The following is a 115,378-nucleotide window of genomic DNA, read 5'->3' on the forward strand; positions in this document are numbered from 1 at the left end:
CCATCATTGCTTCAGACATGAAATCCTTCCTCTTCTCCAATGGCTTGATTTCCGATCATCAATTTGGTTTCAGACCAGGTCACTCTACCCTGGATATGCTGCTTTTGCTCTCCCAACAATGGATGGAGGTCCTCAATGTCAGACAGGAAATCCGAGCCGTATCCCTGGACATATCACGTGCTTTTGACACAGTCTGGCACCCTGCCCTACTCACCAAACTCTCTTCCCATGGTATTCAAGGCCATCTCCACTCATGGCTCGCAGACTTCCTCTCCTGTCGCAGTCAACGTGTGGCCCTAAATGGAGTTCTTTCATCCCCTCTTCCTGTCCAGGCTGGAGTTCCTCAAGGTAGCGTTCTGGGCCCTGTTCTTTTTCTGGTTTTCATCAATGATCTCTCCGACTCTGGAAAATCCTCTATATCTCTTTGCCGATGACTCCACCCTCTGCTGTACCATCGGTCATCCCTCAGACCGGCAAGCAGCAGCTTCTTCACTCACTGCAGATCTGGATAAAATCACAAACTGGTCCAACACGTGGAACATGTCTTTCAATCCGGACAAATCTCACACTCTCACTATGTCTCTTCGAAAGGACCGTTTTGAAAACCCACCCATCCACTTTCTCAACAATCCTCTGGAAGATGTCCTTTCTTTCAAGCTTCTGGGTCTCACTATCTGCCATGACCTTTCCTGGGAAAGTCACATTTCAAACCTCGCCTCCAAAGTCAGTCGCCGACTGGGAATCATCCGTCGTGCAAAGTCTTTTCTCGGCCCTCCTGAGCTCCTGACCACTTGCAAAGCTTTTGTCCGTAGCCTGATGGAGTGCTGCTTTCCCCTCTGGGCTGGTGCTTCTGCCCCCCACCTTTCTCGGCTTCACGCTGTAGAAACCAGGGCATTTCGGATCATCAGCATCTCCCGCAATGAGGCTGAGTCTTTGGGCCTCTCACACAATCATCGCAGGTTGGTCGGTGGTCTTTCTGTCTTCTACCGTCTCCTCTCCAGCCTCGCCCCCCTGCTCTCTCTGCGATTTGTCCCCACCACATTTCCTCAGGGCGCTCAAGGTCCGCCAACAACCCCCTTCTGGTAAAACTACCAAAGTCACGAATCACTGCTCACCTTCACTCTTTCATTCCTCTTTTTTCCCGCCTTTGGAATAAACTCCCTCACTCTATTCTTTCCCATTCTTCCCTCCAGGCTTTCGAAACAGCTGTTCACCACCACCTCTTATCATCCCCATCCAAATCCTCGATCTTTTCTACCCCCGACAATCCACCCAAGCCCACCTCCTTCAAATTCCATGCTTTCTTCCTGAAAGTCCCTGTAATGTCCAGATTCTATTCCACATGTTCCCCGTCCCATCCCTCTCCCTTCCACAGATCTCAATGTGTCTGTTCCCCACTGTTTTGTCCCTCCCACTCCCGCCCCTCTTGTCTCATGCCCCCTTGATGTGCGTTGTGCGTTAGCTCTCACACGAGCCTCGACCAAGGTATACTAAAAATAAAAAAATGACAAAGTTATTCCGACAATTCCTTGCTCAACGAGCAATTTCATTTTCTTGTTTGTTTGTCCGGGTGATATCTCAGCCATCCTTTGAGCTCGGAATCTGAAATTTGGGGACAAAAGTGAAGATGTGTTTGGCAAAAACATTAATTTTTATTTTTTGATTAATCAATTAATTAATGAATTACTTTATTATTATCGAATTATTAATTGTTTATATATTTTATTTCTCGTCCTGGGAATATCTCAGGCACCTTTTAACTTCGGAAGCTGATGTTTGGACATGAAGGTGACCAAGTGATTTGGCTATAAAGAATATTTTTGATTTATTAATTAATCGATTAATTATTTTCCTTCTTGCTTTCTGGGCGATATTTCAGCCATCCGTTGAGCTCGGAAACTGAAATATTGGGACAAAAGTGAAGATGTTCTTTGGCAATAATGTATTTTTTTTTTGAAATTTTTTTCATTAATTGATTAATAACTTGATTATTATCGATTTATTAATTGTTTATATGTTTTATTTCTCATCCTGGGAATATCTCGGGCACCTTTTGAGCTAGTAAGCTGATGTTTGGACATGACGGAAACCAAGTGATTTGGCTATAAAGAATATTTTTGATTTATTAATTAATCGATTAATTATTTTCTTTCTTGCTTTCTGGGCGATATCTCAGCCATCCTTTGAGCTTGGAAGCTGACATTTGTGGAAACAAACAAGATTTGCTTTGGCGAAAAAAGGTATTTTTTTGATTTATCAATTAATTGATCATGTAAATTATTCTTCATTTTTTAATCACTTATTTATTTTATTTCTCATCCTGGGAATATCTCAGGCACCTTTTGAGCAAGGAAGCTGATATTTGGACATGATGGTGAACAAGTGATTTGGATATATAGGGTATTTTTTTTATTTATTCATTAATCAATTATTTAATTTTTCAATTGATTACTTAATTTTCAAAACGTTACAGATTTGGATGAAATGGTGGTGGTTTAGGTCTGGTATCAGCCAGTTGATGAAGAAATTAATTATTTTGCAATTATTATTTATTTATTTTATTTATGCAATTAATCGATTATAATTGTACACCGCTCCCTCCCAATTCTGACCATGTGCTGCAAGGTGGCAGTGGCACCCTGGTGATGTCATGCGCTGGAGGATTGTTTTTTTTATTTATTTGGCATGAGGACAATGTACTTTGTACCGGGGCTTGTTTCTGATATTTTTGAGGTGCGTTCATTTTTGGTACTTGTATAGTGGAGTAAGGATAATTTGATCCACGGTTGTCGTTCTGTTTTCTTTTGTATGCAGCACAAGGCTATGGGGCTCCCAGTTTAACGTCCATCCGAGGGACGGTACACACATTGGTGAATCAGCCACCCTACCTATGAAACACCAGGACGACAGTTTATAGCTGAGCCGAGATTCGAACCAAGGCTAGACAGCTTAGAGACGAGTGTACGTACCTCAAGGTCATCCTACCAGCCTGTGTAGTTCTGCATCAATAAAATTTGAGTGTAACCTCTGGTCGTTGAGGTGTGGAGACGTGACTTGACCTGGCTATACATCGAGGTGGTTCATCGATGGATGTGCGTGTGGTTAGCACTTTTGACATTCGCCAGCCAAATGTATAATGTGGTACAAATCCTAAGGGTGTTCCAGGAGAATTTCATGTTCTGACATAGTTTCCTGTTTTAAATCCTGATATTTAAAATTTTTGAATGGTGCTAGATTTGCTTTGTGGGTGAGAGCCAGTTCTGCTCAACAATCCCGTCCAGTTGGACTTGTCGGGGGTGTGCATTGTGTGGAAAGCTCTTGTGATTTGTTGTGAGAACAGCATGATGTATCGATTTCTTCCGGTAATTTACTTATCCACTTGATTTGTATAGGACGCTGCAGCCAGCGACGATTTCCGAATCAATTTGATGGCTGGAGTGTCAGTGTCTGCTCCGAGTCTGGGAGGTCGGTGGTTCGAACCCCACCCGAGTCTTACCATTAAAATGGTACATGCTGCTTGCTTACTTGCTGGGTAATCAGTGTGCAGAACAGCCTCCTGTATTGAAGCTCCTTGGAAGGGAATCTGTGTTGTTAATTGCAAATCCTATCCACCACAATTCTTTGGAGAGATTGAGGGGATTCGTGCGGATGAATTGCCTCGATAGTCTTCCATGGGCGAATCCCGAGGTGAGGGTGAGGGTCGTCGCACAGGTGAATCGCCTCGGTATGCAGGCACCTTTGTTCTGTGGGGTTTTGTGCTGCCACCCGATGAGATGAGCCTCATTCCTTGAGTGGTGGGTCATGAAAGGATGGGTGGTGAGCCTCATGGCGGAGCTTCTGCAATTTATCGATCATCGCATGACACCAGGAAGAGATGCCAGATGGGCTGAATGGGGACTTTGGCCAGGCTTGGAGAACCTTCCTTGGTGGTGTTGGCTGCATAGTGGTGTTTATGGAGTGTGTAAGATCTAGTAAGCCTGGTGTTGGCTTCCTGGGTAAGGTGACTGGCTTAACTTCTTTGGGTCCTGACTTCCGTGCCCTGTCGCACCGAAAACAACCGGAGGGGTTGACTCAGCTTGTCTGAGGTTGGCAAAATAAGTACCAGCTTACTGGGAAGAATGAGTCATTTGAGTATCCTGCATCAGAGTGGCGACCTGTCCAGGATCGTGGCCCCGAGCAAAGGAAAAACTGCCTCGGTACTCATCAGCCCTATGTGCCTGAAAATGCGAAAAGAGTGCTTCTTCTGAGTTATTGTGGCAGAAACATGAATGGCCATTTATTACATTGGGGTGGGGGGGCAATTGTGTTTGGATTAAAATTTATAATTAAAAAAATTTCGGAAGGAGGGTGGAGAGTGTCTGTGGGGAGGGATGGGATATTTTGATGAGTAAGGGGAAGGAAGAATCGTGTGGGGAGGGTAGGAGAAGGGGAATTCAAACATTCCGTGAAATTACCATACTTAATAAATATATGACGTTTGTTTCACTATGTGACGTCACAATGGTTTGTTTGATGTCAAGGCGATAAAATCACGACCAGTCCCTTCTGCCTTCGTCGCCATTTTGCTTTCTCACCGTGGAATGTTCTCCGTTATTTCGTATGCAGCCTGTGGCTGCTGGTTGCATCATTTCTGGAAGCACGACTTTACCGGTGATGCCGTGCCCCGTTACCAGTAAGCTGGGACACATTTTGTCGACGTCGGAAGGATGACGGGTTGAGTCAACCAACCTGGTGTTAATTCAACGATCCGACAGGGGCTCAAATTCAAGACCAGAACATCTCAGTCCAGCAACCTTAATTGTTAAGTCAACAGCTTGTTTGGAGTGTTCTCCAAACACACAAGATGGAGCAATGGGCTGTCGAGCCGACTCGAGCGAATAATAATTAATGAATCGATGACACGGAATATTCATATCAGAAACCTCTTGCAAGAGAAATATTTGTATTCTTGGCTGATGGAGTTTTCTTGATCGGATCGATGATCTTTGAAGACCCCGAATGAGTTACTGATCATGTCGGCCCCGGATGATTGATCGATGATCTTTGAAGACCCCTAATGTGTCTGATCATGTTGGCCGGGATGTTCCAAACAGTACCAGTGAAAATGTTCGTAAAGATGATGAGGGGACTCTTTAATTTTGGGGTGGGGCACAAACCAGTCAATGGATCAAGCGGTCGACACCGAAATCTAACCACACTCTTCCTTAGTTTGTAATGTGAAGAGGTAAAAAAATGAGGGTCAAACAAACGATCAAAAACCACGAAAAACCCTGATCACTTAATGCGAGTCTTTCCTGAATCTCGAGGAAACTCAAATCCCAACACCCTTCCGAACCTTCCCCGCAGGAAGAGGAGCAAGCAAGGATGTTCATGATGCTGCCGAAGAATCCTGTTTTGTATTGACGTGAACATGGATTCGAACGAGAAGGGCACTCGGTAGAGCGCAAACCTCCACCACATAATGCCTGATCCACAAGAAAATATTGAGCCCAATCAATACTTTTTTTAAAAAATATCATGCAATACAGAACTATATCGTTTTTAGCCCTCTCAGTGGTGAAGAATCAGTTAAAAAATTAAATAACTCTCGTATCCAGATCCGGATTCGGAACTTTTTTTTAATTAATGTTTTCTGAATACATTGCCAAGGCTCGTGTGAGTGCGAGCACACAACCCAGAGCAAGGGAGGTATGAGACAAGATAGGCGGGAGAGGGAAGGACAAAACAGTGGGGAACAGACACATTAGATCTGTGGAAGGGAGAGGGATGGGACGGGAAACATGGGGAAGAGAAGATGGACATTACAGGGACTTTCAGGAAGCAGGGAATTTGAAGGGGGTGGGTTTGGGGTGGATTAACGGGGGTAGCAAAGATCGAGGTTTTGGATGGGGGTGGTGAACAGGTGTTTTGAAGGCCAAGAGGGAAGAATGGGTTTGAAGAGAGTGTGGGAGTTTATTCCAAAGGTGGGAAAAAAAGAGGAATGAAAGAGTGAAGGTGAGCAGCGATTCGTGATTTTGGTAGTTTTACCAGAACGGGGTTGCTGGCAGACATTGAGCGTCCTCCGGAAATATGGGGGGGGGGACATATCACAGACAGAGCGGGGGGGGGTGGGGAGAGGAGATGGGATAAGACAGAAAGACCACTGACCTGCTTGCGGTGAGAGAGTGAGAGGCCCAAAGACTCAACCTCATCGCTGGAGATACCAATGATCCGAAATGCTTTGGTTTCCACAGCATGAAGCCAAGAAAGGTGAGAGGCAGGAGCACCAGCCCAGAGGGGAAAGCAGTACTCCATCAGGCTATGGACCAAAGCTTTGTATGTGCTCAGGAGCTCAGGTGGGCCGAGGAAGGACTTTGCACGATGGAGGATGCCCAGTTGGCGACTGGCTTTGGATGCCAGGTTGGAAATGTGGCTTTCCCAGGAAAGATCATGGCAGATAGTGAGAGCCAGAAGCTTGCATGGAAGGACTTCTTCCAGAGGATTGTTGAGACAGGAGATTGGGGGGCAGGGGGGGGGTTCCCAACGATCCTTTCAGAGAGACATAGTGAGAGTGTGAGATTTGTCCGGATTGAAAGACATGTTCCATGTGTTGGACCAGTTTGTGATTTTACCCAGATCTGCAGAGAGCGAAGAAGCTGCCACTTGCCGGCCTGAAGGATGACAGATGGTACGACAGAGGGTGGAGTCATCGGCAAAGAGATATAGAGGATTTTCCAGAGTTGGAGAGATCATTGATGAAAACCAGAAAAAGAACAGGGCCCAGAATGCTTGCTGCCTTGAGGAACTCCAGCCTGGACAGGAAGAGGGGATGAAAGAACTCCATTTCGGGCCACACGTAGACTGCGACAGGAGAGGGAGTCTGTGAGCCATGGGTGGAGATGGCCTTGGATACCACAGGAAGAGAGCTTGGTGAGCAGGGCAGGGTGCTAGACCATGTTAAAAGGATGTGATATGTCTAGTGATACAGCTCTGATTTCACATCTGGCATTGAGTACCTCCATCCATTGTTGGAAGAGTGACCTGGTCTGAAACCAAATTGATGACAGAAATCAATCCATTGGAGAAGAGGAAGGATTTAATGTCTGAAGCGATGATGGATTCCATAACCTTGCTGATGATTGGGAGAAGGCTGATTGGTCTGTGGTTGCAGGGATCTGTTTTTGCACCTTTTTTATGCAGGGCAGTAATGTTTGCAGATTTCCAAGCAGACTTCAGATGACCTTGCGCAAATGAGAGGGTGAATAGAACAGAGAGAGGGTGAGCAAGAGCAGAAGATCAGGTTTTTAGGACACGTGGCCTGATGCCGTCTGTACTGGTTGCAAGGAGTCTAACAAATTCTTCACGAAAATTGAATCAATTCTTCCTCGTCACACACCCAGCGTGTCACAAAGTTTCATCCAGATCTGTCCACAACTTTTTGAGATATTGTGCTATATATTGCTTTTGGCCCTATCTCTTTATGGTGAAGAATCACTTACAATTCTAGTATCCAGATCCGGAGCTTCACCAAAATCTAAACAGTTCATCCTTATCACACATCCAATCGGCCCACAAAATTTAATCCGGTCCATCCACAGCTTTTTGAGACTTCCTGCACACAAACAAACAAATGAAATTGCTCGTTGAGCGAGGAATTGCTGGAATAACTTTGTCATATCTCCCTGATCTCTGAAAAAGCAAAAACCTGGAAATCAATTTGATTTTTATAAGTCGATAGTGCTACTGTTTCATGAGTTATAGCACTTAGTTTGGTCATGATCATAACTGGGAAGTCAATCGGACTTGAAATGGCGTTTTTATCGCAATTTGAAAGTTTTGACCCGACCCCTCTGCTATTCGACCCCCAACCGCTAAGAAGGGTGTTGGTGTTGACACCCCAATGAGACATATGGTTGGATGCAGTATTGGAAGATGCACATTTTCGATTTGGTTTGAAGTCGATACGACCATTTTAGTGGATGCTATTGCAAAAATAAGAATTCAGGTTTTTCGGTGACCTTGACCTTGACCTTTGACCTAGATTCACCAAAAACGACAAGTGTCGAAGTTGGACCATGGCCGACGTCTGTACCGAGTTTGGTCATGATCGCTGAAACGGTGTGGCTGTATCAGGGTAAACAAACACACAAACAGACAGACAGACAGACACGCAGAACGACACACACAACCGACCAACATAATTGCCGAAATCCGAAGGATTCTGGCAATTAACAAGAAGACGTCATGCAGAGCATGATACTTGCAAAATCCATGAAACGAATTTGATCTCAAAAATCGTTGTTTGGTTGAATTCAGTGATCTGAAATATAAATCCTCTTCAAATTTCAAGTCAATCGGATGAAATTTGAGGATTTCAGAAATCTCACGAAAGTTGTTGACATTTGGCCTATATTGACCTTTTGACCTTTTGACCTCAAAAACCATGTGGTGAAGTTTCGTTTCAAGATCGGTTTAAAATTGTGATCTGTAGGCGATTGACAGACATACAGACAAACAAATAAACAGACAGACAGACAGACAGACAGAATAACAAAACCGACTGACCAATATACTTGAAAAATGTTCAATTTTGTGAGTTACAAACAAACAGACAAACAGAATACCAAAATCTACTAACCAATATACCTGACAAGCCGGGTAGGCGGACATGGGTAGTCGGCCGTTGCTAGGCAACGGAGGGGTCCATAGCAACGGTTCTTTCTCACACATAACTCTGACATACCATGACCCTTCCATACCAGTTTCATGTATATCTGACTCATTGTCTCTGAGATATAACGAACTTCGTTTTTTTATTGTTTTCGACCAGGGTTCATTCAACGTCTATCTTCTCCGACAGTTTTCATAGGATCCGGCTGGAAATTTTTGACAATATGGCTGAATGTACTGCCCACAGTCCCTCGTGGCCCGATTTTTGATTTTCGAAAAAATAAATTTTTTATGATTTTTTTTTTAAAATTTCAAAGTCCCGTTGCTAGGCAACGGTGGTGTCCACAGCAACGGCTCTCATTTGCACACAACTCGGTCATGGTATGAACCTTCCAACCAAGTTTAATCGAAATCGACATTGTATTAACTGAAATCGCCATTTTAAATACTGATAATAAGGGGAGAACAAATCTCAAAAAAAAAAATTTGAATTTTTTTTTTTTTTCGACGCGATCGACTCCCCAACAGACAGACAGACAGACAGACAGACAGACAGACAGACAGACAGACAGGGAGGGCGTGAAAACATTCGGTGACGGAGGAAATGAAAGAACAAACTGCGCTCAATCCACCGCCGATCGATTCCCAATCATCCAACGAAGCACGTCACGCGAGCCAGGAGCACGCGCTGCGTCCTTGCTCCCGCATGACGTCAGCGATGACACCCCGCATGACGTCACGCCCTCCCGACCCAATCCCCGCCAGTCGCGGAGAGGCCTCCGCTGAAAGCGCGCCACCTGCCGACGCGTGTCCATTGGTCGGCGAGGCCGTGTGAGAGTGAGAGCTGCGAGTCGCTGCGCTGCTCGCGGACGCCGAGCCTCTGCCGGGCGCTCCCTCGGCACGGTGGGTTACGGGTTCCGTGCGCTCCTCGGACCGGGCGGTCATGTCTCTGCTTTGCATCTCACACTCGGACGTTTCTCTGCCGTTGGTCGGTCGGACGGGATTCCCCGTTATTCGTGCTTTTACCGCCGGGTATTTGTCCCGATGGTCTCGTCTGCTGGACGTGCAAATCTGCGAGGGCGGAACGCGCTCCGGACCGATCCGAGAGATTGCATTATTTATTTATTTGTTTACGTTCGAGCTCGTTCTGCTCCTTTATGACGTCACGAATGCACCGTGAGGCTGCCTCGTGATGCACAATGGATGTTGGGCGTTGGGTGGGTAGGAAGTGCCTGACGTGGGACGGCTGGACCCCTCGATTCGTCACAATGGTCACATCAACAATCCTTTTGCTTATTCCATGTGTGGGATTGAAAATCACATTTCTCCCCCCCCCCCCAACTGACCCCCAAACGCTGGAAGCATCAACAGTGGATCTCGTACAATGATGGTCCCACGTGGATGTAAAATTGATCCAGTATGACCTGGAGATTACCATGGCTATTGGTGCCTCTACCTACGTAGTTTGGTGGGGTGGAGGGGTGGGCCACTACTACTCGTATTACTACTGCTACTACTACTACTACTGCCCTCCACCCCACCCCCTCCTTACCTATTCCCATTCACCCATAGCCTTGGCATCGTGAATCTGCGTGCTGGTACGTACATCATGCTGACGATGGCCCCACCACGTGCACCCAATGTCAGTGCGTTGCTCTCATTCCACCTCCGTACCTGCTCGACAAAAACTTTTTAAAACCCTTTGCCTAATCAAATGTAAAGCGTGCTTCCACATCATCATCCTCATCATCATCATCATCATGGACGATATATTGAGAACAATGATGGATGCTTTTGGAGATTAGGTTATGCGGAACACGTTGGACAAGGGATTTGAAAAGGTCTCTGGACAGCGTGAACGGTGGTGGAACGAGGGCAAGGTGAACGCACATTGGGCTCTCACGTGGTGGGGCCAGCGCTGTGTGACCTCTTGTGTGGGACACGCAAGTGAGGTTTCGGGAGAAAAGGAAAAGCAAATTTGAGAAGGACAGGAGCTTTGGGGGTGGTGGTCCCATTTTTATCACTGTTTTTTTTTCAAAAAAATTTTCCCCCTGGCATAATATGTAGATCGTCCAATAAAACTGCTGCTTTGGTAGAAACTTTCTGTTTCCTGCTCAACTTCCCCTTTGGATGTTTCGAAGACGGTCCGGTGCTGACTGTGAACCGTCACACGTTTCTAATTGTGCTGAAATGTGCAAAATCCAGGTCTGGAACTTTCCCCAGAACAGTTGGACCACCCTCGCGAAGGAACGGCTAAAGCGATCTTCTGAACCCGTAGCCACCACCTGCATCGCCTGACGACGCTTCTGGTTGTGCGGTTTCCATAGAAGGCATTCGCTGCTTTGTTTCTCTTGTTCGGACCGTTCACACGGAACTCGCATTTGGACAAGGCCGAGGAGCCTTGCCTACAATCTCTCTATCCCAGGCGGTGCGGCTCGTCTCGTACCACCGATGTGTGAATGAATGCGTGTCCCATAATTTTGGGCACACTCCCTTCTCGAGCTCAGAGTATCCTTGCGTGGAATTATTTGCACCACTGAAGTGCCCTGTTATATATTTATATAGTTTTATCTTTCTTTGAATTGTCTTCCATCCAAAATGATCAATTTCTCCATTGTCTCAAGAGATGTCGATCTCTCGCGCACTGACTGCGACCTGATTCGACCACCGGAGTTGAACCTGTTCGGCCGCTGATGGAGCACGAGGGTAAAAGGTTAATCGGCAAAACAAACGTGCTCGGCGTTTACCTGCATTGCAACTTCCACGTTCTACGTGTGAAAGCGCCTTATTTTATTTCATTTTATTTTATTTTTCCGCCCACGAAGGTTGTGACGTCCGACTGTCATGGCAAGGTCACGAGGTGCAGTGTGGAAGCTCTTAACCGTCGAGCCAGGACTTTCCTTCTTTGCATTTCGTACATTGATCCAACATGCAGTCATTTTTTTAAATATATTTGATGGTTCCAAATCTCTGCGACACCTTCACTGCACCCATAGACCTCGTCTAGCCCCTCGAGCTGAAGGCGCGACGCCCAAGCGAATGACTATTCGACTGGCAGAGTCTGAGAGGCAAGGGTCGATGAGCCTCTATGTTCCCCAAAATCAGAAACACAAAAATAGAGCAGGTGGATCTGATTTGAAGCGATTGAGGCTGATTAATAAACTCCGTGCTTCAATCATGGCTGGATTCAGTCTGGTGCATCTTGTGTTTAGTTTTTTTTTATTTTTTTTTTTTTTTTTTTTTTTTACATTACATAATCAAGTGACATGTGGTTGAAAGTTTCAAATTGCAAGATGTCCTTCCTATTACGAATAAGACTGATTATATTTCAACATACTCGAGAGCCTGGTGTTTGCTCGGTGGTTAGGGTGGCGGCTTGGGATCCTAGGGTCCTGAGTTTAAGCCCCGTCGGTCGCTGAATTAATACACCATGGGGTTGACTCAGCCTGTCATCCTTCCGAGGTCGGCGAAATGAGTACCAGTTCCAGTGTGTATACTGGTAGAGGGCCACTGCATCAGCTACACAGTCGCGCTTCAAGAAATGGTAGCTACCCCGGCGGCTAAGCTGCCGTACGACAACCACCATCATACTCGAAGGATTCCGGTTGCCCGGTCAGGCGGCCTTCGTGATAGCGCTCAGAATATTTGGAGCTTTAACTTCTCTGCTTTCTCTCGGTATGCCGATGTCGCCGGTGAGAGGTGAGCTTTTCCGGCCCCAGCTCGCAAAATGTTTGCTTCACGTTACAATCTCAGTGGCCGCCTTGCCTATTGTAGCTCAGGTAGACTTTAACCCCACGGAAGGCTTTTGATGGCAGTTTTAAAGCTTCTGAAAGATTTGCTGCTTCAGCGTTCTGGCTTCGTTGTCTTAAACTCTGCCAGCTGGAGTAGTTTGATTCGCTGTCTTTTGTTGTTTTATTAACTATAGTTTTGTGGCTGTGCCTGGGTTGGAACGCTCTCAGGTAATCTATTTGCTTGTGGATTTGACTATTCGTTTTATTTTGGTGAATTTTTCTTTTTTCTGGTCCAGGGAAGAGGAAGGTGATTGGGGAGGAAGGGGGGGTGGCTGGAAGGAGCAGGAGGAGGATACTGGATGAACTTGTCATGGAGGGGTTAAGTGGTGGATGAGCAGGTGGAGGAATACCAGAAAAGAGGCGTTGTACAACAAAAGCACCAACCAACCTGTGTGTGATTCTTGAGCAACATGTCTTGTGTTGTGACCTCTTTGTGTGAGATGCCATTGATGTTGAGCAGTGGAATTCAAATCTCTCGACCTCAATTTGCATCCATGAAGTGGGGATACCAGCCCATACGCCACTGAGACGCTTACAAAGGCCTTGTAGGTTGAAAAGTTAAGATTTACCAAAGAAGCAGTTGGCATGAGAGAGGATACCCAGTCTGCAGATTGATTTGAATACCAGCTTTGAAACATCATCTGGCCAAAAGAGGTTTTTTGCTGATGCTGATGCTTAGAAGTCTGAGGGACTGAACTTATTCCATTGGCTAATCAAAGAAGTAGATTGGTGAGTTCACGAGAAAATCCATCTGGAGAGATGAGGTGAAAATGTGACTTCCGATCCTGATGTTCCATGTTCTGTTCGAGTATTGGTGCTGCTGAAGCAGGTTCTTGGCGAGGGTTATACTGGGTGGTTTGCCATTGCCTTCGCAGCAAAATTTTGTGGCATGAATTTGGAATCTGTTTCATGATGGTGGCAATAGCTCACCTACTCTTTGTGAAGGACACCATGGGATCTTTAACATCCACCAACAAATGCCCAGTTTAACGTCCATCCCTTGGCACGTGCATTGATCAATCATCCTGCCTGTGAAACACCGGGATGACAGTTCATAGCTGGGTCCAGATTCAAACCCAGGCTAGACGGCTTGGTGGTGAGTGTGCACGTCTCGAGGCCATCCTGCCAGCCCGAAATGTGACTTGCCAGGATTTAATGACATGTCCATTCGTCAGATCAACATGATGATCCCTTCCAGATTGTCGAAGAGGAATACTGTATATGTGCAGTTTAAGCTGGACACTCGTCTTTAACCGAGAGGGGTTGAGGGGTGGGGGAGGGGGAGTCCCTGTCAGTCAGCCAGCCTGAGTGAACTGCTGGATTTTGTGCTGCTGGAGCAGCTCTTAAGCCACAGCCAGGCATTTGGACTTTTTTTGTGTACATGGTCGAGGCTCATGGAAGTGCTAGAGCAGAATGGAATAAAACAAAATGGAAAGGGGAAGCAACAACAATAGAGTAAAGGTCAGAGTGAGATCAAGGGGAGGGGGAGAAGAACACATGGGGTGAACGAGCTGAAACACAGGAAGAGGAGGAATTGGGGATGAAACATAAAAGGAGCAAACCAACTGACAAACTAAAAGAGGTAAGGGAGAGGAGGGAGAGGGCGGGGGAACGACTCAAATTAACCTGTGGAATGGGGTCATTTGGTGCAGAAGAGATAATGAATATGGATGGGTGTGGTGGTTGAAGCCCTGGAGATAAGAATGGGACGCAACAGACTGGGGAGTTGGTTCCACAGGTGAGAGAAAAGAAGAATAAATGAGTGGACGTGGCCACTGATCCTGGATTTTGGGAACTTGACAAAAAGAAGGATATTGGCGGACTGTGTGCCCTGCAGAAACCTCGAAGCGAGACTTTCACAGGAACATTGTTGGAGAAACCAAGTGGGAAAAGGAGGATCAGCAGAATGTTGAGAGAGAGAGAGAGAGAGAGAGAGAGAGAGAGAGAGAGAGAGAGAGAGAGAGAGAGAGAGAGAGAGAGAGAGAGAGAGAGAGAGAGAGAGAGAGAGAGAGAGAGAGAGAGAGAGAGAGAGCCATGAGAGCCATGAGAGCCATGAGAGCCATGAGAGCCATGAGCAGGCCCAAGAGGGAACATCTATCTGTACCTTTTCTTTTTTTTTATAATAATAATAAATTATTTTTTTGAGATTTGGGATGGGAAAGTCAAAGGTTGTATCACACCAGCAGAAGGCATTCACTGCAATGTTGCGCCTGGTTGTTGGCGAGCCAACTAACACGGTCGTTGGCAGTTGGTCGCCATAGTTGCAATTATCTGATTAGTAATTGGTCCACATTTGGAGAAAGAGCGGTGCATATGTTATCATCACTCAGAAAAATGGAACACATTCGATGGAGGTGCTAACTTGTGCCTTTGTTTTCTCTTAGTTTAGATTGGAGACCGCTGGGGCCTATTACACCGTCACGTGGCAGCGGTGTGAGTAAATGCAGCACTGCACTAATTTTGATTTCAAATTTTTTCCTTGTGAGCTCAAAGTTTAACTCTTCCGAGACGTACACGGTATGAAGCTCTCTGCCAAATTTGGTGAATCTGGCTGCCTTCTTTATCCATTTGTTCTGCTGACAAACGAACGAACGCACCGATGGTATTATCGCAATTGTCGCGTGCCCAGCAAACGGCTGTGGCATGAGTAACGATACATCACACGATAAACTTGAGGTGGGTACAGAGGAATGCAAAGCCATAGGAACTCCGATGGGTTTGGAACGATTGGCGCAGAGCAAATTTTTGTGGGTAGAATTGCTGGCGTGAATAGCGATACGACCATCAAGGCCTTGCCATGCCTGTTTATGAGTTAGAGACTGCAGATGTCAGAAACATTCTGTGAAGGGGACATTTCTCTGTTAAGCGCATAACTTGTTTTGAATGATGGAGGTCCAAACTATGAGCAGAGCAGAGCAGAGGAGGAGGGTGGAGAAGGAGGAGGAGGAGTGGTGGTGGTGGTTTGTGGAGGTGGGGGAGAATGGGAGTTTAGGATATGGGTAGGGTGTGGCCATTTGTAGGGGAATGGGTGTAACAAATGAAGTGGGTATGGCAGTGTTGGCAGCAATGTGTATGCACTTACCCTAAACCTTGTTCCATTCTAAGATATTTGGATTGTCAATGCAAACATGTGTGCATAACAGGCAGGGTGAATAGATGGGATGGTGAAAACCCAGAGAATATCAGAGTTTTATGAACATGATGGGGCTTAGGTTTTGCATTTTGGAGCAAGCTAGGAGCACTCAAAGGTATATGAAGGGACAAGGGAGCAACATTGAGGAAGAGGTCAACTCGAGGGAGGTGATGCACCACTTTTGATACACCTGAAGCCAATGTTCGTTGTGAATAGCGCAAAACTGTTATCATTGAAAATTATAGAAGGAATGAGCAGGGAGAGTTTTGCTTTTGTCAATCTTCTTATCTCGTAGGCAGCATGTTGCTGTGGTTTGTATCATTGCTGTGCGTGTGGCTGTGCAGCTGATGCAGAGCATCCTGTTGGTTCGGGCAGCAATTTGTAAATGGTTCAGGATTTCGGCGATAATGCACCTACACTTCTTCGAAAGACACCGTGGCATCTTTAACATCCACCAACTAATACTAGCAGACTGAGCACCGAGCTTGAGACATCAACCCATGTGTCATCCCTCGAATGTATGTTAAACCGGGCATCCTGTGTGCCAGCAAGAGTTGGTGTACATATATAGATTCGACGGTGTCGTTTGTGAAGAGTCGAAGAGCTATCGCCAGAACCTGTCAAAATTCCAACCTACAGAGTGCATTGCATCAGTGCTACAGCCGTGCCTCCCATCTCTCTATCGAGTGCAGCCTGTGGCTGCTGGTTGCATCATTGGTTGGGATGTGGCTATGCCGCTGATGCAGAGTCCCCCTTAGCAGTACACTGGTGCTCATTTTGCCGACCTCAGAAGGTTGACAGGCTGAGTCAACCTCCTGGTGTATTTTAATTCATCGGCCAACGGGGCTTGAACTCTGGACCCAAGGATCCTAAGCCAACACCAGTCTTGTGCCTCCCATTAAATGATGCCATGTGCTGTGTGCCGCATTTGAAAGAAGGCACTCAGCTTAACGTCTGTCCGAGTGAGACACACTTTCAGCCGAAACACCCTGCCTGCGGAGCAACCATTCCAGTTTTCATCTGGTCGAGAATCAAACCCACATGAGACGGCTCCAATGAAAGTATCACTACCTCTGCATCTTTCTGTGGGATTCCTTTATTACTTATGTAATCTAAAGATTTCATAAGTATAGTGATGACTTCCGTCCTCTGTTTGTGTGTTTGTTTGTTTGTTTGTTTGTGTGTTTGTTTGTAGGCACGATAACTCGAGAACAGAAGAAGCTACCAATGTCAAATTACACCAGGTGATTCAGGAGGGTGATGGCTCGCGCTGATTAGATTTTGGTCAAAATTGGTCAAAGGTTAAGGTCACAGTGAGGTCAAACATAATTCCGTAAATTCATGTGGAGAAATGGAGTATTTTTGCTTCGGTCGACGTTACGAGTTCGTTTTAACTTCGATTTTAATTTTGTCTTCGGTTTTTGCGATCGCTTAGGATGCTTAACACTGAGTTGTCGAAATTCTGCTAAAAATCGGATGTTTTGGAGACATTTTAAGATTGTATAAAAAATATTTCACTCGCCGCGTCACGGCTCGTCACGTGGTGCAGCGCGCTCGAGCAGACGCGTCATTGAGTCACGTAAACGTTTTCCGTGTGCGCGCTGACGGTGTTTTCGATAAAGATGGTGTTTAAAAGTCATTTTTTTTTAATCCCAATAAAGGTTATCGTCGCATGCCTGACTCGCTAAGCCGTCGGATTATGTAAAGATTGTTGGTGGATGGCCGAATATTACGGTTTTGTGACTTTTTGATAAAATAATATTAAATAATTGCGTGGAGAAATGGAGATTTTTGCTTTGGTCGACGTTACGATTTTTGATGGTTTGGTACAGATTCATCGTAGAAACTTCTGGTTTGCGTCGCTACCTTCTCTAGAGACAGCTTTTATTAGACAAGGTCAGAGGTCAAGTTGACGATTTCGTAAGTTCCAGTCTATGACTACTTGTTTTGTTTTTTTTGTCAATAAAAATGAGGAAGGATGAGAGAGGGGTAAGAAATAAAACTGTGAGGGTGATTGGAGGAAGCAGGTTGAACGGTAAGAGTTTGGTTTGTTGTTTTTTTTGTTTTTTTGTCGTGCATGTGGGTTCGTAGGTGAAAGATAATGGTAATACGGAAGGCACTGAAGGCATGGGCATTAATTAAAATGCTTACGTACTGTATATCGATGGAGAAATCCCACAACGAACTGAGGAGCTGGTGCACATGGCCTAGACCAGAACACGCGCGCACACGCACGCGCTAGCAACAGTTTGATAAAATTATCTGGAACAGTATCATTAGTTTTGGATGCAAGAGTCTTTGGGCAGAACGCAGACATGCACATGCGAAGAAGATACAAGATGTTTGGAGTACCTTTTATTTTGATAAATGGCATTTGTGAAAAGCAGAACAAACTGACGAGGTTGAGTTAATATTTCTGGTTTGATAGAGCCATGGAAAACAGGTACACACCAACTATTATGGCCAACAAAGTTTCTGAGTGTAAAGGAGGACGGTGGGTACACGTGTGAGATGGCAGTGACGAGTTGCTACTTGAACTAAAAATAAAAAAAAAATAAAAAAAAATTGGCCTCCAATGGACAGGGACATTTCGACAGATGTGTGCAAATGGATAGCCTCCATCATGCTTGGTGAACACGGGGTGTGAACAAGAAGATGCTTCCAATCATGACCAAAGTTTGTGTTCTCGGCACATCACAAGATGTTCGTGAAACCTGGTGAACTTGCAGCCGTCATCAGAAACGTTTTGTAACTTTCCGTCTGCGTTGCTTGCGTCACATCCGAAGTATTAGGTGGCTAGATGTGTGATAAAATGTGTGGCATAATCATTTTAGACAGGTGCAGGACGTCAAGCCTTCGTACCGTCCTGAAAAAGCAGCGGCTGCAACATGTCCACTTCATGGAAGACGGGCATGTTTCTATCTATCTATCTATCTATCTATCTATCTATCTATCTATCTATCTATCTATCTTTATTTATTTATTTATTTATTTATTTATTTATTTGAGCATTTAGATGCTTCACGTTGTATGCTGGTTAGATGAGATTAAATGAGATGTACTGTACTCCTCACGGAGCGTTGGTGCTGCCAAAGCAGTTTCTTGGCGCGGTGACTGGTTTTGCTTGGATGGTTTGCCATTGCCTTCCCAGTTGTCAGTCAGGGTAGGAATTTGGAATGTGACGCCGACGATAGCTCGCCTACGCTTCGTGAAGGACACCCGATCTTTAACGTCCACAAACGAATGCTGCCAGATGGCACGTCCAGTTTAACGTCCATCCGATTGATGTAGCATGCATTGATGAATCGTCCTGCCTGCAAAACGCCAGGATGACGGTTTATAGCTGGGCCGAGATTAAAACCCAGACATTTCGGAAGGCGAGTGCCATGTCAGCCATGTCAGAAGGACGTTATGTTTTCACCCCTTTCTCTCGTCTGTTTGTTTGTGTGCAGGATATCTCAAAAAGTTGGGGACGGATTCGGATGAAATTTTGTGGAGATGTTCGTTGTTTGACAAGGACGAACTGATTAGATTTTGGTGAAGATCCGGATCTGGATCCGACTACTTGAATTTTTAAGGTGATTTTTTTTTCACCATTGAGAGATACGGCTAAACTGATGTATAGCATGATATATCAAAAAGTTGTAGACTGATTCGGATGAAACTTGGTGGACACGTTGGGTGTGTTGCAAGGACAAAGGATTCAATTTTGGTGAAGATCCGCATCCGGATCTGGATACGAGAATTATTTAATTTTTAAAATAATTCTTCACCATTGAGAGATCGGGCCAAAAATGATATTTCACTGTTTAACTTGATATTTCAAAAAAAATGTTTCGGGCCCGATATGTTCTCATGGATCAAGCATTACGTGGTGGAGGAGTGTGCTCTACCGAATGCCCCATCTCGTTATTCATGTGGTTGATTTAAAATATATTTTTCAGTGTAGACAATTTTGTACCCCGTGCATGTGAAGCGTAAGGCGGGGTTAAGCAATTGGTTCATCTCTCTGGTCTCTCTCTGTCTTTGTCTACAAACATCAGTTTATGATCGAGGAGCAACTTTATTTCAACTCTCTCTCTCTCTCTCTATCGAGTGCAGCCTGTGGCTGCTGGTGCATCATTGGGTGGGATGTAGCTATGCCGCTGATGCAGTGTCCCCATTACCAGTACACTGGTGCTCATTTTGCCGACCTCGGAAGGATGACAGGCTGAGTCAACCTCCTAGCGTATTTTTAATTCAGCAGCCAACGGGGCTTGAACTCAGGACCCTAGGATCCCAAGCCACCACCCTAACCACAAGGCCAACACCAGGCTTTTTATTCCAACTGAATGTTATATTTTGAACATGAATTGGAAAGCAAACCTGCAATTTGACAGTACTTTGACTGAATTTGTCCTGATCACACAGGTGCGGAGAGGAATGAGATAATTGTTTGTGCTCTGTTTGCCTGTCTGGCAATCAAGCAAAATTTTATAAATAATTCCAAACATGAAATTTCCTGTTTTAAAGGACGTCAGAAAGGACACAAACAACAGAACTAATGTAACATGTTAAATAAGGTGGTGTAAAAGATGCTGCATCAAAGGCTGTAAACTTTCAAAAGTCTGCAACCTTTTAAATCTTTATTTTATTTAAATTGACATGTATGCTTAAACGTTGGAGAACACAAATATCCGTTTTGACACTTTCAAACCACTTTGACTTAGCAGTACTTGGGCAAAATATTATGGCATTTTACGTCATCACGACCCATCAAATTTTGCCGCTCGTAGACTCCACCCATGTCCTTGTTTCTCAAGACAGCGTGGGGTAACGTGTTCTATGAACTCTCCAGTTTAACATTGTACAGTTCTCAACTGCATTTCTTTCTTTGTGACTGTTGGAAGAATGCGTGCATTTCTCAAGTTATCCAAGATCAGTTTATATCTGTATTTCACTTTGGTTGGGATAACTTTAGTGACGTCATCATGGTGAGTCTTTTCTTGCAGTATGGTATAAACAAAGGGACAAAGTTCAGACGGATGCCTTTCCTAAAACTTTATGACTTCGGCGTGTCTATGAATCACTTTGGTACAATGGCCATCTTATCACGGTAATTGCAGGACGTTGTGCATTCCATCCATGCCTGCTCTTATTCCAAGAAACGGATTCAGAGTTCTCACCCTTGTGGTCGTGCACAATATGCTTGAATATTTATTTATTTTTAATATTATGCCTTTGTGCCTGAAACTTAGCCGAAGGACAAGGAAAGGGGATGGGGGAGGGGGAGGGGTGCAGTGGACATGATGAATCATCGAGTGGAATGCCACGTAGAGTGCTACTCACTACCGGTTGGGCCTTTTCAGACAAGAGACCCACTCTGACACAGTAGGTTTGCAGTTGCAGACTAAAAAAAAAACCAGCCGTTTGTTTAATTTGGCGACTTGCAAGGTGCAGGTGAGCCCCAAACTTTTTGTCGATTAAGCTGCTGCCTTGGCAGATTTTTTGATTATTATTACGTCTTTCTTTTTTTTTTTTTTTAAGCATTACAAAACTATTTTATTTTCATCATCCAATTGCAGTGTAAATTCAATTTTACCATCCCATCAAAAAAAACAAGACATGTCTTCTCTCGTGGGAAGTTTTTTTTATTTTGTTGTCTCTCTCTCTCTCACTCTCACTCTCACTCTCTCACTCTCTCTCTGAGACACTCTCTCTCTCACTCTCTCTCTGAGACTCTCTCTCTCTCTCTCTCTCTCTCTCTCTCTCTCTCTCTCTCTCTCTCTCTCTCTCTCTCTCTCTCTCTCTCTCTCTCTCTCTCTCTCTCTCTCTCTCTCTCTCTCTCTCTCTCTCTCTCTCTCTCTCTCTCTCTCTCTCTCTCTCTCTCTCTCTCTCTCTCTCTCTCTCTCTCTCTGAGACTCTCTCTCTCTCTCTCTCTCTCTGAGACTCTCTCTCTCACTCTCACTCTCACTCTCACTCTCTCACTCTCTCTCTCTGAGACACTCTCTCTCTCACTCTCTCTCTGAGCCTCTCTCTCTCTCTCTCTCTGAGACTCTCTCTCTCTCTCTCTCTGAGACTCTCTCTCTCTCTCTCTCTGAGACTCTCTCTCTCTCTCTGAGACTCTCTCTCTCTCTCTGACTCTCTCTCTGCCTCTCTCTCTCTCTGACTCTCACTCTGACTCTCTCTCTCTCTGACTCTCACTCTGACTCTCTCTCTCTGACTCTCACTCTGACTCTCTCTCTCTCTCTGAGACTCTCACTCTCACTCTCTCTCTGAGACTCTCACTCTCACTCTCTCTCTCTGACTCTCTCTCTCTCTGACTCTCACTCTGACTCTCTCTCTCTCTGACTCTCACTCTCACTCTCTCTCTGAGACTCTCACTCTCACTCTCTCTCTCTCTCTCTCTGTCTCTCTCTCTCTCTCTCTCTCTCTCTCTCTCTCTCTGAGACTCTCACTCTCACTCTCTCTCTCTGAGTCTCTCTCTCTCTCTCTCTCTCTCTCTCTCTCTCTCTCTCTCTCTCTCTCTCTCTCTCTCTCTCTCTCTCTCTCTGAGACTCTCACTCTCACTCTCTCTCTCTGAGTCTCTCTCTCTCTCTCACTCTCTCTCTCTGAGACTCTCTCTCTGAGACTCTCTCTCTCTCTCTCTCTGAGACTCTCTCTGAGACTCTCACTCTCTCTCTGACTCTCTCTCTCTCTGTCTCTCTCTCTCTCTGACTCTCTCTCTGCCTCTCTGTCTCTCTGACTCTCACTCACTCTGACTCACTCTCTCTCTGACTCTCTCTCTCTCTCTCTCTCTCTCTCTCTCTCTCTCTCTGAGACTCTCACTCTCACTCTCTCTCTCTGAGTCTCTCTCACTCTCTCTCTCTGAGACTCTCTCTCTCTCTCTCTCTCTCTCTGAGACTCTCTCTCTCTCTCTGAGACTCTCTCTCTCTCTCTGAGACTCTCTCTCTCTCTCTGAGACTCTCTCTCTCTCTCTCTCTCTGAGACGCTCTCTCTCTCTCTGTGACTCTCTCTCTCTCTCTCTCTCACTCTCTCTCTCTCTCTCTGACTCTCACTCTCACTCTCACTCTCTCTCTCTGAGACTCTCACTCTCACTCTCACTCTCTCTCTCTCTCTCTGAGACTCTCTCTCTCTCTCTGAGACTCTCTCTCTCTCTCTCTCTGAGACTCTCTCTCTCTCTCTCTCTCTCTGTCTCTATCTCTGACTCTCACTCTCACTCTCTCTCTGAGACTCTCACTCTCACTCTCTCTCTCTCTCTCTCTCTCTCTCTCTCTCTCTGAGACTCTCACTCTCTCTCTCTCTCTGAGTCTCTCTCACTCTCTCTCTCTCTGAGACTCTCTCTCTCTCTCTCTCTCTCTCTCTCTCTCTCTCAGACTGTCTCTCTCTCTCTCAGACTGTCTCTCTCTCTCTCTGAGACTCTCTCTCTCTCTCTCAGACTGTCTCTCTCTCTCTCAGACTGTCTCTCTCTCTCTCAGACTGTCTCTCTCTCTCTCTCTCTCTCTCTCTCTCTCTCTCTCTCTCTCTCTCTCTCTCTCTCTCTCTCTCTCTCTCTCTCTCTCTCTCTCTCTCTCTCGTTTCTGCTTTAACAGGAAGGCCTATTTGAAATTGAAGCGCACTGGTTCAACATACTCTCACCTCTTCACCTTTTAGTCTCAAGTCTTAAACGGTGTGTGCTCATCCTCTTTCAAGTATGACTTCCACAAATGCTCGAATGATGTAACTCTTGTTCTTCCTGACCAAATTAAAATCCATTGGTCGACGTATTCGGTGTTTTTGGCTGCTGTTCATAGTGGTGGAACTGAAAACTTTATTTTTTTTTTCTTTGTTTCTAACATATGAACACACATATGACATGTACACATCACTGTTGGAATTTCAATCCCCTCTCCCTCCATGACCCCCTACTCTCCTCCCCAAGTACTTTGTCCCCAATGAAACTGACAATCTGCACATATTGGTACTTCAGCATGAAGTGGTTACCTTTTGGATCCTGTACAACCCCAACTTACCGTTTATTGACTGAGTTTCCACATTTTGTCGAGCTGCATGAAAAGAAAACCTTTTCTTTTTCTGTCAAAACGAATTGTCTTTTTTAAACTAAGTTTATCGTTTTGTCTGCTGCCAGCACCGCAGTCGCAACTTTCTTTTTGTGCTAATTTGGTCTCTTTGACCCTTAACCTCAGATATCGGAATTGTGCTTTTGCTAATACATTTCCTGGTCAACTTCTCTGCCTAATCTATCTATAATTCCAGCAATCTCTGTGTGTCTGTCTGTCTGTCTGTCTGTCTGTCTGTCTGTCTGTCTGTCTGTCTGTCTGTCTGTCTGTCTGTCTGTCTGTCTGCGACCGCTGTTTCTCGACAACCACTGGTCCGATCTAATTGAAACTTGCCAGGTATATTGCTGGGGGACCTGACTATGTGCCCTTTCAAGGATATTAATCGGACAAGTGGTTCCCAAGTTATGGCCATTTATTTACCAACCAATGACAGGACACGGTGCTTTGACGTCACAATTGTTTTTTTTTTTTCTTGTTTTTTTTCCACGCACATATGGGCACGTACTAGTCTTATTAAATTGTAATAAAGAAATTAATATATATATATATATATATAAACTTTTATTTATTTATTTTTTTAACCTTGAAAAATCCACTCTCTCCGGAAGTTAATTAAGGTGTCGGTGAAATATCTTTCACAATGTCATGTGTATAACACACACCCCTCACCTCTTTATAAAAAATTTGATTGCACCCTCTCCCTCCCCCCCCCCCACCCTTGTCATACTGTAACCGGCATCACAGCATGAAGCAGTTTAACGTGTTATCCCTCCCCCACCCTCAAGGGGCTTGTGTTGCACCCCTGACCGGATCACAGGTACCCCCAGCACATATTCAAAATTTGGTGGAGATTGACCAAGCCGTTATCTATTCTATAAAATACATACATATGTACAGAGATTTGGCGAATTTTAGCACGATTGATTAATTTGCTCAAGATCACATCGGTGTTCTTATCCATTTTTACTGATTCACACATCGTTCCACCCTCATTTGCATGGCGTATCTACTTTTTGAATATATGTGTCTAAAACAAAAAATTGACAACGTCCCAAATTGATGGGAATGGTCAGATAATATAATGTTCCAACCGTAGGGAATTGGTGTGTAGTGCAGCCCATCTAAATGACTACCATGTAGAATGTACATGACCCGAGATATGCTGACCGGAATTTTTATTTTTTATTTCGGTTCACCACCACATATTGATTCCAAAACAATTTTTTGCGTCATCTCCGTACTTTTATTTCCCCATTTCCCCTTTATTACTCGTGAGCGCTGCAGTTGTTTATGGTGTTGTGAAATGTCTGGATGATTGTTGATATGTTATCGTCTGTTCCACACCAGGTTTGGGTTTTATTAATCTTTACATGATGCTCTCAAAAAGCAGTTTGTTTGTGACGACCGCGTGACAAGGTTTCACCAAACACCATGTTTTGTGGGGTTATAAACTCCCCTCCTGCGCCACAAGCATTCCGCTAATCGGTTTGTACTCCAAATCCCAGTTAAACAAACACTGTGATGTTAAATTAATAAAAAAAAAAAATTGTTTTTGAAATCGAGTCCTATGTGGAACTGCTATAAATTTTTTTACATTTGTAAGACTAAGATGGTGAGTTATCTGCCGTGGAGGATTGCAAAGGGCTGATGTTTCGGGCTGTACCTTTAGTCGGTTAACGCAAACCGTTCGTTTTGTGCTGCAATTAACTATTGCATTGCTATTAATGTTTACTTGTCTGTTTGGTGTGTGTAGTCATTTTGTAATATGGCAGCCAGCTCTCTCTCTCTCTCTCACCTGCTGACTTTGCTCATTTCCCATTCCTCAGGCTCAGCTGGGGTATGACTCTTATGCCTGCTGGGGGAGTTTCCTGTCTTTCACAAGCGTTTGTCTCTCGGGTGATTCCCATCTCTCTGTCAATAGTCACACAAGGGCGGTAGATATTTTTAAAAAAATTGAGGAACTGTTCGAAGTAGGGTGGATGGTGGGGGTAACGGCGGAGGTGGTAGGGGTTGGTGGTGAGGTTGCCTTGTTTAGCATTCCAGAATGCGTAAAAGGCTCATGATTCAGGGATCTCAGGGATCTCAGGTTCAAATCTCACAAACTGTTTGTTTGTTCATTGTCCCATTGTGTGGGTGTCGGCGTGTGGATGTGCTGGTATAGATAGTTGAACACCATCACCAACGACTACAGCTTTACATCCGGTTTAGTATGTTGTTGTAGTAGTAGTAGTAGTAGTAGTAGTAGTAGTAGTAGTAGTAGTAGTAGTAGTAGTAGTAGTAGTAGTAGTGTTGAGCATCGTTTTTAGCTGTTTTTTTTTTTTCCTGCCACCGATTTGTCTCGGAATAACCGCTTTTGTTTTGGCATGTTGGGTTGTACAGATTTTGTTTGGAAGGGTAATTCCTCCATCTTGTTCGAGTTAAACAGCAAGAAGCTGCCATTTGGCGAACTCAGTCATCTTGCTGTTTACGGTGACCCAGCCCAAAAGACAACTGTGGCCTTAAAATTGGCATGGCCAGAGGAGCTCTGTCGTCACAACTTGTTTTGGGTTCGAAATCATATTTGCATTCTTTGTTGTCTTTTTAAAAGGAAATGGTGTTTTGGGGTTGTTGTTTTTTTTTGTATTTGGTTCTACAAGATGTCCTGCACTGATGCGATATCTGCAGATGCTGTACACAATGGGGGAAGCTGTGGCACGTGATAAGACGTGATGGGGGTTTGGGGTGCAGGAAGTTTAGGATTGACATTTTTCCAGATGTCATGTTCGTTAGCCATGATAAAAGTCTTTGTGCTCGTCACACGAGGATACGTTTTCAAATGTCAAACCATATCCCCAAATTTATTCTGTAGTAAAGCCAATATTGCAAGTACAGTGTACTACTTTTTGTTTAAGGTCCGAAGCGATCTGGAGAATTTTTATTCATCTTTTTTCAGGATTTTTCACCTCTGCCTTCAGCAGTCCTGTTGGTTGCTTGGCGATGTACGTCGTCGTCCAGTCCAGCCTGCGTGTGCCCGCATTGTCCTCGGTAATCTATCTCCCATGTCCGCAGCTTGCACTTTGTGCAGACCGTGAGAAACTCGACGTTGGTAACTTTAAATCCATCAAGTGGTCGGTACTTGTGAAATTGGTTCAGGCAGTGGACACTTTAGATGTTGCTTCTTTCATTTTACAAAGAGAATGTCCACTTAGTGGAATTGCCTTCTTGGTCGAGGAACTTTTTTCAGAATACTATTTCTGTTTTGTTTTTATTTTTATTTTTTGTTGTTGAACTTTTTCAGTATATTGAATAGGACAAAATTTTGTAAAAAAATATTGTTTGCCCACTTTCCGTGAAACAGGCGAGTGTTGATGTCATCGTGCATTTCACTCACTCTTGCTTTTCGTGTGGAACACTGTCGCTGATGGAAAAAAAAAACAGGATTTAATGAAGGAGAAGATGACTTTCTGGGGGATTGACATCAACGCTGAACATAACGTGCAGCCATTGACGTGGCCGTTTATTGGATTTCAAATGAAATTGAATCCGATCAAACGCCGTCGATGATCATCCTCAGAGTCGATCCCAGGCCGCCCGGTTGATGGATGTTAAACATCTTGGGTGTCTTTCACAAAGAAGAAGTGAGTCATCACCATCACCCTGAACAAATGAAAAATTCATCTCCAAATCGGCTCTCGTCGAACAGAACCTCAGGCCTGACGAGCCTCTTCGTGAAAACCTGGGCCAAACATCCTTCTCGTGCACATGAAGACCTTGCGATTCATTGGGGCCATTAGAGAAGTCTTAGTTGTACTTCCAGGAAATGTACACTTGTCTTTGAATTGGCTCAGTTGGTTGCATCATTTTTGGAACTACAGTTGTGCCACAGATGCACTGCCCCTGTTGATTATAGCTGGAATTTGGGATTTGACCAAGGTACTGGCATATGTTGGCCAACTTTTTTTTTTTTCTTCCCGAAGGTACTATGGGTTATTTAAACTCCTGGCAAGTACTTGCATATGTGATGGCCACTTTAACATCCCCTCCAGGGCAATACTTGATGCAACACCCGATCTGCGAAGCACCATGATGGCAGTTTATCACATTGGGAATGAAATCCAGACTACATTTCTCAAAGGGGAGTCTACAACTTCTGAGCCACCCTGTCAGTCCCATCCTTGAGTGATTGCTCTTTAACAATCGGTTAATTATTATTATTATTATTTTTTTTTTTTTTTAAATACATGGTCAAGGTCATGGAATAGCGAGGACACAAAATACATCAGGACACATCTTGTTTACCCCATGTACCCCACCCTATCCCTCTCCCTTCCACAGATCTAATGTCTCTGCCCCACCCCTCTTGTCTCCGACTCCCTTTGTTATATGTTCTGTGTATTGGCTCTTATACGAGCCTCGATAATGTATACCAACAAAACAAAAAACAAAGGGGGAAACACCAACAGCAGGGCAGACGGAGAAACAAGGGATGCAGGTAATGATGAGAGAGAGAGAGAGAGAGAGAGAGAGAGAGAGAGAGAGAGAGAGAGAGAGAGAGAGAGAGAGAGAGAGAGAGAGAGAGAGAGAGAGAGAGAGAGAGAGAGAGAGAGAGAGAGAGAGAGAGAGAGAGAGAGAGAGAGAGAGAGAGAGAGAGAGAGAGAGAGAGAGAGAGAGAGAGAGAGAGAGAGAGAGAGAGAGAGAGAGAGAGAGAGAGACAGAAAGACAGAGAGAGAGAGAGAGAGAGAGAGAGAGAGAGAGAGAGATAGATAGATAGATAGATATATATGGGTGGACAGGATGGATACATGTTGAAGCAAAATTTTGGGAGGGTGGGGAGTGGTTTAATGGGTGGAGAAAGTGTCATGGTTTTGGAGTGGGTTGCTGGTGGACCACGTGCTTCCTGCAGCAACCTGGGGGAGACAGAGCATGGAGAGGGCAGAGGGTGCAAGACCAGAAATCAGGTGGAAGAAGACAGAGTAGACCACCGACCTGTTGGTGATTGCGAAGTGATGGGCCCATAGACTCGGCTTCATTGCAAGAGATTACAATGATCTTGAAGTTCTTGCTTTCCACGGCGTCAATCTGAGCAAGGGAGAGCAGTACTCCATGAAGCTGCGGATGAAAGCGTTGTAGATAGATAGGAGCTCAGGTGTGCCAAGGAAGGACTTCGCATGACTGAGAATATCCAGTCGATATTTGGCTTTGGAGACCAACTTTGAAATGTGGCTTGCCCAAGAAAGATCAAGGCTGATAGTGAGACCAAAGAGTTTGAGTGACTGAACCTCTCTGAGCAGGTTGTTGAGAAAGTAGATGAGAGGGTTTTATGGTATGGTCCTACGTGAGGGAGTGAGTGTGTGAGATGTCTCAGAATTGAGACTTCTTCTCAGTTTTTGACCAGTTTTTGATTTTCTTTTTTTTATTATTATTATTATTTCTTTGTAAAGGTCTAAGGAGTGGGAACACTACTGCCTGTCTATCAGAAGGACGAGCGATCTTACAGCAGAGAGTGGAGTTTATCAGCAAAGAGATAGAGAGGATTTTCCAGGGAGTCGGTGAGATCGTTGATGAATATTAGGAATGGGATCGGGCCGAGAACACTGCCTTGGGGTACTCGAGCCTTGAAGGGGAGAGGAGAAAAAAAAGGGTTCTGTTGAGAGTCACACGTTGGCTATGAGAGTGGAGGAAGTCGGTAATCCGAGAGTGGAGTTGGCTTTCTTCGAACTTTATTGAACGACATTCAAAATCTCCAACGTTCTCCTTTAATTATCGTCACATACTTGTGATGCGCTCTTTTTTTAAAGATTTTTATTTTATTTTATTCTTACTTTAATGTTCTCCCTTTAATGTTTAAAACAAGAGTTTATTTATTTATTTATTTCGGGTGTCTGAGGTCATTTTGAAGGGATTTCAAATTTTTGTGACTTACATTACATTTGTACGTTCAGTGATATTTAATTTGCTCATTGGATGAAGAGGATCAATTGCGTCAGCCTGTGCCTCTCTATCTGCGTGTGGTCCCACCACCTTCCAAGTTTGTTTGCCGAACATTGCGATTGCAGATGCACAGTACACGTGGAAGTGCATTGTCCTGCATGAAAACTTGGTTGGAACCAGAAAAACATGAGAAAACTTCTGATTGCCCCCATGATCGTGGCCTCGTGGTCCAACGTTGAAGAGCAAGAACAGCACCGGCAATGTGCCAGCGAGTGTAACTTTTCACTCGTACAGTCGAGTACTTTTCCAACTCTTCGTTGCATCTCCTCCTCCCTCGTGGCTGCTCGTGGCAGCCCTTTGCTCTTGCAATTTAGCAGACCAGGCAAAAGTGCTGAGAAATCTGCTCCGACAATGCGCGTCAACGCCCTGATCTGCAGCATTATTCTGGGTGAGGTATTTTTGGCCTCGAGTCACGACAGCCCTTGGGTTTGACTTGAGGCAATGTCTTGTGTTTTCCTGATTCTCTCCCGTTCTCTGCCTCAAATCGTGAGCAAAATTTTGGTGAATTATTTCGCTCGTTCCTTTACAAATCGGGGCGAATCAGCCCCTGTGACCCTCGTTTTTTTGTGTCTGGAGACCAAGGTTCATTCAGCCCTTCTGCAATATTATTCTTGGCATGATGAGGGGTTTTAGATGGAGATGTTCGCGCCGGTGGTGGTTTTGGTGGGGCATCCCATGCCCACCTCGTCGTGAGCTCTACCCACAGCATTTTTCCATCCAATCCTCCCTGGCATTGCTTCCTTTTGCATTTACGTCAAACAACCCCTCTTGTTCCCCTTCCATTTCCAACCTCGCTCTTATTTTTTTATTTTTTATTTTTTTTTGTTTTTTTTGTTCTTTGATGATGCCTTTCCTCTGAATTTGCCACCACGAAGCAAAGTTTTTAACTTTTGGAAATGAAACGCTATTTCAAGAAGACTGCTGACAAGCTTACTAATGATACTACTTGGACACCGAATGGTTTCCGCAGGTGCTGGTTGGAGGTATGCTGATTTCTCGACTTCTGCCAAAGACGCATAAACAAAGGTCCGGATTCTGAGTTTCTTTTTGCTTTTTTTTTTTTTTTCCAAAACGTCTTAAACTGACCCAGTTTTATAGTTTTCATTTGATAAATGTGACGTTCGTGTGTTGGTGGGTAATGCTTGACCATAGATGGGCCTTTCTTTTTAATTTTTTGCGAAGATGGTTTGCTCCTTTTGAATCCAACCACCGCGTTGACGCGTAGAAAGAAGGATGATTTGATTTATTGAATGAGGAGGGACATGGGAGCGACTTTGAAACAGAAAAGTCTGACTCGTCTCGCAACGAGCTTTGACTTTGCTTCAAAGCGTGTCGTCGTGTTTTTTGAGGAAAGCTCAGTTTGGTTGGAATCTTTCAGCTGAAAGTGAAAAGTTGTACATTTTGGATTTGTTTGTTTTGATCTCTGTTCTTGAATGAAAACATTTTGTGGCCTTTTATTTATTTATTTATTTATTCACTTATTATCATCTTTAGTTGAGTAAATATGAAACGACTACACTTAGCTTTATCGATATACAATGTTGGCAAAATTATAAACACATAAGAGGATGAGGGAGCGAGATGAAGTTTAGCTTGTTTTTGGGAGGGGGAGGGGAGCGAAGGAGTGGTGTATTTGTTAGTGTGTTTTGCTTTTGGGGGGGTAGTTGGGTTGAGTGTTTCTTTTCCTTGTATTATCTCCCCCCCCCCTCCCATCATACTGTCACAAGCAGCAGGTCGAGAGCTGGAGAATGAATTGCAGTAATTGCAATATTTTTATTTATTTATTTTTTTGTGTTTAAGAGCATTTCTGACCGATCCATAAGGTTGAGTTTAAGTTAAGTTGCAAGTGTGTTTGTTGAACTGCAACAACAGGTACAAATGTATCAAACAAAACATTCTGGAATTCCTTTTCCGAGTTGAAGTGATGGTGAAGGCCTGCATTGGTCGTTTGTGTGTGCGAACCTTGACATTGCCAGACACACTTGTTTAAATGAATCCTCCCACTCTAACATTCTCCAAGCTGATAATTATTATATATTACTTGATATATATTATTCTTTCCTTCTCGTGCACGAGTCAAAGGTTCTTTGCTGTTTGCGTTTGCTTGCACAGGTTCGGGGAATCCTTCAAAAACAAACATCTCTACTTGGTTTGAGTTTCAAAAAATGTGTGTATGTAATATATATATATATATATATGTGTATATATATATATATATATATATATATATATATATATATATATATATATATATATATATATATATATATATATATATTACCTTTAAACCTAGTGTTGGCTTAGCAGTTAAGGTGACTGGCTTGGAATCCCTGGGTCCTGAGTTTGAGCCCTGGTGGCCGCTGAATTACAACCAGGTGGGGTTGACTCAACCTGTCATCATATCATTCTGAGGTCGGCAAAATGAGTACCTGTGAACTGGTAATAGGGGCATTGCTACAGTGACGATGCACCATTGATCATAGCCAGTTGAAAGCATGAAATCATGCCACCACGATAAGTGGAAGTGCAAAAAAAAATAAAAATTACCTTGTGTAGCCTTTCATGGTTGCTTTATGCAGCTTCTCAGCTGGAAGAGCATGGGAGGAGTCAAAGTGTGTGTGTGTGTGTGTGCGTGCGTGTGCGCGCGCGTGCGCGTTGCTGTTGAGTGCTATTTCCACACGTGGGTGGGTTTCAGGAGATGCAACTGAGACCTGCCTGGTTTCAAAGTATCCACCGATACACTTTCAATGCATATATAGCTCTTTGTGTTTGATTGATTTCGATGATATGTTTTAAATAAGTTTGATTGGTCCATCTTACAATCTCACCTCACCCCAGTCACCTGAAACCAATGACACCATCGGTGAAACTCAGTGTGTGTGTTTGTGTTTGTTTCTTTGTTTTCTTGTGTGTGTGTGTGATGGAATTGTTAGGAACAGTTGCGTGTGTGATTGACATTTCTTTTGGTGAGCCTTCTCTCACTGATTTGTCATTATGGTTTGGTGGAAAATCCACTGTTGTGTGTCTGATATTTGTTTGATTCTTGTGTATTTGTGAAAACTATGGGTTGACTGGCTGCCTTGGACGCCACTGAGGTTGTGGATCTATTGATGTCGGAAATATACTGATGTGGATCCGTGACCAAGGTTGTGGATCTATTGATGTAGGTAATGTACTGATGTGGATCCGTGACCAAGGTTGTGGATCTATTGATGTAGGTAATCTAATGATGTGGAGTGTGACCAAGATCGTGGATCTATTGATGTAGGTAATCTACTGATGTGGATCTGTGACCAAGATTGTGCGTCTATTGATGTAGGTAATCTACTGATAAGGATCCGTGACCAAGATCGTGGAGCTATTGATGTAGGTAATCTACTGATGTGGATCCGTGACCAAGATTGTGGATCGATTTATGTAGGTAATGTACTGATGTGGATCCGTGACCAAGATCGTGGAGCTATTGATGTAGGTAATCTACTGATGTGGATCCGTGACCAAGATTGTGGATCGATTTATGTAGGTAATGTACTGATGTGGATCCGTGACCAAGGTTGTGGATCTACTGATGTAGGTAATGTACTGATGTGGATCCGTGACCAAGATTGTGGATCTATTGATGTAGGTAATCTACTGATGTGGATCGGTGACCAAGATTGTGGATCTATTGATGTAGGTAATCTACTGATGTGGATCGGTGACCAAGATTGTGGATCTATTGATGTCGGTAATGTACTGATGTGGATCCGTGACCAAGATTGTGGATCTATTGATGTAGGTAATCTACTGATGTGGATTTGTGACCAAGGTCGTGGTTCTATTGATGTAGGTAATCGACTGATGTGGATCTGTGACCAAGATTGTGGATCTATTGATGTAGGTAATCTACTGATGTGGATCCGTGACCAAGATTGTGGATCTATTGATGTAGGTAATCTACTGATGTGGATCCGTGACCAAGATTGTGGATCTATTGATGTAGGTAATCTACTGATGTGGATCAGTGACCAAGATTGTGGATCTATTGATGTAGGTAATCTACTGATGTGGATCCGTGACCAAGATTGTGGATCTATTTATGTAGGTAATGTACTGATGTGGATCCGTGACCAAGGTTGTGGATCTATTGATGTAGGTAATGTACTGATGTCGATTTGTGACCAAGATTGTGGATCTATTGATGTAGGTAATCTACTGATGAGGATCCGTGACCAAGATCGTGGATCTATTGATGTAGGTAATCTACTTATGTGGATCTATTGATGTAGGTAATCTACTGATGTGGATCCGTGACCAAGGTTGTGGATCTATTGATGTAGGTAATGTACTGATGTGGATTTGTGACCAAGGTTGTGGGTCTATTGATGTAGGTAATCTACTGATGTGGATCCATGACCAAGATTGTGGATCTATTTATGTAGGTAATGTACTGATGTGGATCCGTGACCAAGGTTGTGGATCTATTGATGTAGGTAATGTACTGATGTGGATCCGTGACCAAGATTGTGGATCTATTGATGTAGGTAATCTACTGATGAGGATCCGTGACCAAGATCGTGGATCTATTGATGTAGGTAATCTACTGATGTGGATCTGTGACCAAGATTGTGCGTCTATTGATGTAGGTAATCTACTGATAAGGATCCGTGACCAAGATCGTGGAGCTATTGATGTAGGTAATCTACTGATGTGGATCTATTGATGTAGGTAATCTACTGATGTGGATCCGTGACCAAGATTGTGGATCGATTTATGTAGGTAATGTACTGATGTGGATCCGTGACCAAGGTTGTGGATCTACTGATGTAGGTAATGTACTGATGTGGATCCGTGACCAAGATTGTGGATCGATTTATGTAGGTAATGTACTGATGTGGATCCGTGACCAAGGTTGTGGATCTACTGATGTAGGTAATGTACTGATGTGGATCCGTGACCAAGATTGTGGATCTATTGATGTAGGTAATCTACTGATGTGGATCGGTGACCAAGATTGTGGATCTATTGATGTCGGTAATGTACTGATGTGGATCCGTGACCAAGATTGTGGATCTATTGATGTAGGTAATCTACTGATGTGGATCCGTGACCAAGATTGTGGATCTATTGATGTAGGTAATCTACTGATGTGGATCAGTGACCAAGATTGTGGATCTATTGATGTAGGTAATCTACTGATGTGGATCCGTGACCAAGATCGTGGATCTATTGATGTAGGTAATCTACTGATGAGGATCCGTGACCAAGATTGTGGATCTATTGATGTAGGTAATCTACTTATGTGGATCGGTGACCAAGATTGTGGATCTATTGATGTCGGTAATGTACTGATGTGGATCCGTGACCAAGATTGTGGATCTATTGATGTAGGTAATCTACTGATGTGGATTTGTGACCAAGGTCGTGGTTCTATTGATGTAGGTAATCTACTGATGTGGATCCGTGACCAAGGTTGTGGATCTATTGATGTAGGTAATGTACTGATGTGGATTTGTGACCAAGGTTGTGGGTCTATTGATGTAGGTAATCTACTGATGTGGATCCGTGACCAAGATTGTGGATCTATTGATGTAGGTAATCTACTGATGTGGATTTGTGACCAAGATTGTGGATCTATTGATGTAGGTAATCGACTGATGTGGATCTGTGACCAAGATTGTGGATCTATTGATGTAGGTAATCTACTGATGTGGATCCGTGACCAAGATTGTGGATCTATTGATGTAGGTAATCTACTGATGTGGATCCGTGACCAAGGTTGTGGATCTATTGATGTCGGTAATCTACTGATGTGGATCCGTGACCAAGGTTGTGGATCTATTGATGTCGGTAATGTACTGATGTGGATCCGTGACCAAGGTTGTGGATCTGTTGATGTAGGTAATCTACTGATGTGGATCCGTGACCAAGATTGTGGATCTGTTGATGTAGGTAATCTACTGATGTGGATCCGTGACCAAGGTTGTGGGTCTATTGATGTAGGTAATCTACTTATGTGGATCTATTGATGTAGGTAATCTACTAATGTGGATCCATGACCAAGATTGTGGGTCTATTGATGTAGGTAATCTACTGATGTGGATCCATGACCAAGATTGTGGATCTATTGATGTAGTTAATCTACTGATGTGGATCCATGACCAAGATCATGGATCTATTGATGTAGGTAATGTACTGATGTGGATCCGTGAGCAAGGTTGTGGATCTATTGATGTAGGTAATGTACTGATGTGGATCCGTGACCAAGGTTGTGGATCTATTGATGTCGGTAATGTACTGATGTGGATCCGTGACCAAGATTGTGGATCTGTTGATGTAGGTAATCTACTGATGTGGATCTATTGATGTAGGTAATCTACTAATGTGGATCCATGACCAAGATTGTGGGTCTATTGATGTAGGTAATCTACTGATGTGGATCCATGACCAAGATTGTGGATCTATTGATGTAGTTAATCTACTGATGTGGATCCATGACCAAGATCATGGATCTATTGATGTAGGTAATGTACTGATGAGGATCCGTGAGCAAGGTTGTGGATCTATTGATGTAGGTAATGTACTGATGTGGATCCGTGACCAAGGTTGTGGATCTATTGATATAGGTAATCTACTGATGTGGATCCATGACCAAGATTGTGGATCTATTGATGTGGATCCATGACCAAGATTGTGGATCTATTGATGTAGGTAATGTACTGATGTGGATCCGTGACCAAGGTTGTGGATCTATTGATGTCGGTAATGTACTGATGTGGATCCGTGACCAAGGTTGTAGATCTGTTGATGTAGGTAATCTACTGATGTGGATCCGTGACCAAGATTGTGGATCTGTTGATGTAGGTAATCTACTGATGTGGATCCGTGACCAAGGTTGTGGGTCTATTGATGTAGGTAATCTACTTATGTGGATCTATTGATGTAGGTAATCTACTAATGTGGATCCATGACCAAGATTGTGGGTCTATTGATGTGGATCCGTGACCAAGATTGTGGATCTATTGATATAGGTAATCTACTGATGTGGATCTATTGATATAGGTAATCTACTGATGTGGATCCATGACCAAGATTGTGGATCTATTGATGTAGGTAATCTACTGATGTGGATCCATGACCAAGATTGTGGATCTATTGATGTGGATCCGTGACCAAGATTGTGGATCTATTGATATAGGTAATCTACTGATGTGGATCCATGACCAAGATTGTGGATCTATTGATGTAGGTAATGTACTGATGTGGATCCGTGACCAAGGTTGTGGATCTATTGATGTCGGTAATCTACTGATGTGGATCCGTGACCAAGGTTGTGGATCTATTGATGTCGGTAATGTACTGATGTGGATCCGTGACCAAGGTTGTGGATCTGTTGATGTAGGTAATCTACTGATGTGGATCCGTGACCAAGATTGTGGATCTGTTGATGTAGGTAATCTACTGATGTGGATCCGTGACCAAGGTTGTGGGTCTATTGATGTAGGTAATCTACTTATGTGGATCTATTGATGTAGGTAATCTACTAATGTGGATCCATGACCAAGATTGTGGATCTATTGATGTAGTTAATCTACTGATGTGGATCCATGACCAAGATCATGGATCTATTGATGTAGGTAATGTACTGATGTGGATCCGTGACCAAGGTTGTGGATCTATTGATGTAGGTAATGTACTGATGTGGATCCGTGACCAAGGTTGTGGATCTATTGATGTCGGTAATGTACTGATGTGGATCCGTGACCAAGGTTGTGGATCTGTTGATGTAGGTAATCTACTGATGTGGATCCGTGACCAAGATTGTGGATCTGTTGATGTAGGTAATCTACTGATGTGGATCCGTGACCAAGGTTGTGGGTCTATTGATGTAGGTAATCTACTGATGTGGATCCATGACCAAGATTGTGGATCTATTGATGTAGTTAATCTACTGATGTGGATCCATGACCAAGATCATGGATCTATTGATGTAGGTAATGTACTGATGTGGATCCGTGAGCAAGGTTGTGGATCTATTGATGTAGGTAATGTACTGATGTGGATCCGTGACCAAGGTTGTGGATCTATTGATGTCGGTAATGTACTGATGTGGATCCGTGACCAAGATTGTGGATCTGTTGATGTAGGTAATCTACTGATGTGGATCTATTGATGTAGGTAATCTACTAATGTGGATCCATGACCAAGATTGTGGGTCTATTGATGTAGGTAATCTACTGATGTGGATCCATGACCAAGATTGTGGATCTATTGATGTAGTTAATCTACTGATGTGGATCCATGACCAAGATCATGGATCTATTGATGTAGGTAATGTACTGATGAGGATCCGTGAGCAAGGTTGTGGATCTATTGATGTAGGTAATGTACTGATGTGGATCCGTGACCAAGGTTGTGGATCTATTGATATAGGTAATCTACTGATGTGGATCCATGACCAAGATTGTGGATCTATTGATGTGGATCCATGACCAAGATTGTGGATCTATTGATGTAGGTAATGTACTGATGTGGATCCGTGACCAAGGTTGTGGATCTATTGATGTCGGTAATGTACTGATGTGGATCCGTGACCAAGGTTGTAGATCTGTTGATGTAGGTAATCTACTGATGTGGATCCGTGACCAAGATTGTGGATCTGTTGATGTAGGTAATCTACTGATGTGGATCCGTGACCAAGGTTGTGGGTCTATTGATGTAGGTAATCTACTTATGTGGATCTATTGATGTAGGTAATCTACTAATGTGGATCCATGACCAAGATTGTGGGTCTATTGATGTAGGTAATCTACTGATGTGGATCCATGACCAAGATTGTGGATCTATTGATGATCTGATGTGGATTGACGATGTAGGTAATCTGATGTGGATCCGTGACCAAGGTTGTGGATCTATTGATGTAATCTACTGATGATCCGTGATTGTGGATCTATTGATATAGGTAATCTACTGATGTGGATCCATGACCAAGATTGTGGATCTATTGATGTAGGTAATCTACTGATGTGGATCCATGACCAAGATTGTGGATCTATTGATGTGGATCCGTGACCAAGATTGTGGATCTATTGATATAGGTAATCTACTGATGTGGATCCATGACCAAGATTGTGGATCTATTGATGTAGGTAATGTACTGATGTGGATCCGTGACCAAGGTTGTGGATCTATTGATGTCGGTAATCTACTGATGTGGATCCGTGACCAAGGTTGTGGATCTATTGATGTCGGTAATGTACTGATGTGAATCCGTGACCAAGGTTGTGGATCTGTTGATGTCGGTAATCTACTGATGTGGATCCGTGACCAAGATTGTGGATCTGTTGATGTCGGTAATCTACTGATGTGGATCCGTGACCAAGATTGTGGATCTGTTGATGTCGGTAATCTACTGATATGTCGGTAATCTACTGATGTGAATCCGTGACCAAGGTTGTGGATCTGTTGATGTAGGTAATCTACTAATGTGGATCCATGACCAAGATTGTGGATCTATTGATGTAGTTAATCTACTGATGTGGATCCATGACCAAGATCATGGATCTATTGATGTAGGTAATGTACTGATGTGGATCCGTGACCAAGGTTGTGGATCTATTGATGTAGGTAATGTACTGATGTGGATCCGTGACCAAGGTTGTGGATCTATTGATGTCGGTAATGTACTGATGTGGATCCGTGACCAAGGTTGTGGATCTGTTGATGTAGGTAATCTACTGATGTGGATCCGTGACCAAGATTGTGGATCTGTTGATGTAGGTAATCTACTGATGTGGATCCGTGACCAAGGTTGTGGGTCTATTGATGTAGGTAATCTACTAATGTGGATCCATGACCAAGATTGTGGGTCTATTGATGTAGGTAATCTACTGATGTGGATCCATGACCAAGATTGTGGATCTATTGATGTAGTTAATCTACTGATGTGGATCCATGACCAAGATCATGGATCTATTGATGTAGGTAATGTACTGATGTGGATCCGTGAGCAAGGTTGTGGATCTATTGATGTAGGTAATGTACTGATGTGGATCCGTGACCAAGGTTGTGGATCTATTGATATAGGTAATCTACTGATGTGGATCCATGACCAAGATTGTGGATCTATTGATGTGGATCCATGACCAAGATTGTGGATCTATTGATGTAGGTAATGTACTGATGTGGATCCGTGACCAAGGTTGTGGATCTATTGATGTCGGTAATCTACTGATGTGGATCCGTGACCAAGGTTGTGGATCTATTGATGTCGGTAATGTACTGATGTGGATCCGTGACCAAGGTTGTGGATCTATTGATGTCGGTAATGTACTGATGTGGATCCGTGACCAAGGTTGTGGATCTGTTGATGTAGGTAATCTACTGATGTGGATCCGTGACCAAGATTGTGGATCTGTTGATGTAGGTAATCTACTGATGTGGATCCGTGACCAAGGTTGTGGGTCTATTGATGTAGGTAATCTACTTATGTGGATCCGTGACCAAGATTGTGGATCTGTTGATGTAGGTAATCTACTGATGTGGATCCGTGACCAAGGTTGTGGGTCTATTGATGTAGGTAATCTACTTATGTGGATCTATTGATGTAGGTAATCTACTAATGTGGATCCATGACCAAGATTGTGGGTCTATTGATGTAGTTAATCTACTGATGTGGATCCATGACCAAGATCATGGATCTATTGATGTAGGTAATGTACTGATGTGGATCCGTGACCAAGGTTGTGGGTCTATTGATGTAGGTAATCTACTTATGTGGATCTATTGATGTAGGTAATCTACTAATGTGGATCCATGACCAAGATTGTGGGTCTATTGATGTAGTTAATCTACTGATGTGGATCCATGACCAAGATCATGGATCTATTGATGTAGGTAATGTACTGATGTGGATCCGTGACCAAGGTTGTGGATCTATTGATATAGGTAATCTACTGATGTGGATCCATGACCAAGATTGTGGATCTATTGATGTGGATCCATGACCAAGATTGTGGATCTATTGATGTAGGTAATGTACTGATGTGGATCCGTGACCAAGGTTGTGGATCTATTGATGTCGGTAATCCACTGATGTGGATCCGTGACCAAGGTTGTGGATCTATTGATGTCGGAAATGTACTGATGTGGATCCGTGACCAAGGTTGTGGATCTGTTGATGTAGGTAATCTACTGATGTGGATCCGTGACCAAGATTGTGGATCTGTTGATGTAGGTAATCTACTGATGTGGATCCGTGACCAAGGTTGTGGGTCTATTGATGTAGGTAATCTACTTATGTGGATCTATTGATGTAGGTAATCTACTAATGTGGATCCATGACCAAGATTGTGGGTCTATTGATGTAGGTAATCTACTGATGTGGATCCATGACCAAGATTGTGGATCTATTGATGTGGATCCGTGACCAAGATTGTGGATCTATTGATATAGGTAATCTACTGATGTGGATCCATGACCAAGATTGTGGATCTATTGATGTAGGTAATGTACTGATGTGGATCCGTGACCAAGGTTGTGGATCTATTGATGTCGGTAATCTACTGATGTGGATCCGTGACCAAGGTTGTGGATCTATTGATGTCGGTAATGTACTGATGTGGATCCGTGACCAAGGTTGTGGATCTGTTGATGTAGGTAATCTACTGATGTGGATCCGTGACCAAGATTGTGGATCTGTTGATGTAGGTAATCTACTGATGTGGATCCGTGACCAAGGTTGTGGGTCTATTGATGTAGGTAATCTACTTATGTGGATCTATTGATGTAGGTAATCTACTAATGTGGATCCATGACCAAGATTGTGGGTCTATTGATGTAGGTAATCTACTGATGTGGATCCATGACCAAGATTGTGGATCTATTGATGTAGTTAATCTACTGATGTGGATCCATGACCAAGATCATGGATCTATTGATGTAGGTAATGTACTGATGTGGATCCGTGACCAAGGTTGTGGATCTATTGATGTAGGTAATGTACTGATGTGGATCCGTGACCAAGGTTGTGGATATATTGATGTCGGTAATGTACTGATGTGGATCCGTGACCAAGGTTGTGGATCTGTTGATGTAGGTAATCTACTGATGTGGATCCGTGACCAAGGTTGTGGGTCTATTGATGTAGGTAATCTACTTATGTGGATCTATTGATGTAGGTAATCTACTAATGTGGATCCATGACCAAGATTGTGGGTCTATTGATGTAGGTAATCTACTGATGTGGATCCATGACCAAGATTGTGGATCTATTGATGTAGTTAATCTACTGATGTGGATCCATGACCAAGATCATGGATCTATTGATGTAGGTAATGTACTGATGTGGATCCGTGACCAAGGTTGTGGATCTATTGATGTAGGTAATGTACTGATGTGGATCCGTGACCAAGGTTGTGGATCTATTGATGTCGGTAATCTACTGATGTGGATCCATGACCAAGATTGTGGATCTATTGATGTAGTTAATCTACTGATGTGGATCCATAACCAAGATCATGGATCTATTGATGTAGGTAATGTACTGATGTGGATCCGTGAGCAAGGTTGTGGATCTATTGATGTAGGTAATGTACTGATGTGGATCCGTGACCAAGGTTGTGGATCTATTGATGTAGGTAATCTACTAATGTGGATCCATGACCAAGATTGTGGGTCTATTGATGTAGGTAATCTACTGATGTGGATCCATGACCAAGATTGTGGATCTATTGATGTAGTTAATCTACTGATGTGGATCCATGACCAAGATCATGGATCTATTGATGTAGGTAATGTACTGATGTGGATCCGTGAGCAAGGTTGTGGATCTATGGATGTAGGTAATGTACTGATGTGGATCCGTGACCAAGGTTGTGGATCTATTGATATAGGTAATCTACTGATGTGGATCCATGACCAAGATTGTGGATCTATTGATGTGGATCCATGACCAAGATTGTGGATCTATTGATGTAGGTAATGTACTGATGTGGATCCGTGACCAAGGTTGTGGATCTATTGATGTCGGTAATCCACTGATGTGGATCCGTGACCAAGGTTGTGGATCTATTGATGTCGGAAATGTACTGATGTGGATCCGTGACCAAGGTTGTGGATCTGTTGATGTAGGTAATCTACTGATGTGGATCCGTGACCAAGATTGTGGATCTGTTGATGTAGGTAATCTACTGATGTGGATCCGTGACCAAGGTTGTGGGTCTATTGATGTAGGTAATCTACTTATGTGGATCTATTGATGTAGGTAATCTACTAATGTGGATCCATGACCAAGATTGTGGGTCTATTGATGTAGGTAATCTACTGATGTGGATCCATGACCAAGATTGTGGATCTATTGATGTGGATCCGTGACCAAGATTGTGGATCTATTGATATAGGTAATCTACTGATGTGGATCCATGACCAAGATTGTGGATCTATTGATGTAGGTAATGTACTGATGTGGATCCGTGACCAAGGTTGTGGATCTATTGATGTCGGTAATCTACTGATGTGGATCCGTGACCAAGGTTGTGGATCTATTGATGTCGGTAATGTACTGATGTGGATCCGTGACCAAGGTTGTGGATCTGTTGATGTAGGTAATCTACTGATGTGGATCCGTGACCAAGATTGTGGATCTGTTGATGTAGGTAATCTACTGATGTGGATCCGTGACCAAGGTTGTGGGTCTATTGATGTAGGTAATCTACTTATGTGGATCTATTGATGTAGGTAATCTACTAATGTGGATCCATGACCAAGATTGTGGGTCTATTGATGTAGGTAATCTACTGATGTGGATCCATGACCAAGATTGTGGATCTATTGATGTAGTTAATCTACTGATGTGGATCCATGACCAAGATCATGGATCTATTGATGTAGGTAATGTACTGATGTGGATCCGTGACCAAGGTTGTGGATCTATTGATGTAGGTAATGTACTGATGTGGATCCGTGACCAAGGTTGTGGATATATTGATGTCGGTAATGTACTGATGTGGATCCGTGACCAAGGTTGTGGATCTGTTGATGTAGGTAATCTACTGATGTGGATCCGTGACCAAGGTTGTGGGTCTATTGATGTAGGTAATCTACTTATGTGGATCTATTGATGTAGGTAATCTACTAATGTGGATCCATGACCAAGATTGTGGGTCTATTGATGTAGGTAATCTACTGATGTGGATCCATGACCAAGATTGTGGATCTATTGATGTAGTTAATCTACTGATGTGGATCCATGACCAAGATCATGGATCTATTGATGTAGGTAATGTACTGATGTGGATCCGTGAGCAAGGTTGTGGATCTATTGATGTAGGTAATGTACTGATGTGGATCCGTGACCAAGGTTGTGGATCTATTGATATAGGTAATCTACTGATGTGGATCCATGACCAAGATTGTGGATCGATTGATGTGGATCCATGACCAAGATTGTGGATCTATTGATGTAGGTAATGTACTGATGTGGATCCGTGACCAAGGTTGTGGATCTGTTGATGTAGGTAATCTACTGATGTGGATCCGTGACCAAGGTTGTGGATCTATTGATGTCGGTAATGTACTGATGTGGATCCGTGACCAAGGTTGTGGATCTGTTGATGTAGGTAATCTATTGATGTGGATCCGTGACCAAGATTGTGGATCTGTTGATGTAGGTAATCTACTGATGTGGATCCGTGACCAAGGTTGTGGGTCTATTGATGTAGGTAATCTACTTATGTGGATCCATGACCAAGATTGTGGGTCTATTGATGTAGGTAATCTACTGATGTGGATCCATGACCAAGATTGTGGATCTATTGATGTAGTTAATCTACTGATGTGGATCCATGACCAAGATCATGGATCTATTGATGTAGGTAATGTACTGATGTGGATCCGTGAGCAAGGTTGTGGATCTATGGATGTAGGTAATGTACTGATGTGGATCCGTGACCAAGGTTGTGGATCTATTGATGTAGATAATCTACTGATGTGGATCTATTGATGGAGGTAATCTACTGATGTGGATCTGTGACCAAGATTGTGGATCTATTGATGTAGGTAATGTACTGATGTGGATCCATGACCAAGATTGTGGGTCTATTGATGTAGGTAATCTACTGATGTGGATTTGTGACCAAGATCGTGGATCTATTGATGTAGGTAATGTACTGATGTGGATCCATGACCAAGATTGTGGATCTATTGATGTAGGTAATATACTGATGTGGATCTATTGATGTCGGTAATCTACTGATGTGGATCCGTGACCAAGGTTGTGGATCTATTGATGTAGGTAATCTGCTGATGTGGATCCGTGACCAAGATTGTGGATCTATTGATGTAGGTAATGTACTGATGTGGATCTATTGATGTAGGTAATCTGCTGATGTGGATCCGTGACCAAGATTGTGGATCTATTGATGTAGGTAATGTACTGATGTGGATCCGTGACCAAGGTTGTGGATCTATTGATGTCGGTAATCTACTGATGTGGATCCGTGACCAAGGTTGTGGATCTATTGATGTCGGTAATCTACTGATGTGGATCCGTGACCAAGGTTGTGGATCTATTGATGTAGGTAATCTACTGATGTGGATCCATGACCAAGATCATGGATCTATTGATGTAGGTAATGTACTGATGTGGATCCATGACCAAGGTTGTGGGTCTATTGATGTAGGTAATCTACTTATGTGGATCTATTGATGTAGGTAATGTACTGATGTGGATCCATGACCAAGATTGTGGGTCTATTGATGTAGGTAATCTACTGATGTGGATTTGTGACCAAGATCGTGGATGTATTGATGTAGGTAATGTACTGATGTGGATCCATGAGCAAGGTTGTGGATCTATTGATGTAGATAATCTACTGATGTGGATCTATTGATGTCGGTAATGTACTGATGTGGATCCGTGACCAAGATTGTGGATCTATTGATATAGGTAATCTACTGATGTGGATCCATGACCAAGATTGTGGGTCTATTGATGTAGGTAATGTGCTGATGTGGATCCATGACCAAGATTGTGGATCTATTGATGTAGGTAATGTACTGATGTGGATTTGTGACCAAGGTTGTGGATCTATTGATGTAGGTAATGTACTGATGTGGATCCATGACCAAGATTGTGGGTCTATTGATGTAGGTAATCTACTGATGTGGATTTGTGACCAAGATCGTGGATCTATTGATGTAGGTAATGTACTGATGTGGATCCGTGAGCAAGGTTGTGGATCTATTGATGTAGGTAATCTACTGATGTGGATCGGTGACCAAGGTTGTGGATCTATTGATGTAGGTAATCTACTGATGTGGATCCGTGACCAACATTGTGGATCTATTGATGTAGGTAATCTACTGATGTGGATCCGTGACCAAGATTGTGGATCTATTGATGTAGGTAATCTACTGATGTGGATCGGTGACCAAGGTTGTGGATCTATTGATGTAGGTAATCTACTGATGTGGATCCGTGACCAAGGTTGTGGATCTATTGATGTAGGTAATCTACTAATGTGGATCCGTGACCAAGATTGTGGATCTATTGATGTAGGTAATATACTGATGTGGATTTGTGACCAAGATTGTGGATCTATTGATGTCGGTAATCTACTGATGTGGATCTGTGACCAAGATTGTGGATCTATTGATGTAGGTAATGTACTGATGTGGATCCGTGACCAAGATTGTGGATCTATTGATATAGGTAATCTACTGATGTGGATCCATGACCAAGATTGTGGGTCTATTGATGTAGGTAATGTGCTGATGTGGATCCATGACCAAGATTGTGGATCTATTGATGTAGGTAATCTACTGATGTGGATTTGTGACCAAGATCGTGGATCTATTGATGTAGGTAATGTACTGATGTGGATCCATGACCAAGATTGTAGGTCTATTGATGTAGGTAATGTACTGATGTGGATCCATGACCAAGATTGTGGATCTATTGATGTAGGTAATCTACTGATGTGGATCCGTGACCAAGGTTGTGGATCTATTGATGTAGGTAATCTGCTGATGTGGATCCGTGACCAAGATTGTGGATCTATTGATGTAGGTAATGTACTGATGTGGATCCGTGACCAAGGTTGTGGATCTATTGATGTCGGTAATCTACTGATGTGGATCTATTGATGTAGGTAATGTACTGATGAGGATCCGTGACCAAGGTTGTGGATCTATTGATGTAGGTAATCTACTGATGTGGATCCATGACCAAGATCATGGATCTATTGATGTAGGTAATGTACTGATGTGGATCCATGACCAAGATTGTGGGTCTATTGATGTAGGTAATCTACTGATGTGGATTTGTGACCAAGATCGTGGATGTATTGATGTAGGTAATGTACTGATGTGGATCCATGAGCAAGGTTGTGGATCTATTGATGTAGATAATCTACTGATGTGGATCTATTGATGTCGGTAATCTACTGATGTGGATCTGTGACCAAGATTGTGGATCTATTGATGTAGGTAATGTACTGATGTGGATCCGTGACCAAGATTGTGGATCTATTGATATAGGTAATCTACTGATGTGGATCCATGACCAAGATTGTGGGTCTATTGATGTAGGTAATGTGCTGATGTGGATCCATGACCAAGATTGTGGATCTATTGATGTAGGTAATGTACTGATGTGGATTTGTGACCAAGGTTGTGGATCTATTGATGTAGGTAATGTACTGATGTGGATCCATGACCAAGATTGTGGGTCTATTGATGTAGGTAATCTACTGATGTGGATTTGTGACCAAGATCGTGGATCTATTGATGTAGGTAATGTACTGATGTGGATCCGTGAGCAAGGTTGTGGATCTATTGATGTAGGTAATCTACTGATGTGGATCCGTGACCAAGATTGTGGATCTATTGATGTAGATAATCTACTGATGTGGATGTATTGATGTAGGTAATATACTGATGTGGATCTGTTGATGTCGGTAATCTACTGATGTGGATCTGTGACCAAGATTGTGGATCTATTGATGTAGGTAATGTACTGATGTGGATCCATGACCAAGATTGTAGGTCTATTGATGTAGGTAATGTACTGATGTGGATCCATGACCAAGATTGTAGGTCTATTGATGTAGGTAATCTACTGATGTGGATCTGTGACCAAGATTGTGGATCTATTGATGTAGGTAATCTACTGATGTGGATCGGTGACCAAGGTTGTGGATCTATTGATGTAGGTAATCTACTGATGTGGATCGGTGACCAAGATTGTGGATCTATTGATGTAGGTAATGTACTGATGTGGATCCGTGACCAAGGTTGTGGATCTATTGATGTAGGTAATCTACTGATGTGGATCCGTGACCAAGATTGTGGATCTATTGATGTAGATAATCTACTGATGTGGATGTATTGATGTAGGTAATATACTGATGTGGATCTATTGATGTCGGTAATCTACTGATGTGGATCTGTGACCAAGATTGTGGATCTATTGATGTAGGTAATGTACTGATGTGGATCCATGACCAAGATTGTAGGTCTATTGATGTAGGTAATCTACTGATGTGGATCTGTGACCAAGATTGTGGATCTATTGATGTAGGTAATCTACTGATGTGGATCGGTGACCAAGGTTGTGGATCTATTGATGTAGGTAATCTACTGATGTGGATCGGTGACCAAGATTGTGGATCTATTGATGTAGGTAATGTACTGATGTGGATCCGTGACCAAGGTTGTGGATCTATTGATGTAGGTAATCTACTGATGTGGATCGGTGACCAAGATTGTGGATCTATTGATGTAGGTAATGTACTGATGTGGATCCGTGACCAAGGTTGTGGATCTATTGATGTAGGTAATCTACTGATGTGGATCTATTGATGTAGGTAATCTACTGATGTGGATCCGTGACCAAGATTGTGGATCTATTGATGTGGGTAATCTACTGATGTGGATCTGTGACCAAGATTGTGGATCTATTGATGTAGGTAATCTACTGATGTGGATCGGTGACCAAGGTTGTGGATCTATTGATGTAGGTAATCTACTGATGTGGATCGGTGACCAAGATTGTGGATCTATTGATGTAGGTAATGTACTGATGTGGATCCGTGACCAAGGTTGTGGATCTATTGATGTAGGTAATCTACTGATGTGGATCCGTGACCAAGATTGTGGATCTATTGATGTAGATAATCTACTGATGTGGATGTATTGATGTAGGTAATCTACTGATAAGGATCCGTGACCAAGATCGTGGAGCTATTGATGTAGGTAATATACTGATGTGGATCTATTGATGTCGGTAATCTACTGATGTGGATCTGTGACCAAGATTGTGGATCTATTGATGTAGGTAATGTACTGATGTGGATCCATGACCAAGATTGTAGGTCTATTGATGTAGGTAATCTACTGATGTGGATCTGTGACCAAGATTGTGGATCTATTGATGTAGGTAATCTACTGATGTGGATCGGTGACCAAGGTTGTGGATCTATTGATGTAGGTAATCTACTGATGTGGATCGGTGACCAAGATTGTGGATCTATTGATGTAGGTAATGTACTGATGTGGATCCGTGACCAAGGTTGTGGATCTATTGATGTAGGTAATCTACTGATGTGGATCGGTGACCAAGATTGTGGATCTATTGATGTAGGTAATGTACTGATGTGGATCCGTGACCAAGGTTGTGGATCTATTGATGTAGGTAATCTACTGATGTGGATCTATTGATGTAGGTAATCTACTGATGTGGATCCGTGACCAAGATTGTGGATCTATTGATGTAGGTAATATACTGATGTGGATTTGTTTCCAAGGTTGTGGATCTATTGATGTAGGTAATCTACTGATGTGGATCGGTGACCAAGGTTGTGGATCTATTGATGTAGGTAATCTACTGATGTGGATCGGTGACCAAGGTTGTGGATCTATTGATGTAGGTAATGTACTGATGTGGATCCGTGACCAAGGTTGTGGATCTATTGATGTAGTTAATCTACTGATGTGGATCGGTGACCAAGGTTGTGGATCTATTGATGTAGGTAATGTACTGATGTGGATCCGTGACCAAGGTTGTGGATCTCTTGATGTAGGTAATGTACTGATGTGGATCCGTGACCAAGGTTGTGGATCTATTGATGTAGTTAATCTACTGATGTGGATCGGTGACCAAGGTTGTGGATCTATTGATGTAGGTAATCTACTGATGTGGATCCGTGACCAAGGTTGTGGATCTATTGATGTAGGTAATCTACTGATGTGGATCCGTGACCAAGATTGTGGATCTATTGATGTAGGTAATATACTGATGTGGATTTGTGACCAAGGTTGTGGATCTATTGATGTAGGTAATCTACTGATGTGGATCGGTGACCAAGGTTGTGGATCTATTGATGTAGGTAATCTACTGATGTGGATCGGTGACCAAGGTTGTGGATCTATTGATGTAGGTAATGTACTGATGTGGATCCGTGACCAAGGTTGTGGATCTATTGATGTAGTTAATCTACTGATGTGGATCGGTGACCAAGGTTGTGGATCTATTGATGTAGGTAATGTACTGATGTGGATCCGTGACCAAGGTTGTGGATCTCTTGATGTAGGTAATGTACTGATGTGGATCCGTGACCAAGGTTGTGGATCTATTGATGTAGTTAATCTACTGATGTGGATCGGTGACCAAGGTTGTGGATCTATTGATGTAGGTAATCTACTGATGTGGATCCATGACCAAGATTGTGGATCTATTGATGTAGGTAATATACTGATGTGGATCGGTGACCAAGGTTGTGGATCTATTGATGTAGGTAATCTACTGATGTGGATCGGTGACCAAGGTTGTGGATCTATTGATGTAGGTAATGTACTGATGTGGATCCGTGACCAAGGTTGTGGATCTATTGATGTAGGTAATGTACTGATGTGGATCTGTGACCAAGGTTGTGGATCTATTGATGTAGTTAATCTACTGATGTGGATCGGTGACCAAGGTTGTGGATCTATTGATGTAGGTAATGTACTGATGTGGATCCGTGACCAAGATTGTGGATCTATTGATGTAGGTAATATACTGATGTGGATCGGTGACCAAGGTTGTGGATCTATTGATGTAGGTAATCTACTGATGTGGATCGGTGACCAAGGTTGTGGATCTATTGATGTAGGTAATGTACTGATGTGGATCCGTGACCAAGGTTGTGGATCTATTGATGTAGGTAATGTACTGATGTGGATCTGTGACCAAGGTTGTGGATCTATTGATGTAGTTAATCTACTGATGTGGATCGGTGACCAAGGTTGTGGATCTATTGATGTAGTTAATCTACTGATGTGGATCCGTGACCAAGGTTGTGGATCTATTGATGTAGGTAATATACTGATGTGGATCCATGACCAAGATTGTGGATCTATTGATGTAGGTAATATACTGATGTGGATCGGTGACCAAGGTTGTGGATCTATTGATGTAGGTAATCTACTGATGTGGATCGGTGACCAAGGTTGTGGATCTATTGATGTAGGTAATGTACTGATGTGGATCCGTGACCAAGGTTGTGGATCTATTGATGTAGGTAATGTACTGATGTGGATCCGTGACCAAGGTTGTGGATCTATTGATGTAGTTAATCTACTGATGTGGATCGGTGACCAAGGTTGTGGATCTATTGATGTAGTTAATCTACTGATGTGGATCCGTGACCAAGGTTGTGGATCTATTGATGTAGGTAATGTACTGATGTGGATCCGTGACCAAGGTTGTGGATCTATTGATTTAGGTAATCTACTTATGTGGATCAGTGACCAAGATTGTGGGTCTGCCATTTGGAGAGGTTCTGGGTTGAAAGGATCGAAACTTCGAGAAAGGTGTGTGTGTGTGTGTGTGTGTGTGTGTGTGTGTGTGTGTGTGTGTGTGTGTGTGTGTGTGTGTGTGTGTGTGTGTGTGTGTGTGTGTGTGTGTGTGTGTGTGTGTGTGTGTGTGTTTAGAAGTTATTGTAACCTTCTGGTTGAGTGAATGGAATAACCTGCTGAAATGTCATTGTTCTCGAGTTCAAACACAAATACATTGTCCGAAGGACTTTGTACACTTTGCGTTCTGAAATGAAAATAGTGAAGCATTTACTGATTTTACAGTTTAATTGCATCCATTGTTTGCTGGTACAGTTTATCTGTGTTGCAATCAAACCATTCTGGTGAAGATGTTTTGCCTCTTGTGTTTACTGGAAGGAAGAGGTGGAGGTTTAAGAAATGTGGGGGTGGGGTTGGTTGGGGGGGGGGGCGGGGGTTCCGCAAGCATCCCAAGAATTCTCTCACGGTTTGCATGCGTGTTGCTTCGAAATTGGATTAGTTATAAAAGTCGAAAGAAAACCGCATTTGATTCCATCACGACATGAAGTTGCTTCTCTCCGCAGCCTCAGCACCATCAGGAGTTCACGGCATCTGCTGAGATGTCTCGCAATTTCAACGAAGGCTCCTTGAGTTGTTTAGACAAACATTTTGAGAATCCGATGGAGTTTCTCTCGGTGTTTGGTTTCGATTGGCTCCATTGCCAGTCACCTTGAGTTGGACCCTTCCTGCTGTGCTTGTTCGATCTTACCTTCATTCTGTCCGCAGGATTTGCAACATCTGTACAATGCGGTTAACCTTCTCATGTTTATAATTATTACTTTTTGTTTCTAAATCCTCGGTATTTGGGTGATCAATATCAAGACAGTTTCATCATTCACTATAAAAAAATATTTATTGGGTGGGTGGGGGCAGTGGGGGGGGGTGGAACATGGTCCACCTTTGTCTTCTTCTTTATGTAAACTTCTTTATAAATAAATTAATTAATCCTGCTTCCAATTGTCTTCTTAAATGTACACTCCCTTTGTCTCATGCAGGTTTTCAGGAAAGGCAAGGCCTTGAGATGTCAGACACAGTGCCGGACTCCAGGCCTCGGCCCGTGCTTAGTGCGAAGTCCGGGACAGATACCTTTGGCTACGTTGGCATCGATGCCGTGCTCGAACAGATGCGCCGAAAGGCGATGAAGCAAGGCTTTGAATTCAACATTATGGTTGTGGGTAAGTCTGTGCTGATCCTTATGGCTTGGTGACACTGCTGACAACAGATAGGGGGTGGCTGGAAAGTACCCTCGTTGGGGGGGTGGGGGGGGGTAAATTTTCGACCCTTTCTCCTGTGCTTGAAGCCACGAGGCTGTAGAAGGGGCCTTTCCACGATCTGTATCAAATGCTCACCATGACTTTTTAAGAATGTCAATGAGGATGTTTTGATACGACTGGCTATGGGCGTGGGGCCATAAATTTATTGCATCCGCATGGCAGGAGGCTGAAAGTAGGAAACACACATGAGAAAGAGAAGAGGGATGACTGTAAGGGAGAGCGAGGAGAGTGGGGAGGGAAAGGAAGGGGCGCACATTCAACACCCAGGGAGGAGATTGTGGGTGTCCATAATTCCGCCATAGTCGAATACGTTATAAATAGATGTTGCCTTCCTGAACATGCCTATATTTCCATTTTTTTTTAACCCCCTGTCTTTCTGTCCTTCCCTTGCTTGTAAATTGAGCGTTGTTTTTGTGAACTTTCTTCCATACTTTTTGTTATTGTCATACAATATTTGTACAAATCAATAAAATAAACCAATGTCACCCGCAGGGTGACCCGTATCTTGCCAAAAGGTGACCACGTGTGACTTCTTTAAGGTGACACCGAGGTGAACAGAGCTGCTATCCACCAGGAGCGACTCCTTGAGGAATATCTGCCTACGAGAGATTCTGATGAGAATCGTTCTACAGAGTAACCATGAAAAATATGCGTTTGCCTCATAACGTCACCAAATGACGTCATAATGTCTCAAGCTTGACATATCTAGAAAGCACTCATCGAGGTGTTCAATTTGAGGTACTACACGATATGGTTCCTAAAACTTGAAAATTTGACCTTGGGGTCAAATATGTTTGATCTGAGGCGCTAACCATGAAGGTCAAGGCCAATCGCCACCAAAAATTAATCAGCTGAGCCCCAGACCATGAACTATATTCCCATGAAGTTTGAAGACGATCCGATCAAAATTACTCAAAAAATAAGGGTTTCGTCGACTCCCCTGATTTGCGCCAAAGTGACCTTGACCTTTGACATTGATCTTCAAAATTTTGTGCACTGAAAGGGACCTCTATAGGCCTCTGATATGCGAAGTTACAAAAATTTCCGATGATAACTGTGCTCTGCAGAATTTTTTATACGTGATTACAGGCAAACAAAAAAACAAAAAAAAACAAAAAATAAAACATCCAAGCTGACGAACATATCTTGCAAAACTTCGTTTTGGCAAGATAATAAACTGCATCCAAAATTCCTTTTGACCACAAGCTTTAATTCTCTGCTTTGTGTGATCTGGTGGTGGTGGTCGTACGGCAGCTTAGCTGCTGGGGAAGCTATCATTTCTTGAAGCGCGACTGTGTCGCTGATGCAGTGCCTCTCTACCAGTACACACACTGAAAGTGGTACTCATTTCACCGACCTCCGAAGGATGACAGGTTGAGTCAAACCCCTGGTGTATTAATTCAGCAGCTAACGGGGCTTGAACTCAGGACCCTAAGATCCCAAGCCACCACCCTAACCACTGAGCCAACACCAGGCTCTGTGATCTTGTATGTTACGTTCTAAGCTATCTTGGACAGCCGTATTAGGGGGGGGGGGCATGTAGTCAACACCTTCTTTGAAACCCTTTCTCTCCGAGCACAGAAGAAAGGGTCACAAAGATAAACCCCCTCTGCCCCGCACTGCCAATTTGCAGAGAGGGATATCCCTTCCGTTCCCCTGTAAAGCTGTTGTCAGGCTGTCGATGCAATTTAAACTCATTTTTTGATTTGAAAGTGTTTTTTAATCGTTTTGCTGACACGGAAGCAAAAACTGAGTGTAAAACGAGTAACGTGGCCGGAGATGTGTTTTGGCTTGGGGAATGTGGCACGAATGAAGTGACGAGAATTTGGTGATGATCCGGATTTGGATCTGAGAATGTTTTTCAGCAATTCTTCACCATCGAGCGATAAGGCTAAAACGACATATCACAGGATGTCTCAAAAAAGTTGTGGACACATTTGGGCGAAACTTGATGGACAGTTTTGGTGTATAACAAGGAAGAGTTGATTCTATTTCGGTGAAGATATGCATCCGGATCCAATAAGTTTTTTTTTTTAGTTTTTTTTTTTATTTTTATTTTTTTCAGCGATTCTTCACCATTGATTGAGGGGCCTAAAATGATATATAGCACAATATCTCAAAAAGTTGTCGACGGATTTAGACCAAACTTGATGGATAAGTTGGTTGGGTGACGAGAACAAGCTGATTTAAATTTTAGTTCAGGTCCGAATCCAGATCCGGCATATCGGTGGGATACAAAACATAAACTAATCAGCCTGGCGGAGGTTTGCGCTCTTCCGAGTGCCCTTCTCGTTTTTTGAATGTAATCATAATGTATTGTTGCACTTTTTTTATGTTGTGGATTGGACCGGAGTACATTGCCCTCCCGTTGAACTCTTCCTACTTATAAATACGTGCATAATTCTCATGGTATTGGTTATCATTTTGCTGTTTTAAAGGTGATAACTCGGCGATGCTGCGGCTCATCGAATGGGGGGGGGGGGGGTGGCAGCTGGACATTTAACACTTGGATAAATTTACCACCCGCTTGCTATTCGATCGACTGATCGAAAAGTGTGAAAAATGCACATCGGCGGCATTATTGAAAACCTGTGCACACTTCAATGACGGGACGCATGTTTGATTTATTTATTGATTTCTCTATATGGGCGAGGCTCATGGAAAGGAAAAGTAAAAATTGATAGCCCATTAAAGAACCTCTCCCACCAAGCTAAAAATTTGGCCCAAAACCATCTCGTGCACCTTTTCAGAAATGACAGCATTTGACTCGACTTGATTCCACTTTCCCCAAGCAAACTGACGGCGCTCGGTTGGCTGCAGGCTGTGCAAATGCTTTTGTTGGCTTCACAATTACCTCTGTGCCACTTCTTTTTTATTTTTCTTTTTTTTTCCATCCTCTCACCTTCATATATACTTTCAACGTGTCGCTCTTTTCTATTCGATTGATTGCTCAGATATGTTTTATATACGGTTGATTGGCCCCATCTCACAATCACACCTCATTCCAGTCGCCTGAAACCAATGACGGCATCAGTGGGACTTGTACATTGATGTTATGGTATAACCGAAGTTATTATTTATTTAAATCGTGTGCCTTTCCCAGAAAGAAAAAAATCATTGCACGCAACAGCGACTCCACCTGCACTTTTGGAGTAATACGTCACCTGTATTTTCAATTCTGTATTGGGACGGTATGCCTGGTGTTGGCTTAATGGTTAGGGTGGTGGGCTTGGAATCCGAGGATCCTGAGTTCAAATCCCCCTCAGCTGTTGAATTTATACCAGGTGGGGTTGACTCTGCCTGTCATCCTTCTGAAGTCTGCAAAATGAGTACCAGAATGCTGGTACCCTGCGTCGGAGTGGCGACCCGTCCAGGATTGTGTCCAATAACCAAGGAGACTGCTTCGGCAGCACCAACGCTCCTCACAGAGTATGGTCCCAATGGATGGATAGATGGATTGTGACGGTAAGGATGTATACTGGATTGAATTCGTAACCGTATATTAATTTTTTAACAGGGTGTAATTCTCACTGCGCGTGATCTTGTACCTCCCAGAATCCGGTAGCGAAAGTGTTAATGATGCACCATTCCTCCTCCTGGGTAAGTGGTGTATTGTGCTCTGGAGTTTCTGGCCCTCGAACCGTTGCAAAACGTCCGAGAGCAGTTCAGTTACGTTTAGGTCTGAGTTCTGGGTTGGCCCGTACACAACGTCAACATTGTCACGAAATCTGTTGTTAACAGCGCAGCCGGATAGGAAGGTGTGAAGTCAACCTGAGAGACAGACATAAGGGTCTTCACGAAGGTAGTGCATGGTAATGCATGGTGGTGAAAAATGTCACGATAACATCCATTAATAAAAAAAAAACGCGTTCTACTTTACTGGTTATCGGCTTGGTCATCATTTTTAAGGATATCATTCCTTGGATGACCATATTTTCAATCTTGAGCAAAGGTGCATTGTTTTCAGGTGTACCAGGTCACGGCACCTTTACTCCAAGGGCTTGTCTTTAAAGGATTGTCGCTGAACCCAAGACACTGACTGTCCACTTGTAGCTGGTTTGTTGCTATTTCCTGGTATCCATTTTCAAATACTACTCTAGGTTCATTTATTTAGTTGTCAATTTGGTTGCTCTGATCATTGCAGATACGAGATATTGATGCTTCAATTGGCATTGACATCTTTTTTTTCCTATTTTTTTTTTTCCTGTCTGTCTCTGTCTCTGTCTGAGTACTGTAACGTACTATATTTAGTCATGCTGCCTTGTTTTTAATGTTCATGGGAGATGGGAAAAATTGCTTTGCTGCTTTGCAATGCTGGTGGGTTGTGGAAGGGTTGTGGATTATGCACAGCCAGTTTGGGAGGGATCATTTCAACTTGGAGTGTGCTGTCCAAATACATTCGGTGTGCTCTTTTGTCTTGAAATGGTATCGGCTGAAGAGTATGCATGGCTTTCTGCATTCCTAACAACGAGTTAACAGGCACCTCTGCCAGTACCCTTTTCGGCCTACCTTCGGTGGGCAATGTGCTGCTGCGGCTCACGGACCGTATCCGGCCCGAGGGTTTCTCGGTTTCTCGGAGCTCGGGCCGGATGGAGTACCAGAGTAAGGCTGAAGTATGTGCTTATCTGCTTGCCTTGCGTGGTCACTTAAGGCCAGTATTGCGGTTGGAACCAGAGGTCAAACCAGGTTTGTAACCTCTACGTAGCCCCAATAACTGTTAAATGTCACGTTTAGAGTTTCGGTGCCATCCACGCATTGCTCCATTATAGTAAGATTCTCCAAAAAAAAAATAAAAAAGGCATGTGTTGTGTTTACTTTTTTAAAAAAATCGTTTTTGAAATGACTAGTTTGTTCCTTTTTGTGAAGGGATGGATAGGATTGCCTTGTATCAGCATGATATCTCAAGATGCAAATTCTGCGGTTTGTCCAATCGCCTTGTGACCTCGGCTTGCATGACATATTTTGCATACGAGACCCTTGGTGGCCTCAAACGGTCCAGTGCTACAAACGTGAAACTCCAGGAGTGTCATGACGTTGATAAAATGCACAAAATCTGTCAGTAATGTTGTACATCTACTGCAACTACTAAAACGTGCTGATCCACTGTGCTCGCATAGTCGACAATTTTTTTAATCTGTCTTGCTTCTGTACGTAACTAAAGGGCTGTCTCATCTTGTTCTGCTTTAGGTCAGAGCGGTCTTGGAAAGTCGACGCTCATTAACACGCTGTTCAAAGCGCAAGTGAGCCGCAAGTCGTGCAATCCAAACAATGAAGAAAAAATTCCCAAAACGGTCGAGATAAAGTCGGTGAGCCACGGTGAGGCAGCACCGCCATGTTTAACATTTTGATTCACTGATGAGTGCTCAGGCTTCCATCTGAAGTTTTAATTTTTTTTATTTTTCATTGTGACTTGCAGTGATTGAGGAGAAGGGGGTGAAGATGAAACTTTCCGTCATCGACACGCCAGGCTTTGGAGATCAAATAAACAATTGCAATTGGTAAGACTTTTTTTTTTGTACCAACATAAAGTGCCCGAAAGGACGCTTAGCTCGTCGTGACATCGTTGCAGCGCCACTCCATATTGGCGTCGTATTAAGTTTGAAGCTTCCACCATGTCTGCACTGTTTTCCGTCACACGTGGCGATTTGACACACATGGATGGGATTTTTGAGTGTGAATGCAATTTTGCAGTTTCCTTGAGTTCTGCTGGGAAATAGTCAAGTTTATTCTGATAACAAGCTGAGCAGTGATCCCTGCTGTGACTTCACCAATGTTCAAGCTTCGACCTTCTTTAATCCCTTCATTTTTGTCTCATCATATCCTGTCCGTCTGTTTTTTTTGGCTCCTCGGTTCCCTGCGTTGCTTTGCCGGCTTGCACCCTTCCAATGTGCATCACATGCATCGTTAACAGGATGTTGGTCCAAAGCAGCAATGAGTTATGGAAGATTACAGCTTGAATTGCATTTGTAAATGTGGCTTAAATACGGAGTACAAAGCATCCCAAAACACTTAAAACTTGTAATGCATGAGTCAGTCATGACTCTGAGTTCTGGTGCCATGATTCCTTTTACCATTTCATCATATTGTCGTCGTTGCTTTGATTTTGTTCAGCCTGACTTAAAAAATTAGAGAGTTCATAGAACGCATTACCCTGCGCTGTGTTGAGAAATGAGGACATGAGTGGAGTCTGCGAGCGGCAAATTTGATTGGCCGTGATGACGTAAAAATGCCGTAATATTTTGTCTGAGCACTGTTAAACGGAAAGTTTTTGAAAGTGCCAAAAAGGCAATTCGTGTTCTACAGTGTTCGTGTATATAATTCAATTGAAATTAAATAAAGATCTTAAATGGTGGAGAAATTTTTTTTCGGAAGTTTATGCAGCTGAATTCAGCTGCCTGATGCAGCGCCTTTTACACCACCTTATTTAACATAGTACATTATTTTTTTTTTGAATTTGTGTTCAAAATGTAACGTTCAGTTGAAATCAAGTTGGTCCTCCATCTTTAATTGACATTTGCAGATACGAGTGAACCAATTGCTTTACCCCGCTTTTCGCTTCGCATGCATGGGGTTATGATGATTGATTGACTTTAAACCATCAAGTTTCAGCCATGCTCGTGATGTTAGCATGGAACCAAACTCATCACGGATATTTCTGGCTTCAAATATGCAGGCAAATAGGCCGTGTACTTTGAAATGTAAATTTATCACGTGCGTGCACTGCATTGTACCTTCACCAAGGGGTCGTACGAAACGATGTCTGGACACGTCCGGAGGTGTTTTTATTTTTTATTTTTTTATTTTTTAGCAGTCGGAACTGCTGTTAAGCTCGATTCCACTGTTTAAATTTAAATTTCGTGGAAATTAAATAAATTAAATAAAGTTACAAACAAACACCACCCGGAGAAGTCTGGAAATTGAATTAAATAAAGTTACGAACACCAACCGGAGAAGTCCGTAAATTAAATTAATCAAGTCTGGAAATTAAGTAAACTAGCAGATATCCGTCTACGATTGGTATGGGGGACAGGACAAATCGCAATACTCAGTTAGGGTAGTTTCTTTGGATGTTTTGTGCCGCATTCAACAGTTCAGTTCATATTGGTGGCGTGTGTTGGTGCCCATGGTCACGTTTGAGACCGGTCGCTTTAGATTGTTGGCCTTGACACGTAGTGCCAGATGCGTAACACGAACGATTTGACAAATTCATCGTTTCTATGTTACCTCCATCAACAGATTAACAACATGGCAGGATAAAAGTCGTAAATACTGAGTTGAACAAATGTCCTGAACTCGTAGACTTGGATAAGTAAAGCACGTCATCTGGGACCCGGCCGTCGGTTTGCCGCCGAACGCTGCTGATTGTGACGTCATCGATTCTCTCTTTGAAAATTCTATCTACATTCGATTTTTTTTTTTTTTTTGAATCCGCTATCACCTGCGTAAATACATGGAACACAAAATGTGAAGATTTCGAAAGTATGAACAGAATATGTTCGGAGAAAAGTGTGTTAGAAGTTCCAGGCTTACGCCCATTATATTATTATTATTATGATTAAATAAAGTTCCCAACTTCTCCGGGCGGTGTTGTTAACTTTATTTAATCTATTTAATTTCCAGACTTCTCCGGGTGGTGTCTGTAACTTCATTCAATTTATTTAATTTCCAGACTTCTGCGGGCGGTGTCTCGTAACTTTATTTAATTTGTTTAATTATTGGAACACCACAATTGAAATTTAAACAGCTGAGAATTGAGGTGAACAGCAGTTCCAACTGCTAAAAAATTTTTTTTTTTTTTTAAAGTCTCTGAGCGGTGTTTAGTGCAATCGTCATCAAAAGTTTGAACAAATTGTAGAAATATACATTTAATCATTTATCGGCTTCCACGATTTCTTCGTCCTTGGTTTTTGCTTTCACCGGAGTCTTGCACATCTTGTAACTTTTATGCAATTATTGTTCCCGTGAAGTTTAATCGAATTTACGTCGATCTGCTTTTCTTTTGTAATTTATAAACTGTTTATGGTCTTTTTATTTTTCCTTTTTGAATCTGAAACTTGATGATCGACTGTGTCCAGCTGGGAGCCTGTCCTGCGACACATCAATCATCAGTATGAGGCATACTTGTGCGAAGAAGTCAACATCAATCGAAAAAAGTGCATTCCGGATAGTCGGGTGCACTGCTGCGTTTACTTCATTCCTCCCACCGGGCACTCGTAAGTTCTTTCACTTTGTTTGTTGGAGAGGTTTTTTTTTAATTCATCTTGCACTGGGTTGGTTCTGTTTTCTTTTTTGTTTGAATTATTTGCTCAAAAGTTTCCACGAGTAAAATTAATATAAAAGGCCACTTGAGGGTTGGGGATTGGGGCTGGGGAGGGGGGGGGGTATCAGGTGAAAGGGGAGGGGGAGGGAGAATGCTGTTACTTAATATTTTTTTTGAATTTGAGATGGGAGAATATGCAGGGTTTTACATGCGCTAATCAAGTTTACCTGCCTCGTGATTTGCAGTCTGCGGATACTTGACATAGAGTTCATGAAACGCTTGTGCAAAGTGGTGAACATAGTCCCGGTCATCGCCAAAGCAGACACGCTGACGTTGGAAGAGCGAGCCACGTTCAAAAAAAAGGTGGTTTTGTGACGTTCTTGTCCGCCTGTCATGACTGGTTCCCCTATTTTTTTGGAATGTGCACAGTTCTGAGATGCCAAAAGCTAAAATGGCAAAACTCCCATGTGTAATGTATTTCGAGCGAGTGGGAAGAATGTCGAACCAAAAAAAAAAAAAACCTCATCTATCCAATATTTGTGCTAAAATGGAGGTGTTTTTGAGGTCTATCTCACCTTCAGCATGGCCTTCAGTGCTCGGTCTCCCTAAGTCGCTCCCAGCCGTACCCATCCACCAACCAAACCTTCATTCTCCTACCCTTCCTTTTATCCCCCATTCCTCCTCTTCCTTCCCTGTTTTTTTTTATTACATGAGATTGATGAAAGCTACTGAATCACTTACTCATTCTGACCTGATATTTGTAGATCAAGGAAGATCTCGTTCTGAATGGAATAGACATCTACCCACAGAAGGAATTTGATGAAGATGCAGATGATAAGGTTGTGAACGACAGGATACGGGTGAGTTTGTGATTACCGGACGTGGAGGGGGTGGGTGCTCGTTGCATAAATCCGGGTTTGAACATTTAGATTGTGTCATCACCACAAGGTCGCAGATGGTCTTTCGGCAATGCCATGGTGACGGCTGCAATCGCCACGGATGAGGAACAAAGACTTGCGTTGAACAATTACGATTGTCTGTCCATGTTAACAGCAGTTGAGGTGTGTGTTGTTGGTTGTTCGCTCCTTATGCGGGTTTCAGAAGGTGGGACGGAGTCCTCCCAGGGCTTGAAGTATCCACTTCCATTTCGGCAATGGGGTGGTTGCAATTCATGGACCAATTTGTGAAGTTTTCTTGTTCTCAAAGTTTTGTTCTGAGGGTTCTTTTCAGGATCGTCACCCGGACCCGGACGGCTTCCAACTGTAGTTTGTAATAACATTCCCGGGGACGGATTTTAAGATCTCTGTAAGGTTCTTATGCATCTTTCCTGGAGTTCTGATAATAATTAATCAATCGTACAATTTTAGCACTCTTCAGTTTCCAAGATGTTTTTTTTTTCCATTCATTTTTGAAATCCTGGTTATTTGGTCATTTTCTTGATTTCTGTGTTGTTTCGGCTAAAATCGCTGGGTACTGAAACCTCATTTAGCAAAACCTTCTTTTCTTTTTTTGTACATCAGTTCTATATCCGGTCACCGTGCTTTGTTTTCTCTGTTCACGCTCGATGGGTTCACGATGTCATATGTGAGCTTTACTTCCTTGTTTTCAATGATTGTTTTTGGTTCATGTTTCCATGAGTTTTCTGGAACTGAGATATTGACACTTTTGCAGATGTGCCGGTGGATTACTCGACATACCTTGTTGTGCCTTTGTGTGCAGCTGCTCGTAACATGTTTTTTTTTTGTTTTTTTTGACATCCTGATAAGAGGTTTTATTTATTAACTTATTCATTTTTTGTGGGTGAGGTTGTGCCCTTGATGCAGTGCTGCAGAAATAGCCTGACTGGAGAAGTCGGTGATATTTGAACAAAGACATTGAGTATTGGTGGTCCACACTTAGGGAGGGTGGAGGAGGGGAAGGGGTGTGGGGACATCAGGTATGTTGAGGGATTGGGGTTGATGGATTTAGGTCGGTGGTGACAGGGCTCATGGGGGAAGAAGATGTAGGGGGAGGGGTAAATGTAAACATGGAGGGGGGTTCATGATCGTGAGCCTCCACTCCCTGCAGACCGGGTTTCTTTCATGTATCCTAAGTTTTGCCAAATGACAACAATGCAACCAGGATGAAGAGAACATTGGTTTAAAAGCATGAAGAAAAGTTGTGCTGTATGAACGCGATGAGACTTGGGGTTGGCTAATGATCCATGAGATAAATGTGGGGGGGGGGTGAGGAGGAGGAGGAGGAGGAAGAGGAGAAAGAGGAGGAGGGGGAGGAGGTCATTTGGAAATGGCAGTAAAGACAGATGAAAGATTTTTCAAACGTCGTTTAAAAAGTTTTGGAAGCAAGGAAGGCAGTTTGAGGATTAAGCGTTTAAAAGGACGTGGAATCCGAGAAGAAAGAACTGATGGATAGAATGAGTGAGGGGTTTTGCTTTTGTTAAAAACAAAAAACAAAAAAAAAGTTAATGAGTTTTATTGTTGTAGGGAGATTGGTGATAAAGATGAGCTTTAGGGTAACAAGAAAAAAAAGAGAAGGAAGTGAGAATGTGGAAAGCTTGTGCTTCACGAGCATATGGAATAGCTGAAGCCTCGACAAACACAAAGTCAAGGTCAACGTAACAGGACCAAGTTGGAACGGACAAGTGGTTGGCAACAAATTGATGACATGATTAATGACATGGGGAACGAACGACAACAGTAAAACATGACAGATCCAGTGCGTTGGGAGAGGATGTCAAGGAGATGAAAAAAAACCTGCACTCTTAACGAAACGGCAACTGGAAGATTGCAAGGCAAGGAGTGGGGTCGTGGGGGGGCATGTGGATGTCGGGGCAATTTGTCCTCAATAATTTGTGGTGTGAAAGTGTAAGCGAGCCATTGGGGGAGTTCTAACAGCTTGAACAAAAAAGCATTTTGTAAGATTGTTTCAGATAACGACACTGACACCTCCAGAATGGATTGACATTTGAAAGAGCGACTCATTTGGATGCGTGCAAAGATTTATTTATTTTTAATTTTTTTTTCACATGGAAAGAAGAACTTTTGACAATTTGATAAACATAACATTAGAGTTCCGAAGTTGTGGGTTAATACCACTTGATTCAAATCTGGATATGTTATCTCATTTACAAGAACTTCTTTATAAATTTCTCACTATACTGGGCGTAGTGGCGTGCACCTGTAATCCGGCGACTAGGAGGCTTGGGTTGGAGGATCGCTTGAGGACGGGAGCTCTGTGCTGAGCCGTGCTATGAGAGGGTGGAGGGCAGCCCGGAATCATGGCGAAACCCAATCCTTATCCCTGTGTCGTGAGAGGCGACCAGGGTTTCATCAGGAAGGGCATCCGGCGTAAAACCTGTGCCAAATCAGTATGCGGATCATAACGGATGATCCGCTGTGGCGACCCCTAACGGGAGCAGCCGAAAGCAGAAGAACAGTTTATAAATTTATCACTATCATCCATAAGATGAATAATCTGAATATTTAACTCGGATGAAATATTTTTATTCGATTAAACTGGTAATTTTAAAGCTATTATCAGTAAACCATCGAGTTGGAAGCAGTGTTCATAATTTCTCTTACCTGTTATTATCATAAATATACTGCAACATATGCCTGGTGTTGACTTGATGGTTATGGTGGTGGGCTTATGATCCTCTGGTCCTGAGTTTAAATCCCCCTCGGCCATTGAATTGATACCAGGTGGGGTTGACTCAACCTGTCATCCTTCCGAGGTCGGCAAAATGAGTACCAGCATGCTTGTATACTGTCGGAGTGGCGACCCGTCCAGGATCGTGCCCATTAACGCAGGAGACTGCTTAGACAGCACCAACGCTCAGGACAGAGTGTGGTCCCAATGCATGGATGGACTCGTTTAGTTAATAAAACGAGACACTCGAGACGTTTTGTGAGAAGGACACAGAGGAAACCTCGTGTAGTCATTGACCTCCGTCACCCCAAGCTACGTTACGAATGACTGCACCTTTTGGAGAGCTTTGTACAGTTTCCACACTTTAGGCCAAATTCTTTTAATGCTGCTACGTTTGCACACGTAATAAATAGATATCCCTTAGTTATTTTTTTAACTTATTTCTCGTTTTCCCCCATTCGTTTAATTCTGCTGAACGTACTTCTGTAAACATTTGGCCTTTTTCAGCTGTGATGTCAAATGATGGCCAGGATGCCATTTGTTCGGTGGATGTGTTTTGTTTCCTTAATCAAAACAGGAATACGTTTGGGCAAGTTGGACTGAAGAGGCTTTTACTGTCTCGATTGTCTCGTTTACCTCCATCACCGAAGGTGGACCGAGGTTATGTTTTCACCCCTCTTCATTCGTCTGTCTGTCTGTGAGCATGATATCTCAAAAAATTATTCATAGATTCAGATGAAACTTGGTGGACATGTCGGGTGTGCAACAAGGTTCAATTGATTAAGATTCTGGTGAAGATCCGGATCCGGATACAAGAACTTTCAGTGATTCTTCAACATTGACGGATGGGGCCAAAAACGATATTTAGCATGATATCTGGAAACGTGACGGGTGGATTATGGCAAAACTCGGTGGACGAGTTGGGTAGGTTACAAGAATAAGCCGATTAGATTTTGGTTCCGGTCCGGATGCAGGTCCAGGGTTATCGGTGGGATACAAATCGTAAACGGTTCAGCATGGCAAAGGTATACGCTCTACCGAGTGCCGCTCTAGTTCTTGAAACGTTTGTTGTTATTCTGTCCGTAGAAATGTCAAATTTCATTACGAGTCTTTTTTCGAAAAAGTACTTCTTTTTGTAAAACAGGAAAAAAGATAAACGTACTTCTGTGAAAATAACTATTCTGCAAAATCTTGCGGGGTTTGTTGTGCAAGTGATTGACCGAATGATTTTTAAACGTGTTGGTTAATTATTTCGTGATCTTATGGCTCGTGGAGGAGCTCGAGTGATTAAATCACAAGTCTGACATCGGTCGATATATCATTGTGTGGGACATCAATTGAGATGGGAATGCTGAGCGGCACAACTCAGACCTGTAAACCTGAAGGTGTACGGTATTCGTGTTACGTATGACTCTGACGTTGTCTTTGGCAAAATTACAGCATTGGTTCAGTTTCATGAACAAACACAAAACTTAGTTATTTATAAATTTTTATTTTCTTTCCTGAGTCTTGTAACGCCTCATCTCCAAGAGCTCGGTATAAAAGGAAGCTCGTCTCACTCCTCTCACCCAAATGATCCGTCTTGGGCAGTGCGGGCCCAACAGGAAGCAAAAGCAAAGCTGAGTCCGGGCCCTTCCCCTTTTATCAAAACAAATTCTAAACAGGATGGCACGGTCTAGTGACACGATTCGTGCCTGCGGTCCTTGGGAAATGAGATGCTGGAACTTTGAATGCAAGAATAAAATCCACGCATTTGGAAGACCCCAGAGTCCCAAAAGACCCAAGGTATGATGCTGGAACTTTGAATGCAGGAATAAAATCCGCATTGAGTAACGATGATTATTGAGAAGGTGGTTTAACGTCACCAAAAATTGTTTTGAGGATCAGGCATATCCATCGACACATATTTGAATCAAATTGTATTTTCTAGTTTTCATGTTAAAATAAGATCGTCATTAGTGTTCTGGCTTGTTAGTCTGTTCAAAATATTTGTTTGGTTGGATGTCTGGATCGACATTTGAAATGTTTAATTTTGGCCTCGACGTTTGGCAAAGCGAGGAATTATTTTATATCAAGCATTAATGGTATTTGGCCTTGATTACCTCTGTCACTGAAGGTAGATTGGAGGTTGTGTTTTCACCCCTGTTTGTCTGTCTTTGTTTGTCTGTGAGCAGGACGTCTTGAGTTATGGATGGATTCGGACAAAACTTGGAGGACAGGTTGGGTATGTGACGAGGACGAATTTATTCGATTTTGGTGAAGATCTGGAAATGAGAATTATTTAGTTTTTCAAGTGATTCTTCACCATTGAGAGATGGGGCCAAAACGATATCTAGTTATGAACTGGTTATGATGAAACTTGGTCGATGAGTTGGGTAATTGACCAGTAGAAGCCGATTACATTTTGGTGTGTGACAAGGACGAATACTCCAGATGCTGATCTGGCCTATCGGTGGGATATAAAACGTAAACTGTTAAGCCTGGCGGAGGTATGCACTCTACCGAATGCCGTTCTACTTTGTTCTAGTGAATGTGTGCAGTTGATATACTATATATATATATATATATATATATATATATATATATATATATATATATATATATATATATATATATATTGTTACGTTTGAGGGGGGGTATGCATTCAAAGGGTAATTAGGATGTTTAATTAGGTATGCCATGCTGTTCGAGTGTACCAGGATCTCGATGTAATAAGTAGCAATTCAGTGGTGATAAGTTGTCTAGTAAATGTCCATTTCTTCAAGGGGGAAATGATAATTGTCACGTAATTAGATAGGGACACGGGATAGGGTAAGTGTGTCTGCGTAAACCCCTTTTAGTATTCTCTGGAGGCTTGCCGTGACGTCACAGGACAGTGCTGCGGATGGCTCCGCCCCGTGATCACGATTGGCGGAAGGCGACGGCGGTGGGCCAATAAAACGGCGTGATTGGAAGTGACGAGGACGGGAGGATAAAAAGGTTCTGTTCAGGGTCGAAAAGGAAGAGGAAGAAGATCGGGATAGAAAAACCGTTTTGGTGGAGGCTGTTGTGCTGGGAGCATGCTTGTTGTTGCGCTGATTCGGCCCTGGTTTGATCGTGTCTTGTAGCCTTGCTGAGCCTCGTGCCTCACTTTGGTTGGCTCTGGGGTTCTGCTGGCTCGGAGTACGGGGTCGAACGGCGGGCGGACCTGCCTCCCTCTCCTGCTCGCAATTTTGCGCCAGAACTGGTTCCCTGGCGGCTGTGAGCGGACTTGGGCCAAGACCAGGAGGTCGACAGTACCACGGTTTCTCCTGCCTCCCTGACGAGAACAAGGCCAGCTCGTCCGACGCCAATCTAGGGACTGTTGCGTCCAAACCACGGTCCAGCCTGACCACCAGGAATAGCTATGTTGTGTGTGTGTGTGTGTGTGTGTGTGTGTGTGTGTGTGTGTGTGTGTGTGTGTGTGTGTGTGTGTGTGTGTGTGTGTGTGTGTGTGTGTGTGTGTGTGTGTGTGTGTGTGTGTGTACCTGGCGCCTTAGAGGGTTTGAGATTTGTATATTCATTGGAATTGTCTGTGTTTTCCCCACGCCCGAACCCACACCACCATCCCGTCGAATCACCCCAGATCCATCTTCTTGCCGAGTCTTGTTATTTCTGGTTAGGGAAATAAATGTTATCAACTCAGTGAAAAGCGACTCGTGCCACCTTCCTCGTCCCGTTTGCGGTAGAGCGATTAGAACCGCCATCTTTGGGTTATAAACAAATAAACCGCCTCCATCGTTTTGGCTCATTCTACGTTGGCGGGACTGTTCAAGTCCCGTGAACGTCACTATATATATATATATATATACATATATATATATATATATATATATATATATATATATATATATATATATATATATATATATATATATATATATATATATATATATATATATATATATATATATATATATATATATATATATATATATATAATGTTGTGCAACTCGGTGCATTTTGAAAGTTAAAAACGACGTCGTTCTTTGTAATGCTATCAACCTATTGCTGAACGAGAATGACGCATTGCGAAGGATTCTAGAAGATGTCGCCAGTGTTCATCTAGTTGTGTGTTTTGACTCTGTTGTTGTGAAGTTGGGGTTGACCTATTTGGCACTGTCTTCTGAGTGCTTGGCTCAGTGTGCAGGAATTCCTGGTTCAAGTCTCTTCATGTGTTTTTTTTTTGCAGTTCATGCAAAACGAGTTGATGTCTCTCAATGTCCTTGTCCTGCACGTGATTATACGTACGAGTGGCATTTGGGGAGGGTAGGTTTCTTTGTCCGGCTGATATTAAACGTGAAGTGCAATCTGTTTGCAAAAGACTGTGCGACGATGAGTACCGTGGAACGTATGCTTGCGGATACCGTGAAGCAGTTTACTCACATCTGGGCCAATGTGTGCCATGCTGGCAACTTTGTCAGAAAATGTTTACAATTTCTCCAGAGTTGCCCAACGTGTCAGTGTGGAAGTTCTGGTAACGGAGAGCCAATAGATGACTGTGTCCAAGCTATGGGAATCCATTTGTTGGGACTCATTTTTGCAACACGCTCGTTTTGGTGGAAGAGAAACCCAAACAGATCGGAATTGTATAAAATAATGTCAGCATTTATTTATTTAGTTATTTTTTTGAGCTGAGATTCATTTGCTGATGTCATTGAAGTTCGTTCTACTTTAGTCAACTTAGAAAATACATTTGCAGTTATTTCTACCTTCAATGACCCGACCTAACCCAACCCTCTGATTTGCAGATCACTCTTTCTGTCTCTCTCTCTCTCTCTCTCTCTCTCTCTCTCTCTCTCTGATGCCCTCTTTTCCAATGCACTCTTGTCAAGTGTGTTGCCTTTTTATCTCCACCACCAAAGGTTGATGGAGATTATGTTTTGACCCGTTTGTCTGTTTGTCTCTATGAGCAGGATATCTCAAAAAGCTAGACAGATTTGGATGAAACTTGGTGGAGAGGTTGTGTGCGTGCGAGCGTGCGTGCGCATGTGCCAAGGAAGAATTGCTTCAGTTTTGGTGATTTATTTGGATGTGAGAGTTTTTAAAATTTAACAAGTGATTCTTCACCATTTGAGAGTTGAGGCCAAAAACGATATGTAGCATGATGTTTAAAAAAGTTGTGGATGAGCTGGATCTGTGACGAGAACAAGCAGATTCGATTTTGGTTCCAGTCCAGATTCAGATCTGGCCTATCAGAGGGATATAAAACGTAAACTGCTCAGCCCAGTGGAGGTATGGCTTTTGACCGAGTGCCGTTCTAGTTACCCTCAATCTCCTTATTCTTCTCCAAGTGGATATATATATATATATTTTTTTTTATTAAACCCGAGGCTGTTAGTGATTTGTGATCCGAGAAATTTAGCTTCAGCATTCCCGGGGAGGGGGGTTGAAATGAGTAACGTTAAATTCCCCCCAGAGTTTGAAAGGATCGTTGTAGACGGTGTAAAGCCAACTGGAAATGAAATAAAACACATTCTGGGTTTACCCCTGCACGCTTAACAATGTAACCTCACACCGAGCCGAGCCTTGGCCCTCCAGTCCTACGTCATGCATTCTGAATGTTCTTTCATTCATTACAATTCTGCCTGTTGAACTTTGCTGACAAATAAAACGTACAGGTTTTTCTCAACAGAGTTGTATAGTTGTCTGGTTTTCTAACTTTTTCTTCCTTTTTCTTCCTTTAAATGCCACTTGTTAAGGCACTCGGCATACACTGGTGTCGGTAGTTGTCAGTGTCTCAAAATGTTTTTGCTCCAATCGTAGTGTTCGCACAATGAGACCGAAACGGTGCGTCGAACGAACTGCAAAAAAAAAACCGTTCGCTCGGTCGGTCGTTGATGTCACATCAGGCACTCGTAAGATGGATTGATAATTTGTCACAGGGTGCTCCACGACAAATCCCTTTTTAAATGGCCTCAGTTGAACAAACACCTTTTCATAGGAATTTCGACAGAACCACTGCCATACGTCACTTGACACAAGTTTATCCATTGATCGGACCATAGTGCTTAATTTGCTCGTCTGTACTCGAGCGAGGTGATTGAGGGTATAAAGGTAACGTACTGGCCCTGACCGTGGGGCCACAGTTGTATAAGTAGGGGGAAGAGAAGATTTGTTTTGCGTAATGCATGTGGCTATGGAAAGGGGGAAGAGGGGTTGGGGGGGGGGCGTGGTGGAGGGGGTGCACTGTTCTGTGTGGACCATTTGTCATTTTAAGCAATTGTTCGGTGTTCAGTATTAACATTATAAATGTCTGTCCTCGGTAGTCTGGACGTGATTTCTGCACCTGTTTATTCACTGATGTTTTTCGTGGAGCCGTTTTGGCACATCATTGTTCCTTTGGCACTCACCTGGCATGTTCCTCGTCGAATGTAAACTTAGGGGTTTGTTGGATTTTTTTTAATATTTTTTAACTTTTGGGCCTCACTGTCAGCCAAACTGCTGCTGGGCTGTTCGAGGTTTTTCATTGGAAAAAAAAAATTCAACTGCTCACAGTGTACAAGGCCTTTTTACTTATCTCGATGTACTACTGCTGTCCCCCCTATTAGCTCTGGCCCCAACATCACATTTGTCCCCCCTGGAGTCAATGGAATCCAAAGCTCTCAACATTGTTGGCATCTTCCATGAGTACACTAAAGCACAAGGTCTTTCGCTCTCACATTGCAGGCAAGTTCGTAGCCTCTGCTTTGGTCGAGCTCCCTGTGCTCTCTCAACCCTTTAAATCTTCCTATAAACTCCAGGAGGTATGCACTCTTCCAGTAACCTCAGCCCCCCACCTCCCTGGTTAAGTTTATAAAATCCAGCCTGTATGCCCACCACAACTCTTTTGTTTCATGCCTCTCTCCCATCTGTTTAGCTACCTTCCTGAAGCTGTTATATCCCACTAGGTTCCCTGAGGCTTCAAGCAGGCAGTGCACCACCATCTCTCATTGCCTTGACACCCCCACCCCTCCCCAATCAGTCTTTAAGAAAAAATAAAAAAAGATTTAACCCCCATATACCCGACCTAAGCTAACCTTCATAATTGCAGGTTACTGTTTTCTCCATACCTTCCCTCCTTTCCCCCCCCCCCGGTTTGTTCATTCATTACCTTGCTTATTGTGTCCAACTGTCACGCCACCACTGATCTGTCAGTTTATTGCCTTCTTTACTCGCCGTCACCTCACTCATCCATGAACCTTGATCTTGTAAAGAAAAAATATCTTTGTCCCTCTACGTAACACACACTTTGTAATTGCGTGTTTCTCCCACTATACTTTATTGCTGGTGTCACATCACTTGATTGACCAACCAATTAGCTCCTCGAGTCGTTGGTAATGCTGAATGCAGCTATTTCCCCAATTGGCATATTTTTAGCTTTTTTTTAGGAAAAAAAACAAACAAAAAAGTTGATGGACTGAGTACCATTTTTAGTTCGCCTGTTCGAAGAACAGAGAGCTATAGCGATACCCCCGGCGTGAGCGTGAAAATGTTAAAGTTTTTGGTGCGTTATTTTTTCCTTTATAATGTTTTTATCGACCACACTATTTTTTTATACGCCCGATATATATGTTTATATATATATATATATATATATATATATATATATATATATATATATATATATATATATATATATATATATACATATATATGTCGGGGCGTATAATGTGATACCGGTCGTCCTTCTGTTTGTCTGTCTGTCCGTCCATTCCTGTCCGCACTCTAACTCCCAAAGTTTTCAACTTTCACGTTTCATATCTGGTACATAGGTACAGACTGTGGAGACGGTGTGTCGCGACATACGTTCATCATCTAGAGTGGTTGCCATGGCAACCAGGATGCTGTTTTCCACGTAGTAGCACAATTCTGTATATACCTTCTTGTTCGGGCGTATATTGTGCTCACTTGCGCTCTTGTTACTGATTACAACATGCAAATACATATATTGCTTTAAAATTATTTGAATCAGACTTCACTGCAATGCTTTATAAAAAATATTAATTACTAGACGAGTCTTTTAAAAACGATAAATGTATAAACAGGCGAGCATTGGGTGGCTTTGACACCAACTCTGGTTCTATGCATCAAGCTTGATGACTTCCTGAACTTCTTGCCGTTTCTCTCCAGCGGTTTCCTCCTCTACTACAGAAACAAATATAATTGGCCAAACGCACAAAAATGATGAGAATAGTATTTTTGTTTTGAAAATTTGGTTTCTTCTTCTTCTTCTGCTGCTGCTTTTTCCAGTGAGGTTTTTTTGTGAGGATCTTTACCTGTTGGGTGGTATGCATGCAGGACCTGCTCCCTTTTGCCGTGGTCGGCAGTGACAAGGACTACCAAGTCAATGGCAGGAAGACTCTTGGCAGGAAGACCAATTGGGGTATTGTGGAAGGTAGGGCGTCGCCCTGGGTGGCATTTTGTCACATCCTGTTTAAAACCCAGATCTTCTGTGTGGTGACCTCCACACCCCTCCACCCCACTCACCCGATTTGGTAAGAATTGGAGTTTGTGCATATGTAGGAAGCTGCGAATACAATTGCTTCCTGCTTCCTTCCCTCTTCCATGCACGTTCTGCAATTATTTTTGTTTCAAGCTTTTGAATTTGAAAGTGAACCGCATGTGTATAATTGTTTTTCAGTATGTCTATTACTGGTGAATAAGTTGTCATAATACAATTATTTTCCTTTTTTTTTTTTCCTCCCCTCTTTCAGTTGAAAATGTCTCCCATTGTGAATTCTCCCATTTGCGTGAGCTACTTATAAGGTACGTGAGCATAAATGGAGAAATCGGTCAGGAAGCCGGAATTTCTTTGTGACCCGATGGCGTTTTTTTGCTTGACAAAGGTCTCGACTTTACTTTAAGAAGGGAAAGCGAGCAGGTGGCAAGAAGCGGTCACGCCTTTTCATGCACGGCCTGCATGGAGGAATTGCTAATGCCCCTTTGTGATCAGAATCTCAAGGCTACCGGTGACCCTTTCATTTCCTCCCCCCCTTCAGCACATGTAGATTACTTGTGGAATGCACTGGATTGTTTGAATAAGGAAGCCGTGCTGGAGGGGAATGGCTGCGGCCGAGGTGGCAATCTTTTGCAGCCTGTGGTTACGTCCACACCTCTGGGGAATCGCATGCCTCACCTTGTATTGTGGCTTGAGCATAAAATGTTGGTTCTTCAAAATACAATGTGAAATTGAAAGTTTGAAAAATTTTGATCTGTGCAAGGAGTTCAATGTGGCAAAGCAGTTTTTTTATTAGCTCACCTGTTCGAAGAACAGAGAGCTATAGCGATACCTCCGGCGTGAGCGTCAGCGTGAAAATGTTAAAGTTTTTGGTGCAAGTTATTTCCTTTCTAATGTTTTTATCTACCACACTATTTTGTACTGATTACAAATACATATATTGCTTTAAAATTATTTGGATCAGACTTCACTGCAATGCTTTATTAAAAATATTATTAGACTAGTCTTTTAAAAATGATAAATGTATAAACAGGCGAGCATTGGGTGGCTTTGACACCGACTCTCTGGTTCTTGTTGTGTTGCACTCCGCCACCGAAGGTAGATGGATGTTGTGTTTGTCCGTCTGTTTGTCTGTAAGTTGGACGTCTCAAAAAGTTTTGGACAGGTTGGGAGTATGACCAGAACAAGCCGATTTGTATTTTGATGAGGATCCCGATCCGAGAATTTTTTTTTTATTTCGATGTTTTAAAGTGATTTTTCACCAATGAAAGGTAGGGCCAAAAATGATATGTAGCACGATATTTAAAAAAAAAAGTTATGGAAGAGTTGTGACAAATCTAGGTGGACGAGTTGAGTAGGTGACCCGAAACAGATGATTCGATTTTGGTTAAGATCCGGATGCAGATCCGGCCTATTCGGTGGGATACAAAACGTAAACTGCTCAGCCTGGCAGAGGTATGCGCTCTACCGAGTGCCGTTCTAATTTCCTATGTTTCTGTTGTTCCAGAACACACACGCAAGACCTGAAGGAAGTCACCAGTTGCATCCATTACGAGTCCTATCGAGTGACGCGACTCACCAAGGGAAATCCACAAGCGGCCTCTGTCCCCACAGCCAACGGTGAAGATTAAACCTTCCAGTCCAGCCCGGAATCCATCGTGTTGTGGACCATCTTGTGTTGAGTGGTTGCTGGAAAGTCCGCGGTTTTTTTCATAGGGCTCCTGGACAATGACTCTCTTGAAATATCTGCCATATTTGTCATTTATCCCATCTAGTTGATTCTCATCTTATCATGTATAGAACGATGCAGTGTTCCTGCAATTGTTTTGTTATTTTGTTTTTCATTGTCAAGTATTTTTAAACACCTTCACACAATTGACTGAAGCAACTTCAAACCTTGCGCTGATGACGTTATCATGGAGCTATATCGCTACCATCACCTGGGATTTGAGCCACGCTGATCAGCGTGTTTGTAAATGGCATGCGCGATACCTCCGCAGCACAAAACTGCTGATGTGCTCTCGCATTTAGGGAGATCTTGATAGTTTCTGACCCGAATCGGAACCCCGCTGCATTTTAAAAACTGTCTGCTGGCTTTTCTCAGGAATGGCATTGTTACTATGGTTGCATGACTTTGGACTGTGAGTGAGGTTGTTTTTTTGTTTTTTTTTTATAGAAACGTTGCTGTGTTGGTAACATATTTTGAGGTATATTGTGGTTGATTTTGCTAGACAACTTGTTTACTTTGGTGATTTTTTTTTTTAATTATTATTATTTTTTTAAGCCTTAAAAGTGGAACTGTTTTGTTCCAGGGCCAAACATTGTAACTGCAGCACAACAAGGCATTTAACCATTTTTATCATTTTGGATAAACCTATCGATCCAATGTTCAGCAACTTGCCGAAGGGACAAAATTGGTCTTTGCGGTGTTGATGTGGACCTTACTGAGTGTCCTGCACACACTCCTCTATCTATCTGGTTTTGATCTCTCTGTGGGTTTGGTTAAAGCTATATGGTCTAAACATCCTCTGTCCGTCTTAAGTGTGTAATGCACAATGCATTTGGAGAAAGTTGAAATAAAATTTTGTGCTTTTGTTGCAAAATGTCAGCAAGCTATGTATCGCTTTGTTTTTCCCTTTTGTTGAAAAAAGTTATTATGGTTTTTTTGGGGGGTTTTTTTAACAAAGGTAATCTAATGATATCGGAGAATATCGATAAAACTGCCTTTGCGGAAAATCTTACTGTATGGAAAAATGGATTTATTGAAAGTTGTATGTACGGTTGTTCAGAAAAGAGATTGAAACAATCGAACAGTTCATAACATGAAAATGTATTCTTTCCATTTCGAGCTGGCCTCCAAAGCCAGCCGCTGCCTCTACGTTCTCTGCAGAGCCAACCCCCTCCTCTGCCGTCCTCAACTTACTACAATAACAGTGTATAAAGCTTTCATCAGGAGTGTCATTGAATATGGTTCCACACTATGAACTGCTGCTGCTGCTGCTGCTGCTTCCCATCTTGCGCCTCTTGAGGCTCCAGTCAGAAATTCCCAAGGTAATTGGAATTTTGCATTAGGAAGCTGAGTCTCAGGGTCTGATTTTTGTGCACCGGTGGCAGGTTGGTGACCTTGCAGTGTTTTACTGGCTCTGTACTGATCTTGCTCCTCTTCTCTCAACGCTCCACCAAGCTTCTGCCCCTCCAGGTCTCACACACACACACACACACACACACACACACACACACACACACACACACACACACACACACACACACACACACACACACACACACACACACACACACACACACACACTGCCAGAAAAAACTTTCCTTTCCCCCCTCTCCAAGTCAAAATGGAATATTCACTTTCATTCTTTCATCTCACTCTTTTCTTGCCTGTGGAACTGTCTGCCTGAGTCTGTTGTCTCAAACTCTTTCCTTTGGGATTTTGTATTTTGTCTGCTGCCCACTACCACTTCATGTTCTCTCACATTTCCACTCCTGAGCTTTACTTCCACCACTGGAAGGTTGTGGCAGTCTGTTGAACATGTTGATTGTGAGGAACTGAGGTCATTTAGAGTGCTACCATTTGATGGTTCAGAACATTGAATGTGACATGACATAAAATGTTGATGGTCTGATACCTTAAATTACTGAAAGGAGGAACAGGAATAAAATTAAAAAAAAAAAAACTTCTGAAGCATTTCCTCTTCTCGGAAAAGTTTTCTTGATTCAACACTTGAAAATTAATACTGAGGTTCAAGTGAATACCAGATTAGCCTTTTTTTTCTCTCCACGTATTTGCTCTGCAAGCCATGAGTTGCATTACCTATCGCTCAATAACTTGACTCTGTTGCCAGGATAGTTGAAGTAGAATATTTATTTTCAAACTAGAGTCTGGGTTTGGTTCCTGATCTGACTCTAAGCTCCCACCCGGGTGATTCACAAGAGGAGGGTGTTGCATCGATGCGTATATTGTCCGCGAGCGGGGATGTCATGACGGTTGTCCCATTTGGTGATGTCTGAAAACAGCAGACCATTGTGTGTTGGTACTTTGGGCAAATTCTTGAAATCCTGCTCAGCTCGATAGAGTTGCGATATCGGTGGGACAGTTGTCACCCTCCCTGAAGAGAATGTTAACCTGCAGGCCGGTGCTTTATGAGTGTTTGAACCACTGATCTGTACTGAGCCAGCTGGGTGACAACATTTCGTTTTGTTTGTTTGTTGTTTTTTTTTGGTAATCTTTTCAACGAGGAATGGAAAAAAAAAATGGCTTGGGTCCATAAAATCCCAACTCATTACCTAAGTGTCTGCAGTTACATTGCAAGTTGTGCTCATCATTTTCATTTTGTGATGTAATTTGAAAGCTAGCCGTTTTTATCTGAGTGAATGGACCTCTACTCTATAATCTCAGCTTATTCGTGGTGCAACAAAAGCTTCATCTTGATAAACTTTAGGGTTTCGGCATAATTCACACAAGTGGGCACTCCCACCGTTATAGGGGGAGTACCCTTCTCGGCCCACCTTTAGTGGGCAATGTGCTGGGGCACGTCCTTGGAAAAGGACTTTATAATTTTTGTCATTTTTGAAATAAATTTTATTTATCACAACATAACAGATTATTTGTAATACCTGGCTACAACTAAAGGTGCCACTATTTCTGCCACAACTTTTCCTTTTTCAATGGCCACTACTAATCGACCTTTTCTTGGGGGGTCGGCCGGGGAAAGCTTGGCACGAGTCTTCAGGAAGCGGCTGGCAAGGCCTGACGTTCGACTAGTTAGGGCAGGAATTTTTAATTTGGCCATGTTCATGGTGCTGGCAATAGCTCGCTTATTCTTTGCAAAGGACATTGTTGGGGTCTTTGTCGTCCATCAAGTAATGCTGGCAGATGGGATACCCAGTTTAATGTCCATCCGATGGATGGCACACACATTGATGAAACACCGGGATGATAGTTTATAGCTTGTTTGGGATTCAAACCCAGGCTAGACAGCTTAGAGATTCCTCTCTATATAGGATAATGTAGGATATATATATATATATATATATATATATATATATATATATATGTGTGTGTGTGTGTGTGTAAGCAGGGCCTGCCCCACTGGGTGAGCTATTCTTGGTGGTGGTTTTGGGACATTTTGGACATTGAAAAGCTATGGAGTTATTGACCTCCTGGTGGTTACCTTTTGTCTACAGGACGGTGGCAGCACTGCCTGACTCCATATCCCACCATAAACTTTAGGCCTTTGATGGCCTCAAAACGGACGTCAAGGCCAATGTGTGGCAGCATGAAACTTTACGCAAATACTGAAGCACCTACACCCAAAATGTGGAGCCTCTCGAGTTTGGCCCTGAAAGAGTAACGAACAAAGAAGTACACAAATGCTTGAAAATATGTACCGGTATAGAAGATGTTGCCACATACACATTTGCTCCATTATAGATACAGTAGATTCTCAACTTTTATGGAGGCGTCGTAAAGAGCTATAAGTGGTATAGGTGGCCTTTACTCGTAAACTCGTGAAATGTTTAAGCTTTGGGTCGTGGGGAAACAATTGGGCACAATCGGCAAGGTATTGAATGAACAGGGGAAGGAACACAATGTTGCTGAGACTCAAAATGCCATTTGTGGGTCAGTTCAGTTTTTAATTAACAATCAAACGGATGTATCAGAAACTCTCATTAGAGGAGCTTGGTTTCCAGATATCTGGATTTCAAATCTCTCATATCACCACCTTGAGTGTATTTGAACCTTTCAAATACCAATCCATGTGCTCTTATCATGACACTAGAGTTGTTTAAGGGGTGGGTTGACATCAGGTGAGATGGCTATCCATAAAAGTACCAGGTGAGTGCAAAAAATGCAGTTTGCCTTTTTAATAAGCTTTTCCGTATCTTTTAAGTGTTACTTTCTAAAGTGTACTAACTGTCAGATGTAATTGCCCTTTTCAGGTGCCAAGAATGCTCTGGGGAGATTCTGACTTGATGGTGAGAAGTTGATCAATTTCTGGTAATGCTCCCACGAAGGCCAAAAGGTAGGCATTGCTGCTGACCAGAGCATGGTTAGGGTTCGCCTGCGCCTGTTCGAAACGGAGAGACTGGAATGGGTTGGGACCTTGATGTGTGAGCTTCACTTCAAGCTCGGTGAGGATTTGCAAGGAGCGCCGAAATTCCTGTTCACTGCAAAGATGGGTGGGATGGGAAAGATGTTGATTGTGGTGGGGGGAGAGGGGGGGGTCTGGAGCAGTGAGTTGAGTTTTCAATGTTTATGACTGCACAGATAGGAGCTTGTGGGAAAATGGCTCAGAATGGATTCCCAATTTACTTGGGAAATCTTTCCCATGAGCACTTTTAACTGGCTCTGTGCCTATCTGCCTTTTGTAGGTGTTTCCCATCACAGGATTTCCTTGTGTGTGAATTGAGAAGCTACATTGTGACAGATGTATATTGTGGTGTCTGAATATTGTCCCAGAACATCCACCCTTTGGTGAGATACTGAAAAATGAATACCTGTTTGACTCCCACGGGGCCTACACTATCCTTGAAAGGTTTGCTCAAGATCAATTAAAGCAGTTAAATAAATATTACCATCCTCCGCTTCCACCCCCGCCCACACCCACTTAAATCTAAAAATCTATGAATTCTAATAACTTCATTTGTTCATCATTAACCCCCCCCCCACGGGGCCCAGACTCTCCTTACCAAGTTTGGTGGATCACTGAAAGCAGATACAGCGAATCCCTCCCCCCACCTCTAATCCAAATCCTCCCTAAATTGAAAGATCTAAAAAAGCTAATGATTTCATTTTTTACAATAAATTCCTCATGAGGTCCCCATTATGCAAACAACGGTTGGTGGTACTGTGGTTAATAGAGCTGACAAGAATAACTGGACCCTGATATGGTGAGCCCCTCTCCCCCCACCCCCCCTCCCTTCCACCCTAAAATGACTACCCTTCAGCCCCCCTCTTTTACACCCCATTGTCCCCCATTATTTTTGTTTCGTTGCAATCACCCAAACTGGTACAAAGATCCCCCTAACCCCCTCCCCCAAACCTCCCATCCCAACCTCCTACCCCTCCACATGACGATCCCCATGAGGCCCACATTATGTCTGCCAATTTTTGTGGACCTGCAATATTCCGTCTCAAGATATAAAGGAACAGATAGACAGACAAACAAACAAGAAAGATGTCATGCATAGCATGATACTTGCAAAATACAAATAAACAATATGCTTCTAGGTTTTGATTGGCGAACCAATTCAGTGACCAAATATGCAAATTCTGTTCAACCTCGCAGAGCACCCAGCTTCAAAGTATTTGGAGATTGTGCACACTTGTTGAAAAAAAAAATAGTATAGTCTGTGTATTGCAAGAATATTCTGCAGATGTTTGCATGTTCAGTGTGCATCGAAAAGGGACTAACGAGTCTACTGGTCTTGAGGCGTCGAAGGGGACCAATGAGTCTAAAGGGTATTTTTCCATCGGACCAAAGGGTCCAAAGGGCTCGTTCAAACGGAAGACCAAGAAGGAACCCGAAGAGGTAAAGAACAAAGGTGGGGTCATCAGGAGGAACCTGGATAGGATTCGGGTTTCAGCCGCTACTCCACAACCCTCAAACTCATCCAGGCACAGCCAGGTGAGCCTTACAGAAAAAAAAATTCTGTAAGAATTCACTTTTCGCAGACAGATAGATAAAGAAAGAGATGAACAGAAAGTTTAAAAAAAGAAAAAAGATGAAAGAGAAGAAAAAGCAAGAATTGGAATGATAAAAGAAAATTGTGAAAAAAATTAGAAAGAAGTGTGAAAGGAACAAAGAACAATGATTTAGGGAAGAACCTGGATAGATAGATTTCAGTAGTTACTCCGCAGGCTCAAACACTGCAACATGTATAAGCTGCAGGTCGAAGAGACGTAAAAAAATAAGGGTATTTTCCAACAGTAGTTACAGGTCAAAGGGGGGTAAGGGGTCAACAGGTTTTAAGGAGTGTAAAGTGTCTCATGGGTCTTCATATCTAAAATGTCTAAGCGTCAAGGAGTTTAAGCAGTCCAAAGTGTGTAAAGTTTTTCAGGAATCTTAGGGGGTCTAAAGGGTCTTAACACTCTTCTTCCCAACATTTTAACAACCAAATCTTACCAACTGGAGTCTTTTTAGACCCCAACTCAATACCACTCAATTCCACTAAATCTCCCAAAGTTTCACATCAATGACTAAATATGGTGTTTCATTGTATGAAGTCAACAAACACAAGAAAAATTCATATAAAATCGAAAATTAACCTTCCAATTGGGGACTTTCATGACCCCAACTCAAAAGCACTAAATTTCTTTCAATCTGATGAAGTTTCACATCGATGAGGAAACATAATTATTTTCATTGGATGATGGTTTTTTTTTTGGATACTTTTTTTTTGTATACATATACATTGTTTTAGTGATAAAGTAAACAAACATAATCACAAAAAAAAAAAATTTGACGACTTGCTCGATACAAATACCATGTGAAGTAATCATATGTAAAAAAAAAAAAGAAAAAAAAGTTGGGATCTTTTTGGACCCCAGGATGGATTCGCTTGTTACTGCAGAAAGGTGGGATCTTAAAACATCATATATATTTATTACTGGCACATATACAGGAGGTAAAGGACTTAATAAAACATGAAATACATTGTTGAACTCGTAGAGAAACAAGTGGTGCCAGGCACAACAAATCCCTCCCATTTAAGGGATAAAGTTATTTTGGGGATCAAATTTAAATTTGAACCATGTTTTAGTTTTAATGAAAAATTTGTAATTTTGAGCGATGGCCATGACCCCCAAAACTTTGGACCCGACCGATCTTCACAAATATGCATTTTTCACTGTAGGAATGGGGAGGATTATATAAGTGACAAATAGAATAAGGTTCACTATAAGCTTAGTTTGAAGTAAATCAGATCATTTTTGACGAAGTTATGAGCGAAAAACGATTTTGATCTTTTTGTGACCTTGACCTTGACCTTTGATCCAATTGGACCCGAAAATTAATGGGGTCGTCCAAGGTTCATTGCCCACCTGTGGATTAAATTTGCTAGTGTTTGCTAAAGCCGTTTTGCCATAAAGTTGCTAACAGATAGACAGACAAACCAACATGCAGACAAACAAACTGGACGATTACAATATCCCGCTCCCTCCCTCCGGGGGGGGGGGGGGGATAATAACACATCAAAATGCAAGCCTGGGGTCCAAAAAGCCCCCTTTTTGGAGGATGAGGGTGAAAAGATCTTAAAGGGGTCTAATGGATCAATGAGTTGAAAGGGTCAAAGTGGTCTGAAGAGTGTAAATGTCCACAAGGTCTAAAATGGTCTATATGGGTCCAAAAGGTCTAAATGTCTGAAAGGTGCGATCCGATATTATGTAATTCATAGACGTACTCACGGTTCACCTCTCATTCAAACAGTATGTAATTGATAGACGTAACTGTACTCCCATGGGTCAAGGAAGGCTTCACCTTAAAGAAAATTCACCTTCCACCCATGTTTTTTTCAGTTTTATGTCCATTACTGTGTGTGTGTGTGTGTGTGTGTGTGTGTGTGTGTGTGTGTGTGTGTGTGTGTGTGTGTGTGTGTGTGTGTGTGTGTGTGTGTGTGTGTGTGTGTGTGTGTGTGTGTGTGTGTGTGTGTGTCAGTCTCCTGCATTACTCCAACACAATGAAACCTGGCAGCCTGTAACTTGACATGCACACTAAGAAAACTCCAAGGAAGTGCAAGAGTGAAAATTGGGTGTTTGGATTAATTAAAACACCCCTTGTGAAGATAATTAACAGCCTTATTAATTATATCCTTCAACGGGCACATCCTCGGCCACCGTGATGTATGGGGTCTTGAGGCATATCCTGGGTTACCTCGATGGGGTCTGAAGCCACCATGTTTTTTTGGCCTGCTCAACCATGCCTTGACTTGGAACAGGCCGCAACGATTTCTTAACTATGAAGTTTTTTTTTTGTTTGTTTTGTTTTGTTTTGTTTTTTCCTCACTTTCCTCACTCATATTGTCCAATCCCTGTTCTTCATACCTATGAATTGCTGGATATATTTTGATGCCTATAAACGCCCAGAGATGCCAGTGTTCATGACTTTATTTCATTTCCGTACATGCCATAACCTCGAGAATCTCTTTTAGCCAAATTTCAAAATGTAAGTTCCAGACTTGAACTTAGCAGCAGTTCCGATGCTAAAAACGTGTTCATTTGTCTAATTCGGACATTATTTTGGCATTTCTGGGTGCATCGTTTTATCGACGGCAATTGGTAATTGCTTGCCAAACCAAGAGTTCTATTAGAGTGCTTGCTTGAGTGCTTAAACCACTTTCCGAGCACCCTTCAGGCGATAGTAGTACAGTTTGTGTCCCGATCGGGATGTACAGTCGACAGTTACCACAAGGTAGCTGAACGTATACAGCACGCATGGATGTGGTACATATGTGTAGATTTGGATCTGTACGGACTCTCCACGGCAGTGCGGACATGCCATGCCTGTTATGGGTGCCGTGGTGGCAAAGTTTCATCCCTTATCTTATGGAGATTCTATCAGGTTTGCCTTTGTCCTCGTGACTGTTTCTAAAGTAATTGTTTATCAGATTTGCTTTACAATGGTTGTATGGTTTCTCTTTGTGAGTTTCAAAGCAAAATATTGTTGTGGGCCAGGGTCCAGTGGCGAGAACGACCACGAGGTGGAGGAAGTTACGTCGTCTCCCACTAGACTCCTGGAATTGTAGGCCGTCGCTCACAGATAATTCCGTGACACGGCGGGTCGCTTAACTGACTGTGGACGCCAATACCTCCACCGCGTGGCGTAGGGTCTTTTTGTCTAGAATCAATTTACCTAATTAACCACACGGTTTCGACTACCGTGGAACCACGCCCTCGGTACGCCTTGCCCGAACTGGATCACTCTCCCAAGTACTGTAGAGTACCAACTACCAGCTACCAACTCCGGATCGGATGCAGCCAAGCGGAACTGCCGAGAACATACCGGCGAGAATGAACAGATTATTGGGGATAAAAACCTGGCTAAACTTAGATCCGAACCATGCTGGACCAATGGAGGAAAAGACAAAAACGAACTGGGAACATTTCTATAATAATTTATTTACACTAGGCGAGGAAAAACATGTGGTACAGGAACAGGTTTATTGGGTGTGTTATGCAGGGGACAGAAGAGAGAGATGTAGTGTGACAATTTTAGAGCCACTTACAAAAGAGGACACAGAACAGACTTGTCGCGAGAATAATACAGGCAAGATTTACAATGATCAAATAACTTATACGATGATACTTATAAGACAGGCGCCACACACTCAGACGCACACTCAGACAAAATAAACCCAGTTGAATGGCAAAGGACTTTTGCAGCCACGGAGGGAGGGAGCTGAGGTTGCAGTTCTTTTGGTAACGTTCCGAGGGAAGGGACGCTCTGTGGTGCGAAACCCGACAGACGTCGTGCAGTTCGGCCCATAGCCGCACGTGTGGAGACCGTGTCTGCGAAGGAGCCCAGCTGGGGAGCGTGGAGTCCAAGGTAGAACAGGGCAGCAGACAGGACTCAATGAGAGACCCGGTCAAGGTCGGGTGTACGCGGACCAACTCAACTTATGACCTTCCTTCTTTCTTTGCAACCAGCCAACGAACCCACCGAACTCTCTCACTCAACCAACAACGAACTCTCCGACTCTCTCACTACCAACCAATGAACTCCCGACTCTCGCTCTCTCTACCCTGAAGATGGTGTCGTAATTTATGGATCCCCAAGATCGGGGAGGGGGCTTGGCGAAGCTGACGTCACCGTCTGCCCTGATTGGACAGGGCCTTCATGGGGTCCGCCCTTTCTGGGCGGGATTTCGGCCAAGCAGGGAAAGCCCGCCCACTCCACGCGTGTTTGAGGAAGGTGAACGCCGGTACAGCCAAGATTGAATTGGAACGTTTGGGGAAGCCGAAAAGGAACTGCGGACGTGAAGATTCTGCCTCAGAGAAACGAGGCTCCGGCGACAGCAGGTGGACAATGGTGCGCTGTGGCCAGCTAACCGAGGGCTGCAAGCGCTATAGTACCATGGATCGTAATGGAGGGGATATAATGATTCATTAATCTTACTAAAAAAACATTGCAACACACCCCCTTTTGCTTTCCCACGAAACACAAGGGGGGGGGGGGTTCTATCTGCACATGTACCGAATGGCATAACTAACTTCGGGACAGTTGTATGTTTGTATGCATACAGTTCCTAGAACCGTAACAATATATTTGATAATGCCCGATTTCTGAGCCGTTTGCCATATTAACGCATTTTCTAAATTGCCAAGCCAATTTTTTTTTTCCACCCATCACGCGCAGATGTTTTATAAAGATTAATGTTCGTGAACATCTCCTTGAAACATCTATATAAATGCAACATTGTTTTTTTCTGTGAAAGCTACTCAAGGTTTTTGGGTTGTGTGCAGTACATACCGTAGTCGGTAATCACACCGACTCCAACCTGCCAATTCCCGAAAAATTGCCAATATCGGCTAAGCGTGTGTGTGTGTCTGTGTCTGTGTGTGTGCGCGTGTGTCCACAAAGCATGCCATATTCTCTCTGCTAACTCACCTACCCCCACCCACCCTCTCTTTGTCCCATCCTTGCTATACCCCCTCCCAATACAGTGCAGCACTGTCCTCCCACACCTCTTACTCTCCCCACCCTCCCCTATCTCTTTTCTCTCTCTGGATGTACCCGGACAGTGGTTATGTCCAGGCCGTGTTTGTCTCTGGACTTGTCTGGGCGGGGTTTGTCTCCAGATGTGTCCGGATGGTATTTATCCCTGGACCTGTCCGGACAGGAGTTTGTCTCCGGACATGTCCGGGTGGTGCTCATCTCCTGATGGCTTGGCTCCAGACGCGTCCGGGCAGTGTTTGTGCAGTATTATAGTATGACCGGTAGAAAAATGATTTCAGACATTATTTTGTTTCCATCTTTACTGTTGGTTCACGAAAAAATATTTTCAGGAAAAAATAAGTGACCACTATATTCGTTATTTTGGTGTGTGTCTGTCTGTCTGTCTATTGGGTAGTCAAAAAAAAAAATTTGAGATTTTTTTTTTTCTACCCTTATCAGTATTTCTGTCGATATGTTTGTCTGTCCGTCTGTTGGCTGTTCTTAGAGCACCCTTATTCTGGACATTTCCATCTGTCTGTCTGTCCGCGAAACTTTGGTCAAGCCTCGGGGCTAAACCACTCAACCGATTCCAATGAAATTTGGTAGGTAGGACCAATATTTCTGGGAATCGTGTGCTTTCGAATATGGGACCCCGGGCCCGAGCAACGGCCCTTTAAAGTGGTCAAAAAATAAAAAATAAAAAAATCGAAAAATCGAAGCTTAGAGTTCTGTGCGCAATCTATCTAACTCCCTTCATGCCAATTTGCAGCCGTAACAAAAAATATTTGTAGGAGGAGATAGGTTTTGGGGGAGTACATGTCGAACATTTCAGAAACGGTTAGTTGCGAATATCTCTAAGAGAAAGAGTCTGATTTTGATGAAACTTGGTGAAATGTGTACGATGTGGCTAGCATGTACACAAAAATGAATGGTTGCTATGCACACCTCCGTTGCTAAGCAACAGCTAAAATACTTTATCGTACATCGTACACTTATTGTGGACTGTACAAAAAAAATCAATGCCTCCGAAACTGGACCTCCGAGGGACCTGGTTTTTTGTGCCCAAGGAGAATGTCTTACAGCATCATATATAAAAAAAAATAAAATCTTTAGCGAATAGATAAATGGAATTACCAGGGCTGCCATTTGTTAGAGTCTCTTTGAAAACATGCCTGAAATTTCACAAGGCGGGTTTCTCGGCGCAAACTAAGAGGGCTGTGATAATCATATTTATTGTGCTAAATTGATCGATAGCATGTACATGAATATCAGCTAGTCACATTGGCCAGCTTTCCATCTGGAGTGAGCAGCCATGTCATCTACCAGCTTGTCTGTCTGTCTATCTGTCCCTCTGTTCGGTCCAGTGCTCCGTTAATACAATGGCGATTTCGATGAAACTTGGTTGGTAGATTCATACCATGACCTAGTTGTGTGCAAATGAGAACCGTTGCTATGGACACCACCTTTGCCTAGCAACGGGACTTTGAAATTTTTGAAAAATCCCCCAAAAAATATTTTTTCGAAAATCTAAAATCGGGCCACGAGCGACTATTGGCAGTACATTCAGCCATATTGTCAAAAAATTCCAGCCGGATCCTATGAAAACTGTCGGAGAAGATAGACTTTGAATGAATCCTGGTCGAAAACAATAAAACAAGCCGGTAGGCGACATGCAGGTGCCATTGGGCTAACCAAATACCAAAACCCCTGTCAGATTTGACAAACCCCCTTGGAGAAGATGCAAATTGAAATCGGCTACCCCCTAAGAACACGTGTTTTTTTGGGCGTGGCTCCGCCCATAATGGGCGCACCCACGGAGCCCCATGGAGCTCGACTTTTCATTTTCGTCCCAAGGTCAAGGTCACGAACTTAGAAAATTGCGAATTTTGACATAAAAATCCATCTTCTCCAAAGGGTTTGTCGAATCTGGCAGGGGTTTCGGTATTTGGTTAGCCCAATGGCACCTGCATAGCCCCACGGAGCTCGATTTTTCATTTTTGTCCCAAGGTCAAGGTCACAAGGTCATGAACTTAGAAAATTTCGAATTTTGACATAAAAATCAGACGACCACCCAAACTTTGAGAGCTAGGATGACAATATTTTTTATGCATAATCTTGAGGTCATTCCCCACCTAAAGTCTTGAAACCATTTTTCTCTATCTCGAACACCTTGCCCGTGGCGCCCCCTTCAAGTTTGTTTTTACGCTGATTTCATCAAAGTATGGATAATCCGAGGAGTGCGAAATGCCATATAGCCTATATGACATTATATTGTTCCTGGAATATTCCAGAGGAAGTTTTGCACCAAAGGTCATAATCCTTGACCTTTGACCTTTAAAGTTCACAAAGGTCAAATTTTCAAAGTTGTGGGAATCAAACCGGGTTTTCGAACTTCTTTGACTAACGAACTCCAATAAGCTATAGCACGTATCCTGTTTCCTTATTTTAATGTCCACAACATTGTTTTCTGACATTTAAAGGTTATGCAAAGGTCAAATTTTAAAAAGTTGTTGAACGAAACCGGGTTTTCGGCATTTTGCAGCTAATAACCTGTCACTCGTACCACATCATGTTGATCATTTTTATAACTTGGTCAAAAATTATCACATTGTCTCATCCTTGACGTCTGAAACAATCTACATTGTCAAATACCGCTCGTGAATCATCGTCGTCTTCAGACTTGTTATTCATTGCAGCAATTTTGCTGAGACAGTATGAATCGTAATTAACGCTCCACCACAAGGCTGCCTTCTCTTCCTCTTACGTCACGCTGCCTTCCATTCCCCAACCCCTCCTCGCTCCCCACCCTCCTCACTCTCCATCACCCACCCCTCTCTCCCTCCCCCTCTTTTTCTCCCCCGTCTCAGTATTCTCATCAGCGAAGCGACTGGTGGTATTTGCTAGTACAGTATATACATCAAGTGAATCGAATGAAAATTGACAATGTGACCCTGACCTTTGACCTTTGATCTATTAACCTCAAACAATCGGCTTCTAGTTTGTGAATACCTTTACCAGGTGGTTAAGTTTTGTGAAGATCAGAGTAAACATGTGACCTGTAGGCGATTGACATACAAACAAAGAGACAGATGGAATGAAAAATCACTCAGAGTGACACTTGGAGAAATGGAATGGCACACGGTGGAGCGCATGCCTCTGACAGGCTGAACAGTTTACATTTTGTATCCTATCGATAGGTCGGATCTGAATCCAGACCTTAACTAATATCAAATTAGCTTCTTGTTGTCACCTCACCAACTCATCCACCACATTTTGAGATATCATGCTTCCACATCGTTTTTGGCCCCATTTCTCAATGGTGAAGAATCACTTAAAAAATTCTCGGATCTGTATCTGCATTTCGATCTTCAGAAAAATCGAATCAATTACTCCTTGTCATACACCCAACATGTCCACCAAGTTTCATATGAATTTGTCCAGAACTTTTTGAGATATCATGCAATGCCATGTTTAGCCCCATGTCCCAATGGTGAAGAATCAGTTAAAAAATAAATAATCATCGTATCCAGATCTGGATGCGGATCTTCACCAAAATGGAATCAATTCTTCCCTGAATTTCCCAACCTGTGTGACAAGTTTTGTTGGAATCCATCCATAACCTTTTGACATATTGTGATATATATATATATATATATATATATATATATATATATATATATATATATATATATATATATCATTGTTATGCCTGCTGTTGGCTTAATGATTAGGGCGGTCGTCTTGGGATCCGAGGTTCCTGAGTTCAAATCCTGCTCGGCCGTTGAATTGATACCAGGTGGGGTTGACTCAGTCTGTCATCCTTCCGAGGTTGGCAAAATGAGTACCAGCTTGCTGGGATGATTGAGCCATTCAATTATCCTACGTAAGAGTGGTGACCCATTCAGGCTTGTGCCCAATAACCCAGGAGACTGCTTTGGTCGCACCAAAGCTCTGTACAGAATATGGTCCCAATTGATGGATATCATTGTTGGCCCCATCTATCAATGGTGAAAAATCACTTGAAAAATTCTCGTATCTGTATCTGGATTCGAATCTTCACCAAAACTGAACCAATCTGGCCTTGTCACACACCCAACCTGTCCCACCAAGTTTCGTCTGAATCCATCCATAACCTTTTGAGATATCATGCTAAACATGCTAAACACCACAATCGAATCGGCTTATTCTCATCACTTTCCCAACTCATCCACCAAGTTTTGTAACAACTCTTCCACAACTTTTTAAAATATCATGCTACACATAGTTTTTGGCCCTAACTCTCAATGGTGAAGAATCAATTAAAAATTCTCAGATCTGGATCCGGATTCAGATCTTCCCCAAAATAGAGCGTTACTGTCCTTGGCCTGTCACCTACATGCACAAAAAAAATTTCAGAACGATTGCTTTTTAAAACCGTGGCCAAAAATCGTGTGACACAGACCAACATACTTGGCAAAAAAAAAAAATTCACCAACTAATAACAGACCAGATCAACCAATATACTTGCGAATATTCAATTTCCTTGGGAAATCTCCCGCTGAGTTTGGTGAGCAAGGCGGCAACATGGTTGTGACCTCGCTAGTACCCAGACTCCCCTGGGAAGTGACTCTGTTTGTCTAATCTCACAGCCCTTTGTTGTGTCTTGAGTATTCGTCTGTATGTCCATACCTGTGAGAAGTGTGTCGTTGGTTGTTATCTCCATATGCGAGTTTCAGAATGTGGAATAGATCCCTCCCAGGTCTCAAAGTGTGTGTGTGCGTGCACGCGCATCAGCTGCATTACGATCCTTAGATCATTTAAAAATAAAAAACACGAAAATCAAAAACATAACAGCATGCAGTGAATGATAAAAATGAAGTATTATCCCAAAGGCATATACACAGTGACAAAAATAACAAAGTGCATTTAAATAGATGCAATTTGAACAAGAAAAGAGCAATCAGAGATTGCAGACCCTTGCCAGGACTTTTGTGTGGCGTTTGTGTATTGGCGTGTTACGTAATTAATGAGACATAATTGGAACTGCCACTTTGTAAATGCTGGCAGTGATGACCGATTCAGCCATTTCAAAGAAGATTTTTGAAGGTTTAAAATAAATAAATAAATAAACAATATGGTTTCCGAATCACATGACCGATGACGTCGTCAAAAAACTGTTTGGGGACCATTTTATCCCTAGATGACCCTCAGAAATTTTCATACTGATCGGATGTGGCGTTCTACATCTGCAATTATGACATCATAACGAAGGCACCTATGACATCATAGAAAAAAAATCATACTCATTCCCCATGAGTAGTACTTGCTATGTGCCAAGTTTCAATTTTTTCCTTGGTGCGGTTTCAGAGATGGAAGTCCAATTTTTTTCCCCATTTTTTCCGACATGGCTGACACACCACATGACCTATGATGTCATAATTATCATGGAAACATTTTATGTGAGTAGTCGCACCAATGGTGAAAATTTTGTCCCAATCCGACAAGTGGTTGCGGAGAAAAACATGAAAGTTCTGTGTGGACAAACAGGCAAACAAAAAAGAAGATGTCGTGCAGAGCACCTTTTGGTCCATGTTGACCACAAAAATAATTGGCTTGTTGAATTCAGTGACCTGAAATATAAATCCTCTTCAAATTTCAAGTCAATCTGATGGAAATTGAGGATTTCAGAAATCTCACCGAAGTTGTTGACTTTTGGCTTATGTTGAACTTTTCACCTTTTGACTTCAAAAACAATAGGCTTATCCCTTTTGACAAACCTACTACGTGGTGAAGTTTCCTGAAGATTGGTTGAAAATTGTGCCGTGTTGGCGACAAACAAACAGACAGACAATAACAAAATCGACGAACCAATATACTTGAGAAATCTTCGATTTTGCAAGTTACAAACAAACGGAACCAAATGCAATATCGTCTCTTTCGGTGAGGGTAAAAATGATCCAGGTCACACAAAGGATTCGAGGGGAGGCACAAAGTAATAATAAATAAGAAATTCTTTCAAAATATTATTGCAGTCAAGTGTTGTCAGTCAATATTGACGACAGAAACTGCAAAGGAAAAATGAAGATGGTAGAAGAAAGGGGCTATGTTTCTGGAAACAGAAGGCCTGAATTTCCCAGTGCATATAGGTCATAATAATATGTAGTCCTATCAGTTTGCATAGGAATTACAGTGTATTATGAAAATGGTAGAAACACACAATATCTAGTTCCAAAGTTTAAACATGTTAAATAAGTTGGTGTAAAAAACGCTGCATCAACGGCGGTAAACTTCAAAATAAAATTTCTATAACCTTTAAAATCTTCATTTTATTTAAACTGAAATATATGCTTACACAAATCACCTTTATCGTACATTCACAACTTTTTTCTGTTTATCAGTACTTGGATGAAATATTACCGCATTTTAAGTCATCATGACCAATCAAATTTGCTGCTCGTAGACACCACCCATCATGTCCTTGTTTCTCAAGTCTGTGCGGGGAAAGATACTGAATAAAGTTTCTCGTTTGATTTTGATTGATTTTGGGTCACGTGGGGCTTTGCTCGATGAAACATGGTTAGCGAGCGGGCCTACAAATTAAAATCATTAAATTGGTATCACAGTGGCCCAAGAGACAATTGCGCAAAAGGTGAGGACGTGAGGTTCTATACGAGGGTGACGTGATGTACATACCGGAGCAGCTTCCAGAGGTACAAGCTCTTCCACTACTCTTTGATGTGTGTGTGCTATGCAATTGAAGTTTTTGTTCATTTATTTATTTTATTTAGTCTGAAAATGTCAATATTTAAAAAAAAAAAACAATTAATGTTTCCTTCTGATGCACCTGCCCTGAAAGAAGGCTTTCTGTTTTATTTATTTATTTTAATCTGCGGTTACCCTAAACCCAGGTTCCAGAAAGCATTAGTGTATGTAAGAATGGAACTCATCTCCAAGTGAAAAATACAATGGGCATTGTGATCGGTCGTAGCCATGGTGGTTACCTGTATAGGGTGCACAGCGTTGGGATGTTGTAGTCCCGGAGCAGAAGCAACGTTGGCAGCCATCCTTCAGTCAGCTCTGGAGAAGCATGGAACCCTGCACGTACGATCCTTGTTTGTAAACTCTGAGCATAAGAATTAAAACCTTTTAACAGTCAATATTTTGAGTTAGAATGTCCAATTTACTGTTCTGTAGAACACTACAAGCATTGGCCAAGGAAATGAGTGATAGTATCGAAGATTAGAATATTCCAATGAACAAGTTTTCTGAGTTAATTGATGCAAACAGTTGTTTAGAATTGTAACATGAATTGCTTTTTCTCAAACAGGAAAGTTACTCCTGACACTCCTTACATTCGTCTTTGAATCGCAGGCAATTGGTTGAGTGGGATGAACACTCTTGTGTGGTTGGGGCAGCAAACTTGGTGTTCACTGTTGCAAATCTCAGGATAATATCAAATGTAATGATGTTGCATTTTTCCTCCGATTTAAAACGAATCTGGAATTTGCTTCCCTTTTCTGATCGCAGTTCAGATGCTGACGACTCAACTCTCTGACTCGCCCCAACTCGAGAAAGATGTGACATCAGCGGATTTTGGCAAATTGCAGACGTATTGTTCAGGGAGATAACGTCATCTTAGTTGTTGGTTTATGGAGCAATATTTATGTAAAAATGTATTCGAGGGTATCCGATGCACCCGCACCTCAATTAGGAGGCAAACCTCTCGGTGACTCTTGGGTTAGTGTCCCAGCAACTATCAAGACGAAGTGTTGCCCTACTGTTTGCATGGACGAGTCATCAACATCTTCCTCCTCTTCTACTTTCATATTCAGCAGGTGGCTGCGAGCAGCGTCGTTGGCTGAGGAGGGTGTTTGGGGGGGGGGGACATGGCTCTGCTGCTGATGTAATGCCTCCTCGAGGCTAAGGCAGGAATTTGGCCAAGGTGCCATTGATAGCTCGCCTACTCTTTGTGAAGAACACCTCGGGATCTTTTACATCCACCAACGAATGCTGGCAGATAGGATTCTCAGCTCAACATCCATCCGAGGGACGGTGCACACATTGAGTCCTTGCCCTGCCTGTGAGACACCAGCATGACGGTTTGTCGCTGGGCCGAGATTCAAACTCAGGCTACATGAATCAGAACTGAGTGTGCATACCTCCAGTCTAGAATCTAGACCATCTTGTCAACTCGGCGCCGCCATGTAGAACGAGCTTCGGTACCTCTAAGAAATTATGAGAATTTGTTGTAAAAGGTATGGTACGACATCACTTTCTTGGTGGAGGAGAAGCAATGCATACACAAGTTGATAATAATCTGCAAATGTTAGTTAATAAACGTGGTCAGTGAGTGCATGGTGGACGAATGTGCTGAGAAGTTTCCCAAACAGCTGTTTGTTGTGTAAATCTGCCATGGAAGGCTGCAAATATAGAAGGGAACGAGTCAAAGTTGCGAAGCCGTTTGTAAGTCACCTTCGTCTGATGCTTGATCTGTTGCCAGTCGTGGCTTCAAAATTTATCACCTGGAAAACTTGCATCAAAGGTCTTCCAAATAAAGGTCGTGTGAGGGTGAGAGAATGCTTGTTGTGTTCAAACAGACATTATGCGGTATTGTTCTTGGGGGAAACGTCCCATATTTGTTATTAAGTCAGATTTTTTTAATGTGGATACTCGATGACAGCACTTAAAATTTGGCTCATAATCACCTCTGCCACCGAAGGTGGACATGGAGATTACGTTTTGACTCCTGTATGTTGGGTGGTCGCTGGACTCCCGTTATTCTCAGGTTTTCCGTCTGTCTGTTTGTATGTAACGGACAGCTCTGGAGGCCAGAGGAGTCAACCCATTTTGATGAAACTTGACTGGTAGGTTCATACCAGGATCTAGTTGTATGATTTTGAGCACCGTTGCTATGGACGCCACCGTTGCCTCGCAACGGGACTTTGAAATTTTTGAAAAAATCCGAAAAATATTTTTATATATATATTTTTTTCGAAAATCAAAAATCGGCTTCCAGGCTTTTATGTGCACTATATTCAACCTCTTTGTCAAAAATTTTCAGCCCGATCCGTCAAAAACTGTATGACTAGTATGCAATTATATAGCGACCACCCACGTCGCCTACCGGTTTGTCTGTCTGTTTGTTGTTTGTAAACAAAATATCTCAAAAAGTTGTCGATGGATTTGGACGAAATTTGGTAGAGAACTTAGGTATGTGACAGGGATGAAATGATTCGATTTTGGTGAAGATCCGGATCCAAATCTGGATCCGAAAATATAAGTGATTTTTCACCATTGAGAGACAGGGCCAAAAACGACATATAGCAGGATATCTCAAAAATGTTATGGACGGATTCGGCCGAAACTTGGTGTGCACGTAGGGGTGTGTAACAAGGAAGAATTGATTCGACTTTGGTGAACATCTGGATCTGAGAATTTTTGAAGTGATGTTTTTTTTTTTCACCATTAAGTGGTAAGTGATAGGGCTAAAACGATATATAGCACAGTATCCAAAAAAGTTGTTGACGGATTCGGACGAAACTTGGTGGATGAATTGGTTAGGTGACGAGAACAAGCCGATTAAATTTTATTTCAGGTCCGAATCCAGATCCGTCCTATCAGTGGGATACAAAACGTAAACTAATCATCCTGGCGGAAGTATGTGCTCCAACCGAGCGCCCTTCTCGTTTAAACTGAAATAGGGCCAAATCTTGACAAATACTCTGACGATACAAATAATGCCCCCAATTCATCAAACTTTATATAGGATCAGCAAAGGAGAGTTTTTTTTGGCTCAGGCCTTTCACTAATCGACGTTTGACTGAAAGTGATTTCGGTAGGAATTTGTTATCCAACTCTTCAATGCTTATTTGTCTCTTCTAATCCTTCACCATTGGAACTTTTAACAACACATTTCTTCAAACTGCCAGGTTATGGTTTCATAAAATGATGTGCCATGGTTTGAGAATTTGTAACATCAAGTGCCACTGCATTTGCTAAGCAATAAACTAGTATGTTGATGTGATGCATTATATGTGGTACCATATGAAATTTCCTGATGGTTTGATTTGCGCATTGATTGAACGAATTGCTGTACTTACCTGGATGGAAAGCCACCACCATTGCAGGCCGTGCAGCCTTTCCAGTCTCCACTAAAGTCTCCCAAAAGTCGTGATAGAGACCTTTAAATCCAGTCATATAGACGTTGCCAAATGGTGGTGCACTCAGGAGCGGTGAACGCTCTGTTGCCGAATCCGCCACATCTGGCCCAATCATGGCCACCTCAAAACCACCATTTTCAGGAAACATTCGCAGCAGTTCATCATAGTCGCTCGGTCTTGCGTCGAGGGTCTCGGCATGAGAAGCACCAGCTACGTGGATGTGAATTGGTCTGCCAGTGGCCGGTGCCAATCCAAAGAGCCGCAAAGCCAATCCCAAAGTGAGGGGTCGAGATAAGGCATCGGTCACCATTCTTCGAACCGAAGCCAAAAGCTCCTCATTGCTGGGCCTTGGCTTTCCAGCATTGGTCCAAAGCAAGACCATACGTCGAGTCTCCAACACAGTCTGCAACTTCTCCTCAAGATTCGGTTGCATGTCAAACCACTCATCCCAGCCAGCCACAGCTGTTTTTGGCTTGCTCCAAGGGGTGAGAGCAAAGGGGATGTCACCTGCACAAAAGATTCTGGCAATTCGTTTTGGAAAATCACATGATTAGTGTTAAGATATTCCCTATTGCATCAGCAAACAAGAGTTTTGTTGAGTGTTGAAAGGAGATTCTGATGTCTCATACTCTGTTACAGAGCATCCGTGCTACCGAAGTAGTTCCTTGGCAAGGGTTATACTCAGTGTTTTGCCATTCCCAGCAGTAGTTAAGGCAGGAATTTTTAATTTGTTCATGGCACCGGCGATGGCATGCCGACTCTTCGCAAAGAACACCATGGGGTCTTTGACATCCACCAACTAATGCTCGCAGACTATATGCCCAGTCTAACAAATATCAGAGGGACGGTACACATATTGACGAAATCACCTTGCCTGTGAAACACCAGCATGAGAGTTTAGAGCTAGGTCGCGATTTGAACCCAGGCCAGACAGCTTGGAGGCGATTGAACGTAGCGTACCTCTACCTCGAGCCGCTAGGTCCTCCTGTCAGGCCTTGGGAGAATAATGCATATAAAAATGAGAAAGACACGATGGAAAGTGGTCAGCTTAAGATGAATCAGAAATTCCAGCTCAGGTCACAACTTGGACTGATAAATTTTCAGATGGTGCAATGTTGTTTTTCTCATTCTTCCTTTATTGTTGGTGACGTGGTGGTGGTGGTGGTATTATCTTTTGGGTTTAGTGGGGAAATTTTGTACATTCTTTATGTTAACGAAACACAACACTTCCATTGTGGAATGAATGCTACACTTTAATTCTCGGCATGCTTGTGGTCGAAATAGCCATGTATCCGGCCACTTGCAACTCAACCGCACCTGTTCTGCATCATAAAGTGCTAGCTTGGTCGGTATCGCGTGCTTGCCTCTGAGCTCTCCATTCATGGGTTCAATGCTCGACGCTGCAGATTTATTTTTTTTGTGCCTTAACCTGACCCTGGCTACTAGCAACACGTATGCGAGTTATTTCGTTGTGCTCTAACAGGAACACCAACAACACGGATAAACGCTATAAAAGGTGCCGTTACTGCCTGGACATATACTGGATACACTTGCTCCATTATATATAGATTTGCTTGCACCCCGATCTTGTTCCCCAAAAGTTTAAAAAAAAGAAGGGATAAGTCCTTCCTCGGTGAGTGCGACTAAACTATCCGCCTTTGTGTGTCGGAAAGACACGAAGATGTACTTGCCTGTGTACACAAGCCACTCCATCAAGCGATCGATCGCTGCCAACTTCAGCTTTTTGCAGAATTTCTTGTGTGTTGACCAATTGCTTCTCTGGCACTCTCTGCTGCAATAATAGACGTTCTGGCATCTGCCGAGATCATTTTCATCATCATAAACATCATACAGCTGATGTACCCACTTATATGAAGTCAATGGATTATTATGAAACAAAATCGCAAAATTTCAATCACTGCAGTAATTTCTAGTCCACATATATTTACCCTTGCCGAAGGAGAGGAGCGGGTATTGAATTCGAGTCCGTTTGTCTGTTTGTTTGTTATTTGCAAATTCGAAGATTTTTTCAAGTATATTGGTCAGTCGATTTTGTTATTCTGTCTGTCTGTCTGTCTGTCTGTTTGTTTGTCTGTCTATCACCTACAGGTCACAATTCTAAACCGATCTTTACGAAACTTCACCACATGGTAGACTTTGTCACAAGCAAGACTTCTGTTGTTTTTGAGGTCAAAAGGTCAACATAGGCCAAAGGTCAACAACTTAGGTGAGATTTATAAAATACTCAATATTCATCCGATTGACTTGAAATATGAAGAGGATTTATACTTCAGGTCAATTAATTCAAACAACCAATTATTTTTGAGGTCAACATCGACCAAGAGGTCAACATGGGCCGAAGGTCAACAACTAAGCTGGAATTTCTAAAATACTCACTTTTCATCCCATTGAAATGTGGAAGATTTGTATATCGGGTCACTAAATTCTACCACCAATTATTTTCGAGGTTAACATAGGTCAAAGATTATCTTAAGATCAAATTTCTAAAATAGTCATTTTTTTTTTATCCTATTGAAATTCGAACAAGATTTGCATATTGCGTCAATGAATTGGGAAACCAACTATTTTAGAGGTCGAAGGTCAACTTGAGGTCAGACTTCTAAAATCACCAAATTTCATCTGAAAAATCGTCAATTTTCATCTGATTAACCTGATGATTAAACAGCAATTGCATAGTACATCACTGAATTTGGAAACAAACTATTTTTAAGGTCAAAGGTCAACTCAAGGTCAAACTTTTAATATCATCAATTTCAATCTGAAAAAGAATCAATTTTCATCCGATTGACCTGAGCTTTGATTAAGATTGTCAATTTATATCTTAATGAAATGGACAATTTGATGTATCCATGGTAACCTTTGGAGCGGGGAGGGGTGGATTTTGCAAGTCCCGTGCTCTGTGCGACGTCTTTTTCTTGTTTGTTTGTTTGTTTGTCTCCACGCAACTTTAGTGTTTTTATCCACAACTCCGAAAAGAAGTTGCGAAAAATAAAACTTGAGACAAAATTTTCACCATCAGAGAGATTACTCATGTTGAATGTTGTAATGATAATTATGAAGTCATAGGTCACGTGGTGTGGCAGCCATGTTGGAAAAAACAAAAAACTTTGGACCTCTGTATCTCTGAAATCGCACCAAGGAAAAATTTGAATTGTTTTTTTAATGACGTCATAGGTGCCTTCATTATGACGTCATAATTGCATATGTAGAACGCTACATCTGATCAATTTGAAAAAATTTGAAGGTCGTCTAGAGATAAAATGGTCCACAGAAAAGAAAAAAAAATGAGGATGTCTTCTTTCACTTGTTTCGGCAGCCACGTTGTTTTTTGGGGATTTTATTAAACCTTCAAAAATCTTCTTCTCTGAAGGTGAAACTTTACTTTTATGACTGCCTATCCATGAGGAACACATGTTTTACGTGACCGCACGTTGGCCTTAACGTCTGTTGTGAGGCCACCAAAGGTCACTATGAAATGTATATTGGGATGTGAGCTCAGACAGTGCTGCTGCCAGCCTGTGCGCAAAGGGTAACCACCAAGAGACCTAAAGCTCCATAGCCTTTCAATCATCAAAGCAGGTTCACACATATGACAATATAGGTCACATGGTTTGGCAGCCATATTGGATTTACCCGAAAACATATTCAAATATTCCTGGTGTTGCCTTAATGGTTAGGGTGGTGGGCTTGGGATCCTCGAATCCTGAGTTCAAATCCTCCTCGGCTGTTGAATTAATACCAGGTGGGGTTGATTCTGCCTGTCATCCTTCCGAGGTCGGCAAAATGAGTGCCAGCTTGCTGGTTTCCTGTGTCGGAGTGGCCATCTGTCCAGGATTGTGCCCAATAGTCAAGGAGACTGCTTCGGCAGCACCAACGCTCTGCATCGAGTGTGATCCCAATGGATGGATGGATATAAAAATCTTCGCGAGAATGGCTGGACAGATTGAGGGGGAATTTCACACAAATGTTCCCCAACCCTTGGGTGTACATGTTTTTTTTAAAGGAATAATTGATAGATCACATGGTTTGGAAGCCATATTGGATCGAAGGAAATATTAAATATTGTTTTCTCTGGAACCGCTTGATCAAATGACATGAAACTTGAAAATGATTATTTTGTAGACATGCGGAATATATGTTTTAAATTTTAACTTGATCGGACTCATGGTCTGGCAGCCAGAATTTTATTTTATTTTTGATCTGGATTCTTTTTGTTTTTTTTATTTATTATTTTTAAAAATAAGGTTCACCTGGCTGTGCTTGGATGGGTTTGAGGGTGGATGACTAGCAGCCGAAATGTGAATCCTATCCTGGTTCCTCCTGATTAATTCATCTTTGCCTTTTGCTTGTTTGGGATCCTTCTGATTACTCCAATGCAGGACTGGACCGATTTGGTCTTCCATTTTGTTTTGAATTGAATTTATTTTAATCCCATTCTAAATTTAATTGAATAATAATAAAAAACGTCATGGGTCAGGGTCAGGTGTCAGGTCAAAGCAGGACTTCTTAGTACCCCATCACCACTGCCTGCAGTTTTAAAGTGGCAGGTCGAAATATGTCTTTTATTTATTACGTAACACACCTCTCCGCAAACGCCATTTGAAACAAGTCCTGGTGAGGGTCTGCAATCTCTGCTTGCTCTTTTTCTTGTTAAATATGTGATAAATATTTCAACCGTTCATGAGTTTGTTCCTCTGTCACGGCCGAACCGGAGCACCGAAAACACCCCAATTTTGGATGTAGGTACTTCAGAATCTGGGCAAAGTTTTACGTGACCACACGTTGGCCTTAACGTCTGTTGTGAGGCCACCAAAGGTCACTATTAAATGTATATTGGGATGTGAGCTCAGGCAGTGCTGCTGCCAGCCTGTGCGCAAAGGGTAACCACCAAGAGACCAAAAACTCCATGGCCTTTCAATGTCCAACACGTCTTGGAAACTCTCACCCAGGAAAGGCTCACCTGGCCGTGCAGCACTGGTTACCCCCTAGTAAATAATAAATCTGAAAGATTAACTACACCATCAGTGAGATTTGTAAGGTATAGTATTGTGCAAACATCTTCTCTACCAAAGTGAGTGGAGAGACTTTATAAGCACCTTTTACATCGAAGGAGGGTCTTTCCTGGAGGGAGTGCTTCAGGTAGAACTTTACACTTTGCACAAAACGTGTACGTGTCCTCCATGCGCCGGAACATGTCGTGATATGTTCGAATCCCAAATTCGTTTGCACTCTTCTTGCCTTGAACAGCATCTCTGTTTACACATCGCAGGAATGGCACCTCAATAAAAAGAATACAATCACCTAATTTGCAAACATTTTGGGTGAACACCTGTGTATCTGCATACACACCTGAAATCGCCGTAGTTCTTGAGGTTCAGTTTGCGCAGAATGACCTCCGATAGACCGGGAACGTTTGCTTCTATCGCGCTGAAAGCCAACGTGTCCATGTGAGGACCAGAGCCTGCTGGAGGGATCTTCTCCGAAGAGGTCATGCCCTCCGGAGCACCAGCCATGGTCTGAGATGCTGCTCTTCGTGAGCTGTAATTGTAGAGCAACCAAAGCTCCCAATCAGGTGGGCGGGTGAGTAGGTGGCCAAATCTTGTGGACAGACGGAAGTGTTAATGCTCTTCCATAAATAACCAATAGCCCGTGACTCTGAGCTCGTCTTTCCACCTCCACATCTGAGACCATCACATCAGGCGTGCCACAACTCTGCGCTCCGTGTAAGGTTTGTAAATGTATTGCCTTTATCTGCTGAATGTAAATTAATTAAATGGATAAGAAATGCATTTCAAGAAAAAAGACAAAAAGTCCTGTTCAATCTCAACGATTATTTTGGAGATTACTAAAATCGGGGATCATCATTAAGTTTGTGGCCAAAAAGTTTTATGAAGTTCAAAATTTTTATGAAAATTGAAGGGTCATAGAATTAAAACAAAATGTTCAATAGAGTATTTGGTTGTCACCACCCATTCTCTGAGCATCCACGAAGGACTGAAAGGGTATGTTTCACAGCTTTGTGCATTCATCCTTGAGCTGTCTGTGTGCCTAGGCTCGAATCTTGACCCAGATTATCAACTGTCATCCTGGAGTGTGTTCTGTTACCAAAGAGCTTGCTATCTCTTGCCAAGCCAACCGTTTCGTTGGAGTGCTTGTTTAAGTGCTTAAGCCACTTGGCGAGCACTCTATAAGCTGAATGTCAACGAAGCAAGTGGCTTACTTGATTCAAAGCGCTCAAGCAAGCACTCCAACGGAACGGAGCACTCGGAAATGCTTAAAAACGTTGTGGTCTCCATGGAAACAATGCTATCGTGGTACTTGAGCAAATCCTGTCCGCGTTGTCCTTTTCAGTATTATCGATCTTCTTGTGACGACTTGACCAAACGAACTGATTGTGTTCGCAGTAGTTACAGAGTACGAGGAAGAGGGAAAGAAAGATAAAGAAATGGGAAGTCAGAAGGACGAGCTCCCTGCCAGACTTGTCTATGAACTCCACCACTGTGCATTTTGGGGAGGGGAGGAGGGGTGGGTAAATGTCTTTAGATCTTGAAGAATTACGATGAAAAGTAGAGTATCAATAAAAGTATGAAATGCACGTTTCAATATTGTCTTCGACTTCTGTGACAGTGGAGTTGAAGAAATAGCCACCAGGCGTTTTGAATCATGCCTGGTGTTGGCTTCATGGTTTGGGTGGTGGGCTTGGGATCCTCGGATCCTGAATTCAAATCCCACTTCGCTGTTAAATTAATACCAGGTGGGGTTGACTCTGTCTATCATCCTTCCGAGGTCGGCAAAATGAGTGCCAGCATGCTGGTATCCTGTGTCGGGGTGACGACCCGTCCAGGATTGTGTCCAATAGCCAAGGAGACTGCTTTGGTAGCACCAATGCTCTGCACAGAGTATGGTCCCAATCAGTGTGACCACTCCTCATTTTCATAAATGCCAAGGTGAGCCAATGAAAAAAGCCAAGAATTCACAAGTTTTCGGAAAAGCGATGATAACAGAAAACCTATACGCCAAGAAAACCTATAGAAAACCAAGACGCCAAGGTGAACAACGAATAGCCAAGATCTTGTGAAAAAAGCCAAGGAGTGGTCACACTGGTCCCAATGGATGGATGGATAGTTTTGAATCTGACTACAGCGGCCATTTTGCAAACATTAGTGGACGTGTTCCATGAGTAAGCTGCTTGCTACCCGTTCACCAAGCAGCCCCCTTAATCGCTTGCAAAGCGGTTGATATGGAATGATCGGCTTGGCAAGCAATAGCAAGCTGTTTGCTAATGGAACACACCCCAGACCTCGCCAACCGGTTCTTGAAAGATGTGGTCCAAACAAGTTCCCCCCGCCTACCTCACAACACGGTGGGAATAATTGGGAGGCATGAAAGAGATAGTTGTGTATATACTATAATTTTCCAACACACACTCTAACTGCTGTACAGTTCATTTTTCACCAATCAGATGTCCAGAAAGAAAAGCTTCTTGACTACACCAAATATTGCAATTCGCTTTCGGACCTTGTTTGAATTCCAAACTCCCTTGTTATTCACTCTCACATAGTAGCACGTATGAGGGTTGATTGCTAAATTTTTAGCCAAACAGAGATATAGAAAAATATGACCACTGGACCTGCAGCTTATCTGGGTCCTGGCCTAATGTTGTCACTCAACTTTGGTCGCATTTTGACCGGTGATTCTGGAGAGGAAGATTTTTGAAAGAATTTATGAGATTTTCCAAAAAGATTCACGAAGTGCATCATTTTGACACACTTCTGGTTAGGTGATCTGCATGACCTCCACAATTTACCATCATGACCTTGTCCTAATATTGTAACCTAAATTTGGTAGCATTCTCACTGATGGGTCTGGAGAAGAATATTTTTGAAGGAATTTATGCAATTTTTCCCAAAAATTGACGAGGTCGGCCATTTTGACACACTTCCGGTCATGTGATCTGCATGACCTCCACAATTTACCATCATGACCTTGTCCTAATATTGTAACCTAAATTTGGTAGCACTCTCACTGGTGGGTCTGGAGAAGAATATTTTTGAAGGAATTTATGCAATTTTTCCCAAAAATTGACAAGGTCGGCCATTTTGACACACTTCCGGTCACGTGATCTGCATGACCTCCACAATTTACCATCATGACCTTGTCCTAATATTGTAACCTAAATTTGGTAGCATTCTCACTGGTGGGTCTGGAGAAGAATATTTTTGAAGGAATTTATGCAATTTTTCCCCAAAATTGACGAGGTCGGCCATTTTGACACACTTCCGGTCACGTGATCTGCATGACCTCCACATTTTACCATCATGACCTTGTCCTAATATTGTAACCTAAATTTGGTAGCATTCTCACTGGTGGGTCTGGAGAAGAATATTTTTGAAGGAATTTATGCAATTTTTCCCAAAAATTGACGAGGTCAGCCATTTTGACACACTTCCGGTCACGTGATTGGCATAACTTCGGCAATTTAACATCCCTACCTTGACCTAATGTTTTAACCCAAATTTGGTAGCATTCTGACGAGTGGATCAGGAGAAGATTTTTTTTAAGGAATTTGCGGGACCACCATTTTGACACATTTCGAGTGACGTGATCAGCAAGGTCTCCACAATTTAACATCAGGACAATGTTCTAATATTGTAACCCACATTTGATAGCATTCTAACTCGTGGGTGTGGAGAAGAACACTTTAAAAGGAATTTACGCGATTTTCCCAAAAATTGATTAAGTCGGCCATTTTGACACACTTTAGGTCATGTGATCAGTATGACTTCTGCAATTTAACATCCCTACCGTGGCATAATGTTGTAACCAAAATTTTGTAGCATTCTGACTGGTGGGTTTGGAAAAGAAGCTTTTGGAAGGAATTTTATTTTATTTTTTTGCATACATTGTGGAGGCTCGTATGAGAGCGAACACACAACACACAACAAGGGGGGCAGGAGATGGGAGAGGGAAGAACAAAACAGTGGGGAACAGAGACATTAGGAGATCTGTGGAAGGGAGAGGGATGGGGCAGGGAACATGGGGAATACAAGATGGACACTACAGGGACATTCAGGAAGGAAAGCAGGGAATTTGAAGGAGGTAAATTTGGGGTAGATTAATGGGGGTAGAAAAGATTGAGGTTTTGGATGGGGGAAGATAAGAGGTTTTGGATGGGGGAAGATAAGAGGTTTTGGATGGGGGGAGATAAGAGGTGGTGGGGAATTGCTGTTTTGAAGACCTGCAGGGAAGAATGGAATTGAAGAGAGTGTGGGAGTTTATTCCAAAGGTGGGGGAAAAGAGGAATGAAAGAGTGAAGGTGAGCAGTGATTCGTGATTTTGCTAGTTTTACCAGAAGGGGGTTGCTGGTGGACCTTGAGCACCTTGTGGAAATATGGGGGGGGAAAATATCATAGACAGAGTGGGGGGGGTGAGCGAGACCGGAGAGGAGACGATAGAAGACAAAAAGACAACCGACCTGCCTGCAGTGAGAAACTCATGGACTCAGCCTCACTGTGGGAGATACCAATGATCCTAAATGTCTTGGATGCTTCAGCGTGAAGCCGAGAAAGGTGAGAGGCAGGAGCATCAGCCCAAAGGGGAGAGCAGTACTCCATCAGGCTGTGGACGAAAGCTTTGTAGGTGGTCAGGAGCCCAGGTGGGCCGAGGAAGGATTTTACACGATGGAGGATTCCCAGTCGGCGACTGGATTTGGAGGCCAGGTTGGAAATGTGGCTTTCCCAGGAAAGATCATGGCAGATAGTGAGACCCGGAAGCTCGCATGAAAAGACTTCTTCAAGAGGATTGTTGAGAAAGTACGTGGGGGGGGGGTTAGTACGTGGGGTTCTAAACAGTCCTTTCAGAAAGACATAATGAGAGTGTGAGATTTGTCAGGATTGAAAGACGTGTTCCATGTGTTGGACCAGTTTGTGATTTTATCTAGATCTGCTGAGAGAGAAGAAGCTGCTGCTTGCCGGTCTGAGGGATGGCAGATGGTACTACAAAAGGTGGAGTCATCAGCAAAGAGATAAAGATGATTTTCCAGAGAGTCGGAGAGATTGTTGATGAAAAGCAGAAAATGAACAGGGCCCAGAACGCCACCTTAAGGAACTCCAGCCTGGACAGGAAGAGGGGATGAAAGAACTCAATTTGGGGACACACGTTGGCTATAACAGGAGAGGAAATCTGTGAGCCATGAGTGGAGATGGCCTTGGATACCATAGGAAGAGAGTTTAGTGAGCAGGGCAGGGTGCCAGACTGTGTCAAAAGCACACGGTATGTCTAGGGATACGGCTCTGATTTCATGTCCAACATTGAGTACCTTCATCCATTGTTGGGACAGCAGAAGCAGCATATCCAGGGAAGAGTGACTTGGTCTGAAACCAAATTGATGATTGGAAATCAAGCCATTGGAGAAGAGGAAGGATTTAATGTCTGAAGCAATGATGGATTCCATAACCTTGCTGATGATTAGGAGAAGGTTGATTGGTCTGTAGTTGCAGTGATCTATTTTTGCACCTTTTTTATGCAGAGCTGCAATGTTTGCTGATTTCTAAGCAGATGGCATATGACATTGAGCAAATGAGAGGGTGAATAGAACACAGAGAGGGTGAGCAAGAGCAGAGAAGCAGGTTTTTGGGACATGTGGGCTGATGCCATCTGGACCGGTTGCAGAATCTGAGTTGTGGTTTGAAAGCAAGCTCTCCACTTTGTCAGAAGAAAAGGACACAGAGTCCAGGGACAGCTGGGTGTGACTGGGTAAGGTGGGTACAAAAAGCGATGGGTTTCGGACACAAGATTTAGATGCAACCATGGAGTTTTGGCAGTGTGACCATTTGAGATAAGGGGAGGGATGGAGGGGGGAACATACACCAGAAACAGATTTGATGAGATGCCACCAGGATTTGGAAGAGGGAGAGACGTTTGAAAGTTGAGACTTGAGATTCGAAAGATGTTGTTTTCTGGCAAACCCTGAGGGTCGACACACACATGTTCCGAGCTTTATGGCAGGAACTGAGATTGCCCTCAGTTGGATTTGCATTCCATGAAGCAAAGGCAAGTTGTTTCAGGAAAACTGCCTCACCACAAGTTTCAGTGAGTCATGGGTGGGAAGAAGGGAACGACAACTGAAGACGAGAGGGGATAAATCTGTACATGAGGGAGAGCAAGTTTCTTTGAAATAATTCCCAAGACGATTTGATGTTGGAGAAAGTAGCGATAGGAGACCAGTCTCGAAGTTTGATAGCTGCTTGAAGACCCTGACAGTCAACCTGAGTGAAATGCCAGACTCAACAGCGCTGAGGTGGTTCTCTACTAACAGCCAGCGAGATGTCCACTTTAACAAGCATGTGGTCAGATGAAGCAATTGGATTTTAGGAAGAACAGCAGAACTTTTCAGGGAAATTGGTCAAAATCCGATCCAGAAGAGATGGAGTACAATTGGTTGAGATCGGGGTAGGGAAGTTGACTGATTGTGTCAGTCCTAATGAGTCGCAGAAAGCTTTTGCTGAGGTGCCATGACAGGTGAGAGAGGTACCCACACCTAGCCAACTGGCATGATGACAATTGAAGTCTCCACATATGAGGAAAAGAGAGTTTGGATGAGAAGATAGAAGTTGGTCCATGTTTTCGGATAGTGAGGTGTAGATGGAGTCTTCACTGTTAGGTGGACGGTACAGTACACATACAAACATGAGGTGGGAGTGGAGGGAAGCCGTAGCCAGAGGGATTCCTGGGGGTGTGTGGGAGTCAGGACAGTCCATGGAGAGTGTGGAATAGAGTCTTTGATGAAGAGAGCAACCCCTCTACCAGGACGAGGCTCAGTTCTGTCATAACGGAGGAGGGAGTAACCAGGGAGAGATACTTGGGAGTCAGACACGTCTTGTGGAGGAAAATTTCTGTTAGGCAGATCATGTCTTGTTTGTCAGTGGCAACCTGTATGGAAATATCTGTCAGGTTTGAGTGAAGTCCTCGGATGTTTGAGGTCCACACTCTTAAGTAAGAGGGAGGGGAAGAGGATTTGGGTGTAGGAGAGCAGAGAGGGAGGGTTTCGGATGAGGGAGGAGGGGGGAGGTAAGGAGTGTTGCAATCCCCCAGACTCTTTCGAGTATGGCGGATTGCAGAAGAGATATGGGATAGGGCTGGATGAGGAGGAGAAAAGGCTCTGTGGTGCTGGGTTGAGGTATAGTGGGAAGTAATAAGAGAGGTGGCAGAAGGCAGTTGAGGATTTGAGGAAGTGGAGTGATGAGATGGAGGAGAGCGGGCAGAGGAAGGAGGTAGCTTTGTGGATGTGAGGGGGGTGGAACTTTTCGAAGGGGGAGTGAGGGGGTGATTGGAGGGAGAAGGGTGTTTGGGGAGAGTTGAAGGAGAAAGGAGAGGGGGGAGTTTTTTAGAAAGGTGAGAGGGAAGCTTGGAGGTGGAAGAGTGTGACGGTTGCTTTGAGAGCGAGTGGTGAGAGTGGTGAATTGGCACTGAATTTGGAAAAAAGGACGATTGATGGAAAACGAACATTGCAAACTTGGTTTTTTTAATGTTTCGGTCAGAGATGCCACAAAAGACATTTCTTGAGGGATGCAATAAAGGCGAATTGAGAGAATGGAGAGAAGAAACATTGTAACAGTTGGACTTTTTAGACAAGGTATGAAGGAAAGGTCGAATTGAGAGCAGTTTGTTGAAATAGAAAAAGAGAAGTGAATTATGATACAGTAATGAGAACCACACATATGAAAGAGGAAGATGAAGCATTATAAGAGATCATTTTTATTATTATCATTGTTATTATTATTATTATTACTTTTTGATAAAGATTTCATAAGAATAGGAAAAGGAAAGGTTGAATATCAAATCGTGGATGTGTATGGTGAATTTGGATCAGTAAACACAGAGTGAAACTGATGGGTCAATGAAAAGTAACAGGAAGAGGAAGTGGTAGAGAGACACATTGTATTGGGAGATGTATCGTGAGAAAGGATAGAAGAAAAAAAAATTGTTGATGTATTTTTGAAGATTAGGTAAGATTAGGAATGGGAGGTTGTAGGAAGAAATTGTGAAGGTGATGGTTAAAGTGGGTCAGCTCAAATAGAAGGAAGATGGTGTGATGGCAGGAGGAGGAAGAAGAAGGGTCGGTCCACGAAGGTATGGAGGGAGAAAGGGTTTTTGTTTTTTCTGTTATATTTTTTAAATTTTAAGACAAGAAACAGAGGATGTCATTGGGAGGGATAGATGGTGGGAAAGGTGGAGAAAATAGGAACTGATGGTAATCGGGAGAAAATACAAATAAGAACGATTGTACACCGAGATGGGAAAGATGGGTCGGCCTCAAGGAAACCCGAGAAGACAAATTCGATGAAAACTCATGAAATAGCATAAATTTTTGGAACAAACCCAAACTAGGAACACACAGTAAACATGTAGGGAAGAAAATAAACAGTCAAAATGTGACAAATAATGACCGGAAACTTAACTTTTCCAACCCCTGAGAGAACCAGCCATTGTCTCAAAAACCGGAAGCGAAGTGAATTTGAGAAGTGAATTTGCGTGACCACCATTTTGAGACACTTCCAGTCAAGTGATCAGGATGTTCTCCACAATTTACCATCAGGACCCTGTCCTGATGATTTAACCCAAATGTGCTGGCATTCTGACTGGTGGGTCTGAAGAATAATATTTTCAAAGGGATTTACACAATTTTCCCAAAAATTGACTGTCGGCCATTTTGACACACTTACGGTCACGTGATCAGCATAACTTCAGCAATTTAATATCCCTACCCTGGTCTAATGTTATAACCCAAATTTGGCAGCATTCTGAATGGTGGGTCTGGAAAAGAAGATTTTCTTTCAGAAATTTACTAAGTCGGCCATTTTGACTTATTTAAAGTTATGTGACTGGAACCAGCTTCGCAATTCCTGTTTCCAGTCAGGAGAGGAACATTGCCACCATATTTCAGCCAGATCGGCCCAGCGGTTTTGCCAGAGAATTCGAAGTAGGAGATGGATGGACCGACGGACAGTGTGCGATAACAATGCCTTTTCTGGAATTTAAATTCCAGATAAGCTAAAAAAAAAAGTGCAAAAATGAATCCCCTTAACTACAGACCAATTCATTTACCTCCAATCATCAGCAAGGTCATGGAATTCATCATCACAGTTGACATAAAATCATTCCTTTTCTTCAACAGCCTCATTGCAGGTCATCAATTACAATTCAGACCTGGTCACTCTACCTTGGACATGCTGCTTATACTCACTCAACAATGGATGGAGGCTCTCAATATCAGGCATGAAAACAGGGCCATCTCTCAGCACAGATCTCGAGCTTTTGATACAATCTGGCATCCAAACTGTCTGCCTATGGAATCTAAGGCCAACTCCGCTCTTTGATTACTGACTTCCTCCAACATGTTTGATTCAGACAACATGTGGCTCTCAACAAAATATTTTCTTCTCCTCTCCTGCCAAGGCTGGAGTACCCCAAGGCTGTGTTCTCGATTTCATCCTATTCATAATCTTCATAAATAATCTGACTCTGGAAAATCTTCTTTATCTCTTTGCTGATGATTTCACCCTCTGTCATGACATCCCTCATCCTTCTGCAAGACAGACAGCAGGCCTTTCCCTCTCTTCTGCCCTTGACAAATTCACAAACTCGTCAAATACTTGGAATATGTCTTTCAATCCTGATAAATCCACATTTCAAGCCACATTTCAAAGTTGGCCTACAACGCCAGATGCCGACTGGGTATCCTCCATCAGGAAAAGTATTTCCTTTGCAAACCTGTGCTCCTATCCACCTACAAGGCTTTCGTCCGCAGCTCTCAGATGGCACTCCTGCCTCACACCTTGCTCAGCTTGACGCCATGGAAACGAAGACTTTCAAGATCATTGGAATCTAACAATGAGGCTGAGTCGATGGTCCGATCACTTCGCCATTGCTGACAGGTTGGTGGTCTCTCTGCCCTCAGCCTCATTTCTGGTTTTGCATTCTGCCCTCTCCGTGACAATCAGATATCTGTTCCAATCAGCAACCACATCCTAGTGAAACTGCCAAAATGCAGCACTGCTCACCTTCGCTCATTTGTTCCTCTTCCTCTTCCACGGAATCAACTTTCACGCTATCTTCAATCTCATTCATCCAGTCCGGTCTTCAAGACAGCTGTTCACCACCATGTCAAATCATCCTCATCCATAACCATGATATTTTCTACACCCATTCAACCACCCCACCCTCCCAAAGTTATAGTGGAGTTCCTACAATATAATAGGGTCCCGTGACCGTTTTTCCGGGACGAAGGTTTGAAGGTTGATTTTAGTCGATTTGAGGGTGCTGATTAAAATGAGCTGGGGTGAACCTCGTGAAAATGTGGGCTAACTCGGCCAGATGCGAAAATTCAAAATAGCCGCCATGCTACTTCTAGTATATCAAAAATTGCATATCTTTGGTTCTACATGTCCGATTTTTATGATTTTTGGGTCAAAATATATGTTTTGAAGGTCAAGGATGTCATATATTACCATTCCAGATTGTTATATTTAAGAGTTAAGTCACCAAATATGAAATATAACTTTTCGGGGGCCAAATCCAAGATTGTCGTCGAGTAACATCTGGAAAATAGTAAAAAAATAAATTTTCTTCTCATAATATTATTGCCAGTGAATCTTTTCATGCAAGTAAATGTTTGTTTCTATGTGGGAGTGCACAACAAATTGAGACAAGAAGAGAAGGACGCAATCATTGTCTTTATTTTAAGAACATGATGTGTACATAATATCAATTTCTCAACTTTTACACTGTTCAGGTAGGTTATACCATTCTTTTGTATGTCCCTCCTGTACTTTATCTAGAACAGTAATATGATGAAAGAATATCAACATTCCTTCATTTTGTCTGCAGAGCAACTGTGTTTCAATGGAAAAAATGAAATAAAACATGAATTATCTGAATTCCCGGCAATTGATGCTTTCCCGGTAAGTATTCTTGTAATTTGCATTGACCAAAGTTTGATGTACTGTCCAAACTGTCTTTTATCTAAGACAGTGAGAATAAAATAATATTAACATCTCTTATATTTTGACTGTGGCAATGTTTTTACAGTTGTAAATTAAATTAAATGAAATCTCCATTGAAACACGTACATGTAATCCTTCAGTCACTGAGTCGCTGGCTCCAGAGTCACAAACTTCATCATTACTTTCAGCCTCATCATCGTGCAACAATGTCTGTTCTTGTGGTGTGTGTCCGACCGACCGGGGTGTGTTCCATTAACAATCGGCGATGGCTCATCGTTTCCCAAGCCAGCCGTTCCTTATGAACCATTTCGTTGGAGTGGATAGCTATCTCCTCTTAAGCCACTTGGTGAGCGCTCTGTCAGCTGATTGGTAACTGAACTTTCCCCTCGTTGTTCATTCAGAAATAAACTCACCTGCGCACGTGTTGATTGGCTGAGACACGTGTCTCCGCGTTGATTGGTTGAGACGATCGATTATGAAAAGTGTGAAAGTTCTGCTCCTCATTTCGAGTGAAACGTGAGTGTGAACAGGTATAAATATTAGTGCACACTACATAATGTCGCTTTTGTACATTGTCATCCATTGCTGATCACCATGAGATAAAACTTGCCCTGATTTTATTTGTCCTGAAAAACCATTCGGATCAAGTGGTTTATTTCATCAATGCACTTTCCTACTGGACACCTGTTCTTACAATTTATCCCCAGGCTGGACACTGTATGCTTATGATGGTCTGTCAGGTAGTTAGGTAGTGAAGGCACATGTGTTGGAAGCTCCAATGCCATGCCGTTGCCGCCTCCTCCAAAGCTCCGCACTATCTCACTGGAGCAGGTATTCAGGGTGGATTCCCTCCAGGCTACATGCCTCAGAGTACAATGAAGAACTCGTCTTGATTGTGAAGGCTGAAGGCTATATAGTGCCTTATGGTACAGGTGTTGACTAGATTGCTTATTGTACTTGCAGGTACAAACACGAACTGTCTGCGACATTATGAAGTAGTTTCCAACTTGAGCATTCAGTAGTTGTCATTGTCAGGGAGTTAACATGACCGTTCCACTGTCCGTTTGCACCAAAGAAGAGCAGCGTGAAGGGATATGATTTTTCTGGGCTGAAGGTCTACCAGGGGAGGAAATCCATCACAGACTATCCTCCCAATATGGGAACAGCGCTCTACCACATTGTAGTGTGTATGATTGGATTACCATGTTCAAAAATGGTCGCACAAGTGTCACTCTTGATGAACGATCTGGACACCCATCCACATCCACAACAGAAGAAAACATTGAACGAGTCCACGCCACGATTCTGGATAACCGACAGTCGACTAGTGACGAAGTGGCACAACATCTGAACATCAGTCATGGTTCTGCACATGAAATCATCAACAACCGACTTGGCTTTCATTAAGTTTCTGCAAGATGGATTCCAAAAGAACTCACAGCAGAGCACAAGTGCAACCGTGTGACAATCTGCCAAAGGTGTTTGAACTGCTTTCTTCATGAAGGGAATGGTTTTTTTGAGATGCATTGTCACTGGAAATGAGATGTGGATCCACCATTACGAGTCAGAGAGCAAATGCCAGAGTAGGGAGTGAAAACATCCAACATCACCAGTCAAAAAGAAGTTCAAAAGTCAACCGTCATGCAGAAAAGTGATGTTCACACTTTTCTTGGACTCACAAGGCCCAATTTTTGGAACGCCATCAAGAGGGGGGCAAAACCATAAACAGTGTCCGTTATTGTCAAATTCTCCAGGACCAGTTGAAACCAGCGATTCGATGGAAACGCAGAGGGCTACTGTCAAAAGGTGTTGCATTGTTGCAAGACAATGTCCGTCCACACACTCCCATCCGTACTGTGGAAACCTGGCAATTGAACTTTGAGGTGTTGGAGCATCCTCCATACAGTCTTGACCCGGCCCCTTCAGATTTTCATCTGTTTGGTCCATTCAAAGACGTTTTAAGAGGCCGCCACTTTGCCAGTGACCAACAAGTGAAAGAAGCGGTGCATGTGTGGCTCATCACTCAACCAAAAACATTTTTTTTTTCTGAGGGCACCTACAGAAGCTTGTGAACCGATTGTCCAATTTGTTTGCAAAGGAGGGGGGACTATGTGGAAACATGATGCTCTTGTACATGCTCAATTGCAGCTGTATTATTTAAATAAAAATATATTGCAGATAATTTTTGACTCACCCTCATATTTACTAACACACACTTACGACCAGGGGATCTTTACACAATAACCTACTATTTTATTTTTGGCCCTGAGAGCCAAAATCTATTTTAAGGCATGACTTGGAAGTGATCAGAATAATCTTCATTAACTCTGCAGAGCTGGAATGAAAATAGATCGTTCGTTGATGTAACAATATCTTCAAGAATGGCATGAAGGATACAAGAGATTAAAGTGCACGATGAAGAAAGGATGTCTTCATTGTGATCCCACCTCTACCCACCAAATCCCCCCCTCCCCCTAAACAGCCTCACATCTCTAAAACCCCATTAGAACAAAAGTTAATTTGATTATGAAGTCATGGAACCTCCATTAACGAACTCGAGGCAATCATACCTTTTGGACATTACCAATTACCACAAAGTTAAACTTGTTTTATTTACATTTCTACTGAAAAATAATTTGGATGAAGGAAGGTTATTTTATTTCATTTTTTTACTCTTTTTTTTTTAACTTTTTACTCTTGGATGCCTGTTCTTAAAAATATACCTCCAGACTGCCACAGGTATGCTTCTGATGTTTGGGATAACCGATTCCTTTTAAGGCCAATTGTGAATCGGTTTCACAACCTTGTGCACAGGATATAATAATAGAGGCTTGCAATCTTGGCAGAGCTCTGTGCATATCATGACAAGTTGAGAAACGTTTGTAGGCGAGAACCAAACGCTTGGCAGATCACTCCAGAGCAGGATACTCGACTGAAGGTGCAAGAATTTGTATAGGGTGCTGGAGATACATCACCCACTTTCCACGAGTCAATATGGGATCTTTGACATCCGTTATGTAATTACCAGCAAGTGGCAGAACACCCAGTTTGACGTCTGTCGTCTATCTGATGGATGGTGCATATCAATCGAGGCATCACCCTGCATGTGGAACACCAATGATGACAATTTATAGCTGGAACGAGATTTCTGGACAAACTAAATTTTTTTTTTTTTTTGCTGATGGGCATCAAGTTGAAGGATAATGGCAAGCATGGTGCATATTTGAGGGGTTGGAGGTGGCACAATTGTAGAGGAGGACAGCTCATGATTTGCCAGAAGTTGACATCCATTCTTCCTTCAATATGCTTGAGGGCTGTTTGCACAACCAATGCCCCCCTTTGAATACTGGGTGAGTGGGAACTCTTTTTCTTTTGTCGAATCCACTTCGGAATCATGGAATAGTGTTTCTTTTTTAAACATTTAATTCCATGCAGGAAATTAAATCAATACATTTCAAAAAATTCCTGAAAA

General features: G+C 42.8%; 2 protein-coding genes across 7 annotated transcripts; one reads left to right on the top strand and one right to left on the bottom strand.

Moving 5' to 3' along the window:
- Window positions 1-9,399: 9,399 nt before the first annotated feature.
- Window positions 9,400-75,682, top strand: LOC147022297 (septin-9-like). Of its 5 annotated transcripts, XM_085893024.1 has the most exons (12): window positions 9,425-9,552; window positions 19,026-19,151; window positions 30,553-30,608; window positions 52,430-52,609; window positions 57,896-58,024; window positions 58,125-58,206; window positions 60,784-60,921; window positions 61,214-61,331; window positions 61,733-61,828; window positions 72,915-73,011; window positions 73,331-73,382; window positions 74,582-75,682. In XM_085893024.1, the coding sequence occupies exons 4-12, from the start codon at window positions 52,456-52,458 to the stop codon at window positions 74,703-74,705; spliced, it is 990 nt and encodes a 329-aa protein (XP_085749150.1). In that variant the 5' UTR covers window positions 9,425-9,552; window positions 19,026-19,151; window positions 30,553-30,608; window positions 52,430-52,455; the 3' UTR covers window positions 74,706-75,682. The 5 variants fall into 5 exon arrangements, with proteins under 5 accessions (XP_085749154.1, XP_085749149.1, XP_085749150.1 ...); XM_085893023.1 differs by lacking the exon at window positions 19,026-19,151 and having other exon boundaries at window positions 9,418-9,552; XM_085893026.1 differs by lacking the exon at window positions 30,553-30,608.
- Window positions 75,683-78,702: 3,020 nt separating this feature from the next.
- Window positions 78,703-101,494, bottom strand: MSS51 (MSS51 mitochondrial translational activator). 2 transcript variants are annotated; one of them, XM_085893031.1, is made up of 6 exons: window positions 101,252-101,493; window positions 100,999-101,154; window positions 97,573-97,697; window positions 95,822-96,388; window positions 92,723-92,816; window positions 78,703-79,257 (listed from the first exon to the last, which is right to left on the bottom strand). In XM_085893031.1, exons 1-6 carry the CDS (start codon window positions 101,413-101,415, stop codon window positions 79,026-79,028), a joined length of 1,338 nt encoding a protein of 445 aa, XP_085749157.1. In that variant the 5' UTR covers window positions 101,416-101,493; the 3' UTR covers window positions 78,703-79,025. The 2 variants fall into 2 exon arrangements, 1 of the variants encoding a protein (XP_085749157.1); XR_015061179.1 differs by having other exon boundaries at window positions 79,120-79,257; window positions 92,723-92,844; window positions 101,252-101,494.
- Between the last annotated feature and the right edge of the window lie 13,884 nt (window positions 101,495-115,378).

Source organism: Eptatretus burgeri, chromosome 8 (assembly GCF_056783735.1).
Source record: "Eptatretus burgeri isolate ZD-2024b chromosome 8, Ebu_testis_v1, whole genome shotgun sequence".
NCBI lineage: Eukaryota > Metazoa > Chordata > Myxini > Myxiniformes > Myxinidae > Eptatretus > Eptatretus burgeri.

Excerpts from the sequence above, each read along its gene's own strand:
- LOC147022297 (XM_085893028.1), top strand. The coding sequence starts at position 52,456 with ATGTCAGACACAGTGCCGGACTCCAGGCCTCGGCCCGTGCTTAGTGCG. Across the intron at positions 61,332-61,732 it reads GAGCCACGTTCAAAAAAAAG|ATCAAGGAAGATCTCGTTCT; the intron begins GTGGTTTTGTGA and ends TGATATTTGTAG. Across the intron at positions 61,829-72,914 it reads TTGTGAACGACAGGATACGG|GACCTGCTCCCTTTTGCCGT; the intron begins GTGAGTTTGTGA and ends GTATGCATGCAG.
- MSS51 (XM_085893031.1), bottom strand. The coding sequence starts at position 101,415 with ATGGCTGGTGCTCCGGAGGGCATGACCTCTTCGGAGAAGATCCCTCCA. Across the intron at positions 92,817-95,821 it reads GGTGGTGGCTTTCCATCCAG|GGTTCCATGCTTCTCCAGAG; the intron begins GTAAGTACAGCA and ends TCGTACGTGCAG. Across the intron at positions 79,258-92,722 it reads ACGCTGTGCACCCTATACAG|TGAACAGGAATTTCGGCGCT; the intron begins GTAACCACCATG and ends CCATCTTTGCAG.